Raw genomic sequence first — 144,179 nt, forward strand, 5'->3', positions numbered from 1 at the left:
GGATGCCATAGGATGGTGGCTGATGTGGAACTGGGCTTTGATCCCCAACAGTTTCCAATTGTCCTGCATCACTTTGGCTGTGAAGTGGGTGCCTCGGTCTGAGTTGACTTTCAGTGGGAGGCCAAACCTGGAGAACACATGGTTTGTGAGCAGATATGCCGTTGTCTGGGCTGTGTCATTGGGTGCCGGGAGGCATTCTACCCACTGACAGGTGACTGTGAGGAAGTATTTGTTTCCGCGAGCTGATCTCGTCAGGGGTCCTACCCAGTCAATCTGTAGATCTGACCATGGGAAATTGATACCCCGTCGCTGCAGAGGGGCCTTGTGGTTTGGGTTTGCTGGTTGAAATTGGCAGCAGACCAGACATCCTTTCACATATTCTGTTACATCCTGTCGCATGTTAGGCCAGTAGGCTACTTGACTAAGTGTCTCGTAGGTTGTTTTGGCATTGCGGTGTCCTGCACAGGGTGCATCGTGGGCGTACAGTAGCATGACCCCCCTTTGTGCCTGAGGGACCACGAGCCGTGGTGAAGTGTGGGCATCAGGGACATCAAGAGGTACGCCCTCGGCAAGATGAAGAAAGGGTAAAGCCATCATCAGGTGATGGAGGTCAGGAAGGGATGCCTGATCAGTTGTGGAGATCGAGTTAGCAGAGAGGTCGCGGAGGTGATCGCAGACCTTGTTCAGCACAGCATCAGTGGGCTGGAGAGAGATGATGTCAGAGTTGGAGACCTGAAGGGAAAGTTCTAGCAGTGAGGCCTCTGGCATCGAGGTAGGTGCTTGGCTGTGGCTGCAGGTGACAACCTGGACGACATGGGTGGGTGGGAGGGAGCAAAACTCCCACGAGTCACCGTGCAGTGGTCCTGCTTTGGTGAGTGCATCCGTGTGGTCATCGTATGTCTTGTCCAGTCCTAGGAGTCTGGAATGACCGCTGACCTTCTTCCAATAGATCTGCGTGTTGCGTGCGGTAATCAGAGCATCGCACGTGTGCAGGAGGTCTTGGTGTTTGACTGGCTTGTTCCCTGATGTCTTGAAGCCATTTTGTGTCCAGTGAGGGAGATGGCACATGAAGCTGAGACGTGCATAGCTGAAGTCTTTGCAGATCAGCAGGTCCTTTACTTCACGTTCGGAGGCCATCTCCAGGGTTATTAAGATTGCTGCCAGCTCTGTGTACTGCGATGTGTGAGGACCAAGCTTGAGCTGTTGTGGTGGGACAGGGTCGTCATTGAGCCACAGAATGCCAGCTCCAGCTTTCAGGGTACCCTGATGTTTGAATGAGCACCCATCTACATAAATGGTGATCATGTCTTGACAGACATTTTTCTCAAAGTAGTGGTGTCGCGACAGTTCCATTGGTGTGGGCGTGTCCAAAATGTTGGGTGCTGCTGGTCCCTCCTGAGAATAGCTGTGGCAGCTGGGTGACTGTACTGCGTCAGGCTGGGCAGTTATAGCATGGATTGTCAGGTGTTGGTCATCAGCAAGCTCCACGTGACATACAGTTCCTTTTGTCACTGGTGACTCTTCTACTTCCATGGTCATTACCACATCTGTGACTTCCATGCCTTGGGGCCACATGCCTTTCGTGATCTTGGGGCAGAAGGATTCCAGGGTAGGGTCCTGCCTGCACAGGAAGGAGTCATGATGCTGGTATGGGTCTCTTGTGTCAAGACACTGATCTCCTGCTGCGTTCTCTCCATGGTGTGGAGTGAGGTCTGAGGAGACAGCCAGGGTTTGACATTCCCATGTGGCTGTGTCAGGTGTCCACAGTGGCAGCGGTTCTCTAACTTGAGCCCAAATTTTCTGACGTTGGAAGTCTAACAATGGCTCGAACCGGTTCAGCAAATCTTTCCCAATGAGGAATGGAATGGACTCAAGTTGGGAAATGTAGGTCCTCAAGGTCCGGTGTTGGGCAAGGCGGTACCTTGTCCCAATGAGAGGTCCCTTGAGCGCGGTCTGAGTGCCTTGGGGGAGACAGCATTGTTGGAGAGGAAGTCGGTGCCATCACTGAATCGTAGGATGTTCCAAATTCTGACTTCACCTCATATGCTTGCTTCAGTCCCCGTCTCAGCTGGTCAATCTCTTCTGCGTCAGCCCAATGTTTCGTTCTGGCCTCGGTGAGCTGTTCTTGGGAGCTGATCAGTTGGTGATTCAGCTTGTGCAGGCGTCTCTGTGCCTCGGCCAGATGGTTTTCCAGGGCCTGGATCCAACCATCCTTTTTCTTGAGCTCCGCGTGGGCTCTGTCCAGCAGGGTGTCGGCCTGGTCCAGTCCGGCTTCGAGGTTTTCTCTGGTGGCTCTGGCTTGCTGTTTTTGCTGGTCAGCTTCAGCTCTGAGCTCTTCCAGGGTGTGTTGAAGCTTTTTGCTGGTGTGAGGCCTCTCGCCTTCTTCCGTCTCCTCCTCCTCATGGGGTGGAAAGCTTCTCTTTTGGAGTTCTTGCTTCAGGTTCCCAATGTGATGTTGGGCCTGGACTGCATCTCTCTGTGCCTCTGCCAGTAGTCGTTGGGTGTTTTCCTCCTGCTGTTGGAGTGCTTGCACCCTTTGCTGGAGACGGGACGTTCCCTCTTCATTCAGCTTCAGCCTGGCTAGGAGTTTGTGTGCGAGGGAGCCGAGTATTTTGGTTAGCTCTTTACTCCCGCATTTCTGAGTGGGTGGCATGTCCATAAGTTCGGCAATGTCGTCCTCAATTTGGTCAGCTTCTTTGGACCATGTGAGATCGACATGACCAGGCGGCAAGTTGGGAGTCACATCTTCAGGCCAGATACCAAAGTCTTTCCACTGGTCCAGTGGGCTTTCCATGTGGGTCATTGTGACTCGGTCAACAGGAGGGTGGCCGCAGAAATCTGTTACTCAGGCTGGGTGTTGCCTAGGTGGGAGGCCTAACACCTAAATCTGGGCAAACCAATTAAACCAACAAAATAAAATAAAGTAGAACTGGGGCCTGTCAATGGGTAACTGGAAGGGTGTAGTGAACCACGGGAATAGTTACCCACGACAAAATAAACAAACAAAAATTGTTCCCTGGGAGAAGTTGTTGCAGGTTAGAACAGTGTGAGTTACTCTAGGGCCTGAGAGATGCCCTAGTGAGGGGGAAAGGATAAAGCCTTATCCTGGAAAGTGCAGATCTGTGGCTATTGACAGTGTCAGAAGACCACAGGAGAAGTTGGGAACAGGAAATGAGAAATAACAGCTTCAAACCAATAGGACTGCATTCAAACGTAGCTTGCTGTTGCAGATCAGATTACCCCTGGGTTGGGCTCTGTTGTACAACTCCGCTTTGACCAGAAGGGGGACCACTAGCAGGTTCTGCTTTATTTGTCCCTATATGAGGTGTTGCGGTGTTAAGCTAGTCATGCAGTTAGAGAGGTTTGAACGCTGTCAGGTGTCCCTTCTGTGTAGGGCACGTCCCACAAGCTCAATCCCAGCCAAGCAGGCCCAAGTCCAGCTCCCACTCCCCCGATCCCCAGCAATGTCAACTCGGAAGGGGGTGTTCTGTACGCACAAATGAGACAAGCCAGGTGGGGCTCAGCTTATCGGCTGCACTGCCTGAGACCTGACTCGACCAAGGCTGGCAAAATAGCCTTCAGGTGTCACCCACCCTAGTGAGAGTCCAAGCTAGGGCCGTTCTCAGAACTCACCCTAGACGAGGTCCTGCTCAAAAAGTTGTAGTGACTGCCTGAGGTACCTGTCAGCCTTGCCCTTAATGAGTCAGCGGGTGCAGCCGGGCTGGCGCGCTTTTGGGCGTCCAATTGCTGAGAACTCCCCTTCGGTTCTGACAAACTGTACGATCGTAAGCAGTGACAGCAGAGCCACAGGCAAACTCAACCAACAGAGAGCGAATGGTAAGCACCCAGCACAGGAAAAGCTCAACCGATCACGTCCAAAACCTCAACGACTCCCTGATGTGATTGTATATGTAACTGGTTTACTGTTATTAATAATGGTTGAACTTCTATGCAAGTCTCCTTGTTGGGGGAGAGGGAGTGAATGAAAGCATAAAATGAAGTAAAACCTAAAATAAATCAAAAAGGTAAAACAGAAATCAAACCAAATTAATTGTTTCTTATTGTTTAATTGTAAACATCAATTAGTTATGCAGCAATAACCTAATTAGATGTTAATGTGTTGTGATCTAATCGATTTGGTCTGTGAAGTTGATTCCTGCATTCAGGCAAGAACCTGTGTGTCCAATTATGTGTGTTGGTATTACCGGTGTTGACCACTAGAGACCCAACTCAGATGTTGTTACACTACTATGGCTGACCACTAGAGACGCAATTTCGAAATGGAGTGGTAGTTCTATGCCTGACCACTAGAGGCGCACTTTTGAAATGGAGTGGTAGTTCTATGCCTGACCACTAGAGGCGCAATTTCGAAATGGAGTGGTAGTCCAATGCCTGACCACTAGAGGCGCAATTTCGAAATTGAGTGGTAGTTCAATGCCTGACCACTAGAGGCGCAATTTCGAAATGGAGTGGTAGTTCTATGCCTGACCACTAGAGGCTCAATTTCGAAATGGAGTGGTAGTCCAATGCCTGACCACTAGACGCGCAATTTCGAAATGGAGTGGTAGTCCAATGCCTGACCAGTAGAGGCGCAATTTCGAAATGGAGTGGTAGTTCTATGACTGACCACTAGAGGCTCAATGGGACGTTGCTCCCTTTGTGGGGGGGGGGGTCCCAGGTACGTGAGCCTAAGGGGTGGGGTCACTGGTGACCCAGGAGAAAAAAACAAATGGCGTCAGGCAGGCCTTCAGGGCTCTGACCTTTAAGTGGTTAGAGTGGCGTTCGCTGACTGCACTCGTAAACAAGACGGTTGCTAGGCGATTGCCGACGCTAGATGAGTGACATACACTTTTAACGTACGCACACGCCGCTTGCGGCTAACTTCTGTGTCTTGCGCAGTTTAAAACCCCTCAAAACAATTGCTGAAACGAGACAGCGCTCGCGTTACGGCGACGGATCTAAATAGCGAGTTCACTATATCTCGTCGCAAATGGTGCTTAACCACGGCGGGTCTCAAGCACTGGAGACTCCCAAATTCTAAATAACACACACACTTGACTCACAGCGCAAAGCGGTGTTAAACTTGCTTTGTCTAAAGCAGGCACACACATACGAGAAAGATCCTGATAGGTAGCTAAGCTATCGGTCTTATCTCAGAGAGTACAAGCGCAACAAAATTCAGGTTAGAACTCGTAACAAGAATTTCTGATCGCTAATAGAGAGAGAGATCTCTGCCAGGATATATAGAAACGGAGAAACTCGTCCGAATCTATCCTGGAAACAACGCGCTATACCTGAGAATCTCGTCAGATATAGGGTTTAAGTTTACTGCAGTTTAAAACGAATGAAACCTAAAATAAAATAACCGAAAATTAAAACAAAAGAAAATAACTACTAATAATAGAAATAAAAAATAATAAGCCCGTATAATCCCGTTTAAATGCCTTCGGACTGCCGTGAGTGCAATTAATCCTCAACTTTGCAACCTGTTCACAGTAGCGCTTATTCAACTGCATGTTCGGTCATAAAAAGTTTAAATTGTGTGCTCACAAAAAGTTTGAACCTTGTGCCCGCGTTCTTCACTATTAATGTAGGAATTATTAGCTCAAATAAATTTTAATATTCTCCACCAATATGTTTGAATTAATTAAAGTTTAATGAATTATTATTTAATGCTGATTATTAATCAATTGTTATGCCGAATGGTCGGCTCCTCCAAACTCAATTGCGGCATCCCTGTGAGTCTGTTAATGTGAGACTTAAATGGGATTCACTAATTACCAGTATCGCTTAGTAACCTGGGTTAGAAGGCTCGCCCAGCGAGCTGCATCACCAGGTAATGTACACGATTGGTAGCGAAGCTTCCCTCACGGCCAATGAGAGAGAGTCTCGCGATGTTTCAGGCGAGTTTGAGGTTCAGAGCGTGTAGCAAGATCGCACAGAGGCAGGAACTTAGTGTGAGTACTCAATGACGGAAGCTGAAGTTGTGTAAAAGACATGCATTTATTCCTAACTAACACTACAACTAACATAAGACAGACATTACACCTAACACAAACAACAAACACGAAATAACGGAATAAAACAAACGATGTAATTATGAAAATGCAATGACCGGATTTAAATGAGTAACCTTAAATGGGAAATACTGTTCTGCAAAGCAAGCATAGTTTGTGGAAACACGACCCTAAAGTCTTATAGCAGGTTAAACAGAACAGCTTAAGTTGTTAGAATGAAAGGAAGTTGATTTACTTGGTTGAAGAGTGGGGGGGGGGGGTCTTGGCAGTTGATGGTAGAGCTGCTGAGCTGATGGCACTCAGGAAGGCGCGGCGTTTGGAGCAGTGGAGTGGAGTCCCTTTAGATTCTCTCTCCTGGTGAAGCTTTGTCTTGGGTGCTGTTCTCTGTTCAGCTGGGCCTTCACCGGAGGGCTTCTTGTGGGCTTCTCTCCTCCCGGACTGATGTTCTCCTTCGGGCTGGCGGTTATTCTCTGCGCTGGCTGGCGGTTGTTCTGCTCGCCTTTGTTCTGAGGTGCCAGGATTTTATGCTGTAAAGTTCATGAATAGGGATGACCAGGAATTCGACTCCTGGCCCAATGGCTGGCCATCCATTTGGCGGGCTTTCGGAAGGGGGTCTGTATCAGTCCTTTTGAGATTTATGGCTCGACTGATTCTCCCTTTACTGATGATTTTCATTAAGCTGTTATAACTTTTGATACATCCACTTTTATGGTAATCACTGACCAGATTTGCAATCAGGGGTGATTAACAATCAGTTTGACACCAAACATGCCATACCAGCTTCACAGGTACATACCTCATACCCTCTGTATTAATTGATTAAACAATTAATTATTTTATCTATGTGACTGATTCACATCAGGATACAGGTGTTTTGGGTTGCACCTCAACAGATGTTACACTTTGTGCGGATATTACATCAAATATTCATATTACAAACAGCACATCTTATCCATAGATAGGCGTGGCCGTTAGTTTGTGGTAATATCAATATAAGTTGCACATCTGGAAACAACATATTTTGTTTGGTGTGGCTTATGCCAATTCATCTTCTCCAGAATGGATAAGATACACCTTAATTCAGTTCTTTTAACATAGCATGGTAGAAACAAAGAAACTTGGTGACTGTCCACCAAGATCAGATAAGGACCACAAAGGAATGTTGGAAGAGAAGGGGGGGGTTTTAACAAAGTTAGGACACATTGGTTACACTAATTTTCCAGATTCTTCTGGTATACCATGAGAACATATATACAATGGTAGCTATACCTATCTATTTATTTAAATTTATATGTGTTCAAGTACAAAGGGGTAAAATAGGTGATACTCCGTGAACATGGTTATAAGGGTGGCACACAAAACACTAAGATTGTCTAAGGACACATACAAACATAACGTATCTGTAGATTGAGACTAGTAGTCGTGAGTAAATCAATATACAGGGTATACAAAAGCCAAAACTTAAATGAAATTTCCTTTAGGGTGTTCGTCTGTTGGGTGAGTGAGATGTAAGGCAGAGTGTATGTGGGGGGGGGTTGTGTGCCAAGTCAAGGGCAATAAAAGTTGGAGTACTGGCCTCCCTTGTTATCTGTGTGTATGTGTTCGTGTGTGTAACCCCCCTTTGGTGCCTCTCGTACCAGGCTCGGCCTTGTCTCAGGCCACCTGGAATTTAGGCCCTGTGATACGTGCATGTGTGATCCTACACCAAGTTGTGATTAAAAAGCAATGAGGCTGCCGCCCATTATATCTGCTCTAGGGAAATGCACTTCTGCGGCCACTAGGGGAGCTCTCACCTTCTCTCAGCCCTGCTAAATAATGTTGCATAGTCTAACAAGCTTTATAATCTGTGTCAATGAGCAGTGCCTTACCGGAAATGCTTTTCCTGGGAATTATTGTAAACATGTATCACGTATTATAGGAGAAATACTTGTAAATGAATTAGATTTATTAACTGGCTCCTGAAATTAGGAATTGTAAATGAACTGACCTTAATGAGTATTAATTAAATTAATTCAGAGACATTGCAGTTCATTCCACATGAAAAGTTACAACTTAAGCTAAATCCGCTTAAATCATTTAGAGCATAGTCATAGTGATCAATGAAACACCTATACACACACACACACACACATATCCTTATGGGGACCGCTCAGTCATTTCTATGGGAAAAATGCTAATGCTAACTTAACCCCTACTCAGCTCTAACCATAAGCATAAGTAGGCAACCAAAATACAAGAGTTTTTGCATTTTTAGTTTTTTCATTGCAGTCACGGATTTTTATAAAATAGAGTTTTCCCTTATAGGGACCAGGACCAGCTACACCTGTACTATTACACAGGCTACATGTGAAGAATGCGAGACAAAAAAGAAGAGCATTTAGACAGCCAGAGAATGTTAACTGCCAGTTTAATTATATTTATTACAGAGCTTATTGAATTGTTCAGTGAAATAAATCCATCCATCCATCATCCATCCATCTAGCAAACGGGCTGCTAGCCTCTCCTCAGCAGCATATGGCACAAGGTTGGTGCTCACCCTGGACGGGAGGCCAACTCAAATGTAATAGTGAATACTGAAAATAGGACAGTGGTGCGAACAGGAGAGATGATTATTTATTAATTTGTTTGTAATTTGATTAATTAATCACTTAATTCACGTTCCACAGCCACTTGTCCCATGTAGGGTTACAGGTCTCTGGAATATATACCTGAAAATAATGGGCGCAATGCAAGGAGGAACCCAGGAGGGGGTGGCAAACCCATCGCATGGCAGGGAATAACCCAGATGGGGACACCAGCCCTTTAGGAGGGCAGGGAATAAGCAGGGGGCGGTGCCAACCCATCACAGGGCAGGGAAAAAGCCAGGAGGGGGGTGCCAACCCATCACAGGGCAGAGAATCTCCCAGGAGGGGGGTGCCAACCCATCACAGGGCAGAGAATCTCCCAGGAGGGGCGGCAGTCCATCACAAGGCATGGCAGTTCATTAGATCACAAAAACCTGCTTTGTCAGTTAGACTGCGAAAGGCATTCCTAAAACTCATTTAAAAATAATGAAAAATACTAGAGTAGCTGGTTGGATACAGAACAACAAATTAGGGTTATGAGCATCTCTCCGGGATCCACCCATCTATCTTCTAACCTCTCATCCTGGTGAGCGCTGTGGGGCCTGGAGCCTATCCCAAACAGGACAGGGCACGGGGATGGAGTACATCCTGGACAGGATGCCAGTCATACAGAGGACACATAGACACTAATACAGCCAACTGGACCACATCTACCTCTTCTAAAACATCCATATAGTTTCCTGTCTGTTTCTGACAGCTTTCACCATTTTTCTTTTGCTCCAGTTCTTTGTACTTTTTGAGGTCACAGGTTTTAGTATCAGTACATTTGCAATCTAGAGGAATGTTACCCTCCAACTATGAATTATTGTTTGTGGTCAAAATCACCCCATTTGTGTTAATTTGCACAAATTATAGTATAAATCGATATATTCCAGATCAATTTTTAAAGTGATTTCAAGAAAGGCCTGAAATATCATTATCGACCATCATGTGACCCCAAAAGCCGTTGGAAAGCCAGTAAGAGGCCCATATGATGCTTAGAGCTGAAAAAAGGACAATATGCTGTTTTTGTTAAAAAATATCACAGTGCAGTTGTTTTAAAAATAAATCAATGGCTTTGCACAAAATTTTTTATGTGTTTTGTCTAATAAAAACCTGAAGTATCTGAACTTGAACCAATACTGAGCAAAATTTCACCACTTACTTTTATGAATGTACGCATTATCTGTGATGTAGAATAAAACACTATGGCTCAAGAAAACAGTCCATTTCTGTATTTTAACAAGATAAATGTTAAAGTAAGAAAAGATGACAAAATATTTCAAACTACATTTTAGAACAGCAAAATCAAATATACTGTATACTGATAAAATTGCAAAAATATAAACATCAGTATATCAAACAAATAACACCAAAATCCCAAAGATGAATGAACACTGAACAATAACTAATCACAAACACTGCAAATTGTCTGCACAAGTGTGACAGAATGCAAGAAATGTAGATGTATGTGGTTTGCTAACATAACATATAAGTAGCACAAAGTGTGGTCGTCTTGCATCTGGTGATCCTGTGCGGGGACGTCATTCACAGAAAGCGTACAAAAATGGATGCTGATTTGTAAGTTGGGGCTTTTCTCCCCTATATGTGGGGAACCCCTGTTCAAACAGATGCAATTAACAGGAAACTTCTTCTAACTTAAGGTGTGAACTGCTTCATCTGAGAAAACTAGACTTAGGAAACAGGGAGCATCAGCGACAAGTCAATGACTGACATCTCATACAGCCATATTGCAAACTAATACACACATAATGAGGATACAACATGAAATGGTCTGGGGGAGGGGGAAACATTTCCACATGTAGGGGGATAGAGGCATTTAATTATTTACAGAAAATTCCGTGTAGCCAGTGTAGGAACCTGAGGTCAGTTTAACACAGATCACTGTCCCATACTCATTTAAAATCACAAAACACACCTGATTTAATCTCTATATTTTAATTATTTCAATAGTATTGCTTAATTACAGCAGTTAAACATTATCTGTATTACAATGGTACAGAAAAGTTGCGTTCTCTTTTATGCAATTATAGACACGTTTGTATTCAACTTCCTGGAGACCATCCATTCATTTCTGTGGTCAAAACACTTTTTTTAGATTTTTGATTGCAGTCACAGATTTTTTTAAAATTGAGTTTCCCTTTGGGGGACTGAAAAAGCTGGTCTCCACATCGTCAAAATTTCAGGTTTTATTGCATTGTGGGGACATTTGGTCCCCAAAATTTAATATATACATAATGCGCGCGCACACACACACACAAGTTGGTCTTCTTATCTAAATGGGGACTGTCCATTCATTTCTATGGGAAAAACCCTAATCCCAGTCACGACACCCTTAATCCCTACCCACCCCCAACCTTAACCATAAGTAACCAACCCAGATACAAGACTTTTGGCATTTTTACTTTTTTGATTGCATTCACAGATTTTTATAAAACTGACGTTATCCAAATGGGGACCTCAAAAGATGTCCCCAAAAGTAGGGAAATTTCAGGTTTTACTACACTTTGGGGACAGTTTGGTCCTCAAATGTGATCAATGCAAATCCACACACACACACACACACACGTTTGTATTCATTTCTTTGTGTGGACTCTCTATTCGGTTCTACGTGGAAAAACCCGAATCCCAACAATAACAACTTTTACCCCTCCAGCCTAACCTCAACCATAAGTAACTAGAAAAGATACAAGACTTTTGCCCCCCTTACAGCGCCATCCACCTGGCATTTCCCAGCTGGAGGCAAGGCACCGGAGCAGGGCAGTAGTGGGCAAAGTGTCTGATCTCTCCGCAGCTGCCATGGCTTTGCGCGTATAACGTGCATGCTCTGTCCCTCTCTGCAGACGGAGCCCCCACATGCGCAGGTGCAGGTTTGGCATGAAGTGGCTGGCGACCGGCGTGATGTTGCAGACAGGGACAGGATTGTCTCAGTCCGCTCAGCCTCTGCCAAGGCCTTGGCAAGCATGGCCGGCGTCTGCAGCTACATGTGTTGGCACAACCGTTCCGGGTACCGGTGCCCTCAGCGGGGAGGCTTCTGCTCACTCTACCTGGTGGATCCATCGGGTTGCCCCAGGAAGGCACGCTGCCCGACTCCCGGGGTGCACATCCCACGCACTGGTGCTCCTGGCTGCCACTGTAGGAAGTCGTTGGGTCGTTGTATAGGAAGTGGTTGTAGTCTTCCAGGGAGGTTAGTTAAGAATATAAGAGGGGGGAGACAAAAAGCCCTAAGTACTAATAAGTGGGCAGTGTAAAAGGCCTACCCTTTGCTGTCTGTATTTAAATGCTAGGAGCAGTAGAAACAAAATTCATGATTTGAGGCTGTAGGATCACACATGCACATATCACAGGGCCTAAATTCCAGGTGGCCTGAGACAAGGCCGAGCCTGGTACGAGAGGCACCAAAGGGGGGTTACACACACAAACACACACACACAGATAACCAGGGAGGCTAGCACTCCAACTTTTATTGCCCAAAGATTTAGGGACCTACAGACAAGCAGAGTGGACTTCCCGGACAGGGGTCCCTCAACTTGGCACCCAACCCCCTCCACATACACTCTGCCTTACATTTCACTCACCCAACAGACAAACACCCTAAAGGAAGTTTCATTTAAGTTTGGCTTTTGTATACCCTGTATATTGATTTACTCACGACTACTAGTCTCAATATACAGATACGTTATGTTTGTATGTGTCCTAACTTTTAGAGAGTCTTCTGTGTTAAAAACCCCCCCTTCTCTTCCAACATTCCTTTGTGGTCCTTATCTGATCTTGGTGGACGGTTACCAAGTTTCTTTGTTTCTACCATGCTATGTTGAAAGAACTGAATTAAGGTGTATCTTATCCATTCTGGAGAAGATGAATTGGCACAAGCCACACCAAACAAAATATGTTGTTTCCAGATGTGCAACTTATATTGATATTACCACAAACTAACGGCCACGCCTATCTATGGATAAGATGTGCTGTTTGTAATAGGAATATTCGATGTAATATCCGCACAAAGTGTAACATCTGTTGAGGTGCAACCCAAAACCCCTGTATCCTATACTGATATGAATCAGTCACATAGATACAATAATTAATTGTTTAATCAATTAATGCAGATGGTATGAGGTATGTACCTGTGAAGCTGGTATGGCATGTCTGGTATCAAACTGATTGTTAATCACCCCTGATTCCAAATCTGGTCAGTGATTACCATAAAAGTGGATGTATCAAAAGTTATAACAGCTTAATGAAAATCATCAGTAAATGTAGAATCTGGCGGGCCATAAATCCCCAAAAGGACTGATACAGACCCCCTTCCGAAAGCCCGCCAAATGGATGGCCAGCCATTGGGCCAGGAGTCGAATTCCTGGTCATCCCTATTCATGGACTTTACAGCATAAAATCCTGGCACCTCAGAACAAAGGCGCAGAGAACAACCGCCAGCCAGAGCAGAACAACCAGCAGCAGAGCAGAGAGCATCAGCCCGGGAGAAGAGAAACCCACAAGAAGCCCTCCGGTGAAGGCCCAGCTGAACAGAGAACAGCACCCAAGACAAAGCTTCACCAGGAGAGAGAATCTAAAAGGGACTCCACTCCACTGCTCCAAACGCCGCGCCTTCCTGAGTGCCATCAGCTCAGCAGCTCTGCCATCAACTGCCAAGACCTCCCCCCCCCCCACTCTTCAACCAAGTAAACCAACTTCCTTTCATTCTAACAACTTAAGCTGTTCTGTTTAACCTGCTATATGACTTTAGGGTCGTGTTTCCACAAACTATGCTTGCTTTGCAGAACAGTATTTCCCATTTAAGGTTACTCATTTAAATCCGGTCATTGCATTTTCATAATTACATCGTTTGTTTTATTCCGTTATTTCGTGTTTGTTGTTTGTGTTAGGTGTAATGTCTGTCTTATGTTAGTTGTAGTGTTAGTTAGGAATAAATGCATGTCTTTTACACAACTTTAGCCTCCGTCATTGTGTGTCTCATAATAAGTTCCTGCCATTGTGCGATCTTGCTACACGCTCTGAACCTCAAACTCGCCTGAAACATCGCGATTCTCTCTCTCATTGGCCGTGAGGGGAGCTTCGCTACCAATCGTGTACATTACCTGGTGATGCAGCTCGCTGGACGAGCCTTCTAACCCAGGTTACTAAGCGATACTGGTAATTAGTGAATCCCATTTAGGTCTCACATTAACAGACTCACAGGGATACCGCAATTGAGTTTGGAGGAGCCGACCATTCGGCATAACAATTGATTAATAATCAGCATTAAATAATAATTAATTAAACTTTAATTAATTCAAACATATTGGTGGAGAATATTAAAATTTATTTGAGCTATTAATTCCTACAAGGCCTTCATTTCATCAGACTCATGATATTATAGGACTAACAGAAATGTGGTTGAGTGACAATGATGGAGAAGAATATAATATGGATGGTTACATGTTGTTCTGTAGGGACCAGATAAGCAAGAAGGGAGGTGGTGTTGCAGAATATGTAAAAGAAAATTTGCAGGCAAGGGAGCTCACAGATAATAATAAACCTAGAGAAGCTACAGCACCCTCCACAATTATTGGCAGCCCTTGTAAATATTTTTAAAAAGGGTTAGAAAAAAATCTACCTTTTACTAAAATAGCTTCATCTAACACCGAAAAAATTAGAAAAATCCAACCTTTCATTGAAATAAATTTTTTCGAAGAAAAAAAAATCCATCAAGAAATAATTATTTTTAACAAAAATACTTGAGCCACCCCTGCTTTTAATACTTTGTACAACCTCCCTTTGCCAGGATAACAGCACTGAGTCTTTTATAAGGTTGGAGAATACCAAGCCGGGCATCTGAGTCCATTCCTTTTTAGAGAACCTCTCCAGATCAGCACTCTACTCTTCAGCTCAGTCCATAAGTTTACAGTGGGGTTCAGGTCAGGTGACTGAGATGACCATGGCAGAAGCTTGCTTCTATAGTCAGCTAACTATTTTTGTGTTGATTTGGACATGTGCTTAGGATCGTGGTCCTGCTGGAAGATCCAGTGAAGGCCCAGTTTTAGCTTCTAGTGTCAGTATTGTGTATGAATAAAATACAAAAAAATATCCCTTTGTCCACTGTTGTTGTCCAATCTTGTTGCCCTTACCCTGTTTGTCCCTTTATCCCCTTTCCTGTGAATACTGTTACACTGCAACTCTAGACTGGAGATCATGACAGCATCTTACCTATAGTTTTAAAAGAGATGAGGGATATTATTTAACTTTGCTATTTCAGAAATCTGTATCTGTTGGTGTGTTACTAATATAACACCCATATTCAAAAAAGGGGATAGAAGTAATCCAACAAACTATAGGCACTTGGAAAAGTAATGGAAGCTATAATCCAAGCCAAAATGGTGGACTACTCTTGGTGTGTATGTTGTTGCTGCCATGTCCCACTCTCGCAAATGTTGGGAAGCAATTAAAAAGGCCAGTAGGATGTTGGGTTACATCTCTAGGTGTGTGGAGTTTAGGTCAAGGTAGGTGAAGCTTAAGATTGTACAATTCCTTGGTAAGACCCCACCTAGAATATTGTGTGCAGGTTTTTTCACCTTACCTTAAAAAGGACATTGCTGCCTTTGAAAGGGTTCAACGTAGGGCTACAAGAATGATTCCCGGTCTTAGTGAAATGTCTTATGAGGAGAGGTTAGCTGAGCTGAATCTGTTCAGCCTCGAGCAAAGGAGACTAAGGGGGGACATGATCCAGGTATGTAAGATTCTGATAGGTTTATTTTTTTTCCATTACTGCAATATGTCACTCATGATTATATAACAGAATAGATGAAACCCTGCCTACATCTAGCTTTCTCCCAGGGGATTCACTATCCCAGTGTAATTCAATACAGTCAGTATCTACTGAGATGCTTGATATATTTTCTTTTTCATTGCATTTTTGATGGACATAGAGGACAGTATTTGGCTGAGACAGTATTAGCAGTTTAAATACAGCTCCCCCTCATGACAGTGAAAAAGTCTGCAGGCCATTGCAGAGGTCTTGGATGATGTTCTCATCTATGGAGGTCTTTGGTGGCTGTCGTAACCAGTGTCTCTGCCTAGGCCAGTGGTGGGTCTCATATTGAGGTACAGAGAATGGGTCCTTCCGCCTTGCGGATTCCCTCTTTCCCTGAGCAACAGCTTCCCTCCAAGATGATGGGGGGAGTGCGGTGGACAGAACTGGGGCTTCTTCCCTGTCATGCACTTTCTGGACCACTGGCTGAGGCCGGACACACAGATGAAGTTGCATCCTCAATGTTAGGCCTCTGGAGACCAATTTCTTTAGCTGGCCTGTTGCACAGAAACATTTCTCTTTATTGTAAACTGTAAGATGATTACAGCAACTATTCTGCTGTTATTCAATCAGTGAGAATAATTAACATAGTACCGACCAATTTTTTAAACTTCAATTAACATCAGACTGTCTCAAACTCATGTTAAAAAAAGTTCTGAAATACATACGTTTATATACGGGCTGATGATAATGTTCCACCGCCCCAGCATCCACGTCTCCAGTACAGGTGCCAGCCTGGTTAGAGGGAGGTGATGTGGGTGGAGATTCGTCATCTCCCCAATCAATCACCTCATCCCACTTATTCCAGGCTGCCCAGTACTCATTATCTGTCCAGCTCACGGCTTTTTCCAATCACCTAGTGCTGAGAGGAGAAACAGGTTTCAGTCAGACAGGTTGCACTACAGCTCACCAGACAACAGTAAAAACCTCTTAAAGAGCAAATACATAAGCCGGTTCTATCTAATAATTGTATTTAATAATAAAACAGTACAATCATCTAAGTTTTATCAATGTAGATGGCCAGAAAATTTTACTGTCACATATATATGTACTTGTTACTGTGACAGTACACTTGTTAACAATAATGCTAATATACTCACTGCAGCTACAGGATATATATATATATGGGGCATATGGCATACCGAGCATTCTCCGGTATGGTATTAATTCTAGTGCCACCCCCCTCCCCCAGTCAATAAAATGTATTGCTTAATGCCAACAAAGGGAAGGGTGAGTGCACTTGACCTTCTGAACATGATAACTGGTATTTGTTGCATCTTTTTATCACTTCACATAATGTCAAACGTTTAAATGCAGTTTTGGGTGTTTTTAGAAATCCATATTGCTCCCTCTCACGAGAGAGTAAAAACCAGTACAGTATCTCTGTTTGGACCAGTGGTGGGTCTCGTACTCAGGCACAGAGAATGGGTCCTTCCACCCTGTGAATTCCCTCATTCCCTGAGCGACAGGTTCCTTCCACGCTGATGGGGTGATGGTGGTTTCCAGAACTGGGGCTTCTTGTTCCCTGTCATGCACTTGGCTTTGCTGGACCAATTGCTGAGGCTAAGAATGAAGTCGTATCCTCACCGTTAAGCCTCTGGACAGCAGTTTCTTTTGCTGACCTGTTACATAGAAACACTTCTCTTTATAGTAAACTGCAAGATGATTACAGCAACCATTCTGCTGTTATTCAGTCATAGTACCATACAATTTTCAATCTACATCAGACTCATGGTTCGAATTATGGGGGGTACTGGAGGGTACTGTACCCCCCGATCAAGACCCAGACCCCCCCAAAGAGACAAAAATAGCAGTTTTGGGGGGTTTGTAACATTTTTCTTTTGCTGCAAAAAAAAAAAAAAAAGATAACCTCACCTTGTAGGAAAAGTTTATGTAAAACAATTTCAGACACCCCTAATGTGGACCGTACCATTTTAACCACCTCGGCGCTAGAAGCAGCCAGTCGGTTGCGTCATTCATTCTCATTGAGTGACCTGTTCATTGTGTTCGTCTGTCATAGTACTGTTTGTCGTGCATTGGTAAATGTGAGTAGCCAGCAGAAGTCTAACCTGTTGAAAATGTGTTATTTTACAACCTTCATTTATTCGTTTAAGTGTTTCATCTACTAATGCAAGCTGACGTCTTTATAAGTTGAATTACTTACCATTGTCCTTCTGAGGCAGATGTTCTGTCGAGTTGAGCTACTTTGTCCAGGTAATCTACTGTAGTGCTAATTGATAGCCCTAATCATAGCTTACCTCGACAAAGTAGCTCAACTCGACAGAACACTGGTACAGTCAACTTTAGTTACGTTAACTAGCAAGATGAGCTAAGTTCTCTATTTAAACCAGGCTTATTTGGTGAGGTAAAATCGATCATGGTCATTTTCCAAGGAGATGAACTCCATATGTTTTCGTTCTCATTTTATCACGAATAAATTGTGCCATTCTGAAATTAATTTGCCACTTAGCCTGTGTGGTTTGTTATTAGGCTAATATTAACACATAAGAAGGTCTAACGTCATGCTCTGAAAAAACATTACTATAAGTGAAACCTATAGGGGCAACGTAAAAAAAACTAGCTAACAAATAATAAGCCCTATTATTTGAATTTTAGTGGTATTGATTCTGCATTCCACAATTTCATATTTATAGACATTTTAGAAGCTTCATCTGATAGCCCAGATACTGTTTTGTTAAATATAGATTAGATTTTATTCACAGACACACTATGAGGAAAAGGAAAGATGGAGACATCAGACACTCTTTTGGTGGTAAAAGAAGAGTAAGTAGGAAATATTAGTGTTAAGAGCTACAGAACATTACACTAAAAGTATAGGTTACTTAATGTATATGAAGGAAAGTGGTGGTCAGCAGAAGGCAGGAGAGGCACAGGAGCAGGGAGATGGCAGGATGAGGACAGTGAGCAGGCAGCAGGGAGATGGCAGGATCAGGACAGTGTGCAGGCAGCAGGGAGATGGCAGGATGAGGACAGTGTGCAGGAGCAGGGAGATGGCAGGAGGAGGACAGTGAGCAGGCAGCAGGAAGATGGCAGGATGAGGACAGTGTGCAGGAGCAGGGAGATGGCAGGATCAGGACAGTGAGCAGGCAGCAGGGAGATGGCAGGATCAGGACAGTGTGCAGGCAGCAGGGAGATGGCAGGATGAGGACAGTGTGCAGGAGCAGGGAGATGGCAGGATCAGGACAGTGAGCAGGCAGCAGGGAGATGGCAGGATCAGGACAGTGTGCAGGCAGCAGGGAGATGGCAGGAGGAGGACAGTGTGCAGGCAGCAGGGAGATGGCAGGAGGAGGACAGTGTGCAGGCAGCAGGGAGATGGCAGGATGAGGACAGTGAGCAGGCAGCAGGGAGATGGCAGGATCAGGACAGTGAGCAGGCAGCAGGAAGATGGCAGGATCAGGACAGTGTGCAGGCAGCAGGGAGATGGCAGGATGAGGACAGTGAGCAGGCAGCAGGGAGATGGCAGGATCAGGACAGTGTGCAGGCAGCAGGGAGATGGCAGGATGAGGACAGTGAGCAGGCAGCAGGGAGATGGCAGGATCAGGACAGTGTGCAGGCAGCAGGGAGATGGCAGGATCAGGACAGTGAGCAGGCAGCAGGGAGATGGCAGGATGAGGACAGTGAGCAGGCAGCAGGGAGATGGCAGGATCAGGACAGTGAGCAGGCAGCAGGAAGATGGCAGGATCAGGACAGTGTGCAGGCAGCAGGGAGATGGCAGGATGAGGACAGTGAGCAGGCAGCAGGGAGATGGCAGGATCAGGACAGTGTGCAGGCAGCAGGGAGATGGCAGGATGAGGACAGTGAGCAGGCAGCAGGGAGATGGCAGGATGAGGACAGTGAGCAGGCAGCAGGGAGATGGCAGGATCAGGACAGTGTGCAGGCAGCAGGGAGATGGCAGGATGAGGACAGTGAGCAGGCAGCAGGGAGATGGCAGGATCAGGACAGTGTGCAGGCAGCAGGGAGATGGCAGGATCAGGACAGTGTGCAGGCAGCAGGGAGATGGCAGGATGAGGACAGTGAGCAGGCAGCAGGGAGATGGCAGGATCAGGACAGTGTGCAGGCAGCAGGGAGATGGCAGGATGAGGACAGTGAGCAGGCAGCAGGGAGATGGCAGGATCAGGACAGTGTGCAGGCAGCAGGGAGATGGCAGGATGAGGACAGTGAGCAGGCAGCAGGGAGATGGCAGGATCAGGACAGTGTGCAGGCAGCAGGGAGATGGCAGGATGAGGACAGTGAGCAGGCAGCAGGGAGATGGCAGGATCAGGACAGTGTGCAGGCAGCAGGGAGATGGCAGGATGAGGACAGTGAGCAGGCAGCAGGGAGATGGCAGGATGAGGACAGTGAGCAGGCAGCAGGGAGATGGCAGGATGAGGACAGTGAGCAGGCAGCAGGGAGATGGCAGGATGAGGACAGTGTGCAGGCAGCAGGGAGATGGCAGGATCAGGACAGTGTGCAGGCAGCAGGGAGATGGCAGGATGAGGACAGTGTGCAGGCAGCAGGGAGATGGCAGGATGAGGACAGTGAGCAGGCAGCAGGGAGATGGCAGGATGAGGACAGCGCACAGGACCAAGTGGTGAGTTAGAAATTAGGCTGTACTTTACTACCATTATCTACTGTATCATCAAGGCAGATATTAGCTTAATAGACAAATATTCATTTCTGAAGGCTGTTGGAGCTGGGGGGACTGAGAGGGCAGGAATTACACCAGACTGCTGGACCAGACCAGGCTGTTTGTAAATGTATAGGCTTATTACTTTTACTAGTATACTACTTCTAGGATAATTCCTGAGAGTTAGCAAAACCAAATTCTTTTGGATAGGGATAAGGATAATGAGATCTTCTGTATTGATTCTCATTTTGTCGCATGTCCAGACCATGACCGTGTGTTGCATACATGTTAGTAAACACCCCTAGCGCATCTTGCACTCTTAACATTGATCCTGGTGGCGACTATTCGTATTGACGCGGTAGCGGACCATAATGGTCATAGAAGTGTTATGAAGGCAGTACCCCCCAATTATGGAGGGGTAATTCGCACTCTGGATACAATTACAACACTAGCCATGTAAACGTATTAATTGGGGAATTCATTTATAAAGGCTTCGTGTGACCGAAAAAGATGCCAAACATTCATAGGCACATTTGTAAGAGGATTTTGGGATTTATAAAGAAAAACGTATGCTGAAAACAACTCGCACGTTTTGTGAACGAGGCTGAAAGGGATGCAGTTTCGACAGAATCCTGTAGAGGGCACTGTGTATGCTAAATTGAAGGCTCCAGGAATGTTGTCGGCATTTCATTTCATTTCATTTTATGGTCACACGGCCATTGGCTCTGAAATTAAACTGTTCTTTTAAATAGAATTGCCACTGCCACTGAGCATCTCCTCTACAAGCAAACACTGGGGTGCCACCAAGACCAGCAGGCTGCTGGTGGCTCTGGGATGCAACCACTACTGAGGCCAGATGAGGGAGCCACTAATGATGGCTTGAAGACATATCAGTGTCAGAATGACATGACATGGCTTGTTTGTTGAACCTTGGCCGGGAATTTGAGAGCACACAGATCCAAGGATGGGGCACATATATGAAACAGAGGTACACCTGTGCAGATTTTGCCTAGGGGCCCTGAAATGACCCAAACATGAAGCTCAGCTTTCCAGGTGCTGAGGGGAAATAGTTTCAGAAAACTTTTATTCTAGGGACAAACTTCTGTGGAGGCAGGACGAGTCACCAGCTTCTCACTTCAGTTATTTACACGCAATGTTCATCTATCAAAGGTAAGACACGTTGTTTGAGATAAATGTAGAACTACAGGATAAATTTACAGTTATACCGCCAGGTGTTTTCATAACAGCTTGCTTATAGTAACATTATCACTAGCAACCATTTCACTCGTTTGACGAGAGAGAACTGACAGACTTTTGTCTCTCATACGTTCCCTGTAATTATGCGCTAAATAATGAATTGTCATGACCGTTATTTGATAATGTGTGTGGTTTTTATGTTGTTGTATGATAAAATCTTGTCGGCACGGTATTGACAGTAATTTTGTGTCACCAATTAGCTAGCATCGCTCACTTGGTAAGAGGCTGAAGCTAGGTTTGCCGCATAGCCTATGTGTCCATGGCTTGTATAGTTTTTTGTCATAACGTTAAAAATTCTTGTCAGTCCGTTTCTGACAAACTTGTGTTGATCAGTGACCTGAGCATCGCTCACATGGTAGAATATTATCTGTCTGAACAATTATAAATTGCACTGACCAGAAAAGCTTGAGTGTTGATAGCATCACAGGCAGAACCATAAATGATTTTTGGTAACATTTTTTTTTGTTTTAGTCATTTTTAAACACATTGACAATGCATTATAATGCATTCATAAAGCATTATAAACATGGCTATATTTCTAAATGGGCATAACAAATTGCCATGTTTATTATGCACTATGACTGCCTTATGAAGCTCTCATCTATAATGCACTATAGATACCTTTGTAATACAGTACAATAGCTGTATTATTCCGAGCATCATAATGCATTATGAAGGTATCTATAGTGCATTCCAGATGAGACCTTCATAAATTATTCATAATGCATAATACACATGGGTATAATGTGTTATGCCTTTTGATAAATAATTATAGCCATGTTTCTAATACTTTATGGATTCATTATTATTAGTTATGGATGTGTTTATAAATTGCTAAAGCAATGGCCTTAAGTAGTGTTACCTGATTTTTGGTTACAAACGTAACATTTTTTGCTGAGGGGCTCTCTAACCCCAAAATGGCCTTAGATGAATTTGCAGAGACAGAATTCTTCCAGAAGGAGTGGGAGGCTGCCAAGAAATGGGTGGAGAAGAAGATGGAGAAAAAGAGGAAAAGGCCAGACTCACGACAAGCAGATTCTGCCGCATGAACCTGAAACAGGGACCAAACAGCTAGCCTGCACATCCACACCGGCTTCCCTGGAATGGCAGGGAAATGCACTTACTGCCCATCTAAAGTGAACCGGAATGAGTTTCAGGCGTCTCCTTTGTTTAAGGCAGAGTGATAAAGATGGGTAAACTTAATAATATTAATTTAGTCATTTTAATGTAATATTTGAATGCAGGCCTTAAATGATCCATATTATTTCAATAAGGCCTCCCTTTAGGGGTATAGTCCATGCTTTTACGTTTGTGTAAAACAAACCTAACAAAGGACGCGGCCGCATGACCCCGCGGCGCCGAACAAAGAAGCACTGTGGGACATACGGCGGCGTCCGAAACAGAATGAGGAAACGAGCACATCGCCCGCCACTGCCCAGAGTCCCGTTCACAAACATCCAGTCTAAACTAGGTGACCTAAGAGCGAGGTTGGGGTTCCAGCGCGATGCAAGAAACTGCAATATATCATGTTTCACGGAAACGTGGCTGACCCCCCTGGTACTGGATCTAGTGGTGACTCCGTCAGACTCTTTCTCTCTTTTTCCTGTTTCATAACTGCTTGCTGTTGGTCATTTAGTACTTGCTCTTTGTCTATGAAACTATGTCAAAAATAAAAAGGATATTTAATTGAAATATTACACGCTGATTTTTTTCCTGGTTAAATAAAATCGATACAGCAGATTCTTTTCTACACACACGACTGCTTTTTTTGTAACTTAATTATGCCATCTAACACGATAGGTTCTCTGTCATAAGAATATTCCAATATGTTGGTTGAGATTATTTAAGCGGTACATCAACAATCCTTGTGGGGGAAATTAATGATAATTAAACTTTGACAAACAAGGGCATAGCTGAAAAATCAGTACACTGCTAGTGAGTTACTGGCAATATAGCATAGAAATTTACTAGTCAGCTGTGCTAAGAATCAGCTAAACTGAAATGGAAGGCTTGTAGTATAAGGGGAAAGGTGAAGGAGAATGTTTTATGTGTTTTAAGTTGATTAAGCACGGAGGAGCACTTCTCTTTCTCACATAGTAAAGGTTCATTCTCTCTTCAAATGATTGCTTGCAAATTTAAGGATCTAGGAAATTAGCTTATATAATATAATATTATAATATAAATATTATATATATATACACTCACCTAAAGGATTATTAGGAACACCATACTAATACGGTGTTTGACCCCCTTTCGCCTTCAGAACTGCCTTAATTCTACGTGGCATTGATTCAACAAGGTGCTGAAAGCATTCTTTAGAAATGTTGGCCCATATTGATAGGATAGCATCTTGCAGTTGATGGAGATTTGTGGGATGCACATCCATGGCACGAAGCTCCCATTCCACCACATCCCAAAGATGTTCTATTGGGTTGAGATCTGGTGACTGTGGAGGCCATTTTAGTACAGTGAACTCATTGTCATGTTCAAGAAACCAATTTGAAATGATTCGAGCTTTGTGACATGGTGCATTATCCTGCTGGAAGTAGCCATCAGAGGATGGGTACATGGTGATCATAAAGGGATGGACATGGTCAGAAACAATGCTCAGGTAGGCCGTGGCATTTAAACGATGCAAAATTGGCACTAAGGGGCCTAAAGTGTGCCAAGAAAACATCCCCCACACCATTACACCACCACCACCAGCCTGCACAGTGATAACAAGGCATGATGGATCCATGTTCTCATTCTGTTTACGCCAAATTCTGACTCTACCATTTGAATGTCTCAACAGAAATCGAGACTCATCAGACCAGGCAACATTTTTCCAGTCTTCAACTGTCCAGTTTTGGTGAGCTCGTGCAAATTGTAGCCTCTTTTTCCTATTTGTAGTGGAGATGAGTGGTACCCAGTGGGGTCTTCTGCTGTTGTAGCCCATCCGCCTCAAGGTTGTGTGTGTTGTGGCTTCACAAATGCTTTGCTGTATACCTCGGTTGTGACGAGTGGTTATTTCAGTCAAAGTTGCTCTTCTATCAGCTTGAATCAGTCGGCCCATTCTCCTCTGACCTCTAGCATCAACAAGGCATTTTCGCCCACGGGACTGCCGCATACTGGATGTTTTTCCCTTTGCACACCATTCTTTGTAAACCCTAGAAATGGTTGTGCGTGAAATCCCAGTAACTGAGCAGATTGTGAAATACTCAGACCGGCCCGTCTGGCACCAACAACCATGCCACGCTCAAAATTGCTTAAATCACCTTTCTTTCCCATTCTGACATTCAGTTTGGAGTTCAGGAGATTGTCTTGACCAGGACCACACCCCTAAATGCATTGAAGCAACTGCCATGTGATTGGTTGATTAGATAATTGCATTAATGAGAAATTGAACAGGTGTTCCTAATAATCCTTTAGGTGAGTGTATATATATATATATATATATATATATATATATATATATATATATATATATATAATATACAGCTGCAGACTCTTAATGCCACTCTCAGGCCCCTTCCGTTTGGTGGACATATGTGCGGAAAACAAAGAAAGATGTACTTTATCAGTTTCACAAGTTTTCAAAGTAGAGTTGGATGGCACCTTTAACCTTAAAGGCTTGTTTTTGCGGCAGAATGGTCATGCAATTTAGGTTTAACACCAAAAACATGTCCCTGTGCTTGCATCATTTAATGAATTGCCCCTCTATGTTTTTTGCATTGCACTTGAGAACTGAAGAAACCTTTAATTCAATGGCAAGTCCACTACAATTCTCTACATGTACATGAGTTTAACCAATCATTATTTAAGCTAATCAAATTTTGTTTCAAACTTCACAATGTTTTAAATAACCACACAGACACAAACCAAATGCAAAATAATCCACATTTATTTATATCTTAGTCCTATTTAATTCTATGTTATCTTACGTTATACAATCTTATCTTAACCTCATCTTAACTTACTCTATATTAGTCTTATCTTATTCTATGTTACCTTATGTTATACAAAATCTTATCTTAACCTATATTAGTCTTATCTTATTCTAATCTTATGTCATACAAACTTAGGATAAGTTAAGGTTAAACTATCTTAATCTTATCTTATCCTAAGTACTTGTGAGATCTCTCACCTAATTATTTACAGGTTCTATGAAAAACTATTTACATCACACAGATAGCCCATCTCCACAGCCAACTCCAGGACCCCGGGGATGGCACTCAGCTGGTCCAGCGCATCATTAGGAAATATCACCTCAGCTTCATCATCCCAATTGTCAACATACGTGTAGTGAGCCTCTAGGTTTTGGTCCCTCCCCTGCTTGCAGATGGAAATTGCATTTAGAAACTCACTCCAAAACTGAATACACCAATGGTAAGTAAAGCACTTGGCCTCATAGGTCATTTTAGGGTAGTTGCTAAGATAATAGTTATGCAACTTATTGAATCTTTCCATTTTTTCAAAAACAACGGAAGGGGACATAAATGGGGGTGTCGGACCCGTAACCAGCTGAGATGAGGGGTGCGCTGGAACCTGATACGGAGGGGTGGGATGAACCATGTCCGGAGCTGAAGATGGATGTGGGGCTGGGCTTACAGGTGAGACTACGTGTGGTGACGGAGGAGGAGAGTCTGTAAAAAAAGATGGAGATGGAGAGGAGACAAAAGAGGATGGGATGGGTGACGGAACTAAGAAAGAAGTGGAGGAGAAGGTGTTGGAGCACGGCGTCTCCACCGGGTTCGTGGATGAGAAGAGATTCACAGCTGACACGGGGAGAAGTTGCAAATCACCGGTTTATTGTCTGACAGATTGCAATCCGGGAGCGGCCGTCTGACATACATTCAGCATGTACAGGAGGAGGCTCTGCCATATGTATCAGCTGTATCCCTTTTAAAGCCCTTTGGGCATCTCCCCCCCCTTTCTCAGTACCTTCCCTCTACTTGACAACCACATGTGTGACTCTAGCCAGCTCGTAGTTGTCCTTCTGGAAGGCTAAAAGATAAGTAGGGGCCGCTGATATTCTCTGTCGCCCCCCCTATCTGTTCCGATTAGGTAGCCTTGCCTTGCCGGCGCGCCAGTCAGTTGTTGTTTCAGTTAACTGCATTTTTTAGAATGAACCCCCCCCCTTTTCATCATGCCCTGCTTTAAGCTATATTCTCTTTTTCCTCTATTCATTGTATGTTATTTATAATTCTATTTAATCCCACAAAGGCCGGTGAGCAGGGCTCAGGCTCAGGCTCTGACACTGATGGAGTGCGACACAGGATGGTTGCAACCTCGTCGTCACTCTGGGTGAGATCCTCACACGGGATCTTCTCACCCACTTGGGTTGAGTCAAAGGGGTTTGCCAATTTGCTGTTACTGAAGCGTACTAGATTCTGTAAATTTTTTGTAAATGGCCCCTTTTGTTTTTTACACCAATTTCTACGTCCTGACCGGCCTCCCGCCGAATGAATTCCGGGTCGCTGCTCGTGCGGTCGACCGGCTGGTTAGAGGAGCGACATGTGTATCGTATTTTATCGTTCTTGTTGGTTTGTTTTTGTTTTTCTGCGTGCTTCGGTACAGTCTTGCACAAACTGCTTTGCACTTTTAACGGAGCTGCTTCTTTTTTTGAGTTTCTCTCTTATTTTTCCATACTTTTTTCCTCAATACTCACGGAGCGCTCTAGACGCGCTCACTTTGCGCTGTCTCTTTGTTCTAATCGCGCTCACGTTACGTGGCTGCTTGTTACTCCGGACACAATTTTTATTTATTTATTCTTTTAATTATTATTTTATTTATTATTATTATTCCCGGAACATACCCCAGCATGAATATCTGTGAGATTTGTGCATTTTTTTGGACAATTGCATGTACGCATTGGCTGCTTATCTGTGAGTGTGCGTCTTCTACTGGAAACAACCCTCCCGACGGATCGCGGCTCATCTAGCACAGAGATCGCTTAATTCAGCTTGGACTACAGACTCAACACTCCACAGACACGGTCAGCTTTCCAGAGGAAATTCTCCGCGTGAACTCCTCCAGCCAGCATAAATTCACACACAAAAAGGTAACCAGAAGAGGGAAGAAAAAGGGTGGCGTTAAAGCCAGGCTTAAAAGGGAGACCTTTAAACAGCGAGCGCTTCCGTCCATCATCCTGGCTAACGTTCGCTCTCTCCGCAAAAAAACGGATGAGCTGCAAGCTAGCGTTAACCATATGCATGAATACAGAACTGCTTCTATCCTGGCATTTACGGAAACATGGTTAAATGAGAGCGACAACGATGACATGCTACACATTGATGGCTTCACCCCCCCGGTACGTCTGGACCGCGTCAGTGTGCTCTCCGGTAAACATCATGGAGGAGGCGTGTGTCTCTATATTAATTCACGCTGGTGCTCCACAGACATCGAGCTCCTGGCCCTTTCTATCTCCCCAGAGAATTTCCACAACTTTTCCTCATTTTGGTCTACATCCACCCCAAAGCCAACGCCGCCACTGCTACGGAGCACATCATCAACACTCTAAATAAATTTGAACAGTTATCACCGGACTCCCCCAAACTCGTTTTGGGAGATTTCAATCACTGTTCGCTTGACAAGTCCCTCAAAGGATTCCATCAGTACGTCACATGTACCACCCGCATGGGGAAGATTCTGGACAAATGCTATGGTTCAGTCCAGGATGCATACAGATCTCTTCCCCTCCCCCCTCTCGGCTTGGCTGATCGTCATACAATCCTGCTCGCCCCAGCATACACGCCAATCATCAAAAGGGCAAAGAAGGTTGTTACAAACATCAAACAGTGGACAGCAGAAAGCATCCAAACCCTACAAGGATGCTTTGAATCTACAGACTGGGACAATCTTCTTTCTTCCAACAATATACATGAGCAGGTAGACACAGTCTCATCATACATCTCCTTCTGCGTTGACAATATCATCCCATCAAAAACAGTCACCATCTTTGCCAACAATAAACCTTGGATCACCAAAGAGCTCAAGGAAATACTAAACAAAAAGAAAAGGATTTTCTTTACTGGCTCTGAATCAGACAAGAAGGAAATCAACAGAGAAGTCAAACTAGCAATTAAAATGGCAAAACTGAGATACAAAGACAAAGTGGAGCAGAATTTTTCAGAGGGGAACCTCCGCTCTGCTTGGCAGGGACTGAAAACCATGGCCACTGTGAACACAGCTGTCTCCAGTCCCAGAACCATCCACGTTGAGGGCAGCAGCGACACATCACTCCCTGATGACCTCAACTCCTTTTACACCAGGTTTGAGTCAGACAACTCCACTCAGCTCCAGAGTTTAAGATCCTCACTTAAATCAGACAACTCCGCACTCATCTTCAACACTCTGGACGTAGTGAATGCCCTTAAGATGACTAGAGAGAGAAGTGCACCCGGCCCAGACCACATCTGCAGTGGAGTCCTGCGGCATTGTGCTCAGCAACTAGGTGGCGTATTCCGGACCTTGTTCCAGAACTCTATGGACAGCGGCATAGTACCCCGCCTCTGGAAACATTCCACAGTCATCCCCATTCCTAAAAAAAGTATAACCAGGGGAGTCACGTGGGTACCTCAAGCAAGATGGCAGCTCGCTAGATAAGCTCTTACCCACCCGCTAACTTTCTTTTAATTAATGGCGAAGTAGTTGACATTTCGTTGGTAAAATACTTTGATATCGTCCCCGATCCGGATTCTAGGGATTTACTTGCGTTTTTCGACGTGTAACAATGGCGACAACATCTAAATATTTCAAGGAAACAAACCGCATGGCGACTAGAAAGACCCCGCCACTCCCGGAGGCTACAGCAACTTCGAGTTCGCCCGGGAAACAGACTGACGTTGAAGTGAGCCTGGAGACAGTTTTTACCGAAGTTATTAAAATGAACAAGACCCTTCAGTTAGTGGCGGCGGACACAATCGCCATTAAAGGGACAATGACGGAGTTAAATAATACCGTGAACGGACTGCAGGCCCGAATGGGAGAGGCGGAGGGCCGTATCTCGCATTTGGAGGATGTGACGGAGGCGATGGCGGCAGGTAAAGACGCTACAGAAAAGAAGATAAAAACTTTGTGGGATCGTGTTCAAATGCTTGAGAACCATAGTAAAAGGAACAATGTAAGGCTCGTGGGTTTACAAGAGAAGTATGGGACGAACGGTACCTTGGAGAACTGTGTCAAGCGAGTTTTGAGCGAGGGCCTGGGGATCGACATGGAGGGGGAATTCGAAATGGAGAGAGCTCATCGAACGCCGGCCCCAATGCCGAGTGAGGATCAACCTCCGAGACCGGTGCTGATTAGATTTCTGAGGCAGTCAGCACGGGAGAAAGTACTGCGAGCCGCACGTGAACGCCGAGGAATCGAGTGGGAGGATCGTAGAATATCCGTGTTTCCTGATATGACGAGGGAATTGGCTGAAAAAAGGAAGATGTTTTTGCCTGCTAAGAAAGCGCTTCAACAGTTAAATGTGAGATACACGCTTGCTTTCCCTGCTACGTTGAGGTTTACCTGGAAAGGTAGAAATCGTAGCTTTACCAGTATTGAGGAAGCAGTACGCTTCATTGGCACACTGAGTAACGATGGGTCATAAGCAGGTATGCCTAAGATAGTAATGCTTACGGACGTTGAGGAAATTATAACAGTCAACTATGGGCGGATGTTAAGCGCGGGTGGGTTCTGAGCTTTAGAGGATGTGCTGCCCGAGCAGCATGCAGCTGGACAGTGCTGTGACCAGCTGCATGAGGGGTACTCCACGGACCAATAGGAGTTTCTTTTTTGTTGTTGCGTGTTCTATTTGCAACTGTTTTTTGTTTAGGGGTGGAGGTTTAAGGACCAGAGACTGGTCAGAGCTCCCGGTTTGTGTTTTGGGGGAGCATTTTATGTTAACTGATTTTGTTCTTTTCCATACGTTTCTTACAAAAAAAGGTTCGGTCATGACGCAGTTTAATAATGAGAATTCGTTACGTACTGTACTTCATAGGTTACGATGTCAATGTAGGTCTATATATATGGTATAGGGCGCTATGGTGTGGAGAAATATAACATGTATGTCGTGGAACATAAAAGGTTGTGGGAATCCTATAAAAAGAGGCAAAGTTATGACCTATTTGAAACATAACAAGGTAGATATAGCGTTTATTCAGGAAACACATTTTAAAGGGGAAGAGGCTCTAAAATTGAAGTATGGGTGGGTTGGACAGGTATTTCATAGCTCTTTTTCCAGCAAGCGGAATGGCGTCGCTATACTGATACACAAAAATTTAAATTTTGTTCTGACTGGTGAGGTCAGAGATGGTGAGGGTAGAATGGTGTGTCTACAGGCCACGATAAATGGAACTGCGGTGGTGTTATGTAACATTTATGCACCAAATATAGGGGATCCTAGTTTTTTTCACAAATTAAACAAGATTTTAGGGGAACTGGATGGCCAAATAATACTAGCTGGAGATTTTAACCAAGTGTGGGATGCTTTCTTAGATAAAAGTAGATATAGCGGCCAAACATGTCCTAAAGACAGAGCGGCAATTCATATGATGGGCGAAGATCATGGACTAGTGGACATTTGGCGTCTAGTGAATCCACGTGAAAGGGAATACACCTTTTATTCACATTGTCACAAATCCCACTCCAGACTCGATATGTTTTTGATCTCAAACACCTTGACAAAGCAGGTCACATACTGCAAAATAGGTGCTATCGCTTTATCGGATCATGCTGCCGTGATATTAGGAATTGATATTAGCTGTGACAAGGAGAGAAAAGGCAGATGGCGGTTAAACACCTCACTGCTGTCCCATGAGGCCTTTAGTTTATCATTAAAAGAGGATCTGCAGTCTTTCTTTGAAATTAATACTGGAAGTACAGATAAAAGATCGACGGAATGGGAGGCCTCTAAGGCATACATTAGAGGGAAAATAATAGGGTACGCATCTAGAAGGAAAAGGGAGGATCATGACAGATTACAGGAATTAGATAATAAAATAAAAAATTGTGAACAAGAATTATCTCAGTGCTTCTCAGATCAGTTATATCAAGATATTTGTAAACTTAAATTTGAATTACAGGAAATTTATAATAAAAAGGTGGAATACGCCTTATTTAGATTGGGGACTACTTTTTATGGGGAAGGGGAGAAAACTGGTAAGCTGCTTGCTAGACAGTTGAAACAAAGGACTACATGTAATTTAATATCAGCTATTAAGAAAGGAAACACAATAGTAACGTCAACGGAGGAGATAAACGATGTATTACGGAAATTTTACGAAGAGTTATATACCGCGGACATTAATCCTAAACAGGAAGAATTGCTTAGTTTCTTCTCCAGACTTAAAACGCCTACATTGTCCCCAGAGGAGATGTATATGTTAGAAGGCCCAATCACGGAACTTAAAGTCAGACAAGCTGTATCTGTTATGCAGAATGGAAAATCAGCAGGGATAGATGGGTTTCCTGTTGAATATTATAAACAGTATGTAGATTTACTTGCACCCATTTTAACAGAAGTATATAATGAGGCATATGCTAGTGGATCTCTGCCCCCGTCTTTTAATGATGCTCTAATATCGGTGATTCCTAAGAAAGATAGGGACCCCACCGAACCCTCAAATTATCGGCCAATAAGTCTCATCAATGTTGATTGCAAGATCCTTAGTAAAATTCTTGCTTTACGGCTAGAGAAGGTACTATCCAGCATTATAAACATGGATCAAGTGGGATTTATGATGAATAGATCATCAACGGATAACATGAGAAGGTTACTTCATTTAATTTGGCTAAACAGAGAAAAATCTGACCCGATTGTCGCTCTCTCACTTGATGCGGAGAAGGCGTTTGATAGGGTGCACTGGGAATTTCTATTTACAACGTTATCAAATTTTGGGTTTGGGCCTTGTTTTATCAAGTGGGTTCGAACATTGTATAAGGCCCCTAAGGCGTGCGTGTTTACTAATGGTAAAGTTTCTCCGTCTTTTGACCTCACCAGGGGGACGCGTCAGGGATGCCCGCTGTCACCATTATTGTTCAATATTACACTGGAACCTTTGGCCATGGCCATTAGGGCTAACGCAAATATTTCAGGCGTTCAAGGGGGCGGCACAGAACACAAGTTGTTCTTATATGCCGACGACATTTTGGCTTTGGTAAAAGATCCAGATAAATCCTTACCTTACTTAATGGAGACGGTTCAATCCTATTCTATGGTGTCTGGATATAAAATCAACTGGACAAAGTCAGAGGCGGCGCCTATATCCGGAATATGTAATGCAAATATGGTAACTAAATTTGGCTTTAGATGGATTCCGAGTGGGATAAATTATTTGGGTATCAAGGTAAGCAGGGAGTTGGAAGAGATCCCCATGCTAAATATGGCGCCACTTTTACAAAATATAAGAAATAATTTTGATAAATGGGGGAAAATTCAGTTAACTTTATGGGGGAAGGTAAATGTAATTAAGATGGTGGTCTCACCTCAGTTTAACTATTTGCTTATGATGCTGCCGCTTACAATACCACAATCGGTGTTTACTCAATACGGTATGATGGTTAAACATTTTTTATGGAGCGGAAAAAGGCCTAGGATAAAGCTTAGTAAATTATGTGCGCCTCGTGATAAGGGAGGGTTGGGATTACCAGATCCTCGGCTATATCAGATATCATTCGAAATGGCCAAATTAGCCATGCATTGGCACAATACTACTCAATTAGAATGGGTTACTATTGAAAAAACTTTGTCATGGCCATATAGCCCTATCGAACGCCTGTCTCAGAGTTCGGATATGATCACAAATCCTGTTATGAAGCACTCGAGAGAGATATGGGCAAAGATTCACAAGATGTATAAATTATCACATTGTAAGCAACCATACTCTTCCCTGTGGTACAATTCGGCTATTAGTATTGGGAAATCACCAATATACTGGAAGAAATGGCATATGAGTGGTTTGTGTACTGTGACTGATCTGTTTGACCAAGGTGTATTTATGTCTTATAATAATCTCGTACAGAAGTATGATTTAAAGGGGAAAGATAATTTTTGGAAATATCTTCAGATTAGAAATTGTGTTCTCACCAAAATTCAGCGCATAGATGGGAATCATATCTTGGATTTTCTGACACTGCCCCATTTTCGGATGAAAGCCTCTGTATTCTACAGGACTACCAACCATTTGCTCAGTAATGATTGCCTTAATATAAAGACAATATGGGAGAAGGATATTGGGACTGTTATTGGGGACGAGGAGTGGAAACGAATTTTGTCAAATACTGGCAAATATATAAGAGAAGCTAAAGGACAATTTACACAGTATAAAATTACACATAGGTTTTATTTGACGCCTCATAGGCTTCATAGAATGGGTTTGACTGATAATAATGTTTGCTGGAAATGTCAAAAGGACATAGGTACTTTTATTCATTGTATCTGGGACTGCCCACTTATTCGGCCTTTATGGCGCCAAACTTTGAATATTATGAGCAAATGGCTTGGAAAGACAATACCATTTTCACCAAGGCTGTGTCTATTGGGTGACAGGGAGCAGATGCCAAATCTTACAAAGGGAGGGTTCTCTGTGATTATGGTGGGGGTCTCTGTGGCGGCTAGAGTTATTTTGAGACGTTGGAAGACTCCCGACACCCCAGACTTAAAAGAATGGGTCATTATGATGACTAAGACAGCTGCGTACGAACGTTTGCTCTACAAACTGCATTCTAAGAATACAGCAGGGGTTCGGGAGGGTACTCCGGTTTGGGAAGACTTTTGGTCTTTTATATCTCTGTCTTCACAAGTGACACAGTAACTTCTCATATTGTTATTATTTTTATTTTTTATTTATTTTTTTTTTTGGTGAGATTATTTACTTCTCCCTCCTTAATTAATTAATTAATTAATTAATTACTGTCCCGTTTGAACCTGTTGGTTATAGCCACTGTGCACTTTCTGCCCTGATGTGTAGTACCTGTAAAATTTGTAACCTGTTTTGGATGACACTGTCATGTACCGAATGAAAACAATAAAAACTTGAATTATAAAAAAAAAAAAAAGTATAACCAAAGTTCTGAATGATCTTCGGCCCGTGGCTCTCACCTCTCTAGTGATGAAAGCCATGGAAAGGGTCGTAAAACACCACATCATCAGAACAACTAACCCCTATATGGACCCGCTTCAGTTTGCATATCGCACAGACAGAGGTGTTGACGACGCAAAATCATTCATTATAGACACCATGCATAAACATCTGGAGCAGCCTAACTCATCAGTTAGACTCTTGTTTGCCGACTTTTCCTCAGCATTCAACACTCTGCAACCCCACATCCTGGCTACTAAACTCTCCCTCAACTTTCATCTGGACAACCAGTTAATCCTGTGGATATTGGACTTTCTGACCAACAGATCACAGAGGTAAACAATACTCTCTCTGACCTCCGTTATACCTCTACCGGGTCACCACAAGGATGCGTGCTGTCTCCTCTGCTCTTCATCTTATACACGGATGACTGCAGAAACACACAGCCCAACTGCCATCTGGTGAAGTACGCTGATGACTCCATCCTCCTGACTCTGCTGTCAGGCCCCTCACACAACCATGGTCACGCTCTGCAGAAGTTTGTGGGCTGGTGTGACACCTCATGTCTGGAACTAAACGTGACTTACTCCAACAAGCAGAGAGACCTGGCTGCAGCAGTTACCACCTTCATCCATGGTAAACCAGTAGAGCTAGTCCAGGAGTATAAATATCTGGCCACCATCTTTGACCATCTGCTGAAATTCTCCTCCAACACAGAGGAGATTCTTAGGAAGTGTCATCAGCGGCAATACCTCCTTAGGAAGCTCAATTCCTTTGGAGTCAGGAAAGACATTTTACGGTCCTTTTACTACTCCTTCATAGAGAATGTCATCTCATTCTCCATCATCTGCTGGTTCCATTCCACCAGCATGCAGCACAGAAATCAGCTACAGAGCACTGTCAGCATGTGCTCTAAGATTATTGGTCTGCCCTTGAGATCCATATCACACATCTGCGACCAGCAGACACACAGGCTAGCACTCAAAATCATTAAAGACCCATCACACCCGCTGAACTCTGCCTTTGAGTGGCTCCCCTCCAAACGTCGGCTCCGATGTCCCGGTTGCAGGACACAGAGGAGGAGGGCCACCTTTGTTCCTAAAGCTGTCCTTCTTTTGAATTCCTGACACCCCCCCAAACCCACCATTATCACCTCACACTCCCACCTCCCCTCCCCCTACAATCCAGACCTCCTCTGATCTGAGTCTCTCATCTCTCTCTTTTTTTTTTCCCACTTTCATCATCATGCATCTTATTGCCTCTGTACTTTAAGCTTTATTTATTTTGTTCATAGTTCATTATGTGTGTGTGTCATCTGTTGTGTTACTACTGTTATTTGTGTGCGTTGCTCCTCTGTGCCTTTTAAATTGCCCCTCGGGGACAAATAAAGTCTTTTGAATTGAATTGAATTGAATTGTATTTCTACGGCGTCCTGAGCCCTGCTGACCCCTGCTGGTTGCCACCGGGGTGGGAGTAGACGCAGTGGCGGCAGACATGGTCATGGAGCTGGGTGCCGGCGGCCCAGTGCGGCATTTCCTCCGACGGCCTCCACTACTGGTGCTGGTTCGTCCTTTGGGGTTAAGGTCACATTCGATCTTCCTTCTTCCTCATACTTTTTCTACCTCCAGCTGAGGTCCATGCTTAGGGCCTGTAATATCTCTTTTTCCTTGCTTCTTCCTCTTCACCCGCTGTGCAGATTTGCTCTGTCCTTTCACCTGTTTCTAAGCCCGTGTCCTGTCTCTATTCTCTCCTCTGCAGATCCTCTCATAAACCTCTCCCCATGATTTCTGTCTGGCAGGGGGAGCTCTCTCCAAACCCTGTCCTATCTTGGAGTGTTATTTTTCATAATATTAAAAACTGCTCTAAAAATCCCAATCACCAGCAAACACAATTTAAGTTTCTTCACAGGTTGTACCCCACTCCCCGGAAATGCCATCTCATGGGCTTAGAGCCTGACCCCATATGTCATTTTTGTCCCCTTCAGGTCCCTGGTACCTTTCTCCATATGTTCTGGGACTGTCCTCCAGCGCCTGCTCTTTGGGATTATATGGCCAGATCTCTCTCATCAGTTCTTTCCTCTCCCATCCCTCTGTCTCCCGTGGTCCTTCTTCTCCTGGACTTCTCTTCTCTTCTCTCTCTCGCTTCCAGCGGAGGCTCCTGATATCCGCCTCCTTAGCGGCTAAGTTGTTATTAGCCTCTCGTTGGAAGTCTCCTGATCGTGCCATTCCCACTGTCTGGAAGTCTCCTGATCGTGCCATTCCCACTGTCTGGAAGTCTCCTGATCGTGCCATTCCCACTGTCTGGAAGTCTCCTGATCGTGCCATTCCCACTGTCTGGAAGTCTCCTGATCGTGCCATTCCCACTGTCTGGAAGTCTCCTGATCGTGCCATTCCCACTGTTTGGAAGTCCACCTTCCTTGATCTGCTTCTGCTGGAACTCTCTGCAGCCTGGATTAACAACTCGTCTGGTTCTACGATCCAGAGCTGGCTCCATGACGTGCAGCTGGTAAAGGACTGGCTGTGGGTCACGTCCTGAGGCCGTATTCCTTGTTTTTTGTTTTGATTTTTACTTTCCTAATTTTGACATTTCTTACTGATTTAAGTATGTTATTTCTTTTCTCCTCAGTTTTTAGCTGCACTCTTTGGGGCTGGGTGCTGCCGGTGACCACTGTTGGTCCTTTGTCTCTTTTCCTTTGAGGTGCTGTCTCAGAGTGTATTGGGGGGGGGGGGGGGGGGTCGAGTGTGTTTTGTTCTGTTCCGTCGTGTTCTTTGTTATAAAATCTCCAATTAAAATTTGATCACAAAAAAAAAAAAAGAAAAAGCAGAAATCCTAGTTTCGATAACTTGAGAGTGAAGATGCAATCCCTAATACTAATAATGCAATTTATGGAAATTGAAAGATATATAAATGATTTTACTTAATAGTCAGTTCCTGATGTCAGCATTTGGATTGAGCAAGCTGCTATATTTGGTGCACATGAACCTTTCCAGCGTTGTTTTTCGCTGTTGTTCTGCATATCAGGGAATCTGTGCACCAACTGTCATGTTTTTATAGGTCAAGTTCCCCTGTTGAAACGCAGGCGGCCCAATTCAAGACCAGCGCATAAGTCTCCCAAGCCTATATTTCCTGTATCCAATAAGATGGCAGAATTTTTCTCAATGTGCAATACTGACTGCCAAGTGTGATATCTGTGATGTAGTTTTGTTGTAGAGTGACATAAGGATTCAGTTTAATTAAATGTGCTGTCCCCTGTCTTTTTAATCCCAAAGGACGAACCAGTACCAGTAGTGGAGGCCGTCAGAGGAAATGCCGCACTGGGCCGCCGGCAGCCAGCTCCATGACCATGTCTGCCGCCACTGCGTCTACTCCCACCCCGGTGGTAACCAGCAGGGGTCAGCAAGGCTCAGGACGCCGTAGAAATACAGCGGGAGGCCGGTCAGGACGTGGAAAGAGGTGTAAAAAACAAAAGGGACCATTTACAAAAAATTTACAGAGTCTACTACGCTTCCATAACAGCAAATTGGTAAACCCCTTCAACTCAACCTAGGTGGGTGAGAAGATCCCGTGTGAGGATCTCACCCAGAGTGACAACGAGGTTGCAACCATCCTTCACTGAGCTCTCATCGGAGGCGGACGCACTTCTCTCCCTCTCCCTCCCCTTATCTTCCCTGCTTTGCTTCTCTCGTCTCGTCTAGTCTACTGTCTTACTGTCTATACTTGAGAGACTCTCTCAGCCCTGCTCTTCAAAACTAAGGAAGTTATGGATTTGATCAACTGGTCTCTCAACGCAATTGACACCATCTTCTCGACGAGAAGCCCAGGTTCAGGGGAACCTGACTGTTCTGCAGGAACATGCGCAGCTGGCTACACGATGGACGGATGGGAGAAGTGGAGGGTCGTGTGTCTGGCAGCTCTTTCCGTGGAGGACATCGAAGACATTTAGGGACCTGAAGGGGACAAAAATGACATATGGGGTCAGGCTCTAAGCCCATGAGATGGCATTTCCGGGGAGTGGGGTACAACCTGTGAAGAAACTTAAATTGTGTTTGCTGGTGATTGGGATTTTTAGAGCAGTAATTTGAAATCAATACGCTAGATGGCAGACTTCCGAGAATTTCAATCCGGGTTTTGAAGCCTTTCTATATACATAAATATTCCGTTCACCATGCACGTTTTAAACGTCAAGTAACCACGATTGTATTTCTTTCCTGTTTATATGGCATTGTGTATTATACCAGATTTACAATAAATTAAAAAAGACATACGTTAATAAACAGCTGTCATGAAATGCTCGTATCGTCTTGGTCTCGCCAGCACATGAAATGTCTAAAGAATTTGCTTCTATAACACGATTGCTATGAATCAACACATAAATAATGACTCGTATAAATAGATTTACACTGCTCATAATCCAAACTATCATATTGATCTACATACAGAAGTTCGTGATACTGGATTAAAAAAAAAATTTTCTATTATTATTGATTATTATTAAGTATTGATTGGTTACACTTAGCTGTCTATGCATCTATGTTATACTGACAGTGAAATACTCTCCAATGTACCACTCTCACTGCTAATATACAGGGGAAACCAATCTGCCCAGTGGCCAGGCAAAATGGTTCCCCCTGCTATAAGGAATAAGCAGTAATTCCCAGGCACTGTATTGAGCACACTGATCTGTCTATAGGTCCATGTGATACTGGCAGTGAAATACTCTCCAATGTACCACTCTCACTGCTAATATACAGGGGAAACCAATCTGCCCAGTGGCCAGGCAAAATGGTTCCCCCTGCTATAAGGAATAAGCAGTAATTCCCAGGCACTATATTGAGCACACTGATCTGTCTATAGGTCAATGTGATACTGGCAGTGAAATACTCTCCAATGTACCACTGTCACTGCTAATATACAGGGGAAACCAATCTGCCCAGTGGCCAGGCAAAATGGTTCCCCCTGCTATAAGGAATAAGCAGTAATTCCCAGGCACTATATTGAGCACACTGATCTGTCTATAGGTCCATGTGATACTGGCAGTGAAATACTCTCCAATATACCACTGTCACTGCTAATATACAGGGGAAACCAATCTGCCCAGTGGCCAGGCAAAATGGTTCCCCCTGCTATAAGGAATAAGCAGTAATTCCCAGGCACTATATTGAGCACACTGATCTGTCTATAGGTCAATGTGATACTGGCAGTGAAATACTCTCCAATGTACCACTGTCACTGCTAATATACAGGGGAAACCAATCTGCCCAGTGGCCAGGCAAAATGGTTCCCCCTGCTATAAGGAATAAGCAGTAATTCCCAGGCACTATATTGAGCAGACTGATCTGTCTATAGGTCCATGTGATACTGGCAGTGAAATACTCTCCAATATACCACTGTCACTGCTAATATACAGGGGAAACCAATCTGCCCAGTGGCCAGGCAAAAAGTATAATCTTAAATAACTTGTTAAGAACAAGTATATATAGCCATGGAAAAAATTTAGAGATCACTTCACTTTTCTTCGTGTTCATTGCTTTTACAATTTGTTGGAGTGTGTCTGTATAAAATGTAAATGTTACTATTGTTCTATACACTATTGACCACACCCAGTTCAAAATTGCAAATTTAAAAAAAGGTTTGGAAAAAATAATAAATAGCAAATGTATATAATGTATTATACTTAGGAAATGACAAACTAAACAACACATATATATATATATTAGGGCTGTCGAAATTAACGGGTTAACGCGGATTAATCCATCATCATGATTAATCTGATTAAAATTTTTTACGCAATTAACCCATCTGCAGTGCAGAATGACTCTAAATCCCTGAAATGTCTCTGTCAACCCATTTCGGCCAGTTTTAGTGCATTCCATTTGCCCTGGGAACTCGTATTCCGAGTTGTATTCTGGAGTTTTGAAGCCGGAAGTGACAACATATGCGCTCCCGTTTCTCGGAGATCCGAGAAATATCTCGGAGCAGCACAGAGGATCCCGAGTTCAGAATCCAAGATGGCTGCGCCTTTTATCAACAGAAGGGAAAGTTGTAGTTTTATACTGTTTAAGCACTACTTCTCATTTATGGCTCATTAAATCAGTCGCACAAATTATACCGTCCAACTTATCTGTGGACGTGTTGCTACGGAGTTTTATACGTAAAGCACCGCGCGTAATGTGTTAACTGATATTGCTAATAATGGCAATTAACTGGGCTAGAATTGGATTTCATGATTAGTCGGATTATTTGTCGGATTTACGGTAGTTCGGGCTAATTGTAAGTGAACGAAGATAAACTGAGGTACCTTAAATATGACAAGTTGTCCGGCTCAGAAAAAATCTTGCTTTTTGATATGGGTTCATGGTATTGCACTTCTGTGGCAGATGGAATGCATCCGACTCGTGTTCAAGATGTTCAATAAACATGTTAAGTGCATATATATTCCCTTTTTTCTTGAGTCCGTTTGCTCATGTAAAATGAATTGTGATTAATATAGATTAAAAATGAATGATATTTAATCGTGATTAATCTAAATTAATCCACAGCAACCCTGTGATTAATCTGATTAAAAATTTTAATCGTTTGACAGCACTAATATATATATATATATATCTAACCTTGTGTACAAATTCCCTTCCCTGATCTGTCAGAATCCTTTTCGGTGCACCAAATCTGTAGCAAAAGTTCACTATGCACATAGTGACATCTTCAGCATTTTTCGATGGCAGTGGAAATGTTTCCACCCACTTCGTGAAATAATCTATCAGCACACATATGTACTGGTTTCCCCTGTCCGTCATGGCCAATTTGCCCACAAGATCCATGCCAATTAACTCCCATGGTTCAGTTACCTGTCAGACAAAATGTCATATATCAAAAAATATATCAGTTGTTCAATTTAAAAGTCATACAACATACTAATCAAATATCAAATAATGAAGACTTACAATGATGGGTGGGTGCTCTTCTATGGATTTGACAGTCTTCTTTGATTGACATTCTGAGCATTGTTTAATCTGTAGTTAGAAAAAGAACATCTATTATGTTATTAAGAGAAAACATATTAGAAATAAAAATAGTGAATTATTCCTGAATTAATTCAGTAAAGTGCCATAGGTTGTTATACATTGCACGCAAAGTATTGAATGAAGCTCTAAGTTCAGGATTAATAACATACTTTTGTTGCTACTCTATGTAAAAGACTAAAAATAATATTAACAGTAATACAATGAATAACCCAAACTGATATTATTAATAACATCAAAACACAGATTAATTTAAGCACCTTGCAAGACATTTTTCCTTATGTCAGAAGGTCACGATGAAGTGTTTAAACTATGGTTTTGTAAGCTGTAGCATTACTGTACATGATTCATAAATGCTATTATTGATTCATTTTAGCCTGTGTGTAGTACTTAGTAATTGCTTTTTATTGGTGGGTGGTAATGAACAATATTTAGTCCAACTTTTACACTTGTCTGTGATGATTAAAAACTGTGCAGTTAATTTTTGTCAGTGGGACAAGATAAAACACAAAAACACAAGCCTAATGCTGTGCACCTTTTCGATATCTTGGGCCTATTTGCAGCATGTATTAGTGCGTCGGTGAATCACGTTCTAAGAAGCGCAGTTAAAGCGCAGTGAAAAAAACGTGCATTACAATGTTACCATTCTATCAAAAATGTAAATAAACATTTATGTCACTTGGTTAAATACATTATCAAAATTAAATTGCACATATCTGGCAATGGTGTATGCAGGGTTCCTGATTTTAGAATAATGTAAAATATATATGTAAATAGTACACTGTAACTGGCGCATTAGGATCAATGTTTATGTGTTACAGTTGTATATAAATTAGTGCCGATATAACTGTTAGTATCACATGGACCTATAGACAGATCAGTGTGCTCAATATAGTGCCTGGGAATTACTGCTTATTCCTTATAGCAGGGGGAACCATTTTGCCTGGCCACTGGGCAGATTGGTTTCCCCTGTATATTAGCAGTGAGAGTGGTACATTGGAGAGTATTTCACTGTCAGTATAACATAGATGCATAGACAGCTAAGTGTAACCAATCAATACTTAATAATAATCAATAATAATAGAAAAAAAAATTTTTAATCCAGTATCACGAACTTCTGTATGTAGATCAATATGATAGTTTGGATTATGAGCAGTGTAAATCTATTTATACGAGTCATTATTTATGTGTTGATTCATAGCAATCGTGTTATAGAAGCAAATTCTTTAGACATTTCATGTGCTGGCGAGACCAAGACGATACGAGCATTTCATGACAGCTGTTTATTAACGTATGTCTTTTTTAATTTATTGTAAATCTGGTATAATACACAATGCCATATAAACAGGAAAGAAATACAATCGTGGTTACTTGACGTTTAAAACGTGCATGGTGAACGGAATATTTATGTATATAGAAAGGCTTCAAAACCCGGATTGAAATTCTCGGAAGTCTGCCATCTAGCGTATTGATTTCAAATTTGATCGTGAACGCGCATTTCAAGGGGAAACATAGGGAAACTGAATTGAGCATTTAAGGAAGTTTCGAAAGCCAGTGTTTTTTTTTCTTCAAGATATATTCGAGGAAGTTACTCAGCTCACCATCAACACCACTGGAACAATCCTCCTTCTGAGAAGCCGCGCCTTTGCATGACCCTTTTAGTATTTGCGTTCATCATATATAAACCTCGTTTTTAATTCATTGGAAAGTGGCGGAGCAAATGCCATTAAAAATATAAATGCCAGGCTTTTCAATATTTACAATGAAACAATTTACAGGATGCTAACTTGCATATATATGACATTCAACTGAAAGTCATATAAACATCCCGCGATGTTATCGCCTACTTTGGTATATTATATAGAGAAGATAGGACGTTATAGCTGGGGGGAATGTAATTTGATTCATCTTTGTTTAGTGCATTGTTGTTTAGTTGTTTCGGCAACTCCCTTTTGAAAAAAGCATTCCATGCATAGAGCGTCAGTTTAGCTTAAAAACGATAGTGCACAGCAATAAGCACTTTCTGCCAGCTGGAGATTTCGGAGAATGACGCGTGTGCCCTTAGGAATACCCGCCGGAGAGTTACCAGCGAAATACGTGCAAACAGATTTTATACCTGTGAGGGCATGTTATGTTGCCGTTGAAGGCATTCATTAAATAAAAAGCCTTCAGGCATAAATGTGTAAACAGTGCCAGACACGAAACTAGAAGAGACAGAACTAAACTACATATTTTGCTAATTTTTAAATAACCAGTAACACTACTAAGACCAAATTAACAAAACTCTCAGCAGCACGTTTCCTCCTATTTTAGTGAGGAAGCATCCACATCCTCCACGACTTATCAGCCCCAGGTTATAAGTTGTAAAGTCTGTCAAGCTCTTGGGGAAAACAATCAGCTGAGACTTGGGATGGGAGACTCACAACACCGCCACCATCAAAGTAACTCATCAGAGAATATTTTTCCTCGGGCTGCCGCGAAAAACGGCTGGCGTGAGATTTTCCATTCGAGACAAATCCGCGCATACATAGGCCTTTACGTACGTGTAACAGTTTTATTACTTTGTACATAATCTGTAGGGTTTTCATACTACCCCAACGCTTTTGATCCATATTTGTTATCCAATTTTAGGTTTTATAATAGAAAACAGATTTGCCGTACGATTTTTAATTATTTTTTTTTTGCGTGAGCGTGAGAATAGCGCCAGATGCGCTACCTACAGAGCCACTATTATAAGCGTCCTCATCTCATTTATCACTGTATGGTACCATCACCCGATGCTGCAATAAAACACAGGCTGAAACGTACCGTGTGATCAGCTAGGAGGCTGGCAGGCTAGGAGCATGTGCCTGCGGGGGTCCAGCACGACGCGAGAGCCGGGAAGCCAGCCAAAAACGTTGAGTCGGACTCACACCATCTCGCCCACTTCCTCTTCAGTCGGCACCACACTGTTCACAGGTTCCGCTCATTCAGCTCCAGGACCACCAGACACCTTAACTATTTTCTGAAAGCCGTAAACATCCTTAATAATCTTATACACAAGTCAGTGTTATACTTATACCGTTAACTCAATTTTCCGTTTTTCATTTTATTGCTGCTGCTGTCCAGTTGTACCAAATTTTATTGTGTTGCATCACCAGGTGAAATTCTTGTGTGCTTGTACATTTGGCAAATAAACTGATTCTGAACCAGACACGCACGCGCACACACAAACACACCTACAGTAGCAGACAATTATTTATCGTACTGTATCGCTTGCTGTGAACAATGAATGGGTTGGCCCTGTAGCACCGGGGGACAACCATGCTGCCACAGTAAGTTTAACATGCGGTAGACAAACATTTAAATCTAACCTCTATTTATTCTAAGCAAACTCATTATTTTAAAATGTTTAATAAAACTAGTGAGGGCTTTGCAACTCCGCACAGAACAGAGGTGATATCTTCTTGTAGCTCAGGTCTCCACTGGGTGTGTCCTGTCACATTCCAAAGACGTGGGTAATTGGTATCTTTCAATTGCCTTGTGTAGGATTGGGCACTTGCACATGGTGCACCCTGTGGGTGACTGATAATCATCCAGGATACAACGCTGCCTCATTCCCTATAGCAGGGGTCTCCATCTCCAGTCCTGGAGAGCTACTATCCAGAAGTTTTCTATCCTACTTGCTTCTGATGAGTTGACACCTGTTCCTGGTATTTATCCAAAAACAGGTGTGGCTCATCAGAAGTCAGGTTGGATAGAAAACCTACTGGATAGTAGCCCTCCAGGACCGGAGTTGGAGACCTCTGCCCTATACTATCTGCGCTATAGAATAAGCAACTTAAGACAAATATGAGTCTGTCACTGAACCTTAAACAATCTCAGACATATAAAAAGGGTGGACTCCTTCCAGAAATAAGTACGATACCATCACCTTAAACTGACTCGCACAGTATCCGGCTACCCCCATTCTCCATGGCCCTAAGCAATCCTAAAGCAAACCGTACAAGAAAAATCACAAGCTGCAATACAAGAAAATTCAAAAACTTAATTTTATTGCTGTCAGGACACTCTTACCCTAGGAAATGAGGCACATGCATGAAATTGCCACAGCAAAGTAAACATTCTGCCAAAACTACAAAAGAAAAAAAAAAATCTAGGTAATATAAAGGCAGCTATGATCTCAAGTCTATGCAGTAATTTAAACAGCATGCAGACTTTAGGATATCTTGAAATCACAGCAATGATAAACATTACTAATAAACTGTGCTGGTAGTAGGGTCTTGAACAAAAGCACATCTACTTGATCAACACTTGTAACGTCAGTTTGAAACCAAACTTTGGCAAATGGCCAGAGATACCCAAGTGCACTGAGTCAAGGTCAATATTGTCCAGCAACTGTGCACATAAGTTACATTTCTGAAAAATATGCTGTCCTGCATATTTTAAAGACAGGAATGAAAATAAGGGCACAACTGCAAAAGCTCAGTCCCACAAAGCGAAGGGGACTCAATCCCATACTTCGTCGTCGTCATTGGCAGTGGCTGCTGGGCTCTGGGTGATGGGCTGCAGCTTCTCCTCCTTCTGAAACGAACCTCCCTAAAAGACAACAGCCAGTCAGGGCAGGGACTACAGTAGGATTAAGCAGAAAATACTTCACCAGCAGACCATTATAGCCTCTTCCCCACTTGTGTCTCAAACTCACAACATTTACCGGAATCTGAACAAGCATGGAAAGTGCTTAGCATACTTTTCCAGTTCTTATACAGTAACATTATGACACTTGCACGTAGTGTGCATAGTTAAGGATTTTTATTTGGCAGCGAGGACCTTTTCTGAAAAAGGGACCCCAGAAACGACAGGGTAGCCAAAAACAACAGATGTAAATAAAAAAATGTTTCCAAAAAGACAATTGTTTTTACAGCAAACAAACCAGTGTACGATTCCAAAAATAAACTCCAGCATAAACACTCCCCCCACAAATTACAATGACTCCCAAACTGAAGTCTAATGTTCAGAAAAGTGTCTGTGAGGGATCAGCTGCCACCATTCAAGTACAAAGAGAAAAAGGTAACATACTTTGCGTGTATCGACAGAAGCGAAGGCCTTCCCACGTGGATTAAAGCCAGTTGTCCCATGTGCGCTGAATGCTATGTCTTCCAGCCAAGACGGTACTTCCTGCTGGGCCTTAAACAGAAACATGCTCCATCCAATCGTGTTGCAGCGGAACGTAAAACTGCCTGGGCCCAAAATTTAGAATGCATCTCTGGATAGGACAAGGTCCCACTTACCCTGGAGAGGACCTTCACCAGGGAGCGAGCCAGTGGGGTGTCGCACTCGGGGTCGAAGAATGACACCGCTCTGCCCGTGTTCCCACAGCGGCCCGTCCGGCCAATGCGGTGCACGTACTCGTCGATGTTAGTCGGGAGGTCAAAGTTGACCACGTGCTGGACGTGCTCAATGTCCAGACCCCGTGTGGCGACGGAAGTGGCCACCAGGACAGGACATTTCCCGGAGCGGAAGTCACCCAGGGCTTGTTCCCGCTCTCTCCGCTCCCGGTCACTGCGACAAAGACATGACCAGCAGAGTAAGCACATACTAAGCTCTTTGGCCGCCGTCACATTAGGGGGTTTTGTGACCTGCTGATTTTTTAATCAGTCACCAACTCTGGCAATTTAGTAAACTGCTGATTGCGTAATTATGACACGACACAAAAAGTTTTCTGCCTCTGCTCTGTCTGGTTAGTGCTACTGAGGCTGAGTACTTGGCAGCAGGTGTTTCATTTTTAGGTAGTAAGCATGGTAGTAAGCATGCATGGTCAAAGCAGAATCTGGGAGGGAGCCCTGTCAGCTTCAGAGAAGGGGTCCTGTACATTCGTTATATGCATTTATGATGCAGTATGTTAATTTGTTGGGATGCGTTACCACTTTAAAACAATACGAAAAAATTATGGGTATTGCCCATCTCATGGTGAAGAAGTACTTCAGTAATAAAATGCATCAATGACATCACTACAAGTAATATTCTTGCTTTTTCATTAGTAATATCCCTGTGAAAATGCATAAAAATATATTCACCACTTGCTTCTTACACACGACTGACCTCCACCAGTCTAGTCAGGAAGTGATGTTTTGGCAGAAGAAAGATCAGCAAAATAAGTCAACACACAAAAACACAAGACAGAAAATGTGTCATGTAGGAATATCTCATCCACTAAAATGTCTGGTCAGAGCTACTAATGAAAATTCAATTCAAAGCTGAGGATTTAACTTTTTGGTTTTAGACTAATACTTTGAATCTTTCAATAAAATTTTGGGACATGATGAAAGGAACCGGAGCCGGGTTCGTCTATATTTGAGCCCTGCTTTTGTGGTACTTCAGGGCAGCATAATTTGCAGGTAACACTAAAACGGATATCTTTTGTAAAAGTATTTCCGTACTGCTTAGTCTGTTTATCATCTTCAAACACGGCTGCTTCCTCTGGATGCCCTGTTGCATTGTAAATGGCACACAGACACACCCAGGCATCAGATACGTTTTTAAAAATGCCACTAATTTAAAATATAAATTCTTCAAAGCCAAACAAAAGATAGGCAAAGAAATCTAATAGTCAAAGATGGCTTACAGACTTACTATTGAAAATCTGGTACACATTCTGAAACCAAATTGCCAGCGACTAGTCCAGTATGACCAAAAGCTTCAACTGGTAAAGTTATTAGTTGACTAGTCGATTGGGAAGCAAAATTCAAGAAATACGCCCAGTTGGAACCATGAGAAAACCCTGGTGTTTGACAAATCTGCCTACTGCCAGAACCGCACACATGCCAGTCTGACGGATGACAGCAGAATGACTCGGACCATATCAGATCACTTTCTCCAATGAAGCGTTACTAATGTCAGGGACATGTTAAAACCTGTCAACCTTGCTTGCATACAGTAGCAAGGGCGTTCCAGAGTTGTCAGTTTAAACTGAGAGTCTGCAGCTGAATTCTGTAGCTCATTCACCTTTATTCGTGGCAGGTAGAGGTGGATGGTATAAACTATTTCTATACATACAGTATCTCTCTCTCTCACACACACACACACACACACACACACACACACACCATGCTGAACAGTCATGCAGGCTCAGGCTTTGTCACCACCAGCCTGCACCAGCATAATCCAGAAAATGTCAGAGTCCATGCTGCTTAAATGAAGTATTGGCTGACAGTGCTGGGCACATTTAAGAGGACTTGGTTTAAAATAAATTTACAAAAAATGGAACTTCCATCATATGGAATTTGTGATTTAAAAACAGACAAGCAGAAAAAGATAATCTGCAAATTATGTCGGGCAACAGTGGTTGCCACTTGTTCTATAACCTCAGAACAAAACATCCTGCTGTACTTGGTCAATTATTTGCAGTTTGCAGCTTGAATTTATCGATTTCATCGTTTTTCAGAGATGGAACTTACTTGAGAACAGGTTTTGTATCATTTCTATTATTGCAGTTTGCGTTTGCACAATAAATGTTCTTAAAATACCAGTGTACTATGAAATATGTCCGGGTAATACAGTTAAGAGTACAGTAACTGCTATGCAGTTCACACACCAGTGCATTGCCCCTTCAGAAGCACATTGTTCAAATTAAGAAAAACAAATATACAGCAATATATACACCGTTACCAACAGTGCTGCAAATTATAAAGTGATATAAATTTTAGGTTAAACTGCCCAGCCCTAATGGCAGGCATCCAGTTTTGTTCTCAGAACCCCCCCTGACACCCTCCCCATGATTTCCCAGGGGAGAGCCCACTGCTCACAGATCTTTCTGCAGTTTCTACTGGATTTAAAACGCCAATTTTAAACATTCACTGTCTGATACATCTAGAGGAGTCCTGTACAGCACGGTGCTCATAAAACTTTCGTGTGGGGCGCTGTGTTAATGCCCGTAGGACAGGGGACCATGCCAGTGCCAGCCAGAAGCCTGGCACGATACACTTACCCATGAATGCTTGTAGTTGATATGTTCTCCTGACACAGAAATACTGCGATAAAATCCGCTTTTCTCTTCGTCTCTACAAACACCATTGTGCGCTCTGTGCCTAATTTAAAAAAAAAAAACACATTTCTGCCACAACAGAAACCCAAGGCAACCCCACAGCAGTAAGGAATACACCCTCTCTCTTCACAACTAGACCTAACAAAGCAAATAATGGATTTTACCATTTTAGCACCAGAGATATGGCTGCTTGAAGTTATGACTTCAGTCCACGGCTGCGAGACATTTTCAAAGTACTGACAGAATTTTCATCTTATATCCTTATTTTGGGTGTTAAAATTAGGACTGCCAAAGTCTTCTAATGAACACAGTGGAGTGAAAAGCTTGTCATGGCTGCTTTATCTGATCCATGGAACACTGATATAGGTGTAATTTTCTTTTCATTTTTAGACTGATGTATGGAAAAAATACATTTCTATACTGAATAGTAGTACATTTGCCAACAGGGAAGGAAACATAATACTTGCACTTCACTTTGACCATAATGTTTCAATAGAAGTGTTTGCGAAACCTGAAATGCTTCCAACTTCGAACTGAACATTTCACTCACTACTGCCCAACACTACCAGCTGCTGTTTTATCAGAGGAGCAAAAGAATTTCTGAGAGCTTGGTCTTTTTAATCCGCGGGGCGTTATTTTTCAGACACACGTAAGGACAGAAGCCTATGGAGAGGAATGAGTACCGGTTGTGTTCAGCAGCTCCAGAAGCTGACCCCTCTTTGAGAATTGGGAGACCTGAATTAGGTTCTGCTCCACATCACTGCAGGCACCACCGACTTGCCCAACAGCCAGGAAGAGGTAGTCAACCTTAAAGAAGTCGGCAGCAAGCCTACAGGAGAAGAAACAGTCTCGAGGGCATTCCCTTCCCCTGCCAGGAGTAACCCCCCCCCACCCCCGATGCAGGAACTCAAGCACTGCTGAACACGATATTGTACACGCAAGTCTGGGATATCATGTTAAGTTGTATGTTAATTCCCTTCCCCCTCCCCCCCAACGGCCACAATTGTACTTCTGGATGTCATCAGGAAAGGTGGCGCTGAACATGAGGGTCTGCCACTGCTCTTTGGGGGGCATGCCAGGGGAGGACACCAGCCGGCGCATGTCTGGCTCGAATCCCATGTCCAGCATGCGATCGGCCTCATCCAGCACCAAGTAGCGAATCTTGCTCAGTCCCACCTGAGAAGGTCACATCCCCAGAAGCTCAAATCACTATTACTCACAAAGGCAAAATGCATAAAGCCGATCATATTTCCAACAAGCTTGTCTTTAAAATTGGATCTCTGTTTATATGGATCCTTCCGGAGCTGACAACTGCATAAAACTGCATCAAAAACCTATGCTGTATTATTCAGGAACAAAAAGAGGGATTGGATCTACCAAGCTGCTATCCAATTATTTGGTTCATCTATCAGTTTAGTACCTTTCCTTTGCCAATAATGTCCAGCAAGCAGCCAGGAGTGCCACACAGCACATTGCAGCCACGGAACACCTTGCATATGGTGTAGCCTGTGCTGATGCCCCCATAGACGACAGGCCACACGTATGTCCTGTGATGAAATCAGCGCAAAACACAGCAACTTCTGCTTAAGAAACAGGCTTGCTTCAGACGTCCTCTCAGGACAGTCGGCACCAAAAAAATGCTTAACAGACTGAAATCAGGCTCAACTATATCTAGGACTTTAAAATGAAAAGATGATACATGTAGCTGTGGAGGGGGCAGTTGAAGAAATACCCATAGGCAAACTTTCTAGCCTCCAAATTGATTTGGTTGATGAGCTCGCTGGTTGGGGCCCCGATGATGACCTCAGGCTCCTGGATCTTGCTGAAGCGGTTGGCTGCCACCCCGTCTGTCATCAGCTGCTGGAGTATGGGCAGCAGGAAGGCAGCCTAGTGTGGAGAAGGCGTTTAGAAGGTTCCAGATGCATCGGGACCAGATCGGGACCTGGGGGTCCACTCTTCCCTGTCCAAGCCGTTACGACAGAAATCCATGCAATACTCCGCTTGATATTCCTTACAATGTTACCATTTAATGTTGCTCATTATTTGTTACAATTTAAGTGTGTATATATATCTAATCTAAATGACTGTTCAACGACTGCAAACCTGCAATCTCCTTTCAGGATTAATAAAGGATCTATGCACCCAAGCAAAGCTCTTTAAGCTTCTGTCAAAAACAGCTCTCATGTGGGCTGGGTGTGAGCAAGATACCTTAAGCTTGCACTTCCCAAGTTACTGTATATCACTTTCACAACCAATGATTAAGAGCATCTGAAACATTTCTGAATATATATTTATCATCATCAGGGTAGGGAGCATTCCCTCCCACTTTAGGGAGGCAGCCCGTCAATGTTCATCCAGAACGCCAAGTCACTGGAAAACAATGGAACAATGGAAGCCATAATGGTCCCAAGTGGGGGCAGTGACCAACCCAAGCCTGGACACACTGAATCCTTCCTCTAACTTCCTCTAACTCACCGTCTTCCCAGAACCGGTTTGCGCACATGCCATTAAGTCACGTCCCGCCTTGGCGATAGGGATGCTGTACTTCTGGACCGGCGTGGGCTTCACGTAGCCCGATTTCATGACGTTCCTGCTCGATGACTCGCAGAGCGCGGCCTCTTCAAATGACTATCACAGTGATTCAAGCACAAGTTTCAAGCGGAGCAACTGCACTCAAAACAAGCCACAAAATTTACTGGTACAGAAATGAACGTAATAAACAGAAAAAAGTCATTCCAAAGTAATTCAGTGGTCAAACTGTAAATTATGCAATTCAAGTCATATCAGTGGCCAAATGCCTGTGGTCTGGACCAGGGTGAGTAATTGGAAGACAAATGGCAATATACTATTGGAAAAAAGCCGCATTTAAAGGTAAGGTAATAACATTTTAAAATGCTGCCCAACCTCCACAAGAGCACTTACCACAATGGCCGGTGGTGGGTTGTGCCCGCTGATCTCCACCAGCATGTCATTATATGTGTCAAAGTTGATACCCGTTTCATAGTGGGCAAAAATAGAGCTCTCCTCTTCAGGAGGGAGAGGAGGTACATAAATAACCTTTGGACCTGGTAGACAAGGTGAGTCGACAAAACTGGATTAGGAGAAACAGCATATAATTTATCCCAAGAAACAGAGTTCCAGCAATCAAACCACAGTTAGTGGCCTAATGGTTAGGGAAGTGCACTTGTAATTGAAAGATTGCCGATTCGAATCCCCGAACCAGCAAGGTAACACTGCGGTACCCTGAGCAAGGTACTGCCCCCAAGCACTGCTCCCCGGGCACTGAATTAGCTGCCTCCTTCTATGTCAACAGTGACCACCGATCACCAAAATACACCGGCATACGAAATCCATCCATAATTCCAAACCACTTATGACCAGCAGGATCATGGGAAGAATGCAGCAGGCCTGGAACCTATGTCAGGCAGCACAGGGAGGGCAGGGAGTTTACAGGCCCATTCAGATGCCAGTCCTTGGCACACACACTTGCATGCACACACAAAGTTAGCTTAAACAAAGTTAGCTTAAACGCAAATATTTGCACCATGGCTCCACCCAACATGGGGAGAAAGCTTCACAGCCCAGACAGTGGGGGAGCAGGCTCCTAACACCAGAGGGATAAGCAAACAGTGCTACCCACTGAGTAACCTTATCACCGCCTATATCCCAATCCACTTCCAGAAAACACACTTTCTGAGGAATCTACATGGGGAGGGTGAGGGGATGTTAGGTAAAAAAGCAAATATTAAAAATATTTTTTTTAAAAAGACCAATGACAAACCAAACAGAACCTTTTGCATCAGAAAACACTTCCTCATCTCTTCCTCGATATCCTGGTTGGGAAGGAAAAAAAAAAAGTTGTGGTAAAGGAAGGTGGGGAGAGAGAACAGAGGGTGAGTGCGAAAGAGAGAAAGAGACTGACCTCCCCCTCCAGATCTCCCTCTACTGCCTCTTCCTCCACCCTCAAAGGAGCCCCCTGTGATGAGCAACATTTCCTGTCAGCATCCCTTCCAAGTAAAGCAGCCTGCACAAGCTCAGCGCGTGACATATGGTGAAGCACGGCCCTCACAACCGTGAGCAGAGTTCCCAGGAATTTGGATTGTGCAAATTTTGAAATGAAACCAATTTTGCAGTTCGCTTAAGTATAGGTACATTACAATGCTTTCATTTTCACGTATCCCATCTTGCCACCTTTGTTTGAATCACAAGCTTCTCTGTTTTCCTCACAGTGTTGGCCATTTATCCAGTACCTGGGGCATTTCTCGGGCAGTTAAGGGCCAAACAGAGATGTGACTGAAACTGGCGACGTTCCAATTACAGGGCCCGACTTAAAACTGCGTAAACATTTGAAACGAAGAACAGTGCTGGTCAATGGTTGATGCATATATTCATAGCTTTTGAAACTGTACTTCCTGTACAAAATTATACAATAACCCTAGGGTTTAATTTTACAATTTTATATTTAGACAATCACAAATAATATGACAGCAAACGTTAAAAAATAGTCTAAATTTGATTAAAACTGAAGGACACACAGCAGTACCCTGGTTATGAACGAGATTCGTTCTCTATGCATCTTTAAGCTGAATTTGTAGGCAAGTCGGAATATTTTCACAAGTGACAGAGAAATGTGTGATTTCGTTATTACAAACCAATGCATTTCACAGTTCTACCAAATGACAAGGTTTTGAGCACGTACAGCTCAAAGTCAGGCATGCAGCCGTATAGACAAGTAAGCTTAAGTGCCCATTTCTGCATTGCATGACATCCTATTTGAGGCTTCAGGTGGGAAGCCTCTGGCCAGTCAGATATCGGTAATTATTTAACTGCCTGGGAGAGCTGAAAACAAGGCCTGGATTTGGAACCAAGTGCCAGATTTGAAGAGCCCTGCTGTATATCACATGGACTTCACGTGCAACCTCAAAATTACCTGAGGGGGCACTGCTGAACCCTCCTCTGCTGCCACCACGTGACCCCCCACCTCCTGCAGAGCACAACAACAAAACGCACAGATGACTAAGGCTTCCATCAATTTACTACACTGCAGGCTCACTTTACAAGCTGAAAGCTATGCATTAGGACTTAATTGATGCCATTAAAAACCATCACTGCCTACGAAAGGAGGAAGACGAAAGTGAAACTGGGGCTGGAGAACTTGCCTCGACCTCTGGCTCTTCCCCCATATCCACCTGGAGCACCACCCCAGGAGCTGTCCTCATTACCTGAGGAGCGACACTGAGGTTCACATCAGAAGCCAAAAGGAGCAAAATAACATGAAAGAGGCACGCTTGTCATTTCGCCACAACAAACATCTGGCCCTGGATCCTAGTAGCATTCCTGCCACGCACCAATAAACATTTGAGAGGCTGCTTACAGGAAACCACGTGACCTGCACCAGACAGGTTACGCTGGCTGACTCATTATAAGAACATAAGAACATAAGAAATTTACAAACGAGAGGAGGCCATTCGGCCCATCAAGCTCGTTTGGGGAGAACTTAGCTAATAGCTCAGAGTTGTTAAAATCTTATCTAGCTCTGATTTAAAGGAACCCATGGTTTTAGCTTCCACTACACTAGCAGGAAGACTATTCCATACTCTAACTACACGCTGTGTAAAGAAGTGCTTCCTCAAATTTGTTTTAAAATGTTCTCCCATTAATTTCCACTTATGGCCACGAGTTCTAGTATTTAGACTAATATTGAAATAGTCATTTGGCTGAACAGCATCCAGACCCGTTAGAATCTTATAGACCTGAATCATATCCCCCCTTAGTCTCCTTTGCTCAAGGCTGAACAGATGCTTCCTATCAGTTAGCCAGTTTTTGATCCAAGCTGCCACAGTTCCTAAAATCCCTGTAGCTTTAAGCTTTAGCAAGAGCCGTTTGTGGGGGACAACATCAAAGGCCTTCTGGAAATCTAAGTAAATCACATCATAGGCCTTTTTGTGATCAATTTCACTTGTAGCTTCCTCAAAGAACTCAAGTAGATTCGTTAAGCAGGATCTACCTCTCCTAAATCCATGTTGGCTATCCTTTATAATGTTATTTGCATCTAGGTAATCTACCATTTTCACTTGAATTATAGCTTCCATTATTTTTCCAGTAATGCTAGTTAAACTGATTGGCCTATAGTTTGCTGGATTACTTCTATCCCCTTTTTTGAATATGGGTGTTATATTAGCATGCTTCCAATCTGACGGTACCACACCCGCAGATAACGATTTCTGGAATATTAAAGTTAAAGGTTGGCTAATAATATCCCTCATCTCTTTTAAGACTATAGGTAAGATGCCATCAGGCCCCTGCGATTTATTTATTTTGAGTTTAGCTAGGCTTAGTATCACATAAACCTCAGTTATACATATATTGGTCATAGACGATGCTGTATTCGTATTAATTGGTGGTAAGTTACTTGTGTTCTCTATTGTGAACACCCTTGAAAAATAATCATTAAACTCATTTACCATATCAATTTCGTTATCAATTATAAGTCCCTTACTATCCTGCAAATTAGTAATTTCAGCTTTTAGTGCTCTCTTGGAGTTAAAATATTGGAAGAAACCTTTACTGTCATGCTTAGCCTCCAATGCAATTTTTCTTTCTACATCCCTCTTTGATAGCCTAATGTCATTTTTTAACTCTGCCTGTAGACTTAGATACTCCTGCTTGATTTTGAAATCATTAGTTATTTTCCAATTGTGGAACAGAGCCCTTTTCCTCCTGACTTTATTCTTAATTTCCTTAGTAAACCACCTTGGTTGTCGTTTCCTAGATTTAGTTTTGCTGGAAACAGGTATGAAGTCCTCTTGCACTTGCAACAATGTGCTTTTAAAAAATTCCCATGCCTCTTCAACTGTTTTGCTATTTAACTCTGTCCAGTTTACGGTTTCTAATTTCCGTCTCATACCATTAAAGTTAGCCTTCCTAACATTGTATACTTTTAATTTAAGACTTTGCTCTTCGGACACTAAAATTAACCTCGAATTTAACCATGTTATGATCACTACCGTACAATGGGTCTAAAACCTCTAATTTTCCAATCCTATCCTGGTTATTACAGAAAACTAGATCAAGAAGGGCTTCTCCCCTGGTAGGAGTATTAACAAACTGAGTAAAAAAACAATTCTGTACTAATTCCACCATCTCAAGTTCATTTACTGTACAGAAGAGCCAGAGACTGTGTCCCACTGTATCCCAGGTAAATTAAAATCACCCATAACCACCACATCATTTTTATTACTCATAATCCTGATATCATCATATAATATTCTGCTTTCCTCTACAGCTACATTAGGTGCCCTATAACAAACCCCGACAATTAGGCCATTTGAATCTTTAGCATCAAGTTTTATCCATACAGCTTCTGAATTTTTATTTTTATCAGTGAGATCCCTTGCCTGCAAGTTTTCTTTTACGTATACTGCAACACCACCTCCCTTCTTGCCTATCCGGTCCATACCATTATTCCATATCTACATCACCATCTTTTTAACAGGAACCCAATTACAGGAATAGCACCATTATTAGGTTCCAGCACTTCAACTCCCTTTAAGACGGCAAAGCCAGGTCACAGTAAACTGGATGTCTGGGAAATTGGGGTGTGTGTTTAAGTGCTTTCTGCTGGTGTAAATTCCTACCTTTATGTTTTGGCACCTGGTTTGAAATCATTGCATATGCCACTAGTCAACTAACAGACTTTCAGTTTGCAAAAGTAGAAATCCCACAAATCTTTCCATAAAAATACATCTACGAACTATTATAGCTACTTAAAAAGTAACCCTTAATGTTAGCACATGACTGTAAATTTAATCATTTAAAAAACACTGGATGCAGAGTGTATAATACAACATGCGTGAATCTGCTGCAATAAGCGAATAAAACTATTACTGCACTTACCATTATTTTCACCATCTCCATCACAACTGTCCTCATTGTACACTTGAGGTCCTTTTCCTCCAAAAGATTTAGCATTATCCAAATATTCCAGAAATTTAGGTTACCCATTACATTCATAGGTTAGCTCAGAGATAGACAGGAAAGCAAGATGAACATATGATCATAAACTCTAGGCTTTGTACACTGGCAGTTTTAAATCAATAATCAGTATAGAGAGAGAACAGAAAGAGCCAGTAAAAATCCCAAAATGTATTAGTCCAATCAAGAAATAAAGCTTATTTCCACAATGGGAAAACATCATGTATACATAAGTTTAACACTTCAATTGCTTACATAACGAAGATTTTTTTTTTATTATTATTATTTGGCTATGGGTACATCAGAAACAAATCCCTTTAATCAACTGAAAATCTTCCCCAAAACTCTCAAATGTTAACTTTCACTAATGTTTCTTAGCAGTTATATTTAAAAAAATTAAGAGAGAGAACCTGAGGCACTGGAGCCCCTGTACCCTCCACCTCCTCCCCTCGAGCCCCTACCTGTAAAAAAACAAAAGGGGGGGGGGAGGCTTTCAGCAAGTGATTCTGTACTTCTGAAATCCAGGGGCAACATGCTGTAAATAAAATATAATCCCCCGTTCATCCTAAAAGACCCTCACCACTGCCCCTTCCACTCCCGCCAAAGCTGCCTCCAGAACTGTTCCAAGAACTGCTTTCACTGCCTGAACACACAACAGCAACATGTAAGAAAAAGAACAAACAACAACCTTGAGTGGAAGGTCCTACATTAAATAACTACACATTATAGAAAAACAGCAATGCCCAAGTAAGCACTTTGCCTTTGGAACGCAAGTTTGTACATGATTCTTTTCAAAAGTCAAAATCCATGTTATCCACACGGGTTGTAGAGTTTGCATTCATCCACCAATAGCTGTACATCATCTCTTTGAAAACAAAGTATTCCACCGATACTGCAGACATGGATACACAAAAAGCACAATGACCCACCGTTAAGGCTCCCATGACTTTTACTCTGGTAATCACCACTGTTCCATGAGCTTATGGGAGCTGCAAGGGAATACGAAAGGGAAAAGCATAAGGATCAGCTTTTAGGCAAACTCAGCTCACCTGCATCGCATTAAGTACTGAACTCTTGGCACTTCCAACCCAGTAACCTTAATAGGACAAGGTCTCAAATAAAGAGTCATAAGGGACATACGCTTGGATCCCAAATAAGATGAGCACCCAAGGTGGTACCATTCAATTAAAGTGCAGATCTTCATTGAAAAGTCTTCACACTCACATAGAGCAGGAGCCCTACAGATCACACAACGTCAGCTGTGTGTATTTCCTTTAAGCACCAAGCAGGTCCATGGTGCCCAACCCTTCATTTCACACCAAATGCTGCAAGGCCCCTTAACCCTCTGGAGTCAGCGATCCCGCCGGCGGGATCGGACAGAAATTTCGCCAAACCGTTTAAATAACACTGCGAGTTTTTGTCATATACACATTTAAAAAACACCCTCAGAAACCTTGGATGGTCTACTTTTCAAATATATATAGGCAGAAACTAAATATATTCGTACAGCTTCGTGATACAAATAGAAAGAACAAGAGTGACTGACTTAAGCGTCTGCGTCTCGAAGCAGCTCTGATCGGCCACTCACTTGCAAATCGCGCTATTCGCATGATAACATGATAAATCGACAGTTAGTATTGGGTAAACAAATACGTGAATACGCCCATTGTGATTGAAATAAACAAGAGCACATGTCTGGGTAGTGTTTACACTGATCGGCTACAATATAGCACACGGATACGTCGCTGCCGCTGAAGCTTTGTGCCAGTGTTGCCACTTTCAGCAGCGAATCTCACACCTGTGTTCATGGCTCAGTGGGCTAAGCTTGTATGCCTGTAATTATACGGTCACCAGTTCAAATCCAGCCTATTGAGAAAGTGAATAGCGATCTTCAGCTAAGAGCAGTACTATACACCCCCGATGCAGGTAAAACAAAGAAAGGTGACATGGTTTATTTTTTGCCGATTTAACCTAATTTTAAAAACTTTAATACTTCTGACAATGAGACTTTTGAAAAGAAGACAGATTAGGGATTTAGTCAGTGTTTTTTTCATGATTCTACATAATGATTTCAGCGAGATATAAACTGAAATACACAAGAAAGATATGCGGTTGACAATGCCCTCGTCCCCAAAGCGTTAATAATAGTGAATTATTTTATTTCTGTTAACTCTGCATAGGCACTGCATCTTATTTATATGGTCACAATTTTTCATTTTTCATTCCATCTATCAATAAACTGGGAAAAGGATCTTATTGTTGCTACTTTTCTTGCGTTTCAAACTACCTTTCCAAGGTTATGGGTGTGGGGTGCAGTGACATTCCAGACTGATGGGCCATTGACAGTATGCAAACTACTACAGGTGTGAGGACACCTATCTCATCAATATTCATTGTGCAGGCCACTGACTTTGAGGAAAAAGAGTGTCACTCTAAAGTTCTAACACTTTAGTAATCAAACTACATAAAATTTCAGAATGTCACTTTCACCTATGTGTAGCCAACCCCTGGGTCTATAAGCTTCAGAGCTCAAAAGTCTTGGCTAGAAATGTCTATAATGTGATTTTTTACAATTTCTGAAAACAGGTTTTTGGAAAGCATATGTTTAAAGTTGATTTTAACAAAAAACAGAATAAATATTCTAAGTGGTGTCAGATTATTTGTGCCGAGTTTGTGCTGAATAAAAGCAAATGTAACACTTTGGGATAAATGTTTTTTAGATAGGTGAAATATTTTAAAATGTCAAGGCATGTTCTCACTTACACTCTAGGTGCAACTTAGACACATCGTCAGTGTTGTATCCTGGGTTCATTGGGTGTTTCGGGTCTCACAACAGACACCCCCGCCCAGGTGACCCAGCCGGGGTTGATCAGGCCCCGGCTTGTGTCTAAGTGGCCTGTGTAGCCCACGGATCCCCCCGCTTGATCCACAGCCATCTTGACGCCTTTTCTGCTGCGTCAGAGATGTTTCTAATGGCTTTCTTGTTCTGCAACCCTTTCACTCCCAACAACTTGAGTGCCCTGATGAGAGACTGGCCGACGAAGCCTCTACACCCGACCTCAATGGGGTTGACTCGGATTCTCCATCCTGCGCTCCGACATTCGCCTGCCAGCTCCTCATACTTGGCCCTTTTCCTCTCAAAGGCCTCCTCCATCCGGTCTTCCCAGGGAACAGTCAGCTCCAGTAGGACCACTTGACTCGTTGTTTCAGAGACCAGGACTATGTCTGGCCTGAGTGTGGTCACTACGATGTTCTCTGGGAACTTGAGCTGTCTCCCTAGGTCGACCTTCAGCTGCCAGTCCTGAGCTGTTGCCAGCAGCCCCCCTGCCTGGCTCCGGTGCTGTTGTGGCTTCTCCCCAGCACTAACAAAAGCAATGGGCTGCCATGTTGGTTGTTGGTACTTACTGCTGGAGATCCCTGTACTGATGACCTCAGCGATGACCCGCAGCACTTGATCATGGCGCCAGCGGTAACGCCCGTCTCCAAGTGCCCGGGGGCAGCAGCTCAGAATGTGCTCCAGTGATCCGGCTTTCTGGCAGAGAGGGCATAACGGAGTCTCGGCTAAGCCCCAGCGGAAGAGGTTGGACGGGCTTGGGAGTACATCATACACTGACTGTATGAGGAACTTGATCCGGTGTGGCTCAGATCTCCATAGCTCTGTCCACGAAATCTTTCGGTCAGCTGCCTCTTCCCATCGAGTCCATGCACCCTGCTGTAACATCCCTACTGTCCTACTGCAGTGGGCTTCCTCCACCCCTGCTCGGATCTCCTCCTGAATCAGCTGTCGCCTTTCCTTTCCCTGGGACTTACTATAGAGAGGTCTTGGATTGCTCCCTAGGCCTGCCCGTCCGACTGCCACTGTTCCCACCAACTCACTATGTCGCAGCTGTGCCTCAGCCTGATGTCAGACTACCCCGAAAGTGGCTGAGAGGCCTCAGACTCCAGAGGGTTAAAGTTTCCAAACAAGCACCCATGACAACCTGACTGGTGAAATAGGTGGGCAGTGAAGCGCCTGATAGCAGCACTAGCTTCATTCAGACCTGACCTGAAGAGTCAAGGAATGGGAACGACTTAACTCTGCACCTACCATTATTTACAATGTTGCCTCCAGAAGTGTCCTGCAAGGAAAACAGGATCAAAGCATAAGAACTATGCATTTTCAATACAGTTGCGAACGTATTGTTTTTTACAATATATATCAACGAGCTCAGATGCCTTTGCACACCTGGTTGTCTTCTTCCCAATCCTCCATGGTTTCACCAACTGTGCTGTGGGAAACAAAGATGAGTGTTAAGAGAAATATGTAATCTAAGATATCTAGAGGTTTTTTACAACCTCAAACAAACCTATTTACAGTAAATTTTGCTTAGCGGACAAAAATTCACACACGGAGCGGTTAAACCCACATCCATCACTCTAAATTAAAAAATGTTATACTAACTGTTAATAAATGTGAAAGTACTCGATTTACACGATGCCCGAGGCGCTGGTTTAGATAAAACCTTTGCACACCAAAATATCTAACCAGCACAAAGCGCAGAAACGCTGTGGTTCCGCTAACCTCCTCAAGGTCTGTTTTATAACTGGCAGCTATCTTGCAAAATTAAGCTTCCACCCATGGCCTGAACTCAAATGAGTCCGGTAAATCAGCCAACGACCCACGGGACACAAGTTAGCCAAGCCGGCGCCTGGCCTGGTCCATCCACACCTCGGTAACAAACCAGGGCGAAAAGGAGGTATTTGAGCGGTAGGGCAACAAAAAGCAACTCAGACAGAAACTGCACTCAAATCCCTTTTTCTAAATAATTAATATTTGACATTTTACCAGTAATACTAGGGACATAAACAAGGGACAGCCTGAGGATGTCCTTTGGAGGGCCAGCTCAATTTCCTTTATTGGGTACATTCTTAGGATGACCATGTTACTGACGTGCTGCTGTGGCCAACAGGTTACCCCATACTGTGGTCTGTGTGGATCCCAATGTCTCAGTGCAGTGATGGGGACACTGTACTGTAAAGTGTTGCCGTCCTTCAGATAGACATAAAACCGAGGTCCTGACTGTCCCAGGTTATAAAAGATCCCTGGGCATCTTTCCAAACAGTAGGGTTGGTACCCTGATGTTCTGGCTAAAATTGCCCACTGTTGCCTTATCAAATGTTACCTAAGGTGGCTTATCAAATCTGGCCTCCTAATCATCCCCTTTATCTAACTGGTAAATTCTCTCCTGCTCCTTCACCACCTTAGCTACTGTGTGGTGAGCGTAATGGGGCAGAACGGCTGATGTCACATCATCCAGGTGGGTGCTACACAGTGGAGGTGGCTGAAGTGGCTCCCTATTGCATCTATAAAGCACTTTGGGTGTCTATAGTTCTATATAATGTAACTTTCATTCATTCTTTCATGAAAAGTAATGAAATCCTTCAAAAACAATTCATTATGACAGCTTGCTGGAATAGCATTTAAATAGATATAATTTTGTCTTAAGTATTTCTCTGTTTATTAATGTTCCATTAGGATGTCCAGAGGACAGCCACAGGATATCCTTCAGCTTTGACCTTCTTTGAAAATTTTTTTAAAAATTCGTTGAAATATATATTTTTATTGTAAGAACATTAGAAATTTTCTTTAAGTTTCTAATTTAACAAATGGCATTAAGAAAAATACAACATAAATATTAAGACAACACATTTTAAAGGTCTTCTTGTGAACATTTCATTCTGAGTCATCAGTATCGATGGCCGGATATTGCTTCCTTACTTCAGAACCTGTGCCCTGTAACAAAAGCATTTATGGAATGTTTGATCCCAATCCATTGATTACTTCATTACTGCTAATTAAAACTGTCAGCACAGGCGATAGATATCTCCTCCACTCTTCCTAGAAAATTCATAGCGATACCGTTAGCTCGTTCTGACAGGAATTTTAAATGTTGATTTAATCGGTTTAATACCAATGACACTAAAAAATAATGTAGGATTACGCCTAAATGTGTTTCAACCCATCGTATTTTATCACTTTATACACGTTAATATGATACTTAGAGGATTTTATTAAAGTTTTATGCACAAAGAAGAGTGTCGCGTCTTACCCGTGACAGTGCTTTGAACTGCGCGTGAGGGTGAGCGAGGGAGCGCGAGCCGCAAAAAGCGTCTCCATGGCATCAAGTACAAAAACGCAGCTGGCCTAAGTTTGAATCTGACTGCAATTCACTAGCATGTAGCATGCAATTCACTCGACAGCCATGCATATCCAGTCAGTTTTTATATATTTATAAATACTGTTCCTGCGGGCTGTCATAATAAATTGTTTCTGAAAGATTTCTTTATTTTTCATAGTGGCACAGAAGAACGGGCTTCACTCCACTGTAAAAACTGTGATTGGGGTTAATTATTATCTAATAGGAGAGTAATAGTAATTATTACTCAGTAAAAACGTGTATGTGTCGTTTTAATTAAATCTAAGCAAAATTCAACAATTTTGAGATGTTCAGTTATTTAAATTTACACACTTTCGTTTGGGATAAATTAAGCAATGGTTTGTTGAGTAGATTTAACAAAAAATGTATGAGTACCAAGAAAATTTAAGAAATCTAATAGATTTAACTGATGAAAGCATTTTCATTTTAATCATTGTACACTTCCGCCCATAATCCTTTGTGCCACGTGCAGGACACACACGCTTCATGAGTGGACGATCTCCATTTTGTAAGAGGTAAGATTTCTTAATTTGTTCGAATATAAGACACGGTTTAAACAATAACGTATATCGGTTTTGAGTAAAGGTTTTAAACAGTATGATACGTCAAAATTAGATTAATAATGATCACTGTAATGATAGTATCGTTTTTTTACACAAATGGCAGTTAGTGGACTGCTAGCACAAGGTCACTTTCCAAGACTTCACGACTGTGTTACTGAACAGCTTTAACTAACCACATGTTTTACCGTATTAAAAAATATCAACGATATATTCCGATGAGTTTTAACGTCTTTCATCCACTTTTAAAAGTTCATGAGAAAGTTTTGCGCTCAGTGGTGAGTGATTTAGTTTAAATCATTTGTGCCGGATTTTGTCAGCCACAGTCAGTTTTTCGAAGCTTTTGTCTCGATGCGGTGGTTTTCAGTTGTGGTTAATGAAGCTAAAGTGACTCAGTCCAGCGACATAACTGTTTTTTCGCGTCATGCTGTCGGAGCCCCGTGACTGTGGCGTTATTTTTGTGCCACTATTCTGAGCGCACGTAAAAAAGAATTTCAGGTGCAAGTGTTGCATTTTGAGGAGAAATTTATTTTGAGTGAAGAAAAGCTAAATTTAAGTGAACAAAATTAATTGCTGCGTGCAAAAAATGTATTTCACCGTTTGCTATTATCCATACACACACACACACAATAGCAGCTCCTCTCGCTCAGTTTTTGCATTTGCGCTTGCTCGCAATGTGTTGCTTATACGCTCTCAACATTTCTGCCCGTGCGCGCTCAACTCTTTCTGAACACTGTTATATTTGTGCCACAAAACCAGCCAATCAGCCCTACCCTCAAACGAGGCAGTGGCGAAGGAACGCAGAGTGGCGGAGTTTGAAATATTACTCTTTCTGGGTCACAAAATAAACTTTTAAGATATTTCCATGCGAGAATGTAGCTGTGTAAACTTCAAATATTTGCTTGATTTGTCAAGACATCGCATATTTGCATAAGTGTTCTAACGTTTTGTGTTTGTTTAGAGGCGTTAAGTCAGTGTCAGTGAGTTTATATTTACTGTTAAGAGTAAATATCTCACATGAAAATTTGTAGAATCATTATTAGAAAATAACAGTAAACATCCTTATATGTTTTGAAATGTGTTAATCTATTGGAATGACTGCATATCAAGTGCTCACATTTGCAATTTTGAAAAAAGGGGGAAGAATTATCCCCTTTTTAATCTAATAAAGAGTTTCCTTGTGTTATATAGGAACCTCACCTTTAAAAATTTTTGCATTAATTTAGACATGTCTTTAACAATCTGCGTGTGTTTGTGTAAGTTTTTTATTTTGGAGACTGCTATTAATGATAATGTTGCTTTCCTTTCAGGTAATGGAAGATCCCTCAACTTAAATTCACCTGATCGGTATGTAGACTGTGCATTATAAAGTAAGTTGTGATACCATGTTGTATTAAATTAAACTAATGGTTTTGAAATTGAAGCAGCAGAAAATTATCAAGTTGACCCCACTTAATCTAACGTATTTGTTTTTGTAAAAATAATAAATAGAAAATAATTGCTTATTATTTGTAGGATTTTTTTTCTTCTTCTCTATAATCTCAACATCAAATGTGTATAGATACCCATGCTCTTACATTTGTCATGAAAAACTATTTAGATTCTTACATATATATTTTTCCATCACTTTAGGACCTGGCAAATGGGATGGCAGTGTAAGATATGCAAATCTTTTTCTACTACAAAGGGGAATCTACTACGTCATTACAGATTACAACACGCAACATTTGGTCGTGGACAGCACCAGCCATGTCTGTATGGCAGTTGTCCTTGCACATTTAAAACACAAGGAGCCCTTCGCACACATTTGTCCAGATACCATGCTGCTGAAGAGAGTCCAAGGCCTGGAGTGATCACTGCATTTAAGTGTTTGGCTTGCACTGCTTTTTGCTCTACTCAGAAGGACTATTTTCAACATATAGGAAATCACTTGAAGAGACACGAAACTGTATTTTGCGTTTTTAATGGATGTGACTTTCGCACAAATATATACAATACATTTCTAAAGCACAAAGGCAGGAGACATACATGTTGCTCCTTAACTGATTTTAAGAAAGAAGTCTTGGAAAGTCATCCTAGTCAGAACACTGACCATTCTGATGTCCCTGAACTCAACAGTGATGAATGCTCTAGTGATGTTGATCCAGAAAGTGCATCTTGTACTGTTCTTCAAGGACTGGGCTTACTTCTACTCAAGTTAGAAAGCACTTATAATGTTTCAGTGAGGTGCATTGATGCTTTGGTTGAAGATCTGTTCTATATTTCTTCTTCAGCATCTGTAGAGGCAGTTAAAAATATAATTGATTCAGCACTGAAATCTAACAAATGCACAGTTGACCACACTATCATAAAGGACTTGGCTGAACAGTTGTGCCGCTCTCATCCCATTAGCAGAGCTCTTGGAGCAGGCGGGCCACTTGGTTCAGCTTTTAAGACAAATAAGTATTTTAAGGAGCATTTCCAGTTTGTGGATCCTATTGAATATATTCTTGATGCTGAACAAAAAAAGAGCTTTCAATATGTACCAGTTCTAAAGACTTTGCAAGAAGTACTGAAGAACAAAGATATTGCAGTGGAAGCCTTTTCGAGGTGCTCAAGTAGCACTGGGCATTTTAAGTCCATTTTTGATGGTAGGTGTTTTAAGGACAATGACTTCTATGCTGTAGAAGAAACAAGACTCTCAATAATAATTTAGGTTGATGATTTTGAGGTGTGTAACCCATTAGGAACCTCTCGAAAAAAACATAAAATAACTGCAGTTTATTGGGTTTTGGCCAATTTGCCATTGAGATTACAGTCTGCCTTAACATCAATACAACTAGCTTTACTTTGCAAATCTGTTGATGTGAAACAGTTTGAATACAAAGTAGTATTGGATCCACTTTTGAAAGATCTTGTCACTCTTGAACAGGAGGGGGTTTTTATTTCATGTTTAGGGAGAAATATTAAAGGCGCCCTACACTGTGTTGTAGCCGATAACCTTGGTGCTCATGCAATTAGTGGACTTGTTGAAAGTTTTAACGGGCCATATGTTTGTAGATTCTGCCTTGGACATTCTTCAGAGTACCAGACATATGAAGTACGGTCTGGGGTCTTCCCACTTCGAAAAAAGGATGACTATGTTTTACACGTGCAAGCTGTCAAAGAAAATCCAAATTTAGTGCCTCATTTTGGCTTAAAGCGGTCATGTCCATTAACTGATCAACTTAATAATTTTCACTTTGTGTCTGGATACCCACCAGATGTCCTTCATGACCTTTTTGAGGGAATAGTGCCAAGAGAGTTAGCATTGTGTTTTCAAGTGTTTTTGAAGAAGCACTACTTCAGTTTGACTGAACTGAATAATATAATCACACGTTTTCCATATAAGGGCTCAGACAAATTGAACAGTCCACAAGCAATCCCTTCAAATTTTGCTGGTCGCAAAACTATAGGAGGAAATGCTCATGAAAACTGGGCCCTAATACGTTTGTTACCTCTCCTTGTTGGTTTACGTGTACCTGAAGATGATCCTGTTTGGCAACTTCTTCTGACTTTGAAGGACATTGTTGAGTTAGTGGTTGCCCCTGTTCACACAACACAAAGTATTGCCTACCTTGAATTTAAAATATCTGAACATCGTATCAGATATTTGGAAGTTTTTCCTGATCAAAGGCTCACACCAAAACACCATTTTTTGGAGCACTACCCTGCTTTAATAGAAAAATATGGGCCATTGGTTGGAGTATGGACAATGCGCTTTGAGGCAAAACACAGATTTTTCAAGCAAGTTGTGAGACACACTAACAATTTCAAAAATGTGTTGCTGACCCTTTCTACAAGGCATCAAATGATGATGACATACCACATGCAATCAAAAGAGGTGAAACCTGCCCTGCTTGTCACAAAAATATCCAGAATGCCTGTAGATGTGCTGCATCCAGACATACAGGCAGATTTAAGAGCAAGATCACCATCTCTGACTTGTGTGCAGCTTGCCACCACTGTCACCTACAGTGGAACAAGATACACTGCTGGGATGATCCTGTCTAATGGTTCAACATGTGGACTACCAGACTTTGCTGAGATAATACAGATAGTCGTTTTGGACAATTGTGTATATTTCATTGTGAAGTTACTTGCTGCATGGTATGTAGAGCATCTGAGATCTTTTCAACTGGAGGACACTGGCAAGATCAGTCTTTTGGAGCAGCAGAAACTTGGTGACATGTGGCCCTTGGCTTCTTACAATGTGGGAAGAAAACGCTTGGTAACCCTGAAACGTTACATCTGCTGTGAATAATAGGTAAAAAAAAAACCAAAACGACAACAACAAAAACTTGATAACATGTACATCTCCCAAGTATTTGTTTTTTGCAACATTTGGTGTGTTGAAGTGTGCTTTTTGTTTTATAGTTTTATATCTCTACTATTGTATAAATGAAAAGTAATAACTAATTTTATTTAATTGAAGGGAAATTTAACTCTGCCCATTTACATTTTATTCTAGGTTGAACGAGATGGAGGCAAAGCTTCGTGTAATTATTGATGACCAAATCGAGAAGTTGGTTCTTCCATCAGGGATCCCACCAACATTGGAGGAGCTGCAGAGTGTTGTGAAGGATACTTTTGGGATTTCAAATGACTTCAGTCTTCAGTATTTTGACCCAGAATTTCAGGACTACTTCACTCTTCACAGAGCTGACCAGATAAAAGACAAAGACACTGTGAAGGTTGTTGGCATCACCCCGGTCATCCTAAGCTTGACTCCGGTTGATGACAGTTTTGGCAGCCCCTCTGGCCAACTGTCTGACTATGAGTCCTCATATGCTGAGTCAATTGTATCCAATGCAGACTCTGCTGCAACCACTTCTTCTCAGGACACCATTATTCTCAAAAGGCAGAAGACCACAGAACGTTGTGAGCCCTGGCCAAAACAGTTTCCCATTCCACAGTTTGCATATGAAACTGAGATGTACCTGGAAAGAGCCAATGAGGAGTATAAAAAGAATGGAAATCTTCTGCCCACCTCCAAAGTAAAGACTGATATTTTTGAGAAGTTGGCTGAAACTGTATTTACATTTACAGCCTATCCTTCAAGTGCACAGGTTAGTTATGTTGCTGAGGCACTTGTGACAAAATACCCTTGTCTCAAGGAACCTGGCTCTTTCTCAGGTTATTATGGTTGGCAACAAAGCATCAAATACAAGATGGCCAATTATCGTACAAAACTTAGAGGGTTTGGTGTTCCTGAGTTGACATGCAATGCCATGAAACACAAGAGTCCAGGTGACCAGAAGTCTGCAAATAAAGTGAAAAAGCCTCGGAAAGCAGAGGTAAATTACCTTCCGCCATATCCAGCAGGTGAAGATGAGGACAGTCAAGAAGAAGAGAGAATTCAGTTGCTTACTGAAGTCAAGAAAAGAGACAACAACAAAGTGATAAAAGAAAAAATGGCTAAAACATTTGCACATAGACGACATGAAATTGTCAACCTGTCCCCCAGCATTGAAGACATCAAAGCCAGATGGCCAGCTTTGTTTGAGGCATCTCATGTGAGTTCCAAATTCATTTTGGGTAGGCTTTTGGGTTTTTTTAATGTAATCTTTCAAGCTTCAAATAATTTGAGGCTTTATCGTGTTTTATTTGTCATTCAGCTGCAGGATGAGTTCTACAGGATCACCCTGGTACACCTTGAACCCAAATTCATGTCCATGCTGGATGAGTACACTCCCAAACTGTTGGCCCTTTTCCATTCCAAGGGGGGAGCCATGGGATTGAAGTTGCAGGCTATCATAGCCAAGGTATTTTCCACAGACATTTCAGCTTGTAATTTTATTTAAAGAATTATTTTGTCAAATTTCAAGAGTCATTTGCATGGTGCATAGCTCCACTAACTTGTTTGCATGTTTTTGTCAGTGCAAGAGGACGTCACTGATATAATTAACAACACAATTATGGGTTTCATGTTTTAATTGTATTTTAAATACATGTCTGTTCTTAGTAAAAAAAAAACCCAAAAAACCCCACAAGTACAGGTATTGCTGGGGTTTTGTTTTTTCCCAAGAAGGAAAAACCCTTTCTGACAATCATAAACTAAATTAAATAAAAAACTAAATGACTAAATTAAATTAATTTACTAAAACGACACATTTAAAGATTGAAGCATACAACTTGTTGAAGCATACAACTTGGAATTGTCTTTACCTATATAATGTTGACAATACCGTTTTGTTGACTGTCAGCACCCAGGCATGTGCATTAACATCAGCTACTTATCCCACATAATGTTCCATGTGATGATAATTTGATATTTAACAGTTTTTTTTAATACTGCCAATTCTCACAGTTTTGTCTTAATAAATGGTCACTTATCTGATGGTAATTTTTGGAATTCTTGCTCATTTTCAGTCACCAAGCAATCCTAGCAATAACATAACCAGAAATCTGGTTATTCAGTGCTTGATGGTGTACCTTGGGGAGTCCATTGATCAACTGATCAAAGAGTACAGTGTAAGTGTTGAAGTAGAAACATTATTCTGTTTTTGTTATTCATATGTGTTTGTGTATGTGTTTGTCAATTTTCAAATAATTTGAGATATTATCATGTTTTATTTGTCATTCAGCTACAGGATGTGTCCAGGAAATACAATTGTGTATATAATGTAGTTGCAGTTTGTCAGGACTAAAGACTGGCTAATATGACATGGTGAACAAGTCCTGTGGTTAAAGAATGCCTGCCTGTTGCTTAAAACATTGTGTTGTATGCCGAATGTTTCTTGCCCATAGACTACATGTTGCTATACTGTTCCTTTATAATATTCAAGTGTGCAATTACAGTCAGAAAAACCCATGTGTTTGTTGTTTCAGGATGCTGATGAGGACAGTGTGTCACAAGATCTTTCTGAACAGAGGATGAAAATCTACAAAATCAAGGCTGTTGGATCTGAGGAGGATGACATTGGCATTGTGCTGGAGGGTGTGAGAGTTATGCCTGAGAGAGATGGAGAATACCGCTTTTGTCAAAGTGACAGGTTGGGTCAAAGGTCACAAAGGTCAAATAAATCAAAAAGTGACAGGTCCGGGCTGCAAGCCAGGTGACGTCATGAGCTAGTGCGAGGTGGCAATTTTTTTTGGCTGTGAGCGAGTTGAGCGTTGGGATAGGGGTTTATTTGTATATAGTTTATTTATTTATTATAATTATTATAATTTAATTATTTATTATTTAATTATTTATTATTTAATTATTATTTATTTTTATTTGAGTAGAGTGAATTGTGTGCTTATGAGTGTGGTTTTTTGTGGGAATAGCCCCGTGCTACGAGGGTGCCGAGCAGGGGGACTGAGCAGGGGGGTTGGTGCGTTAAGGTCTCAAACACTGGGTCTGAGTGGGGTGGGTTACCTGATGGAGTGTGAGCGTACGCTGTACCGTGGTAAGGTCCCGGGCTTTGGAGAATCCGTGGAAAAGGGCTCGGAGAGAGCGATGCTGTGTCTGCTGCGGTACCGTGGTAAGGTCCCGTGGCTTTGGATAATCCGCAAAGGACTCGGAGAGAGCGATGCCGGAGAGCTGAGAGTTGTGCTGCGCGAGACTGAAAGAAACCCTGTGAGAATGAACAAGTTGGAGCTAAGAATGAGAGGAGGAGTTGGGTCTGACGCTATCCTCCTCCAATGAACGCTTAGCGGCAGTTTGAGTGTGTGTGTGTGTGTGTGTGTGTGTGCGTGAAAGCCGACACTCCCCTGCAGCAGTAGCAGTTTGGCCTTGTGTGGTAGAAAAACTTGTGTTTTTCCTCATGCAACCTATGTACATCCCGATAGGTCAAATCCCGGTCAAACTGTAATTTGGGTCACACATCAAGTTGGACATTTTGTATTCCAGTAAATCTTGTTTGAAATTGTGTCTTTTGCCCCCCCGAGGGCCACACATCAAGTTTGACATTTTGTATTTCAGTAAATCTTGTTTGAAGTTTTGTCTTTTCCCCCGACTCCCCCCATACCGTCTGTGTAGTTAAAACGTACATCGAAATAGACATCAGATAAAACTTGACAGGACGTATATTTCTCCTTAAAGAATCCTAATAAGTAACCAACCGCAGATATTTTTAGTATGCCGAGCAGGGATTCCCTCCTTTGGTAGACACAAGTACCCAGTATCATCAAGGCCTTGCCCTACTGGAAAGAGAAAACTACACGGGACCTGCATAGAGTAAGTATATTATTTCTTTTACGCGTGTTTTATGATAAACACCATACAATAAAATAACTTAAAATAATTATTTTATTTTTAGAGATTCAGCTATTTTGGGTTTGTTTTTTTTTTTCTCTACGGGAGACGCTGCGGATAGAAAACTCCATATAGTGAGTATATTATTTCTTTTATACGTATAATAAAAACGCTATTCATTAAAAATAACTTATTCTAAAACAAAATAACTTAAAATAATTATTTTATTTTTTAGAGATTCAGCTATTTTTTGTTTGTTTTTTTTCTCTACGGGAGACGGTGCGGATAGAAAACTCCATATAGTGAGTATATTATTTCTTTTATACGTATAATAAAAACGCTATTCATTAAAAATAACTTATTCTAATAATAGGTATTCTCTGTTTTTTCTATGTACAAGAGAGACGGGGCGGACCGGTCAAGAGAAAATCTACGCAAGACCTGAATCAGCAGTTATGGACGGAGCAACACCCCTTCCTATACCCGAAGCGTTATTAAATGAAACAGACAACAACAAAAACGCTAATAATGAAAATGATGCGGTTTACTTTGCTCAACACGACTCGCCACCCGCGGCGTCTGGTGACGCGACGGCCCAAGAGCCCTGTTTGCTACCATCCTTAGAGACATTATTAATAACCTTCCTGTGCTGATAGGGTCGGCACCGACCCATTTTTAAGTTTAACATGCATAAAAGCACCACATATATTTGTGCATACTCTTAAAACAAAAGGCTCCATATTGAACCTTTTAGCTTGGTACATATATGACACTCCTTGGACATTCTCAATTAAAAGACATGGCACCTTTTTGAAGGCAATGGTTATATTTCCTCTGGTTAGAACCCCTATAGTTCTATATAGCACACCCAAGAACCTTTTTTTCGAAATATATACTGCATCAAAGCTTTTTGACTTTGTCAGGAATCTCTATTTAAACTAAATAAATTAAAACAAAATCAAGGTAAGGCATCCCCACACATGTAAGGTAAGATAAGACCAGTTCAGTTTATTTATATAATTCTCTAGAGGTTTATTTTATCATTATTTTTTATTGAAAACGAGAGGAATGCTGTCAAAAAAAAAGGTCCAGAAAGCCACACCAAAAATATTAAAACCAATCTTTTCATGGATAAGGAAGCATAACAAGGTAACCAAGAAGTAAGAAACAAATTGGATGATAAATAATTGTTTTGAGGGTATCTTATGGCTGATGTAAGACACGTGCTGCTTGACACCGACCCGTCTAACATAAGAGACAGGAACAGAAAGCTAACATAGGCCGAAGGTTAAGCGTGTTAAATGAAAGGCAGCGGGATAATTCCCCATAATGCCGCACTATAACAAAATCAAACGCGACGTGAAAACGTTTAATAGACCTCAATAAAAATGTCAGGGACGTCTACGACAAACGCAGATTGTTGCCTAGTGGGGAAACTGCCTTTTGGATACCGAAATGTAAAACTAGCAGCATCGCAAAAGGGTGTTGTAAGTCTTTAAAAATATTTCATCGAATGAATTTGTTAATGTAACATGAAAGTTTTTTCAAAGTAAGATGTACAGATGTCTTAAAATGTAACATATAAAAGTTTTTTCAAAGTAAGATGTACAGATATTTTAAAATGTAATATGAAAGCTTTTCAAAGTAAGACGTACAGATGTTTTAAAATGTTCGGGTGTTTTATTTTCTAGACGCGTTGTACAAAAACGTTTTGTTACGTGTATGCAGCGCAAGCGTGTTTGTACAAAGTTATATGCATTCATTTTGCGAATCGGTTTTGAAATCTAATATATGAACGTGGCTTTTATTTTACAAAAACAAAGTTGCAAAAAATTTGTAGGCTCTTTATCAAAGCAGATTTTGTTAACATAACATGAAGTTTTTTTTATTTTCAAAGTTGCACAATGGTTTTAAAATGTAACATGTATACGTGTGTTTTATTTTTCAAACTTGTACAAAAATGTTTGAGTACATTTATCAAATGAGTTTTAAAATGTAACATGTACAGGTGTTTTATTATTCAAAATAAAAGTTGTACATACATTTTGTTATATGTATGCAGCACGGTCATGTTTTTAAAATGTGCTAATATTTGCGGGATGGTGGGAATAAAGTGTATTTAAAGGGGTACCTCTCGTGGAATCTACCAATCTTTAGCAGCTTTTGAAACCTGAGCCAGACGGGGACTGGGGTGTTTAACCGTGAGACTCGACACCGAGCTACGCATTAGATCCTTACTTCAGCAATGGTCCCCATGTACCCAGTGTAGGGTCAGGTCCATCGCAAGAGAATGTCTCCGCCGTGAAAGAACGATCCGCCAGCATTTTGTGTATCAACGAATCTGTAACCATTCTTTCCATTCATTATATGCTGAGTTTTCCAAAATTGTTTTTTAGCTGAAGCATCAAAAGCTGTAACTTCGAGTGCACCTGGTTTAATAGCATTTTATTTATAACAGTAGGAGCTTGTAAACTGCATTTAGCAGTCGCATTAAAACACATTAAAAACTTTAAAGAATAAAGCCTTAGTTATTTTTAATAAAGACGGCTTTCTAGTAAATGGTTTTCCTACAAGGTGACCCCGCGGCCTATACTTAAGACATCCGGGCGCCTGATTTGAGATGTTTACTGAGGACGGTATGTTAAGTTAACAGTGGTGACCGAGCTGCACCGTGTTTGACTCTTAATGAAACTTAGACCTAATTCAACAGAACCAGTCGTCATCCACTTTGCAGTGAGATTTCTGAGCGAAATGTGAACAGAGATTCATTTTCTTACTTTACTACTTACCGGATAACAAGGGAAATGGCAGCGGCAATAACCTACACAGTTATTTGTTCCTTCCATATGTATATATGTAGCACCGCAGAACGTTTTGCACTTTTTTTGCACTATTTGTTTATTGTTTGTTGTGTGTTCTACGTGCATGTTTGCACTGGAGGATCTGCTTTTTATTCTCATTGTACATGTGTATAGTGACAATAAAAAGGCATTTCATTCATTCATAATATGTCGGACACAATGGCTCTGAGCACGATGGAGTCCGCGGTGAGGCGCACGAGCTGCTAGCTGATGTAATTCTGCGAACGGTCCGGGCTCTGACATTCTTAAGGTGCGGCTATCTATCCCCGAGACACTTTAGCCAGGATCGTGTATATTTGCGCTTATTAATGCTGCAATGTCAGGGTTTTGCTGACTCTTATAGGAAGCTGGCTAGCAATAACATTTTTAGCTGGTCTTTTTCATTTAGTACATACACGGTTTAGAAGAAAATCTAATCACCATTAAAAAAATAAATAAATAAACGTACAAAACTATTGAAATCCCCCAGAAGCATGTGCATATTTTTCTGGTTTGCATGTTGTGTGTGTGTGTGTGTGTGTGTGTGTGTGTAGTTACCTAAGCACAGTCGGCCTAGTGTTTGATAGGTGATGGAGAAGCGTATGGTCGTGGGGACAATAAACTACATGCGCCTATGCCAACATGTGTTTAAGTATAGCGACGAACATGGACGCTTTCTTTAACGTAAAACAGTTAAAGGCTCATTCGGTTTTGTTTACATTTTTATTTTTTTTTTCATTTCAAGTAGCCTCTAATCACCTTACATTAGTTCTGATTTACTGTAGTCACCAATCAGAGTATTTTAAAACAATGGCACTGAAATGTCACCACATGTTAAAGCTAACAAAGTAACATGATTATATCAGCGGAACAAACCAGTCGCCGGTACGTATAGACAGATCATGTGTTGCTCAACAATCGACAGCATTTTGAAATCTATTTGTATTTAGACAAATATATTGGGAATAAAGCGTTGTGTTTTAAAAGGCAGACATTGAGGTAGAATTTAAATTGGTCACAATTGTATTTTTTTCCGCAGCTAGAAGTGTCGGCTGAGGCTGATTTTAATTGGCATGTCAGTTTAGGATTCTTGCAGTAGAAGTTATGTAGTGAATTGCGGTACTCTGAAATGAAGTGATATGTGTATTAGAATCGTGAAGCGTCATCTTCCTTTGTTTTAGGTTCACCCCGGGCATTTTATGAATTGTAATGTAATGTCAGACAGTGTGTGATGAATTTCTGAAGGCCTGTTATAGGCCTATATGACAATTTCGTGGAAACGTCTCATGGAAAAATGTAGTTGCAGTTTGTCAGGACTAAAGACTGGCTAATATGACATGGTGAACAAGTCCTGTGGTTAAAGAATGCCTGCCTGTTGCTTAAAACATTGTGTTGTATGCCGAATGTTTCTTGCCCATAGACTACATGTTGCTATACTGTTCCTTTATAATATTCAAGTATTATTTTTTAAATCATTTAATGAAATAGGTAAATACCTCATCATTGATGACTATGGTCAACCTGAGTGACAAGTAACCCGTCCTGGACAGAGGTTTCTTCAAGGCCTGTGGTGGGAACCCCATGGTGTAGGATTAAGAGAAAGAATACAGGGAGTGGTACAAATGAGCAGTTGTCCTGCCCCCTTTTACTCATTTTGGATGCTTAAATTACTAAATTGTGATTTTAATGCTAATCTGTATGATTCTATGGTCTGAGCGAGTCTCCAGTACTACATGAATGGTAAACTTAAAAACTCTACTTCTCTTAGCTTAATGATATTTTCTTTTACTGTGTACGATTGGTAGAAATGAAAATCGTGATTTGTCTCTCAGCTTGTGTGTGTGTGTGTGTGTGCATGCGGTGTGTCAACAATGGCAATTAATCACTAAATTCTAAACAAACCCACATATAAAACCCCCTCCCCACCCTCCCCAGACACCTATAAAACACAGGATTCTTGCTCTCACCCCCCACTCATTTTGTGAAAAAGCATGTCTGTTGCCAAGACTACAGCTCGTGTCTTGAGTCGTACATACTATGACCCCAGCCACCCGGGGTCATACGGAGGGGCCTCCAGACTGCAGAGAGCCGTGCAGGAAGATACGGGGAAAAAAGTGGCTACTGATGACACCAGAGAGTGGCTGTCTATGCAAGACAGTTATACTTTACATAAGCCGGCTAAAAAGAATTTCCCCAGGAGCAGAGTGTTTAATACCGAGAGCCATGTATCAGCGGCAGGCCGGTTTATGCGACATGCAAGGGCTGGCGATGTACAACGACGGGTTAAAGTATCTCCTTACGGTGATTGATGTTTTTTCCTAAAAGGCATACTTGCGTGTGTTAAGAAACAAGACAAGGGTGGTTGTAACGGAGGCCTTTGATTTTATTTTATCCGAGGGGGCGTGTCCCTCAAGTTACACACGGATGCGGGTAATGAGTTTTCAGAATGAACTTTTCAGAAACTTCTAAAAAGTCATAAAATCACCCAATTCACCATTTAACCGAACGTTAAAAGAGAGGATGTCCAAGTCAAATTGTATTTTCTTACAGCTTGAAAACTACATCTTTTCATTGTGCCACACATACAATGTGTAGTGTACATTTGAATGTGTAGTGTACACAGGGGAAAAAGTAAATGAAAATGAAAATGTTAAATTATAGCATGTTAAATTAATGTGTGCAGTCCTGCTACTCTTGTAGTTAAGGGAGAGCGGTCGCTGATATTACTGTTTAATAGAATTATTTGGGGGCAAAATGTTTTTACTTTATTAAAAAGCGTTACATTTGAATGTGTACACTACACATTCAAATGTACACTACACATTGTATGTGTGGCACAATGAAAAGATGTAGTTTTCAAGCTGTAAGAAAATACAATTTGACTTGGACATCCTCTCTTTTAACGTTCGGTTAAATGGTGAATTGGGTGATTTTATGACTTTTTAGAAGTTTCTGAAAAGTTCATTCTGAAAACTCATTACCCGCATCCGTGTGTAACTTGAGGGACACGCCCCCTCGGATAAAATAAAATCAAAGGCCTCCGTTACAACCACCCTTGTCTTGTTTCTTAACACACGCAAGTATGCCTTTTAGGAAAAAACATCAATCACCGTAAGGAGATACTTTAACCCGTCGTTGTACATCGCCAGCCCTTGCATGTCGCATAAACCGGCCTGCCGCTGATACATGGCTCTCGGTATTAAACACTCTGCTCCTGGGGAAATTCTTTTTAGCCGGCTTATGTAAAGTATAACTGTCTTGCATAGACAGCCACTCTCTGGTGTCATCAGTAGCCACTTTTTTCCCCGTATCTTCCTGCACGGCTCTCTGCAGTCTGGAGGCCCCTCCGTATGACCCCGGGTGGCTGGGGTCATAGTATGTACGACTCAAGACACGAGCTGTAGTCTTGGCAACAGACATGCTTTTTCACAAAATGAGTGGGGGGTGAGAGCAAGAATCCTGTGTTTTATAGGTGTCTGGGGAGGGTGGGGAGGGGGTTTTATATGTGGGTTTGTTTAGAATTTAGTGATTAATTGCCATTGTTGACACACCGCATGCACACACACACACACACACAAGCTGAGAGACAAATCACGATTTTCATTTCTACCAATCGTACACAGTAAAAGAAAATATCATTAAGCTAAGAGAAGTAGAGTTTTTAAGTTTACCATTCATGTAGTACTGGAGACTCGCTCAGACCATAGAATCATACAGATTAGCATTAAAATCACAATTTAGTAATTTAAGCATCCAAAATGAGTAAAAGGGGGCAGGACAACTGCTCATTTGTACCACTCCCTGTATTCTTTCTCTTAATCCTACACCATGGGGTTCCCACCACAGGCCTTGAAGAAACCTCTGTCCAGGACGGGTTACTTGTCACTCAGGTTGACCATAGTCATCAATGATGAGGTATTTACCTATTTCATTAAATGATTTAAAAAATAATACTTGAATATTATAAAGGAACAGTATAGCAACATGTAGTCTATGGGCAAGAAACATTCGGCATACAACACAATGTTTTAAGCAACAGGCAGGCATTCTTTAACCACAGGACTTGTTCACCATGTCATATTAGCCAGTCTTTAGTCCTGACAAACTGCAACTACATTTTTCCATGAGACGTTTCCACGAAATTGTCATATAGGCCTATAACAGGCCTTCAGAAATTCATCACACACTGTCTGACATTACATTACAATTCATAAAATGCCCGGGGTGAACCTAAAACAAAGGAAGATGACGCTTCACGATTCTAATACACATATCACTTCATTTCAGAGTACCGCAATTCACTACATAACCTCTACTGCAAGAATCCTAAACTGACATGCCAATTAAAATCAGCCTCAGCCGACACTTCTAGCTGCGGAAAAAAATACAATTGTGACCAATTTAAATTCTACCTCAATGTCTGCCTTTTAAAACACAACGCTTTATTCCCAATATATTTGTCTAAATACAAATAGATTTCAAAATGCTGTCGATTGTTGAGCAACACATGATCTGTCTATACGTACCGGCGACTGGTTTGTTCCGCTGATATAATCATGTTACTTTGTTAGCTTTAACATGTGGTGACATTTCAGTGCCATTGTTTTAAAATACTCTGATTGGTGACTACAGTAAATCAGAACTAATGTAAGGTGATTAGAGGCTACTTGAAATGAAAAAAAAAATAAAAATGTAAACAAAACCGAATGAGCCTTTAACTGTTTTACGTTAAAGAAAGCGTCCATGTTCGTCGCTATACTTAAACACATGTTGGCATAGGCGCATGTAGTTTATTGTCCCCACGACCATACGCTTCTCCATCACCTATCAAACACTAGGCCGACTGTGCTTAGGTAACTACACACACACACACACACACACATACACACACAACATGCAAACCAGAAAAATATGCACATGCTTCTGGGGGATTTCAATAGTTTTGTACGTTTATTTATTTATTTTTTTAATGGTGATTAGATTTTCTTCTAAACCGTGTATGTACTAAATGAAAAAGACCAGCTAAAAATGTTATTGCTAGCCAGCTTCCTATAAGAGTCAGCAAAACCCTGACATTGCAGCATTAATAAGCGCAAATATACACGATCCTGGCTAAAGTGTCTCGGGGATAGATAGCCGCACCTTAAGAATGTCAGAGCCCGGACCGTTCGCAGAATTACATCAGCTAGCAGCTCGTGCGCCTCACCGCGGACTCCATCGTGCTCAGAGCCATTGTGTCCGACATATTATGAATGAATGAAATGCCTTTTTATTGTCACTATACACATGTACAATGAGAATAAAAAGCAGATCCTCCAGTGCAAACATGCACGTAGAACACACAACAAACAATAAACAAATAGTGCAAAAAAAGTGCAAAACGTTCTGCGGTGCTACATATATACATATGGAAGGAACAAATAACTGTGTAGGTTATTGCCGCTGCCATTTCCCTTGTTATCCGGTAAGTAGTAAAGTAAGAAAATGAATCTCTGTTCACATTTCGCTCAGAAATCTCACTGCAAAGTGGATGACGACTGGTTCTGTTGAATTAGGTCTAAGTTTCATTAAGAGTCAAACACGGTGCAGCTCGGTCACCACTGTTAACTTAACATACCGTCCTCAGTAAACATCTCAAATCAGGCGCCCGGATGTCTTAAGTATAGGCCGCGGGGTCACCTTGTAGGAAAACCATTTACTAGAAAGCCGTCTTTATTAAAAATAACTAAGGCTTTATTCTTTAAAGTTTTTAATGTGTTTTAATGCGACTGCTAAATGCAGTTTACAAGCTCCTACTGTTATAAATAAAATGCTATTAAACCAGGTGCACTCGAAGTTACAGCTTTTGATGCTTCAGCTAAAAAACAATTTTGGAAAACTCAGCATATAATGAATGGAAAGAATGGTTACAGATTCGTTGATACACAAAATGCTGGCGGATCGTTCTTTCACGGCGGAGACATTCTCTTGCGATGGACCTGACCCTACACTGGGTACATGGGGACCATTGCTGAAGTAAGGATCTAATGCGTAGCTCGGTGTCGAGTCTCACGGTTAAACACCCCAGTCCCCGTCTGGCTCAGGTTTCAAAAGCTGCTAAAGATTGGTAGATTCCACGAGAGGTACCCCTTTAAATACACTTTATTCCCACCATCCCGCAAATATTAGCACATTTTAAAAACATGACCGTGCTGCATACATATAACAAAATGTATGTACAACTTTTATTTTGAATAATAAAACACCTGTACATGTTACATTTTAAAACTCATTTGATAAATGTACTCAAACATTTTTGTACAAGTTTGAAAAATAAAACACACGTATACATGTTACATTTTAAAACCATTGTGCAACTTTGAAAATAAAAAAAACTTCATGTTATGTTAACAAAATCTGCTTTGATAAAGAGCCTACAAATTTTTTGCAACTTTGTTTTTGTAAAATAAAAGCCACGTTCATATATTAGATTTCAAAACCGATTCGCAAAATGAATGCATATAACTTTGTACAAACACGCTTGCGCTGCATACACGTAACAAAACGTTTTTGTACAACGCGTCTAGAAAATAAAACACCCGAACATTTTAAAACATCTGTACGTCTTACTTTGAAAAGCTTTCATATTACATTTTAAAATATCTGTACATCTTACTTTGAAAAAACTTTTATATGTTACATTTTAAGACATCTGTACATCTTACTTTGAAAAAACTTTCATGTTACATTAACAAATTCATTCGATGAAATATTTTTAAAGACTTACAACACCCTTTTGCGATGCTGCTAGTTTTACATTTCGGTATCCAAAAGGCAGTTTCCCCACTAGGCAACAATCTGCGTTTGTCGTAGACGTCCCTGACATTTTTATTGAGGTCTATTAAACGTTTTCACGTCGCGTTTGATTTTGTTATAGTGCGGCATTATGGGGAATTATCCCGCTGCCTTTCATTTAACACGCTTAACCTTCGGCCTATGTTAGCTTTCTGTTCCTGTCTCTTATGTTAGACGGGTCGGTGTCAAGCAGCACGTGTCTTACATCAGCCATAAGATACCCTCAAAACAATTATTTATCATCCAATTTGTTTCTTACTTCTTGGTTACCTTGTTATGCTTCCTTATCCATGAAAAGATTGGTTTTAATATTTTTGGTGTGGCTTTCTGGACCTTTTTTTTTGACAGCATTCCTCTCGTTTTCAATAAAAAATAATGATAAAATAAACCTCTAGAGAATTATATAAATAAACTGAACTGGTCTTATCTTACCTTACATGTGTGGGGATGCCTTACCTTGATTTTGTTTTAATTTATTTAGTTTAAATAGAGATTCCTGACAAAGTCAAAAAGCTTTGATGCAGTATATATTTCGAAAAAAAGGTTCTTGGGTGTGCTATATAGAACTATAGGGGTTCTAACCAGAGGAAATATAACCATTGCCTTCAAAAAGGTGCCATGTCTTTTAATTGAGAATGTCCAAGGAGTGTCATATATGTACCAAGCTAAAAGGTTCAATATGGAGCCTTTTGTTTTAAGAGTATGCACAAATATATGTGGTGCTTTTATGCATGTTAAACTTAAAAATGGGTCGGTGCCGACCCTATCAGCACAGGAAGGTTATTAATAATGTCTCTAAGGATGGTAGCAAACAGGGCTCTTGGGCCGTCGCGTCACCAGACGCCGCGGGTGGCGAGTCGTGTTGAGCAAAGTAAACCGCATCATTTTCATTATTAGCGTTTTTGTTGTTGTCTGTTTCATTTAATAACGCTTCGGGTATAGGAAGGGGTGTTGCTCCGTCCATAACTGCTGATTCAGGTCTTGCGTAGATTTTCTCTTGACCGGTCCGCCCCGTCTCTCTTGTACATAGAAAAAACAGAGAATACCTATTATTAGAATAAGTTATTTTTAATGAATAGCGTTTTTATTATACGTATAAAAGAAATAATATACTCACTATATGGAGTTTTCTATCCGCACCGTCTCCCGTAGAGAAAAAAAACAAACAAAAAATAGCTGAATCTCTAAAAAATAAAATAATTATTTTAAGTTATTTTGTTTTAGAATAAGTTATTTTTAATGAATAGCGTTTTTATTATACGTATAAAAGAAATAATATACTCACTATATGGAGTTTTCTATCCGCAGCGTCTCCCGTAGAGAAAAAAAAAAACAAACCCAAAATAGCTGAATCTCTAAAAATAAAATAATTATTTTAAGTTATTTTATTGTATGGTGTTTATCATAAAACACGCGTAAAAGAAATAATATACTTACTCTATGCAGGTCCCGTGTAGTTTTCTCTTTCCAGTAGGGCAAGGCCTTGATGATACTGGGTACTTGTGTCTACCAAAGGAGGGAATCCCTGCTCGGCATACTAAAAATATCTGCGGTTGGTTACTTATTAGGATTCTTTAAGGAGAAATATACGTCCTGTCAAGTTTTATCTGATGTCTATTTCGATGTACGTTTTAACTACACAGACGGTATGGGGGGAGTCGGGGGAAAAGACAAAACTTCAAACAAGATTTACTGAAATACAAAATGTCAAACTTGATGTGTGGCCCTCGGGGGGGCAAAAGACACAATTTCAAACAAGATTTACTGGAATACAAAATGTCCAACTTGATGTGTGACCCAAATTACAGTTTGACCGGGATTTGACCTATCGGGATGTACATAGGTTGCATGAGGAAAAACACAAGTTTTTCTACCACACAAGGCCAAACTGCTACTGCTGCAGGGGAGTGTCGGCTTTCACGCACACACACACACACACACACACACACTCAAACTGCCGCTAAGCGTTCATTGGAGGAGGATAGCGTCAGACCCAACTCCTCCTCTCATTCTTAGCTCCAACTTGTTCATTCTCACAGGGTTTCTTTCAGTCTCGCGCAGCACAACTCTCAGCTCTCCGGCATCGCTCTCTCCGAGTCCTTTGCGGATTATCCAAAGCCACGGGACCTTACCACGGTACCGCAGCAGACACAGCATCGCTCTCTCCGAGCCCTTTTCCACGGATTCTCCAAAGCCCGGGACCTTACCACGGTACAGCGTACGCTCACACTCCATCAGGTAACCCACCCCACTCAGACCCAGTGTTTGAGACCTTAACGCACCAACCCCCCTGCTCAGTCCCCCTGCTCGGCACCCTCGTAGCACGGGGCTATTCCCACAAAAAACCACACTCATAAGCACACAATTCACTCTACTCAAATAAAAATAAATAATAATTAAATAATAAATAATTAAATAATAAATAATTAAATTATAATAATTATAATAAATAAATAAACTATATACAAATAAACCCCTATCCCAACGCTCAACTCGCTCACAGCCAAAAAAAATTGCCACCTCGCACTAGCTCATGACGTCACCTGGCTTGCAGCCCGGACCTGTCACTTTTTGATTTATTTGACCTTTGTGACCTTTGACCCAACCTGTCACTTTGACAAAAGCGGTATTCTCCATCTCTCTCAGGCATAACTCTCACACCCTCCAGCACAATGCCAATGTCATCCTCCTCAGATCCAACAGCCTTGATTTTGTAGATTTTCATCCTCTGTTCAGAAAGATCTTGTGACACACTGTCCTCATCAGCATCCTGAAACAACAAACACATGGGTTTTTCTGACTGTAATTGCACACTTGAATATTATAAAGGAACAGTATAGCAACATGTAGTCTATGGGCAAGAAACATTCGGCATACAACACAATGTTTTAAGCAACAGGCAGGCATTCTTTAACCACAGGACTTGTTCACCATGTCATATTAGCCAGTCTTTAGTCCTGACAAACTGCAACTACATTATATACACAATTGTATTTCCTGGACACATCCTGTAGCTGAATGACAAATAAAACATGATAATATCTCAAATTATTTGAAAATTGACAAACACATACACAAACACATATGAATAACAAAAACAGAATAATGTTTCTACTTCAACACTTACACTGTACTCTTTGATCAGTTGATCAATGGACTCCCCAAGGTACACCATCAAGCACTGAATAACCAGATTTCTGGTTATGTTATTGCTAGGATTGCTTGGTGACTGAAAATGAGCAAGAATTCCAAAAATTACCATCAGATAAGTGACCATTTATTAAGACAAAACTGTGAGAATTGGCAGTATTAAAAAAAACTGTTAAATATCAAATTATCATCACATGGAACATTATGTGGGATAAGTAGCTGATGTTAATGCACATGCCTGGGTGCTGACAGTCAACAAAACGGTATTGTCAACATTATATAGGTAAAGACAATTCCAAGTTGTATGCTTCAACAAGTTGTATGCTTCAATCTTTAAATGTGTCGTTTTAGTAAATTAATTTAATTTAGTCATTTAGTTTTTTATTTAATTTAGTTTATGATTGTCAGAAAGGGTTTTTCCTTCTTGGGAAAAAACAAAACCCCAGCAATACCTGTACTTGTGGGGTTTTTTGGGTTTTTTTTTTACTAAGAACAGACATGTATTTAAAATACAATTAAAACATGAAACCCATAATTGTGTTGTTAATTATATCAGTGACGTCCTCTTGCACTGACAAAAACATGCAAACAAGTTAGTGGAGCTATGCACCATGCAAATGACTCTTGAAATTTGACAAAATAATTCTTTAAATAAAATTACAAGCTGAAATGTCTGTGGAAAATACCTTGGCTATGATAGCCTGCAACTTCAATCCCATGGCTCCCCCCTTGGAATGGAAAAGGGCCAACAGTTTGGGAGTGTACTCATCCAGCATGGACATGAATTTGGGTTCAAGGTGTACCAGGGTGATCCTGTAGAACTCATCCTGCAGCTGAATGACAAATAAAACACGATAAAGCCTCAAATTATTTGAAGCTTGAAAGATTACATTAAAAAAACCCAAAAGCCTACCCAAAATGAATTTGGAACTCACATGAGATGCCTCAAACAAAGCTGGCCATCTGGCTTTGATGTCTTCAATGCTGGGGGACAGGTTGACAATTTCATGTCGTCTATGTGCAAATGTTTTAGCCATTTTTTCTTTTATCACTTTGTTGTTGTCTCTTTTCTTGACTTCAGTAAGCAACTGAATTCTCTCTTCTTCTTGACTGTCCTCATCTTCACCTGCTGGATATGGCGGAAGGTAATTTACCTCTGCTTTCCGAGGCTTTTTCACTTTATTTGCAGACTTCTGGTCACCTGGACTCTTGTGTTTCATGGCATTGCATGTCAACTCAGGAACACCAAACCCTCTAAGTTTTGTACGATAATTGGCCATCTTGTATTTGATGCTTTGTTGCCAACCATAATAACCTGAGAAAGAGCCAGGTTCCTTGAGACAAGGGTATTTTGTCACAAGTGCCTCAGCAACATAACTAACCTGTGCACTTGAAGGATAGGCTGTAAATGTAAATACAGTTTCAGCCAACTTCTCAAAAATATCAGTCTTTACTTTGGAGGTGGGCAGAAGATTTCCATTCTTTTTATACTCCTCATTGGCTCTTTCCAGGTACATCTCAGTTTCATATGCAAACTGTGGAATGGGAAACTGTTTTGGCCAGGGCTCACAACGTTCTGTGGTCTTCTGCCTTTTGAGAATAATGGTGTCCTGAGAAGAAGTGGTTGCAGCAGAGTCTGCATTGGATACAATTGACTCAGCATATGAGGACTCATAGTCAGACAGTTGGCCAGAGGGGCTGCCAAAACTGTCATCAACCGGAGTCAAGCTTAGGATGACCGGGGTGATGCCAACAACCTTCACAGTGTCTTTGTCTTTTATCTGGTCAGCTCTGTGAAGAGTGAAGTAGTCCTGAAATTCTGGGTCAAAATACTGAAGACTGAAGTCATTTGAAATCCCAAAAGTATCCTTCACAACACTCTGCAGCTCCTCCAATGTTGGTGGGATCCCTGATGGAAGAACCAACTTCTCGATTTGGTCATCAATAATTACACGAAGCTTTGCCTCCATCTCGTTCAACCTAGAATAAAATGTAAATGGGCAGAGTTAAATTTCCCTTCAATTAAATAAAATTAGTTATTACTTTTCATTTATACAATAGTAGAGATATAAAACTATAAAACAAAAAGCACACTTCAACACACCAAATGTTGCAAAAAACAAATACTTGGGAGATGTACATGTTATCAAGTTTTTGTTGTTGTCGTTTTGGTTTTTTTTTTACCTATTATTCACAGCAGATGTAACGTTTCAGGGTTACCAAGCGTTTTCTTCCCACATTGTAAGAAGCCAAGGGCCACATGTCACCAAGTTTCTGCTGCTCCAAAAGACTGATCTTGCCAGTGTCCTCCAGTTGAAAAGATCTCAGATGCTCTACATACCATGCAGCAAGTAACTTCACAATGAAATATACACAATTGTCCAAAACGACTATCTGTATTATCTCAGCAAAGTCTGGTAGTCCACATGTTGAACCATTAGACAGGATCATCCCAGCAGTGTATCTTGTTCCACTGTAGGTGACAGTGGTGGCAAGCTGCACACAAGTCAGAGATGGTGATCTTGCTCTTAAATCTGCCTGTATGTCTGGATGCAGCACATCTACAGGCATTCTGGATATTTTTGTGACAAGCAGGGCAGGTTTCACCTCTTTTGATTGCATGTGGTATGTCATCATCATTTGATGCCTTGTAGAAAGGGTCAGCAACACATTTTTGAAATTGTTAGTGTGTCTCACAACTTGCTTGAAAAATCTGTGTTTTGCCTCAAAGCGCATTGTCCATACTCCAACCAATGGCCCATATTTTTCTATTAAAGCAGGGTAGTGCTCCAAAAAATGGTGTTTTGGTGTGAGCCTTTGATCAGGAAAAACTTCCAAATATCTGATACGATGTTCAGATATTTTAAATTCAAGGTAGGCAATACTTTGTGTTGTGTGAACAGGGGCAACCACTAACTCAACAATGTCCTTCAAAGTCAGAAGAAGTTGCCAAACAGGATCATCTTCAGGTACACGTAAACCAACAAGGAGAGGTAACAAACGTATTAGGGCCCAGTTTTCATGAGCATTTCCTCCTATAGTTTTGCGACCAGCAAAATTTGAAGGGATTGCTTGTGGACTGTTCAATTTGTCTGAGCCCTTATATGGAAAACGTGTGATTATATTATTCAGTTCAGTCAAACTGAAGTAGTGCTTCTTCAAAAACACTTGAAAACACAATGCTAACTCTCTTGGCACTATTCCCTCAAAAAGGTCATGAAGGACATCTGGTGGGTATCCAGACACAAAGTGAAAATTATTAAGTTGATCAGTTAATGGACATGACCGCTTTAAGCCAAAATGAGGCACTAAATTTGGATTTTCTTTGACAGCTTGCACGTGTAAAACATAGTCATCCTTTTTTCGAAGTGGGAAGACCCCAGACCGTACTTCATATGTCTGGTACTCTGAAGAATGTCCAAGGCAGAATCTACAAACATATGGCCCGTTAAAACTTTCAACAAGTCCACTAATTGCATGAGCACCAAGGTTATCGGCTACAACACAGTGTAGGGCGCCTTTAATATTTCTCCCTAAACATGAAATAAAAACCCCCTCCTGTTCAAGAGTGACAAGATCTTTCAAAAGTGGATCCAATACTACTTTGTATTCAAACTGTTTCACATCAACAGATTTGCAAAGTAAAGCTAGTTGTATTGATGTTAAGGCAGACTGTAATCTCAATGGCAAATTGGCCAAAACCCAATAAACTGCAGTTATTTTATGTTTTTTTCGAGAGGTTCCTAATGGGTTACACACCTCAAAATCATCAACCTAAATTATTATTGAGAGTCTTGTTTCTTCTACAGCATAGAAGTCATTGTCCTTAAAACACCTACCATCAAAAATGGACTTAAAATGCCCAGTGCTACTTGAGCACCTCGAAAAGGCTTCCACTGCAATATCTTTGTTCTTCAGTACTTCTTGCAAAGTCTTTAGAACTGGTACATATTGAAAGCTCTTTTTTTGTTCAGCATCAAGAATATATTCAATAGGATCCACAAACTGGAAATGCTCCTTAAAATACTTATTTCTCTTAAAAGCTGAACCAAGTGGCCCGCCTGCTCCAAGAGCTCTGCTAATGGGATGAGAGCGGCACAACTGTTCAGCCAAGTCCTTTATGATAGTGTGGTCAACTGTGCATTTGTTAGATTTCAGTGCTGAATCAATTATATTTTTAACTGCCTCTACAGATGCTGAAGAAGAAATATAGAACAGATCTTCAACCAAAGCATCAATGCACCTCACTGAAACATTATAAGTGCTTTCTAACTTGAGTAGAAGTAAGCCCAGTCCTTGAAGAACAGTACAAGATGCACTTTCTGGATCAACATCACTAGAGCATTCATCACTGTTGAGTTCAGGGACATCAGAATGGTCAGTGTTCTGACTAGGATGACTTTCCAAGACTTCTTTCTTAAAATCAGTTAAGGAGCAACATGTATGTCTCCTGCCTTTGTGCTTTAGAAATGTATTGTATATATTTGTGCGAAAGTCACATCCATTAAAAACGCAAAATACAGTTTCGTGTCTCTTCAAGTGATTTCCTATATGTTGAAAATAGTCCTTCTGAGTAGAGCAAAAAGCAGTGCAAGCCAAACACTTAAATGCAGTGATCACTCCAGGCCTTGGACTCTCTTCAGCAGCATGGTATCTGGACAAATGTGTGCGAAGGGCTCCTTGTGTTTTAAATGTGCAAGGACAACTGCCATACAGACATGGCTGGTGCTGTCCACGACCAAATGTTGCGTGTTGTAATCTGTAATGACGTAGTAGATTCCCCTTTGTAGTAGAAAAAGATTTGCATATCTTACACTGCCATCCCATTTGCCAGGTCCTAAAGTGATGGAAAAATATATATGTAAGAATCTAAATAGTTTTTCATGACAAATGTAAGAGCATGGGTATCTATACACATTTGATGTTGAGATTATAGAGAAGAAGAAAAAAAATCCTACAAATAATAAGCAATTATTTTCTATTTATTATTTTTACAAAAACAAATACGTTAGATTAAGTGGGGTCAACTTGATAATTTTCTGCTGCTTCAATTTCAAAACCATTAGTTTAATTTAATACAACATGGTATCACAACTTACTTTATAATGCACAGTCTACATACCGATCAGGTGAATTTAAGTTGAGGGATCTTCCATTACCTGAAAGGAAAGCAACATTATCATTAATAGCAGTCTCCAAAATAAAAAACTTACACAAACACACGCAGATTGTTAAAGACATGTCTAAATTAATGCAAAAATTTTTAAAGGTGAGGTTCCTATATAACACAAGGAAACTCTTTATTAGATTAAAAAGGGGATAATTCTTCCCCCTTTTTTCAAAATTGCAAATGTGAGCACTTGATATGCAGTCATTCCAATAGATTAACACATTTCAAAACATATAAGGATGTTTACTGTTATTTTCTAATAATGATTCTACAAATTTTCATGTGAGATATTTACTCTTAACAGTAAATATAAACTCACTGACACTGACTTAACGCCTCTAAACAAACACAAAACGTTAGAACACTTATGCAAATATGCGATGTCTTGACAAATCAAGCAAATATTTGAAGTTTACACAGCTACATTCTCGCATGGAAATATCTTAAAAGTTTATTTTGTGACCCAGAAAGAGTAATATTTCAAACTCCGCCACTCTGCGTTCCTTCGCCACTGCCTCGTTTGAGGGTAGGGCTGATTGGCTGGTTTTGTGGCACAAATATAACAGTGTTCAGAAAGAGTTGAGCGCGCACGGGCAGAAATGTTGAGAGCGTATAAGCAACACATTGCGAGCAAGCGCAAATGCAAAAACTGAGCGAGAGGAGCTGCTATTGTGTGTGTGTGTGTATGGATAATAGCAAACGGTGAAATACATTTTTTGCACGCAGCAATGAATTTTGTTCACTCAAATTTAGCTTTTCTTCACTCAAAATAAATTTCTCCTCAAAATGCAACACTTGCACCTGAAATTCTTTTTTACGTGCGCTCAGAATAGTGGCACAAAAATAACGCCACAGCCACGGGGCTCCGACAGCATGACGCGAAAAAACAGTTATGTCGCTGGACTGAGTCACTTTAGCTTCATTAACCACAACTGAAAACCACCGCATCGAGACAAAAGCTTCGAAAAACTGACTGTGGCTGACAAAATCCGGCACAAATGATTTAAACTAAATCACTCACCACTGAGCGCAAAACTTTCTCATGAACTTTTAAAAGTGGATGAAAGACGTTAAAACTCATCGGAATATATCGTTGATATTTTTTAATACGGTAAAACATGTGGTTAGTTAAAGCTGTTCAGTAACACAGTCGTGAAGTCTTGGAAAGTGACCTTGTGCTAGCAGTCCACTAACTGCCATTTGTGTAAAAAAACGATACTATCATTACAGTGATCATTATTAATCTAATTTTGACGTATCATACTGTTTAAAACCTTTACTCAAAACCGATATACGTTATTGTTTAAACCGTGTCTTATATTCGAACAAATTAAGAAATCTTACCTCTTACAAAATGGAGATCGTCCACTCATGAAGCGTGTGTGTCCTGCACGTGGCACAAAGGATTATGGGCGGAAGTGTACAATGATTAAAATGAAAATGCTTTCATCAGTTAAATCTATTAGATTTCTTAAATTTTCTTGGTACTCATACATTTTTTGTTAAATCTACTCAACAAACCATTGCTTAATTTATCCCAAACGAAAGTGTGTAAATTTAAATAACTGAACATCTCAAAATTGTTGAATTTTGCTTAGATTTAATTAAAACGACACATACACGTTTTTACTGAGTAATAATTACTATTACTCTCCTATTAGATAATAATTAACCCCAATCACAGTTTTTACAGTGGAGTGAAGCCCGTTCTTCTGTGCCACTATGAAAAATAAAGAAATCTTTCAGAAACAATTTATTATGACAGCCCGCAGGAACAGTATTTATAAATATATAAAAACTGACTGGATATGCATGGCTGTCGAGTGAATTGCATGCTACATGCTAGTGAATTGCAGTCAGATTCAAACTTAGGCCAGCTGCGTTTTTGTACTTGATGCCATGGAGACGCTTTTTGCGGCTCGCGCTCCCTCGCTCACCCTCACGCGCAGTTCAAAGCACTGTCACGGGTAAGACGCGACACTCTTCTTTGTGCATAAAACTTTAATAAAATCCTCTAAGTATCATATTAACGTGTATAAAGTGATAAAATACGATGGGTTGAAACACATTTAGGCGTAATCCTACATTATTTTTTAGTGTCATTGGTATTAAACCGATTAAATCAACATTTAAAATTCCTGTCAGAACGAGCTAACGGTATCGCTATGAATTTTCTAGGAAGAGTGGAGGAGATATCTATCGCCTGTGCTGACAGTTTTAATTAGCAGTAATGAAGTAATCAATGGATTGGGATCAAACATTCCATAAATGCTTTTGTTACAGGGCACAGGTTCTGAAGTAAGGAAGCAATATCCGGCCATCGATACTGATGACTCAGAATGAAATGTTCACAAGAAGACCTTTAAAATGTGTTGTCTTAATATTTATGTTGTATTTTTCTTAATGCCATTTGTTAAATTAGAAACTTAAAGAAAATTTCTAATGTTCTTACAATAAAAATATATATTTCAACGAATTTTTAAAAAAATTTTCAAAGAAGGTCAAAGCTGAAGGATATCCTGTGGCTGTCCTCTGGACATCCTAATGGAACATTAATAAACAGAGAAATACTTAAGACAAAATTATATCTATTTAAATGCTATTCCAGCAAGCTGTCATAATGAATTGTTTTTGAAGGATTTCATTACTTTTCATGAAAGAATGAATGAAAGTTACATTATATAGAACTATAGACACCCAAAGTGCTTTATAGATGCAATAGGGAGCCACTTCAGCCACCTCCACTGTGTAGCACCCACCTGGATGATGTGACATCAGCCGTTCTGCCCCATTACGCTCACCACACAGTAGCTAAGGTGGTGAAGGAGCAGGAGAGAATTTACCAGTTAGATAAAGGGGATGATTAGGAGGCCAGATTTGATAAGCCACCTTAGGTAACATTTGATAAGGCAACAGTGGGCAATTTTAGCCAGAACATCAGGGTACCAACCCTACTGTTTGGAAAGATGCCCAGGGATCTTTTATAACCTGGGACAGTCAGGACCTCGGTTTTATGTCTATCTGAAGGACGGCAACACTTTACAGTACAGTGTCCCCATCACTGCACTGAGACATTGGGATCCACACAGACCACAGTATGGGGTAACCTGTTGGCCACAGCAGCACGTCAGTAACATGGTCATCCTAAGAATGTACCCAATAAAGGAAATTGAGCTGGCCCTCCAAAGGACATCCTCAGGCTGTCCCTTGTTTATGTCCCTAGTATTACTGGTAAAATGTCAAATATTAATTATTTAGAAAAAGGGATTTGAGTGCAGTTTCTGTCTGAGTTGCTTTTTGTTGCCCTACCGCTCAAATACCTCCTTTTCGCCCTGGTTTGTTACCGAGGTGTGGATGGACCAGGCCAGGCGCCGGCTTGGCTAACTTGTGTCCCGTGGGTCGTTGGCTGATTTACCGGACTCATTTGAGTTCAGGCCATGGGTGGAAGCTTAATTTTGCAAGATAGCTGCCAGTTATAAAACAGACCTTGAGGAGGTTAGCGGAACCACAGCGTTTCTGCGCTTTGTGCTGGTTAGATATTTTGGTGTGCAAAGGTTTTATCTAAACCAGCGCCTCGGGCATCGTGTAAATCGAGTACTTTCACATTTATTAACAGTTAGTATAACATTTTTTAATTTAGAGTGATGGATGTGGGTTTAACCGCTCCGTGTGTGAATTTTTGTCCGCTAAGCAAAATTTACTGTAAATAGGTTTGTTTGAGGTTGTAAAAAACCTCTAGATATCTTAGATTACATATTTCTCTTAACACTCATCTTTGTTTCCCACAGCACAGTTGGTGAAACCATGGAGGATTGGGAAGAAGACAACCAGGTGTGCAAAGGCATCTGAGCTCGTTGATATATATTGTAAAAAACAATACGTTCGCAACTGTATTGAAAATGCATAGTTCTTATGCTTTGATCCTGTTTTCCTTGCAGGACACTTCTGGAGGCAACATTGTAAATAATGGTAGGTGCAGAGTTAAGTCGTTCCCATTCCTTGACTCTTCAGGTCAGGTCTGAATGAAGCTAGTGCTGCTATCAGGCGCTTCACTGCCCACCTATTTCACCAGTCAGGTTGTCATGGGTGCTTGTTTGGAAACTTTAACCCTCTGGAGTCTGAGGCCTCTCAGCCACTTTCGGGGTAGTCTGACATCAGGCTGAGGCACAGCTGCGACATAGTGAGTTGGTGGGAACAGTGGCAGTCGGACGGGCAGGCCTAGGGAGCAATCCAAGACCTCTCTATAGTAAGTCCCAGGGAAAGGAAAGGCGACAGCTGATTCAGGAGGAGATCCGAGCAGGGGTGGAGGAAGCCCACTGCAGTAGGACAGTAGGGATGTTACAGCAGGGTGCATGGACTCGATGGGAAGAGGCAGCTGACCGAAAGATTTCGTGGACAGAGCTATGGAGATCTGAGCCACACCGGATCAAGTTCCTCATACAGTCAGTGTATGATGTACTCCCAAGCCCGTCCAACCTCTTCCGCTGGGGCTTAGCCGAGACTCCGTTATGCCCTCTCTGCCAGAAAGCCGGATCACTGGAGCACATTCTGAGCTGCTGCCCCCGGGCACTTGGAGACGGGCGTTACCGCTGGCGCCATGATCAAGTGCTGCGGGTCATCGCTGAGGTCATCAGTACAGGGATCTCCAGCAGTAAGTACCAACAACCAACATGGCAGCCCATTGCTTTTGTTAGTGCTGGGGAGAAGCCACAACAGCACCGGAGCCAGGCAGGGGGGCTGCTGGCAACAGCTCAGGACTGGCAGCTGAAGGTCGACCTAGGGAGACAGCTCAAGTTCCCAGAGAACATCGTAGTGACCACACTCAGGCCAGACATAGTCCTGGTCTCTGAAACAACGAGTCAAGTGGTCCTACTGGAGCTGACTGTTCCCTGGGAAGACCGGATGGAGGAGGCCTTTGAGAGGAAAAGGGCCAAGTATGAGGAGCTGGCAGGCGAATGTCGGAGCGCAGGATGGAGAATCCGAGTCAACCCCATTGAGGTCGGGTGTAGAGGCTTCGTCGGCCAGTCTCTCATCAGGGCACTCAAGTTGTTGGGAGTGAAAGGGTTGCAGAACAAGAAAGCCATTAGAAACATCTCTGACGCAGCAGAAAAGGCGTCAAGATGGCTGTGGATCAAGCGGGGGGATCCGTGGGCTACACAGGCCACTTAGACACAAGCCGGGGCCTGATCAACCCCGGCTGGGTCACCTGGGCGGGGGTGTCTGTTGTGAGACCCGAAACACCCAATGAACCCAGGATACAACACTGACGATGTGTCTAAGTTGCACCTAGAGTGTAAGTGAGAACATGCCTTGACATTTTAAAATATTTCACCTATCTAAAAAACATTTATCCCAAAGTGTTACATTTGCTTTTATTCAGCACAAACTCGGCACAAATAATCTGACACCACTTAGAATATTTATTCTGTTTTTTGTTAAAATCAACTTTAAACATATGCTTTCCAAAAACCTGTTTTCAGAAATTGTAAAAAATCACATTATAGACATTTCTAGCCAAGACTTTTGAGCTCTGAAGCTTATAGACCCAGGGGTTGGCTACACATAGGTGAAAGTGACATTCTGAAATTTTATGTAGTTTGATTACTAAAGTGTTAGAACTTTAGAGTGACACTCTTTTTCCTCAAAGTCAGTGGCCTGCACAATGAATATTGATGAGATAGGTGTCCTCACACCTGTAGTAGTTTGCATACTGTCAATGGCCCATCAGTCTGGAATGTCACTGCACCCCACACCCATAACCTTGGAAAGGTAGTTTGAAACGCAAGAAAAGTAGCAACAATAAGATCCTTTTCCCAGTTTATTGATAGATGGAATGAAAAATGAAAAATTGTGACCATATAAATAAGATGCAGTGCCTATGCAGAGTTAACAGAAATAAAATAATTCACTATTATTAACGCTTTGGGGACGAGGGCATTGTCAACCGCATATCTTTCTTGTGTATTTCAGTTTATATCTCGCTGAAATCATTATGTAGAATCATGAAAAAAACACTGACTAAATCCCTAATCTGTCTTCTTTTCAAAAGTCTCATTGTCAGAAGTATTAAAGTTTTTAAAATTAGGTTAAATCGGCAAAAAATAAACCATGTCACCTTTCTTTGTTTTACCTGCATCGGGGGTGTATAGTACTGCTCTTAGCTGAAGATCGCTATTCACTTTCTCAATAGGCTGGATTTGAACTGGTGACCGTATAATTACAGGCATACAAGCTTAGCCCACTGAGCCATGAACACAGGTGTGAGATTCGCTGCTGAAAGTGGCAACACTGGCACAAAGCTTCAGCGGCAGCGACGTATCCGTGTGCTATATTGTAGCCGATCAGTGTAAACACTACCCAGACATGTGCTCTTGTTTATTTCAATCACAATGGGCGTATTCACGTATTTGTTTACCCAATACTAACTGTCGATTTATCATGTTATCATGCGAATAGCGCGATTTGCAAGTGAGTGGCCGATCAGAGCTGCTTCGAGACGCAGACGCTTAAGTCAGTCACTCTTGTTCTTTCTATTTGTATCACGAAGCTGTACGAATATATTTAGTTTCTGCCTATATATATTTGAAAAGTAGACCATCCAAGGTTTCTGAGGGTGTTTTTTAAATGTGTATATGACAAAAACTCGCAGTGTTATTTAAACGGTTTGGCGAAATTTCTGTCCGATCCCGCCGGCGGGATCGCTGACTCCAGAGGGTTAAGGGGCCTTGCAGCATTTGGTGTGAAATGAAGGGTTGGGCACCATGGACCTGCTTGGTGCTTAAAGGAAATACACACAGCTGACGTTGTGTGATCTGTAGGGCTCCTGCTCTATGTGAGTGTGAAGACTTTTCAATGAAGATCTGCACTTTAATTGAATGGTACCACCTTGGGTGCTCATCTTATTTGGGATCCAAGCGTATGTCCCTTATGACTCTTTATTTGAGACCTTGTCCTATTAAGGTTACTGGGTTGGAAGTGCCAAGAGTTCAGTACTTAATGCGATGCAGGTGAGCTGAGTTTGCCTAAAAGCTGATCCTTATGCTTTTCCCTTTCGTATTCCCTTGCAGCTCCCATAAGCTCATGGAACAGTGGTGATTACCAGAGTAAAAGTCATGGGAGCCTTAACGGTGGGTCATTGTGCTTTTTGTGTATCCATGTCTGCAGTATCGGTGGAATACTTTGTTTTCAAAGAGATGATGTACAGCTATTGGTGGATGAATGCAAACTCTACAACCCGTGTGGATAACATGGATTTTGACTTTTGAAAAGAATCATGTACAAACTTGCGTTCCAAAGGCAAAGTGCTTACTTGGGCATTGCTGTTTTTCTATAATGTGTAGTTATTTAATGTAGGACCTTCCACTCAAGGTTGTTGTTTGTTCTTTTTCTTACATGTTGCTGTTGTGTGTTCAGGCAGTGAAAGCAGTTCTTGGAACAGTTCTGGAGGCAGCTTTGGCGGGAGTGGAAGGGGCAGTGGTGAGGGTCTTTTAGGATGAACGGGGGATTATATTTTATTTACAGCATGTTGCCCCTGGATTTCAGAAGTACAGAATCACTTGCTGAAAGCCTCCCCCCCCCCTTTTGTTTTTTTACAGGTAGGGGCTCGAGGGGAGGAGGTGGAGGGTACAGGGGCTCCAGTGCCTCAGGTTCTCTCTCTTAATTTTTTTAAATATAACTGCTAAGAAACATTAGTGAAAGTTAACATTTGAGAGTTTTGGGGAAGATTTTCAGTTGATTAAAGGGATTTGTTTCTGATGTACCCATAGCCAAATAATAATAATAAAAAAAAAATCTTCGTTATGTAAGCAATTGAAGTGTTAAACTTATGTATACATGATGTTTTCCCATTGTGGAAATAAGCTTTATTTCTTGATTGGACTAATACATTTTGGGATTTTTACTGGCTCTTTCTGTTCTCTCTCTATACTGATTATTGATTTAAAACTGCCAGTGTACAAAGCCTAGAGTTTATGATCATATGTTCATCTTGCTTTCCTGTCTATCTCTGAGCTAACCTATGAATGTAATGGGTAACCTAAATTTCTGGAATATTTGGATAATGCTAAATCTTTTGGAGGAAAAGGACCTCAAGTGTACAATGAGGACAGTTGTGATGGAGATGGTGAAAATAATGGTAAGTGCAGTAATAGTTTTATTCGCTTATTGCAGCAGATTCACGCATGTTGTATTATACACTCTGCATCCAGTGTTTTTTAAATGATTAAATTTACAGTCATGTGCTAACATTAAGGGTTACTTTTTAAGTAGCTATAATAGTTCGTAGATGTATTTTTATGGAAAGATTTGTGGGATTTCTACTTTTGCAAACTGAAAGTCTGTTAGTTGACTAGTGGCATATGAAATGATTTCAAACCAGGTGCCAAAACATAAAGGTAGGAATTTACACCAGCAGAAAGCACTTAAACACACACCCCAATTTCCCAGACATCCAGTTTACTGTGACCTGGCTTTGCCGTCTTAAAGGGAGTTGAAGTGCTGGAACCTAATAATGGTGCTATTCCTGTAATTGGGTTCCTGTTAAAAAGATGGTGATGTAGATATGGAATAATGGTATGGACCGGATAGGCAAGAAGGGAGGTGGTGTTGCAGTATACGTAAAAGAAAACTTGCAGGCAAGGGATCTCACTGATAAAAATAAAAATTCAGAAGCTGTATGGATAAAACTTGATGCTAAAGATTCAAATGGCCTAATTGTCGGGGTTTGTTATAGGGCACCTAATGTAGCTGTAGAGGAAAGCAGAATATTATATGATGATATCAGGATTATGAGTAATAAAAATGATGTGGTGGTTATGGGTGATTTTAATTTACCTGGGATACAGTGGGACACAGTCTCTGGCTCTTCTGTACAGTAAATGAACTTGAGATGGTGGAATTAGTACAGAATTGTTTTTTTACTCAGTTTGTTAATACTCCTACCAGGGGAGAAGCCCTTCTTGATCTAGTTTTCTGTAATAACCAGGATAGGATTGGAAAATTAGAGGTTTTAGACCCATTGTACGGTAGTGATCATAACATGGTTAAATTCGAGGTTAATTTTAGTGTCCGAAGAGCAAAGTCTTAAATTAAAAGTATACAATGTTAGGAAGGCTAACTTTAATGGTATGAGACGGAAATTAGAAACCGTAAACTGGACAGAGTTAAATAGCAAAACAGTTGAAGAGGCATGGGAATTTTTTAAAAGCACATTGTTGCAAGTGCAAGAGGACTTCATACCTGTTTCCAGCAAAACTAAATCTAGGAAACGACAACCAAGGTGGTTTACTAAGGAAATTAAGAATAAAGTCAGGAGGAAAAGGGCTCTGTTCCACAATTGGAAAATAACTAATGATTTCAAAATCAAGCAGGAGTATCTAAGTCTACAGGCAGAGTTAAAAAATGACATTAGGCTATCAAAGAGGGATGTAGAAAGAAAAATTGCATTGGAGGCTAAGCATGACAGTAAAGGTTTCTTCCAATATTTTAACTCCAAGAGAGCACTAAAAGCTGAAATTACTAATTTGCAGGATAGTAAGGGACTTATAATTGATAACGAAATTGATATGGTAAATGAGTTTAATGATTATTTTTCAAGGGTGTTCACAATAGAGAACACAAGTAACTTACCACCAATTAATACGAATACAGCATCGTCTATGACCAATATATGTATAACTGAGGTTTATGTGATACTAAGCCTAGCTAAACTCAAAATAAATAAATCGCAGGGGCCTGATGGCATCTTACCTATAGTCTTAAAAGAGATGAGGGATATTATTAGCCAACCTTTAACTTTAATATTCCAGAAATCGTTATCTGCGGGTGTGGTACCGTCAGATTGGAAGCATGCTAATATAACACCCATATTCAAAAAAGGGGATAGAAGTAATCCAGCAAACTATAGGCCAATCAGTTTAACTAGCATTACTGGAAAAATAATGGAAGCTATAATTCAAGTGAAAATGGTAGATTACCTAGATGCAAATAACATTATAAAGGATAGCCAACATGGATTTAGGAGAGGTAGATCCTGCTTAACGAATCTACTTGAGTTCTTTGAGGAAGCTACAAGTGAAATTGATCACAAAAAGGCCTATGATGTGATTTACTTAGATTTCCAGAAGGCCTTTGATGTTGTCCCCCACAAACGGCTCTTGCTAAAGCTTAAAGCTACAGGGATTTTAGGAACTGTGGCAGCTTGGATCAAAAACTGGCTAACTGATAGGAAGCATCTGTTCAGCCTTGAGCAAAGGAGACTAAGGGGGGATATGATTCAGGTCTATAAGATTCTAACGGGTCTGGATGCTGTTCAGCCAAATGACTATTTCAATATTAGTCTAAATACTAGAACTCGTGGCCATAAGTGGAAATTAATGGGAGAACATTTTAAAACAAATTTGAGGAAGCACTTCTTTACACAGCGTGTAGTTAGAGTATGGAATAGTCTTCCTGCTAGTGTAGTGGAAGCTAAAACCATGGGTTCCTTTAAATCAGAGCTAGATAAGATTTTAACAACTCTGAGCTATTAGCTAAGTTCTCCCCAAACGAGCTTGATGGGCCGAATGGCCTCCTCTCGTTTGTAAATTTCTTATGTTCTTATGTTCTTATAATGAGTCAGCCAGCGTAACCTGTCTGGTGCAGGTCACGTGGTTTCCTGTAAGCAGCCTCTCAAATGTTTATTGGTGCGTGGCAGGAATGCTACTAGGATCCAGGGCCAGATGTTTGTTGTGGCGAAATGACAAGCGTGCCTCTTTCATGTTATTTTGCTCCTTTTGGCTTCTGATGTGAACCTCAGTGTCGCTTCTCAGGTAATGAGGACAGCTCCTGGGGTGGTGCTCCAGGTGGATATGGGGGAAGAGCCAGAGGTCGAGGCAAGTTCTCCAGCCCCAGTTTCACTTTCGTCTTCCTCCTTTCGTAGGCAGTGATGGTTTTTAATGGCATCAATTAAGTCCTAATGCATAGCTTTCAGCTTGTAAAGTGAGCCTGCAGTGTAGTAAATTGATGGAAGCCTTAGTCATCTGTGCGTTTTGTTGTTGTGCTCTGCAGGAGGTGGGGGGTCACGTGGTGGCAGCAGAGGAGGGTTCAGCAGTGCCCCCTCAGGTAATTTTGAGGTTGCACGTGAAGTCCATGTGATATACAGCAGGGCTCTTCAAATCTGGCACTTGGTTCCAAATCCAGGCCTTGTTTTCAGCTCTCCCAGGCAGTTAAATAATTACCGATATCTGACTGGCCAGAGGCTTCCCACCTGAAGCCTCAAATAGGATGTCATGCAATGCAGAAATGGGCACTTAAGCTTACTTGTCTATACGGCTGCATGCCTGACTTTGAGCTGTACGTGCTCAAAACCTTGTCATTTGGTAGAACTGTGAAATGCATTGGTTTGTAATAACGAAATCACACATTTCTCTGTCACTTGTGAAAATATTCCGACTTGCCTACAAATTCAGCTTAAAGATGCATAGAGAACGAATCTCGTTCATAACCAGGGTACTGCTGTGTGTCCTTCAGTTTTAATCAAATTTAGACTATTTTTTAACGTTTGCTGTCATATTATTTGTGATTGTCTAAATATAAAATTGTAAAATTAAACCCTAGGGTTATTGTATAATTTTGTACAGGAAGTACAGTTTCAAAAGCTATGAATATATGCATCAACCATTGACCAGCACTGTTCTTCGTTTCAAATGTTTACGCAGTTTTAAGTCGGGCCCTGTAATTGGAACGTCGCCAGTTTCAGTCACATCTCTGTTTGGCCCTTAACTGCCCGAGAAATGCCCCAGGTACTGGATAAATGGCCAACACTGTGAGGAAAACAGAGAAGCTTGTGATTCAAACAAAGGTGGCAAGATGGGATACGTGAAAATGAAAGCATTGTAATGTACCTATACTTAAGCGAACTGCAAAATTGGTTTCATTTCAAAATTTGCACAATCCAAATTCCTGGGAACTCTGCTCACGGTTGTGAGGGCCGTGCTTCACCATATGTCACGCGCTGAGCTTGTGCAGGCTGCTTTACTTGGAAGGGATGCTGACAGGAAATGTTGCTCATCACAGGGGGCTCCTTTGAGGGTGGAGGAAGAGGCAGTAGAGGGAGATCTGGAGGGGGAGGTCAGTCTCTTTCTCTCTTTCGCACTCACCCTCTGTTCTCTCTCCCCACCTTCCTTTACCACAACTTTTTTTTTTTCCTTCCCAACCAGGATATCGAGGAAGAGATGAGGAAGTGTTTTCTGATGCAAAAGGTTCTGTTTGGTTTGTCATTGGTCTTTTTAAAAAAAATATTTTTAATATTTGCTTTTTTACCTAACATCCCCTCACCCTCCCCATGTAGATTCCTCAGAAAGTGTGTTTTCTGGAAGTGGATTGGGATATAGGCGGTGATAAGGTTACTCAGTGGGTAGCACTGTTTGCTTATCCCTCTGGTGTTAGGAGCCTGCTCCCCCACTGTCTGGGCTGTGAAGCTTTCTCCCCATGTTGGGTGGAGCCATGGTGCAAATATTTGCGTTTAAGCTAACTTTGTTTAAGCTAACTTTGTGTGTGCATGCAAGTGTGTGTGCCAAGGACTGGCATCTGAATGGGCCTGTAAACTCCCTGCCCTCCCTGTGCTGCCTGGCATAGGTTCCAGGCCTGCTGCATTCTTCCCATGATCCTGCTGGTCATAAGTGGTTTGGAATTATGGATGGATTTCGTATGCCGGTGTATTTTGGTGATCGGTGGTCATTGTTGACATAGAAGGAGGCAGCTAATTCAGTGCCCGGGGAGCAGTGCTTGGGGGCAGTACCTTGCTCAGGGTACCGCAGTGTTACCTTGCTGGTTCGGGGATTCGAATCGGCAATCTTTCAATTACAAGTGCACTTCCCTAACCATTAGGCCACTAACTGTGGTTTGATTGCTGGAACTCTGTTTCTTGGGATAAATTATATGCTGTTTCTCCTAATCCAGTTTTGTCGACTCACCTTGTCTACCAGGTCCAAAGGTTATTTATGTACCTCCTCTCCCTCCTGAAGAGGAGAGCTCTATTTTTGCCCACTATGAAACGGGTATCAACTTTGACACATATAATGACATGCTGGTGGAGATCAGCGGGCACAACCCACCACCGGCCATTGTGGTAAGTGCTCTTGTGGAGGTTGGGCAGCATTTTAAAATGTTATTACCTTACCTTTAAATGCGGCTTTTTTCCAATAGTATATTGCCATTTGTCTTCCAATTACTCACCCTGGTCCAGACCACAGGCATTTGGCCACTGATATGACTTGAATTGCATAATTTACAGTTTGACCACTGAATTACTTTGGAATGACTTTTTTCTGTTTATTACGTTCATTTCTGTACCAGTAAATTTTGTGGCTTGTTTTGAGTGCAGTTGCTCCGCTTGAAACTTGTGCTTGAATCACTGTGATAGTCATTTGAAGAGGCCGCGCTCTGCGAGTCATCGAGCAGGAACGTCATGAAATCGGGCTACGTGAAGCCCACGCCGGTCCAGAAGTACAGCATCCCTATCGCCAAGGCGGGACGTGACTTAATGGCATGTGCGCAAACCGGTTCTGGGAAGACGGTGAGTTAGAGGAAGTTAGAGGAAGGATTCAGTGTGTCCAGGCTTGGGTTGGTCACTGCCCCCACTTGGGACCATTATGGCTTCCATTGTTCCATTGTTTTCCAGTGACTTGGCGTTCTGGATGAACATTGACGGGCTGCCTCCCTAAAGTGGGAGGGAATGCTCCCTACCCTGATGATGATAAATATATATTCAGAAATGTTTCAGATGCTCTTAATCATTGGTTGTGAAAGTGATATACAGTAACTTGGGAAGTGCAAGCTTAAGGTATCTTGCTCACACCCAGCCCACATGAGAGCTGTTTTTGACAGAAGCTTAAAGAGCTTTGCTTGGGTGCATAGATCCTTTATTAATCCTGAAAGGAGATTGCAGGTTTGCAGTCGTTGAACAGTCATTTAGATTAGATATATATACACACTTAAATTGTAACAAATAATGAGCAACATTAAATGGTAACATTGTAAGGAATATCAAGCGGAGTATTGCATGGATTTCTGTCGTAACGGCTTGGACAGGGAAGAGTGGACCCCCAGGTCCCGATCTGGTCCCGATGCATCTGGAACCTTCTAAACGCCTTCTCCACACTAGGCTGCCTTCCTGCTGCCCATACTCCAGCAGCTGATGACAGACGGGGTGGCAGCCAACCGCTTCAGCAAGATCCAGGAGCCTGAGGTCATCATCGGGGCCCCAACCAGCGAGCTCATCAACCAAATCAATTTGGAGGCTAGAAAGTTTGCCTATGGGTATTTCTTCAACTGCCCCCTCCACAGCTACATGTATCATCTTTTCATTTTAAAGTCCTAGATATAGTTGAGCCTGATTTCAGTCTGTTATGCATTTTTTTGGTGCCGACTGTCCTGAGAGGACGTCTGAAGCAAGCCTGTTTCTTAAGCAGAAGTTGCTGTGTTTTGCGCTGATTTCATCACAGGACATACGTGTGGCCTGTCGTCTATGGGGGCATCAGCACAGGCTACACCATATGCAAGGTGTTCCGTGGCTGCAATGTGCTGTGTGGCACTCCTGGCTGCTTGCTGGACATTATTGGCAAAGGAAAGGTACTAAACTGATAGATGAACCAAATAATTGGATAGCAGCTTGGTAGATCCAATCCCTCTTTTTGTTCCTGAATAATACAGCATAGGTTTTTGATGCAGTTTTATGCAGTTGTCAGCTCCGGAAGGATCCATATAAACAGAGATCCAGTTTTAAAGACAAGCTTGTTGGAAATATGATCGGCTTTATGCATTTTGCCTTTGTGAGTAATAGTGATTTGAGCTTCTGGGGATGTGACCTTCTCAGGTGGGACTGAGCAAGATTCGCTACTTGGTGCTGGATGAGGCCGATCGCATGCTGGACATGGGATTCGAGCCAGACATGCGCCGGCTGGTGTCCTCCCCTGGCATGCCCCCCAAAGAGCAGTGGCAGACCCTCATGTTCAGCGCCACCTTTCCTGATGACATCCAGAAGTACAATTGTGGCCGTTGGGGGGGAGGGGGAAGGGAATTAACATACAACTTAACATGATATCCCAGACTTGCGTGTACAATATCGTGTTCAGCAGTGCTTGAGTTCCTGCATCGGGGGTGGGGGGGGGGTTACTCCTGGCAGGGGAAGGGAATGCCCTCGAGACTGTTTCTTCTCCTGTAGGCTTGCTGCCGACTTCTTTAAGGTTGACTACCTCTTCCTGGCTGTTGGGCAAGTCGGTGGTGCCTGCAGTGATGTGGAGCAGAACCTAATTCAGGTCTCCCAATTCTCAAAGAGGGGTCAGCTTCTGGAGCTGCTGAACACAACCGGTACTCATTCCTCTCCATAGGCTTCTGTCCTTACGTGTGTCTGAAAAATAACGCCCCGCGGATTAAAAAGACCAAGCTCTCAGAAATTCTTTTGCTCCTCTGATAAAACAGCAGCTGGTAGTGTTGGGCAGTAGTGAGTGAAATGTTCAGTTCGAAGTTGGAAGCATTTCAGGTTTCGCAAACACTTCTATTGAAACATTATGGTCAAAGTGAAGTGCAAGTATTATGTTTCCTTCCCTGTTGGCAAATGTACTACTATTCAGTATAGAAATGTATTTTTTCCATACATCAGTCTAAAAATGAAAAGAAAATTACACCTATATCAGTGTTCCATGGATCAGATAAAGCAGCCATGACAAGCTTTTCACTCCACTGTGTTCATTAGAAGACTTTGGCAGTCCTAATTTTAACACCCAAAATAAGGATATAAGATGAAAATTCTGTCAGTACTTTGAAAATGTCTCGCAGCCGTGGACTGAAGTCATAACTTCAAGCAGCCATATCTCTGGTGCTAAAATGGTAAAATCCATTATTTGCTTTGTTAGGTCTAGTTGTGAAGAGAGAGGGTGTATTCCTTACTGCTGTGGGGTTGCCTTGGGTTTCTGTTGTGGCAGAAATGTGTTTTTTTTTTTTAAATTAGGCACAGAGCGCACAATGGTGTTTGTAGAGACGAAGAGAAAAGCGGATTTTATCGCAGTATTTCTGTGTCAGGAGAACATATCAGCTACAAGCATTCATGGGTAAGTGTATCGTGCCAGGCTTCTGGCTGGCACTGGCATGGTCCCCTGTCCTACGGGCATTAACACAGCGCCCCACACGAAAGTTTTATGAGCACCGTGCTGTACAGGACTCCTCTAGATGTATCAGACAGTGAATGTTTAAAATTGGCGTTTTAAATCCAGTAGAAACTGCAGAAAGATCTGTGAGCAGTGGGCTCTCCCCTGGGAAATCATGGGGAGGGTGTCAGGGGGGGTTCTGAGAACAAAACTGGATGCCTGCCATTAGGGCTGGGCAGTTTAACCTAAAATTTATATCACTTTATAATTTGCAGCACTGTTGGTAACAGTGTATATATTGCTGTATATTTGTTTTTCTTAATTTGAACAATGTGCTTCTGAAGGGGCAATGCACTGGTGTGTGAACTGCATAGCAGTTACTGTACTCTTAACTGTATTACCCGGACATATTTCATAGTACACTGGTATTTTAAGAACATTTATTGTGCAAACGCAAACTGCAATAATAGAAATGATACAAAACCTGTTCTCAAGTAAGTTCCATCTCTGAAAAACGATGAAATCGATAAATTCAAGCTGCAAACTGCAAATAATTGACCAAGTACAGCAGGATGTTTTGTTCTGAGGTTATAGAACAAGTGGCAACCACTGTTGCCCGACATAATTTGCAGATTATCTTTTTCTGCTTGTCTGTTTTTAAATCACAAATTCCATATGATGGAAGTTCCATTTTTTGTAAATTTATTTTAAACCAAGTCCTCTTAAATGTGCCCAGCACTGTCAGCCAATACTTTATTTAAGCAGCATGGACTCTGACATTTTCTGGATTATGCTGGTGCAGGCTGGTGGTGACAAAGCCTGAGCCTGCATGACTGTTCAGCATGGTGTGTGTGTGTGTGTGTGTGAGAGAGAGATACTGTATGTATAGAAATAGTTTATACCATCCACCTCTACCTGCCACGAATAAAGGTGAATGAGCTACAGAATTCAGCTGCAGACTCTCAGTTTAAACTGACAACTCTGGAACGCCCTTGCTACTGTATGCAAGCAAGGTTGACAGGTTTTAACATGTCCCTGACATTAGTAACGCTTCATTGGAGAAAGTGATCTGATATGGTCCGAGTCATTCTGCTGTCATCCGTCAGACTGGCATGTGTGCGGTTCTGGCAGTAGGCAGATTTGTCAAACACCAGGGTTTTCTCATGGTTCCAACTGGGCGTATTTCTTGAATTTTGCTTCCCAATCGACTAGTCAACTAATAACTTTACCAGTTGAAGCTTTTGGTCATACTGGACTAGTCGCTGGCAATTTGGTTTCAGAATGTGTACCAGATTTTCAATAGTAAGTCTGTAAGCCATCTTTGACTATTAGATTTCTTTGCCTATCTTTTGTTTGGCTTTGAAGAATTTATATTTTAAATTAGTGGCATTTTTAAAAACGTATCTGATGCCTGGGTGTGTCTGTGTGCCATTTACAATGCAACAGGGCATCCAGAGGAAGCAGCCGTGTTTGAAGATGATAAACAGACTAAGCAGTACGGAAATACTTTTACAAAAGATATCCGTTTTAGTGTTACCTGCAAATTATGCTGCCCTGAAGTACCACAAAAGCAGGGCTCAAATATAGACGAACCCGGCTCCGGTTCCTTTCATCATGTCCCAAAATTTTATTGAAAGATTCAAAGTATTAGTCTAAAACCAAAAAGTTAAATCCTCAGCTTTGAATTGAATTTTCATTAGTAGCTCTGACCAGACATTTTAGTGGATGAGATATTCCTACATGACACATTTTCTGTCTTGTGTTTTTGTGTGTTGACTTATTTTGCTGATCTTTCTTCTGCCAAAACATCACTTCCTGACTAGACTGGTGGAGGTCAGTCGTGTGTAAGAAGCAAGTGGTGAATATATTTTTATGCATTTTCACAGGGATATTACTAATGAAAAAGCAAGAATATTACTTGTAGTGATGTCATTGATGCATTTTATTACTGAAGTACTTCTTCACCATGAGATGGGCAATACCCATAATTTTTTCGTATTGTTTTAAAGTGGTAACGCATCCCAACAAATTAACATACTGCATCATAAATGCATATAACGAATGTACAGGACCCCTTCTCTGAAGCTGACAGGGCTCCCTCCCAGATTCTGCTTTGACCATGCATGCTTACTACCATGCTTACTACCTAAAAATGAAACACCTGCTGCCAAGTACTCAGCCTCAGTAGCACTAACCAGACAGAGCAGAGGCAGAAAACTTTTTGTGTCGTGTCATAATTACGCAATCAGCAGTTTACTAAATTGCCAGAGTTGGTGACTGATTAAAAAATCAGCAGGTCACAAAACCCCCTAATGTGACGGCGGCCAAAGAGCTTAGTATGTGCTTACTCTGCTGGTCATGTCTTTGTCGCAGTGACCGGGAGCGGAGAGAGCGGGAACAAGCCCTGGGTGACTTCCGCTCCGGGAAATGTCCTGTCCTGGTGGCCACTTCCGTCGCCACACGGGGTCTGGACATTGAGCACGTCCAGCACGTGGTCAACTTTGACCTCCCGACTAACATCGACGAGTACGTGCACCGCATTGGCCGGACGGGCCGCTGTGGGAACACGGGCAGAGCGGTGTCATTCTTCGACCCCGAGTGCGACACCCCACTGGCTCGCTCCCTGGTGAAGGTCCTCTCCAGGGTAAGTGGGACCTTGTCCTATCCAGAGATGCATTCTAAATTTTGGGCCCAGGCAGTTTTACGTTCCGCTGCAACACGATTGGATGGAGCATGTTTCTGTTTAAGGCCCAGCAGGAAGTACCGTCTTGGCTGGAAGACATAGCATTCAGCGCACATGGGACAACTGGCTTTAATCCACGTGGGAAGGCCTTCGCTTCTGTCGATACACGCAAAGTATGTTACCTTTTTCTCTTTGTACTTGAATGGTGGCAGCTGATCCCTCACAGACACTTTTCTGAACATTAGACTTCAGTTTGGGAGTCATTGTAATTTGTGGGGGGAGTGTTTATGCTGGAGTTTATTTTTGGAATCGTACACTGGTTTGTTTGCTGTAAAAACAATTGTCTTTTTGGAAACATTTTTTTATTTACATCTGTTGTTTTTGGCTACCCTGTCGTTTCTGGGGTCCCTTTTTCAGAAAAGGTCCTCGCTGCCAAATAAAAATCCTTAACTATGCACACTACGTGCAAGTGTCATAATGTTACTGTATAAGAACTGGAAAAGTATGCTAAGCACTTTCCATGCTTGTTCAGATTCCGGTAAATGTTGTGAGTTTGAGACACAAGTGGGGAAGAGGCTATAATGGTCTGCTGGTGAAGTATTTTCTGCTTAATCCTACTGTAGTCCCTGCCCTGACTGGCTGTTGTCTTTTAGGGAGGTTCGTTTCAGAAGGAGGAGAAGCTGCAGCCCATCACCCAGAGCCCAGCAGCCACTGCCAATGACGACGACGAAGTATGGGATTGAGTCCCCTTCGCTTTGTGGGACTGAGCTTTTGCAGTTGTGCCCTTATTTTCATTCCTGTCTTTAAAATATGCAGGACAGCATATTTTTCAGAAATGTAACTTATGTGCACAGTTGCTGGACAATATTGACCTTGACTCAGTGCACTTGGGTATCTCTGGCCATTTGCCAAAGTTTGGTTTCAAACTGACGTTACAAGTGTTGATCAAGTAGATGTGCTTTTGTTCAAGACCCTACTACCAGCACAGTTTATTAGTAATGTTTATCATTGCTGTGATTTCAAGATATCCTAAAGTCTGCATGCTGTTTAAATTACTGCATAGACTTGAGATCATAGCTGCCTTTATATTACCTAGATTTTTTTTTTTCTTTTGTAGTTTTGGCAGAATGTTTACTTTGCTGTGGCAATTTCATGCATGTGCCTCATTTCCTAGGGTAAGAGTGTCCTGACAGCAATAAAATTAAGTTTTTGAATTTTCTTGTATTGCAGCTTGTGATTTTTCTTGTACGGTTTGCTTTAGGATTGCTTAGGGCCATGGAGAATGGGGGTAGCCGGATACTGTGCGAGTCAGTTTAAGGTGATGGTATCGTACTTATTTCTGGAAGGAGTCCACCCTTTTTATATGTCTGAGATTGTTTAAGGTTCAGTGACAGACTCATATTTGTCTTAAGTTGCTTATTCTATAGCGCAGATAGTATAGGGCAGAGGTCTCCAACTCCGGTCCTGGAGGGCTACTATCCAGTAGGTTTTCTATCCAACCTGACTTCTGATGAGCCACACCTGTTTTTGGATAAATACCAGGAACAGGTGTCAACTCATCAGAAGCAAGTAGGATAGAAAACTTCTGGATAGTAGCTCTCCAGGACTGGAGATGGAGACCCCTGCTATAGGGAATGAGGCAGCGTTGTATCCTGGATGATTATCAGTCACCCACAGGGTGCACCATGTGCAAGTGCCCAATCCTACACAAGGCAATTGAAAGATACCAATTACCCACGTCTTTGGAATGTGACAGGACACACCCAGTGGAGACCTGAGCTACAAGAAGATATCACCTCTGTTCTGTGCGGAGTTGCAAAGCCCTCACTAGTTTTATTAAACATTTTAAAATAATGAGTTTGCTTAGAATAAATAGAGGTTAGATTTAAATGTTTGTCTACCGCATGTTAAACTTACTGTGGCAGCATGGTTGTCCCCCGGTGCTACAGGGCCAACCCATTCATTGTTCACAGCAAGCGATACAGTACGATAAATAATTGTCTGCTACTGTAGGTGTGTTTGTGTGTGCGCGTGCGTGTCTGGTTCAGAATCAGTTTATTTGCCAAATGTACAAGCACACAAGAATTTCACCTGGTGATGCAACACAATAAAATTTGGTACAACTGGACAGCAGCAGCAATAAAATGAAAAACGGAAAATTGAGTTAACGGTATAAGTATAACACTGACTTGTGTATAAGATTATTAAGGATGTTTACGGCTTTCAGAAAATAGTTAAGGTGTCTGGTGGTCCTGGAGCTGAATGAGCGGAACCTGTGAACAGTGTGGTGCCGACTGAAGAGGAAGTGGGCGAGATGGTGTGAGTCCGACTCAACGTTTTTGGCTGGCTTCCCGGCTCTCGCGTCGTGCTGGACCCCCGCAGGCACATGCTCCTAGCCTGCCAGCCTCCTAGCTGATCACACGGTACGTTTCAGCCTGTGTTTTATTGCAGCATCGGGTGATGGTACCATACAGTGATAAATGAGATGAGGACGCTTATAATAGTGGCTCTGTAGGTAGCGCATCTGGCGCTATTCTCACGCTCACGCAAAAAAAAAATAATTAAAAATCGTACGGCAAATCTGTTTTCTATTATAAAACCTAAAATTGGATAACAAATATGGATCAAAAGCGTTGGGGTAGTATGAAAACCCTACAGATTATGTACAAAGTAATAAAACTGTTACACGTACGTAAAGGCCTATGTATGCGCGGATTTGTCTCGAATGGAAAATCTCACGCCAGCCGTTTTTCGCGGCAGCCCGAGGAAAAATATTCTCTGATGAGTTACTTTGATGGTGGCGGTGTTGTGAGTCTCCCATCCCAAGTCTCAGCTGATTGTTTTCCCCAAGAGCTTGACAGACTTTACAACTTATAACCTGGGGCTGATAAGTCGTGGAGGATGTGGATGCTTCCTCACTAAAATAGGAGGAAACGTGCTGCTGAGAGTTTTGTTAATTTGGTCTTAGTAGTGTTACTGGTTATTTAAAAATTAGCAAAATATGTAGTTTAGTTCTGTCTCTTCTAGTTTCGTGTCTGGCACTGTTTACACATTTATGCCTGAAGGCTTTTTATTTAATGAATGCCTTCAACGGCAACATAACATGCCCTCACAGGTATAAAATCTGTTTGCACGTATTTCGCTGGTAACTCTCCGGCGGGTATTCCTAAGGGCACACGCGTCATTCTCCGAAATCTCCAGCTGGCAGAAAGTGCTTATTGCTGTGCACTATCGTTTTTAAGCTAAACTGACGCTCTATGCATGGAATGCTTTTTTCAAAAGGGAGTTGCCGAAACAACTAAACAACAATGCACTAAACAAAGATGAATCAAATTACATTCCCCCCAGCTATAACGTCCTATCTTCTCTATATAATATACCAAAGTAGGCGATAACATCGCGGGATGTTTATATGACTTTCAGTTGAATGTCATATATATGCAAGTTAGCATCCTGTAAATTGTTTCATTGTAAATATTGAAAAGCCTGGCATTTATATTTTTAATGGCATTTGCTCCGCCACTTTCCAATGAATTAAAAACGAGGTTTATATATGATGAACGCAAATACTAAAAGGGTCATGCAAAGGCGCGGCTTCTCAGAAGGAGGATTGTTCCAGTGGTGTTGATGGTGAGCTGAGTAACTTCCTCGAATATATCTTGAAGAAAAAAAAACACTGGCTTTCGAAACTTCCTTAAATGCTCAATTCAGTTTCCCTATGTTTCCCCTTGAAATGCGCGTTCACGATCAAATTTGAAATCAATACGCTAGATGGCAGACTTCCGAGAATTTCAATCCGGGTTTTGAAGCCTTTCTATATACATAAATATTCCGTTCACCATGCACGTTTTAAACGTCAAGTAACCACGATTGTATTTCTTTCCTGTTTATATGGCATTGTGTATTATACCAGATTTACAATAAATTAAAAAAGACATACGTTAATAAACAGCTGTCATGAAATGCTCGTATCGTCTTGGTCTCGCCAGCACATGAAATGTCTAAAGAATTTGCTTCTATAACACGATTGCTATGAATCAACACATAAATAATGACTCGTATAAATAGATTTACACTGCTCATAATCCAAACTATCATATTGATCTACATACAGAAGTTCGTGATACTGGATTAAAAATTTTTTTTTCTATTATTATTGATTATTATTAAGTATTGATTGGTTACACTTAGCTGTCTATGCATCTATGTTATACTGACAGTGAAATACTCTCCAATGTACCACTCTCACTGCTAATATACAGGGGAAACCAATCTGCCCAGTGGCCAGGCAAAATGGTTCCCCCTGCTATAAGGAATAAGCAGTAATTCCCAGGCACTGTATTGAACACACTGATCTGTCTATAGGTCCATGTGATACTGGCAGTGAAATACTCTCCAATGTACCACTCTCACTGCTAATATACAGGGGAAACCAATCTGCCCAGTGGCCAGGCAAAATGGTTCCCCCTGCTATAAGGAATAAGCAGTAATTCCCAGGCACTATATTGAGCACACTGATCTGTCTATAGGTCCATGTGATACTGGCAGTGAAATACTCTCCAATGTACCACTCTCACTGCTAATATACAGGGGAAACCAATCTGCCCAGTGGCCAGGCAAAATGGTTCCCCCTGCTATAAGGAATAAGCAGTAATTCCCAGGCACTATATTGAGCAGACTGATCTGTCTATAGGTCCATGTGATACTGGCAGTGAAATACTCTCCAATATACCACTGTCACTGCTAATATACAGGGGAAACCAATCTGCCCAGTGGCCAGGCAAAATGGTTCCCCCTGCTATAAGGAATAAGCAGTAATTCCCAGGCACTATATTGAGCACACTGATCTGTCTATAGGTCCATGTGATACTGGCAGTGAAATACTCTCCAATATACCACTGTCACTGCTAATATACAGGGGAAACCAATCTGCCCAGTGGCCAGGCAAAATGGTTCCCCCTGCTATAAGGAATAAGCAGTAATTCCCAGGCACTATATTGAGCACACTGATCTGTCTATAGGTCCATGTGATACTAACAGTTATATCGGCACTAATTTATATACAACTGTAACACATAAACATTGATCCTAATGCGCCAGTTACAGTGTACTATTTACATATATATTTTACATTATTCTAAAATCAGGAACCCTGCATACACCATTGCCAGATATGTGCAATTTAATTTTGATAATGTATTTAACCAAGTGACATAAATGTTTATTTACATTTTTGATAGAATGGTAACATTGTAATGCACGTTTTTTTCACTGCGCTTTAACTGCGCTTCTTAGAACGTGATTCACCGACGCACTAATACATGCTGCAAATAGGCCCAAGATATCGAAAAGGTGCACAGCATTAGGCTTGTGTTTTTGTGTTTTATCTTGTCCCACTGACAAAAATTAACTGCACAGTTTTTAATCATCACAGACAAGTGTAAAAGTTGGACTAAATATTGTTCATTACCACCCACCAATAAAAAGCAATTACTAAGTACTACACACAGGCTAAAATGAATCAATAATAGCATTTATGAATCATGTACAGTAATGCTACAGCTTACAAAACCATAGTTTAAACACTTCATCGTGACCTTCTGACATAAGGAAAAATGTCTTGCAAGGTGCTTAAATTAATCTGTGTTTTGATGTTATTAATAATATCAGTTTGGGTTATTCATTGTATTACTGTTAATATTATTTTTAGTCTTTTACATAGAGTAGCAACAAAAGTATGTTATTAATCCTGAACTTAGAGCTTCATTCAATACTTTGCGTGCAATGTATAACAACCTATGGCACTTTACTGAATTAATTCAGGAATAATTCACTATTTTTATTTCTAATATGTTTTCTCTTAATAACATAATAGATGTTCTTTTTCTAACTACAGATTAAACAATGCTCAGAATGTCAATCAAAGAAGACTGTCAAATCCATAGAAGAGCACCCACCCATCATTGTAAGTCTTCATTATTTGATATTTGATTAGTATGTTGTATGACTTTTAAATTGAACAACTGATATATTTTTTGATATATGACATTTTGTCTGACAGGTAACTGAACCATGGGAGTTAATTGGCATGGATCTTGTGGGCAAATTGGCCATGACGGACAGGGGAAACCAGTACATATGTGTGCTGATAGATTATTTCACGAAGTGGGTGGAAACATTTCCACTGCCATCGAAAAATGCTGAAGATGTCACTATGTGCATAGTGAACTTTTGCTACAGATTTGGTGCACCGAAAAGGATTCTGACAGATCAGGGAAGGGAATTTGTACACAAGGTTAGATATATATATATATATATTAGTGCTGTCAAACGATTAAAATTTTTAATCAGATTAATCACAGGGTTGCTGTGGATTAATTTAGATTAATCACGATTAAATATCATTCATTTTTAATCTATATTAATCACAATTCATTTTACATGAGCAAACGGACTCAAGAAAAAAGGGAATATATATGCACTTAACATGTTTATTGAACATCTTGAACACGAGTCGGATGCATTCCATCTGCCACAGAAGTGCAATACCATGAACCCATATCAAAAAGCAAGATTTTTTCTGAGCCGGACAACTTGTCATATTTAAGGTACCTCAGTTTATCTTCGTTCACTTACAATTAGCCCGAACTACCGTAAATCCGACAAATAATCCGACTAATCATGAAATCCAATTCTAGCCCAGTTAATTGCCATTATTAGCAATATCAGTTAACACATTACGCGCGGTGCTTTACGTATAAAACTCCGTAGCAACACGTCCACAGATAAGTTGGACGGTATAATTTGTGCGACTGATTTAATGAGCCATAAATGAGAAGTAGTGCTTAAACAGTATAAAACTACAACTTTCCCTTCTGTTGATAAAAGGCGCAGCCATCTTGGATTCTGAACTCGGGATCCTCTGTGCTGCTCCGAGATATTTCTCGGATCTCCGAGAAACGGGAGCGCATATGTTGTCACTTCCGGCTTCAAAACTCCAGAATACAACTCGGAATACGAGTTCCCAGGGCAAATGGAATGCACTAAAACTGGCCGAAATGGGTTGACAGAGACATTTCAGGGATTTAGAGTCATTCTGCACTGCAGATGGGTTAATTGCGTAAAAAATTTTAATCAGATTAATCATGATGATGGATTAATCCGCGTTAACCCGTTAATTTCGACAGCCCTAATATATATATATATGTGTTGTTTAGTTTGTCATTTCCTAAGTATAATACATTATATACATTTGCTATTTATTATTTTTTCCAAACCTTTTTTTAAATTTGCAATTTTGAACTGGGTGTGGTCAATAGTGTATAGAACAATAGTAACATTTACATTTTATACAGACACACTCCAACAAATTGTAAAAGCAATGAACACGAAGAAAAGTGAAGTGATCTCTAAATTTTTTCCATGGCTATATATACTTGTTCTTAACAAGTTATTTAAGATTATACTTTTTGCCTGGCCACTGGGCAGATTGGTTTCCCCTGTATATTAGCAGTGACAGTGGTATATTGGAGAGTATTTCACTGCCAGTATCACATGGACCTATAGACAGATCAGTCTGCTCAATATAGTGCCTGGGAATTACTGCTTATTCCTTATAGCAGGGGGAACCATTTTGCCTGGCCACTGGGCAGATTGGTTTCCCCTGTATATTAGCAGTGAGAGTGGTACATTGGAGAGTATTTCACTGCCAGTATCACATTGACCTATAGACAGATCAGTGTGCTCAATATAGTGCCTGGGAATTACTGCTTATTCCTTATAGCAGGGGGAACCATTTTGCCTGGCCACTGGGCAGATTGGTTTCCCCTGTATATTAGCAGTGACAGTGGTATATTGGAGAGTATTTCACTGCCAGTATCACATGGACCTATAGACAGATCAGTGTGCTCAATATAGTGCCTGGGAATTACTGCTTATTCCTTATAGCAGGGGGAACCATTTTGCCTGGCCACTGGGCAGATTGGTTTCCCCTGTATATTAGCAGTGAGAGTGGTACATTGGAGAGTATTTCACTGCCAGTATCACATGGACCTATAGACAGATCAGTGTGTTCAATACAGTGCCTGGGAATTACTGCTTATTCCTTATAGCAGGGGGAACCATTTTGCCTGGCCACTGGGCAGATTGGTTTCCCCTGTATATTAGCAGTGAGAGTGGTACATTGGAGAGTATTTCACTGTCAGTATAACATAGATGCATAGACAGCTAAGTGTAACCAATCAATACTTAATAATAATCAATAATAATAGAAAAAAATTTTTTTAATCCAGTATCACGAACTTCTGTATGTAGATCAATATGATAGTTTGGATTATGAGCAGTGTAAATCTATTTATACGAGTCATTATTTATGTGTTGATTCATAGCAATCGTGTTATAGAAGCAAATTCTTTAGACATTTCATGTGCTGGCGAGACCAAGACGATACGAGCATTTCATGACAGCTGTTTATTAACGTATGTCTTTTTTAATTTATTGTAAATCTGGTATAATACACAATGCCATATAAACAGGAAAGAAATACAATCGTGGTTACTTGACGTTTAAAACGTGCATGGTGAACGGAATATTTATGTATATAGAAAGGCTTCAAAACCCGGATTGAAATTCTCGGAAGTCTGCCATCTAGCGTATTGATTTCAAATTACTGCTCTAAAAATCCCAATCACCAGCAAACACAATTTAAGTTTCTTCACAGGTTGTACCCCACTCCCCGGAAATGCCATCTCATGGGCTTAGAGCCTGACCCCATATGTCATTTTTGTCCCCTTCAGGTCCCTAAATGTCTTCGATGTCCTCCACGGAAAGAGCTGCCAGACACACGACCCTCCACTTCTCCCATCCGTCCATCGTGTAGCCAGCTGCGCATGTTCCTGCAGAACAGTCAGGTTCCCCTGAACCTGGGCTTCTCGTCGAGAAGATGGTGTCAATTGCGTTGAGAGACCAGTTGATCAAATCCATAACTTCCTTAGTTTTGAAGAGCAGGGCTGAGAGAGTCTCTCAAGTATAGACAGTAAGACAGTAGACTAGACGAGACGAGAGAAGCAAAGCAGGGAAGATAAGGGGAGGGAGAGGGAGAGAAGTGCGTCCGCCTCCGATGAGAGCTCAGTGAAGGATGGTTGCAACCTCGTTGTCACTCTGGGTGAGATCCTCACACGGGATCTTCTCACCCACCTAGGTTGAGTTGAAGGGGTTTACCAATTTGCTGTTATGGAAGCGTAGTAGACTCTGTAAATTTTTTGTAAATGGTCCCTTTTGTTTTTTACACCTCTTTCCACGTCCTGACCGGCCTCCCGCTGTATTTCTACGGCGTCCTGAGCCTTGCTGACCCCTGCTGGTTGCCACCGGGGTGGGAGTAGACGCAGTGGCGGCAGACATGGTCATGGAGCTGGCTGCCGGCGGCCCAGTGCGGCATTTCCTCTGACGGCCTCCACTACTGGTACTGGTTCGTCCTTTGGGATTAAAAAGACAGGGGACAGCACATTTAATTAAACTGAATCCTTATGTCACTCTACAACAAAACTACATCACAGATATCACACTTGGCAGTCAGTATTGCACATTGAGAAAAATTCTGCCATCTTATTGGATACAGGAAATATAGGCTTGGGAGACTTATGCGCTGGTCTTGAATTGGGCCGCCTGCGTTTCAACAGGGGAACTTGACCTATAAAAACATGACAGTTGGTGCACAGATTCCCTGATATGCAGAACAACAGCGAAAAACAACGCTGGAAAGGTTCATGTGCACCAAATATAGCAGCCTGCTCAATCCAAATGCTGACATCAGGAACTGACTATTAAGTAAAATCATTTATATATCTTTCAATTTCCATAAATTGCATTATTAGTATTAGGGATTGCATCTTCACTCTCAAGTTATCGAAACTAGGATTTCTGCTTTTTCTTTTTTTTTTTTTGTGATCAAATTTTAATTGGAGATTTTATAACAAAGAACAAGACGGAACAGAACAAAACACACTCGACCCCCCCCCCCCCCCCAATACACTCTGAGACAGCACCTCAAAGGAAAAGAGACAAAGGACCAACAGTGGTCACCGGCAGCACCCAGCCCCAAAGAGTGCAGCTAAAAACTGAGGAGAAAAGAAATAACATACTTAAATCAGTAAGAAATGTCAAAATTAGGAAAGTAAAAATCAAAACAAAAAACAAGGGATACGGCCTCAGGACGTGACCCACAGCCAGTCCTTTACCAGTTGCACGTCATGGAGCCAGCTCTGGATCGTAGAACCAGACGAGTTGTTAATCCAGGCTGCAGAGAGTTCCAGCAGAAGCAGATCAAGGAAGGTGGACTTCCAAACAGTGGGAATGGCACGATCAGGAGACTTCCAGACAGTGGGAATGGCACGATCAGGAGACTTCCAGACAGTGGGAATGGCACGATCAGGAGACTTCCAGACAGTGGGAATGGCACGATCAGGAGACTTCCAGACAGTGGGAATGGCACGATCAGGAGACTTCCAAACAGTGGGAATGGCACGATCAGGAGACTTCCAGACAGTGGGAATGGCACGATCAGGAGACTTCCAGACAGTGGGAATGGCACGATCAGGAGACTTCCAGACAGTGGGAATGGCACGATCAGGAGACTTCCAGACAGTGGGAATGGCACGATCAGGAGACTTCCAACGAGAGGCTAATAACAACTTAGCCGCTAAGGAGGCGGATATCAGGAGCCTCCGCTGGAAGCGAGAGAGAGAAGAGAAGAGAAGTCCAGGAGAAGAAGGACCACGGGAGACAGAGGGATGGGAGAGGAAAGAACTGATGAGAGAGATCTGGCCACATAATCCCAAAGAGCAGGCGCTGGAGGACAGTCCCAGAACATATGGAGAAAGGTACCAGGGACCTGAAGGGGACAAAAATGACATATGGGGTCAGGCTCTAAGCCCATGAGATGGCATTTCCGGGGAGTGGGGTACAACCTGTGAAGAAACTTAAATTGTGTTTGCTGGTGATTGGGATTTTTAGAGCAGTTTTTAATATTATGAAAAATAACACTCCAAGATAGGACAGGGTTTGGAGAGAGCTCCCCCTGCCAGACAGAAATCATGGGGAGAGGTTTATGAGAGGATCTGCAGAGGAGAGAATAGAGACAGGACACGGGCTTAGAAACAGGTGAAAGGACAGAGCAAATCTGCACAGCGGGTGAAGAGGAAGAAGCAAGGAAAAAGAGATATTACAGGCCCTAAGCATGGACCTCAGCTGGAGGTAGAAAAAGTATGAGGAAGAAGGAAGATCGAATGTGACCTTAACCCCAAAGGACGAACCAGCACCAGTAGTGGAGGCCGTCGGAGGAAATGCCGCACTGGGCCGCCGGCACCCAGCTCCATGACCATGTCTGCCGCCACTGCGTCTACTCCCACCCCGGTGGCAACCAGCAGGGGTCAGCAGGGCTCAGGACGCCGTAGAAATACAATTCAATTCAATTCAATTCAAAAAACTTTATTTGTCCCCGAGGGGCAATTTAAAAGGCACAGAGGAGCAACGCACACAAATAACAGTAGTAACACAACAGATGACACACACACATAATGAACTATGAACAAAATAAATAAAGCTTAAAGTACAGAGGCAATAAGATGCATGATGATGAAAGTGGGAAAAAAAAAAGAGAGAGATGAGAGACTCAGATCAGAGGAGGTCTGGATTGTAGGGGGAGGGGAGGTGGGAGTGTGAGGTGATAATGGTGGGTTTGGGGGGGTGTCAGGAATTCAAAAGAAGGACAGCTTTAGGAACAAAGGTGGCCCTCCTCCTCTGTGTCCTGCAACCGGGACATCGGAGCCGACGTTTGGAGGGGAGCCACTCAAAGGCAGAGTTCAGCGGGTGTGATGGGTCTTTAATGATTTTGAGTGCTAGCCTGTGTGTCTGCTGGTCGCAGATGTGTGATATGGATCTCAAGGGCAGACCAATAATCTTAGAGCACATGCTGACAGTGCTCTGTAGCCGATTTCTGTGCTGCATGCTGGTGGAATGGAACCAGCAGATGATGGAGAATGAGATGACATTCTCTATGAAGGAGTAGTAAAAGGACCGTAAAATGTCTTTCCTGACTCCAAAGGAATTGAGCTTCCTAAGGAGGTATTGCCGCTGATGACACTTCCTAAGAATCTCAATTCAGCAGATGGTCAAAGATGGTGGCCAGATATTTATACTCCTGGACTAGCTCTACTGGTTTATGTTGGAGTCAAAACTCCGCCGGGTCCGTTGATGAGAAGAGACTCACTGCACACCAGAGGAGTTGTTGCCAGTTACCAGTTTATTATCTTATTCTGATTGCAATCAGGGAGCACACATCTCACACACGTACAGAATGTACAGCAAGAGGAGTGAGCTCGATCCACAGGTATCGAGTCTGCCCCTTTATAGGCCTTCTGGGGTGACAACCCCCCTTCTTCTCTTCGGTACTTTCCCCTGCTCATGACAACAGCACATTCCAACCTTTATTCAACCCGTCTGGTACATCTCTGAAAATAATTGTTCTGACATTATAGTCTGATTGGCCAGCAAGCTTTTGATAGGTAATATGTCTTAATATAATGTTCTGACGTTATGGTATGATCTGCCCGCAAGCCCTTTAGCCAGTAGGTTCATGTCCCCGTCTCTTGTCTGGCACCTGATTAATATAAACATTAGTCAAATGCTAAGTTCCTGTTTTTATGCACATTCTGTTCCTACTGGTCTGCACCTGCATCGGTAAGCTCTTTCCATAGTGCAGGGCCAGTATCAATTCCCCTTTTCTGTTATGATTAATGATAGATAAGCTTCGGTTAGATATTAGTGGCTGCGTGTCTGCACATATGTCTTTTATTAGATATTAGTAGTTATACAAGCGCACTCAATCATTAACCCCTCATTTACCATAGATGAAGGTGGTAACTGCTGCAGCCATGTCTCTCTGCTTGTTGGAGTAAGTCACGTTTAGTTCCAGACATGAGGTGTCACACCAGCCCACAAACTTCTGCAGAGCGTGACCATGGTTGTGTGAGGGGCCTGACAGCAGAGTCAGGAGGATGGAGTCATCAGCGTACTTCACCAGATGGCAGTTGGGCTGTGTGTTTCTGCAGTCATCCGTGTATAAGATGAAGAGCAGAGGAGACAGCACGCATCCTTGTGGTGACCCGGTAGAGGTATAACGGAGGTCAGAGAGAGTATTGTTTACCTCTGTGATCTGTTGGTCAGAAAGTCCAATATCCACAGGATTAACTGGTTGTCCAGATGAAAGTTGAGGGAGAGTTTAGTAGCCAGGATGTGGGGTTGCAGAGTGTTGAATGCTGAGGAAAAGTCGGCAAACAAGAGTCTAACTGATGAGTTAGGCTGCTCCAGATGTTTATGCATGGTGTCTATAATGAATGATTTTGCCTCGTCAACACCTCTGTCTGTGCGATATGCAAACTGAAGCGGGTCCATATAGGGGTTAGTTGTTCTGATGATGTGGTGTTTTACGACCCTTTCCATGGCTTTCATCACTAGAGAGGTGAGAGCCACGGGCCGAAGATCATTCAGAACTTTGGTTATACTTTTTTTTTTTTTTATAATTCAAGTTTTTATTGTTTTCATTCGGTACATGACAGTGTCATCCAAAACAGGTTACAAATTTTACAGGTACTACACATCAGGGCAGAAAGTGCACAGTGGCTATAACCAACAGGTTCAAACGGGACAGTAATTAATTAATTAATTAATTAATTAATTAAGGAGGGAGAAGTAAATAATCTCACCAAAAAAAAAAAATAAATAAAAAATAAAAATAATAACAATATGAGAAGTTACTGTGTCACTTGTGAAGACAGAGATATAAAAGACCAAAAGTCTTCCCAAACCGGAGTACCCTCCCGAACCCCTGCTGTATTCTTAGAATGCAGTTTGTAGAGCAAACGTTCGTACGCAGCTGTCTTAGTCATCATAATGACCCATTCTTTTAAGTCTGGGGTGTCGGGAGTCTTCCAACGTCTCAAAATAACTCTAGCCGCCACAGAGACCCCCACCATAATCACAGAGAACCCTCCCTTTGTAAGATTTGGCATCTGCTCCCTGTCACCCAATAGACACAGCCTTGGTGAAAATGGTATTGTCTTTCCAAGCCATTTGCTCATAATATTCAAAGTTTGGCGCCATAAAGGCCGAATAAGTGGGCAGTCCCAGATACAATGAATAAAAGTACCTATGTCCTTTTGACATTTCCAGCAAACATTATTATCAGTCAAACCCATTCTATGAAGCCTATGAGGCGTCAAATAAAACCTATGTGTAATTTTATACTGTGTAAATTGTCCTTTAGCTTCTCTTATATATTTGCCAGTATTTGACAAAATTCGTTTCCACTCCTCGTCCCCAATAACAGTCCCAATATCCTTCTCCCATATTGTCTTTATATTAAGGCAATCATTACTGAGCAAATGGTTGGTAGTCCTGTAGAATACAGAGGCTTTCATCCGAAAATGGGGCAGTGTCAGAAAATCCAAGATATGATTCCCATCTATGCGCTGAATTTTGGTGAGAACACAATTTCTAATCTGAAGATATTTCCAAAAATTATCTTTCCCCTTTAAATCATACTTCTGTACGAGATTATTATAAGACATAAATACACCTTGGTCAAACAGATCAGTCACAGTACACAAACCACTCATATGCCATTTCTTCCAGTATATTGGTGATTTCCCAATACTAATAGCCGAATTGTACCACAGGGAAGAGTATGGTTGCTTACAATGTGATAATTTATACATCTTGTGAATCTTTGCCCATATCTCTCTCGAGTGCTTCATAACAGGATTTGTGATCATATCCGAACTCTGAGACAGGCGTTCGATAGGGCTATATGGCCATGACAAAGTTTTTTCAATAGTAACCCATTCTAATTGAGTAGTATTGTGCCAATGCATGGCTAATTTGGCCATTTCGAATGATATCTGATATAGCCGAGGATCTGGTAATCCCAACCCTCCCTTATCACGAGGCGCACATAATTTACTAAGCTTTATCCTAGGCCTTTTTCCGCTCCATAAAAAATGTTTAACCATCATACCGTATTGAGTAAACACCGATTGTGGTATTGTAAGCGGCAGCATCATAAGCAAATAGTTAAACTGAGGTGAGACCACCATCTTAATTACATTTACCTTCCCCCATAAAGTTAACTGAATTTTCCCCCATTTATCAAAATTATTTCTTATATTTTGTAAAAGTGGCGCCATATTTAGCATGGGGATCTCTTCCAACTCCCTGCTTACCTTGATACCCAAATAATTTATCCCACTCGGAATCCATCTAAAGCCAAATTTAGTTACCATATTTGCATTACATATTCCGGATATAGGCGCCGCCTCTGACTTTGTCCAGTTGATTTTATATCCAGACACCATAGAATAGGATTGAACCGTCTCCATTAAGTAAGGTAAGGATTTATCTGGATCTTTTACCAAAGCCAAAATGTCGTCGGCATATAAGAACAACTTGTGTTCTGTGCCGCCCCCTTGAACGCCTGAAATATTTGCGTTAGCCCTAATGGCCATGGCCAAAGGTTCCAGTGTAATATTGAACAATAATGGTGACAGCGGGCATCCCTGACGCGTCCCCCTGGTGAGGTCAAAAGACGGAGAAACTTTACCATTAGTAAACACGCACGCCTTAGGGGCCTTATACAATGTTCGAACCCACTTGATAAAACAAGGCCCAAACCCAAAATTTGATAACGTTGTAAATAGAAATTCCCAGTGCACCCTATCAAACGCCTTCTCCGCATCAAGTGAGAGAGCGACAATCGGGTCAGATTTTTCTCTGTTTAGCCAAATTAAATGAAGTAACCTTCTCATGTTATCCGTTGATGATCTATTCATCATAAATCCCACTTGATCCATGTTTATAATGCTGGATAGTACCTTCTCTAGCCGTAAAGCAAGAATTTTACTAAGGATCTTGCAATCAACATTGATGAGACTTATTGGCCGATAATTTGAGGGTTCGGTGGGGTCCCTATCTTTCTTAGGAATCACCGATATTAGAGCATCATTAAAAGACGGGGGCAGAGATCCACTAGCATATGCCTCATTATATACTTCTGTTAAAATGGGTGCAAGTAAATCTACATACTGTTTATAATATTCAACAGGAAACCCATCTATCCCTGCTGATTTTCCATTCTGCATAACAGATACAGCTTGTCTGACTTCAAGTTCCGTGATTGGGCCTTCTAACATATACATCTCCTCTGGGGACAATGTAGGCGTTTTAAGTCTGGAGAAGAAACTAAGCAATTCTTCCTGTTTAGGATTAATGTCCGCGGTATATAACTCTTCGTAAAATTTCCGTAATACATCGTTTATCTCCTCCGTTGACGTTACTATTGTGTTTCCTTTCTTAATAGCTGATATTAAATTACATGTAGTCCTTTGTTTCAACTGTCTAGCAAGCAGCTTACCAGTTTTCTCCCCTTCCCCATAAAAAGTAGTCCCCAATCTAAATAAGGCGTATTCCACCTTTTTATTATAAATTTCCTGTAATTCAAATTTAAGTTTACAAATATCTTGATATAACTGATCTGAGAAGCACTGAGATAATTCTTGTTCACAATTTTTTATTTTATTATCTAATTCCTGTAATCTGTCATGATCCTCCCTTTTCCTTCTAGATGCGTACCCTATTATTTTCCCTCTAATGTATGCCTTAGAGGCCTCCCATTCCGTCGATCTTTTATCTGTACTTCCAGTATTAATTTCAAAGAAAGACTGCAGATCCTCTTTTAATGATAAACTAAAGGCCTCATGGGACAGCAGTGAGGTGTTTAACCGCCATCTGCCTTTTCTCTCCTTGTCACAGCTAATATCAATTCCTAATATCACGGCAGCATGATCCGATAAAGCGATAGCACCTATTTTGCAGTATGTGACCTGCTTTGTCAAGGTGTTTGAGATCAAAAACATATCGAGTCTGGAGTGGGATTTGTGACAATGTGAATAAAAGGTGTATTCCCTTTCACGTGGATTCACTAGACGCCAAATGTCCACTAGTCCATGATCTTCGCCCATCATATGAATTGCCGCTCTGTCTTTAGGACATGTTTGGCCGCTATATCTACTTTTATCTAAGAAAGCATCCCACACTTGGTTAAAATCTCCAGCTAGTATTATTTGGCCATCCAGTTCCCCTAAAATCTTGTTTAATTTGTGAAAAAAACTAGGATCCCCTATATTTGGTGCATAAATGTTACATAACACCACCGCAGTTCCATTTATCGTGGCCTGTAGACACACCATTCTACCCTCACCATCTCTGACCTCACCAGTCAGAACAAAATTTAAATTTTTGTGTATCAGTATAGCGACGCCATTCCGCTTGCTGGAAAAAGAGCTATGAAATACCTGTCCAACCCACCCATACTTCAATTTTAGAGCCTCTTCCCCTTTAAAATGTGTTTCCTGAATAAACGCTATATCTACCTTGTTATGTTTCAAATAGGTCATAACTTTGCCTCTTTTTATAGGATTCCCACAACCTTTTATGTTCCACGACATACATGTTATATTTCTCCACACCATAGCGCCCTATACCATATATATAGACCTACATTGACATCGTAACCTATGAAGTACAGTACGTAACGAATTCTCATTATTAAACTGCGTCATGACCGAACCTTTTTTTGTAAGAAACGTATGGAAAAGAACAAAATCAGTTAACATAAAATGCTCCCCCAAAACACAAACCGGGAGCTCTGACCAGTCTCTGGTCCTTAAACCTCCACCCCTAAACAAAAAACAGTTGCAAATAGAACACGCAACAACAAAAAAGAAACTCCTATTGGTCCGTGGAGTACCCCTCATGCAGCTGGTCACAGCACTGTCCAGCTGCATGCTGCTCGGGCAGCACATCCTCTAAAGCTCAGAACCCACCCGCGCTTAACATCCGCCCATAGTTGACTGTTATAATTTCCTCAACGTCCGTAAGCATTACTATCTTAGGCATACCTGCTTATGACCCATCGTTACTCAGTGTGCCAATGAAGCGTACTGCTTCCTCAATACTGGTAAAGCTACGATTTCTACCTTTCCAGGTAAACCTCAACGTAGCAGGGAAAGCAAGCGTGTATCTCACATTTAACTGTTGAAGCGCTTTCTTAGCAGGCAAAAACATCTTCCTTTTTTCAGCCAATTCCCTCGTCATATCAGGAAACACGGATATTCTACGATCCTCCCACTCGATTCCTCGGCGTTCACGTGCGGCTCGCAGTACTTTCTCCCGTGCTGACTGCCTCAGAAATCTAATCAGCACCGGTCTCGGAGGTTGATCCTCACTCGGCATTGGGGCCGGCGTTCGATGAGCTCTCTCCATTTCGAATTCCCCCTCCATGTCGATCCCCAGGCCCTCGCTCAAAACTCGCTTGACACAGTTCTCCAAGGTACCGTTCGTCCCATACTTCTCTTGTAAACCCACGAGCCTTACATTGTTCCTTTTACTATGGTTCTCAAGCATTTGAACACGATCCCACAAAGTTTTTATCTTCTTTTCTGTAGCGTCTTTACCTGCCGCCATCGCCTCCGTCACATCCTCCAAATGCGAGATACGGCCCTCCGCCTCTCCCATTCGGGCCTGCAGTCCGTTCACGGTATTATTTAACTCCGTCATTGTCCCTTTAATGGCGATTGTGTCCGCCGCCACTAACTGAAGGGTCTTGTTCATTTTAATAACTTCGGTAAAAACTGTCTCCAGGCTCACTTCAACGTCAGTCTGTTTCCCGGGCGAACTCGAAGTTGCTGTAGCCTCCGGGAGTGGCGGGGTCTTTCTAGTCGCCATGCGGTTTGTTTCCTTGAAATATTTAGATGTTGTCGCCATTGTTACACGTCGAAAAACGCAAGTAAATCCCTAGAATCCGGATCGGGGACGATATCAAAGTATTTTACCAACGAAATGTCAACTACTTCGCCATTAATTAAAAGAAAGTTAGCGGGTGGGTAAGAGCTTATCTAGCGAGCTGCCATCTTGCTTGAGGTACCCACGTGACTCCCCTGGTTATACTTTTTTTAGGAATGGGGATGACTGTGGAATGTTTCCAGAGGCGGGGTACTATGCCGCTGTCCATAGAGTTCTGGAACAAGGTCCGGAATACGCCACCTAGTTGCTGAGCACAATGCCGCAGGACTCCACTGCAGATGTGGTCTGGGCCGGGTGCACTTCTCTCTCTAGTCATCTTAAGGGCATTCACTACGTCCAGAGTGTTGAAGATGAGTGCGGAGTTGTCTGATTTAAGTGAGGATCTTAAACTCTGGAGCTGAGTGGAGTTGTCTGACTCAAACCTGGTGTAAAAGGAGTTGAGGTCATCAGGGAGTGATGTGTCGCTGCTGCCCTCAACGTGGATGGTTCTGGGACTGGAGACAGCTGTGTTCACAGTGGCCATGGTTTTCAGTCCCTGCCAAGCAGAGCGGAGGTTCCCCTCTGAAAAATTCTGCTCCACTTTGTCTTTGTATCTCAGTTTTGCCATTTTAATTGCTAGTTTGACTTCTCTGTTGATTTCCTTCTTGTCTGATTCAGAGCCAGTAAAGAAAATCCTTTTCTTTTTGTTTAGTATTTCCTTGAGCTCTTTGGTGATCCAAGGTTTATTGTTGGCAAAGATGGTGACTGTTTTTGATGGGATGATATTGTCAACGCAGAAGGAGATGTATGATGAGACTGTGTCTACCTGCTCATGTATATTGTTGGAAGAAAGAAGATTGTCCCAGTCTGTAGATTCAAAGCATCCTTGTAGGGTTTGGATGCTTTCTGCTGTCCACTGTTTGATGTTTGTAACAACCTTCTTTGCCCTTTTGATGATTGGCGTGTATGCTGGGGCGAGCAGGATTGTATGACGATCAGCCAAGCCGAGAGGGGGGAGGGGAAGAGATCTGTATGCATCCTGGACTGAACCATAGCATTTGTCCAGAATCTTCCCCATGCGGGTGGTACATGTGACGTACTGATGGAATCCTTTGAGGGACTTGTCAAGCGAACAGTGATTGAAATCTCCCAAAACGAGTTTGGGGGAGTCCGGTGATAACTGTTCAAATTTATTTAGAGTGTTGATGATGTGCTCCGTAGCAGTGGCGGCGTTGGCTTTGGGGTGGATGTAGACCAAAATGAGGAAAAGTTGTGGAAATTCTCTGGGGAGATAGAAAGGGCCAGGAGCTCGATGTCTGTGGAGCACCAGCGTGAATTAATATAGAGACACACGCCTCCTCCATGATGTTTACCGGAGAGCACACTGACGCGGTCCAGACGTACCGGGGGGGTGAAGCCATCAATGTGTAGCATGTCATCGTTGTCGCTCTCATTTAACCATGTTTCCGTAAATGCCAGGATAGAAGCAGTTCTGTATTCATGCATATGGTTAACGCTAGCTTGCAGCTCATCCGTTTTTTTGCGGAGAGAGCGAACGTTAGCCAGGATGATGGACGGAAGCGCTCGCTGTTTAAAGGTCTCCCTTTTAAGCCTGGCTTTAACGCCACCCTTTTTCTTCCCTCTTCTGGTTACCTTTTTGTGTGTGAATTTATGCTGGCTGGAGGAGTTCACGCGGAGAATTTCCTCTGGAAAGCTGACCGTGTCTGTGGAGTGTTGAGTCTGTAGTCCAAGCTGAATTAAGCGATCTCTGTGCTAGATGAGCCGCGATCCGTCGGGAGGGTTGTTTCCAGTAGAAGACGCACACTCACAGATAAGCAGCCAATGCGTACATGCAATTGTCCAAAAAAATGCACAAATCTCACAGATATTCATGCTGGGGTATGTTCCGGGAATAATAATAATAAATAAAATAATAATTAAAAGAATAAATAAATAAAAATTGTGTCCGGAGTAACAAGCAGCCACGTAACGTGAGCGCGATTAGAACAAAGAGACAGCGCAAAGTGAGCGCGTCTAGAGCGCTCCGTGAGTATTGAGGAAAAAAGTATGGAAAAATAAGAGAGAAACTCAAAAAAAGAAGCAGCTCCGTTAAAAGTGCAAAGCAGTTTGTGCAAGACTGTACCGAAGCACGCAGAAAAACAAAAACAAACCAACAAGAACGATAAAATACGATACACATGTCGCTCCTCTAACCAGCCGGTCGACCGCACGAGCAGCGACCCGGAATTCATTCGGCGGGAGGCCGGTCAGGACGTAGAAATTGGTGTAAAAAACAAAAGGGGCCATTTACAAAAAATTTACAGAATCTAGTACGCTTCAGTAACAGCAAATTGGCAAACCCCTTTGACTCAACCCAAGTGGGTGAGAAGATCCCGTGTGAGGATCTCACCCAGAGTGACGACGAGGTTGCAACCATCCTGTGTCGCACTCCATCAGTGTCAGAGCCTGAGCCTGAGCCCTGCTCACCGGCCTTTGTGGGATTAAATAGAATTATAAATAACATACAATGAATAGAGGAAAAAGAGAATATAGCTTAAAGCAGGGCATGATGAAAAGGGGGGGGGTTCATTCTAAAAAATGCAGTTAACTGAAACAACAACTGACTGGCGCGCCGGCAAGGCAAGGCTACCTAATCGGAACAGATAGGGGGGGCGACAGAGAATATCAGCGGCCCCTACTTATCTTTTAGCCTTCCAGAAGGACAACTACGAGCTGGCTAGAGTCACACATGTGGTTGTCAAGTAGAGGGAAGGTACTGAGAAAGGGGGGGGAGATGCCCAAAGGGCTTTAAAAGGGATACAGCTGATACATATGGCAGAGCCTCCTCCTGTACATGCTGAATGTATGTCAGACGGCCGCTCCCGGATTGCAATCTGTCAGACAATAAACCGGTGATTTGCAACTTCTCCCCGTGTCAGCTGTGAATCTCTTCTCATCCACGAACCCGGTGGAGACGCCGTGCTCCAACACCTTCTCCTCCACTTCTTTCTTAGTTCCGTCACCCATCCCATCCTCTTTTGTCTCCTCTCCATCTCCATCTTTTTTTACAGACTCTCCTCCTCCGTCACCACACGTAGTCTCACCTGTAAGCCCAGCCCCACATCCATCTTCAGCTCCGGACATGGTTCATCCCACCCCTCCGTATCAGGTTCCAGCGCACCCCTCATCTCAGCTGGTTACGGGTCCGACACCCCCATTTATGTCCCCTTCCGTTGTTTTTGAAAAAATGGAAAGATTCAATAAGTTGCATAACTATTATCTTAGCAACTACCCTAAAATGACCTATGAGGCCAAGTGCTTTACTTACCATTGGTGTATTCAGTTTTGGAGTGAGTTTCTAAATGCAATTTCCATCTGCAAGCAGGGGAGGGACCAAAACCTAGAGGCTCACTACACGTATGTTGACAATTGGGATGATGAAGCTGAGGTGATATTTCCTAATGATGCGCTGGACCAGCTGAGTGCCATCCCCGGGGTCCTGGAGTTGGCTGTGGAGATGGGCTATCTGTGTGATGTAAATAGTTTTTCATAGAACCTGTAAATAATTAGGTGAGAGATCTCACAAGTACTTAGGATAAGATAAGATTAAGATAGTTTAACCTTAACTTATCCTAAGTTTGTATGACATAAGATTAGAATAAGATAAGACTAATATAGGTTAAGATAAGATTTTGTATAACATAAGGTAACATAGAATAAGATAAGACTAATATAGAGTAAGTTAAGATGAGGTTAAGATAAGATTGTATAACGTAAGATAACATAGAATTAAATAGGACTAAGATATAAATAAATGTGGATTATTTTGCATTTGGTTTGTGTCTGTGTGGTTATTTAAAACATTGTGAAGTTTGAAACAAAATTTGATTAGCTTAAATAATGATTGGTTAAACTCATGTACATGTAGAGAATTGTAGTGGACTTACCATTGAATTAAAGGTTTCTTCAGTTCTCAAGTGCAATGCAAAAAACATAGAGGGGCAATTCATTAAATGATGCAAGCACAGGGACATGTTTTTGGTGTTAAACCTAAATTGCATGACCATTCTGCCGCAAAAACAAGCCTTTAAGGTTAAAGGTGCCATCCAACTCTACTTTGAAAACTTGTGAAACTGATAAAGTACATCTTTCTTTGTTTTCCGCACATATGTCCACCAAACGGAAGGGGCCTGAGAGTGGCATTAAGAGTCTGCAGCTGTATATTATATATATATATATATATATATATATATATATATATATATATATATATATATATATATACACTCACCTAAAGGATTATTAGGAACACCTGTTCAATTTCTCATTAATGCAATTATCTAATCAACCAATCACATGGCAGTTGCTTCAATGCATTTAGGGGTGTGGTCCTGGTCAAGACAATCTCCTGAACTCCAAACTGAATGTCAGAATGGGAAAGAAAGGTGATTTAAGCAATTTTGAGCGTGGCATGGTTGTTGGTGCCAGACGGGCCGGTCTGAGTATTTCACAATCTGCTCAGTTACTGGGATTTCACGCACAACCATTTCTAGGGTTTACAAAGAATGGTGTGCAAAGGGAAAAACATCCAGTATGCGGCAGTCCCGTGGGCGAAAATGCCTTGTTGATGCTAGAGGTCAGAGGAGAATGGGCCGACTGATTCAAGCTGATAGAAGAGCAACTTTGACTGAAATAACCACTCGTCACAACCGAGGTATACAGCAAAGCATTTGTGAAGCCACAACACGCACAACCTTGAGGCGGATGGGCTACAACAGCAGAAGACCCCACTGGGTACCACTCATCTCCACTACAAATAGGAAAAAGAGGCTACAATTTGCACGAGCTCACCAAAACTGGACAGTTGAAGACTGGAAAAATGTTGCCTGGTCTGATGAGTCTCGATTTCTGTTGAGACATTCAAATGGTAGAGTCAGAATTTGGCGTAAACAGAATGAGAACATGGATCCATCATGCCTTGTTATCACTGTGCAGGCTGGTGGTGGTGGTGTAATGGTGTGGGGGATGTTTTCTTGGCACACTTTAGGCCCCTTAGTGCCAATTTTGCATCGTTTAAATGCCACGGCCTACCTGAGCATTGTTTCTGACCATGTCCATCCCTTTATGATCACCATGTACCCATCCTCTGATGGCTACTTCCAGCAGGATAATGCACCATGTCACAAAGCTCGAATCATTTCAAATTGGTTTCTTGAACATGACAATGAGTTCACTGTACTAAAATGGCCTCCACAGTCACCAGATCTCAACCCAATAGAACATCTTTGGGATGTGGTGGAACGGGAGCTTCGTGCCATGGATGTGCATCCCACAAATCTCCATCAACTGCAAGATGCTATCCTATCAATATGGGCCAACATTTCTAAAGAATGCTTTCAGCACCTTGTTGAATCAATGCCACGTAGAATTAAGGCAGTTCTGAAGGCGAAAGGGGGTCAAACACCGTATTAGTATGGTGTTCCTAATAATCCTTTAGGTGAGTGTATATATATATAATATTTATATTATAATATTATATTATATAAGCTAATTTCCTAGATCCTTAAATTTGCAAGCAATCATTTGAAGAGAGAATGAACCTTTACTATGTGAGAAAGAGAAGTGCTCCTCCGTGCTTAATCAACTTAAAACACATAAAACATTCTCCTTCACCTTTCCCCTTATACTACAAGCCTTCCATTTCAGTTTAGCTGATTCTTAGCACAGCTGACTAGTAAATTTCTATGCTATATTGCCAGTAACTCACTAGCAGTGTACTGATTTTTCAGCTATGCCCTTGTTTGTCAAAGTTTAATTATCATTAATTTCCCCCACAAGGATTGTTGATGTACCGCTTAAATAATCTCAACCAACATATTGGAATATTCTTATGACAGAGAACCTATCGTGTTAGATGGCATAATTAAGTTACAAAAAAAGCAGTCGTGTGTGTAGAAAAGAATCTGCTGTATCGATTTTATTTAACCAGGAAAAAAATCAGCGTGTAATATTTCAATTAAATATCCTTTTTATTTTTGACATAGTTTCATAGACAAAGAGCAAGTACTAAATGACCAACAGCAAGCAGTTATGAAACAGGAAAAAGAGAGAAAGAGTCTGACGGAGTCACCACTAGATCCAGTACCAGGGGGGTCAGCCACGTTTCCGTGAAACATGATATATTGCAGTTTCTTGCATCGCGCTGGAACCCCAACCTCGCTCTTAGGTCACCTAGTTTAGACTGGATGTTTGTGAACGGGACTCTGGGCAGTGGCGGGCGATGTGCTCGTTTCCTCATTCTGTTTCGGACGCCGCCGTATGTCCCACAGTGCTTCTTTGTTCGGCGCCGCGGGGTCATGCGGCCGCGTCCTTTGTTAGGTTTGTTTTACACAAACGTAAAAGCATGGACTATACCCCTAAAGGGAGGCCTTATTGAAATAATATGGATCATTTAAGGCCTGCATTCAAATATTACATTAAAATGACTAAATTAATATTATTAAGTTTACCCATCTTTATCACTCTGCCTTAAACAAAGGAGACGCCTGAAACTCATTCCGGTTCACTTTAGATGGGCAGTAAGTGCATTTCCCTGCCATTCCAGGGAAGCCGGTGTGGATGTGCAGGCTAGCTGTTTGGTCCCTGTTTCAGGTTCATGCGGCAGAATCTGCTTGTCGTGAGTCTGGCCTTTTCCTCTTTTTCTCCATCTTCTTCTCCACCCATTTCTTGGCAGCCTCCCACTCCTTCTAGAAGAATTCTGTCTCTGCAAATTCATCTAAGGCCATTTTGGGGTTAGAGAGCCCCTCAGCAAAAAATGTTACGTTTGTAACCAAAAATCAGGTAACACTACTTAAGGCCATTGCTTTAGCAATTTATAAACACATCCATAACTAATAATAATGAATCCATAAAGTATTAGAAACATGGCTATAATTATTTATCAAAAGGCATAACACATTATACCCATGTGTATTATGCATTATGAATAATTTATGAAGGTCTCATCTGGAATGCACTATAGATACCTTCATAATGCATTATGATGCTCAGAATAATACAGCTATTGTACTGTATTACAAAGGTATCTATAGTGCATTATAGATGAGAGCTTCATAAGGCAGTCATAGTGCATAATAAACATGGCAATTTGTTATGCCCATTTAGAAATATAGCCATGTTTATAATGCTTTATGAATGCATTATAATGCATTGTCAATGTGTTTAAAAATGACTAAAACAAAAAAAAATGTTACCAAAAATCATTTATGGTTCTGCCTGTGATGCTATCAACACTCAAGCTTTTCTGGTCAGTGCAATTTATAATTGTTCAGACAGATAATATTCTACCATGTGAGCGATGCTCAGGTCACTGATCAACACAAGTTTGTCAGAAACGGACTGACAAGAATTTTTAACGTTATGACAAAAAACTATACAAGCCATGGACACATAGGCTATGCGGCAAACCTAGCTTCAGCCTCTTACCAAGTGAGCGATGCTAGCTAATTGGTGACACAAAATTACTGTCAATACCGTGCCGACAAGATTTTATCATACAACAACATAAAAACCACACACATTATCAAATAACGGTCATGACAATTCATTATTTAGCGCATAATTACAGGGAACGTATGAGAGACAAAAGTCTGTCAGTTCTCTCTCGTCAAACGAGTGAAATGGTTGCTAGTGATAATGTTACTATAAGCAAGCTGTTATGAAAACACCTGGCGGTATAACTGTAAATTTATCCTGTAGTTCTACATTTATCTCAAACAACGTGTCTTACCTTTGATAGATGAACATTGCGTGTAAATAACTGAAGTGAGAAGCTGGTGACTCGTCCTGCCTCCACAGAAGTTTGTCCCTAGAATAAAAGTTTTCTGAAACTATTTCCCCTCAGCACCTGGAAAGCTGAGCTTCATGTTTGGGTCATTTCAGGGCCCCTAGGCAAAATCTGCACAGGTGTACCTCTGTTTCATATATGTGCCCCATCCTTGGATCTGTGTGCTCTCAAATTCCCGGCCAAGGTTCAACAAACAAGCCATGTCATGTCATTCTGACACTGATATGTCTTCAAGCCATCATTAGTGGCTCCCTCATCTGGCCTCAGTAGTGGTTGCATCCCAGAGCCACCAGCAGCCTGCTGGTCTTGGTGGCACCCCAGTGTTTGCTTGTAGAGGAGATGCTCAGTGGCAGTGGCAATTCTATTTAAAAGAACAGTTTAATTTCAGAGCCAATGGCCGTGTGACCATAAAATGAAATGAAATGAAATGCCGACAACATTCCTGGAGCCTTCAATTTAGCATACACAGTGCCCTCTACAGGATTCTGTCGAAACTGCATCCCTTTCAGCCTCGTTCACAAAACGTGCGAGTTGTTTTCAGCATACGTTTTTCTTTATAAATCCCAAAATCCTCTTACAAATGTGCCTATGAATGTTTGGCATCTTTTTCGGTCACACGAAGCCTTTATAAATGAATTCCCCAATTAATACGTTTACATGGCTAGTGTTGTAATTGTATCCAGAGTGCGAATTACCCCTCCATAATTGGGGGGTACTGCCTTCATAACACTTCTATGACCATTATGGTCCGCTACCGCGTCAATACGAATAGTCGCCACCAGGATCAATGTTAAGAGTGCAAGATGCGCTAGGGGTGTTTACTAACATGTATGCAACACACGGTCATGGTCTGGACATGCGACAAAATGAGAATCAATACAGAAGATCTCATTATCCTTATCCCTATCCAAAAGAATTTGGTTTTGCTAACTCTCAGGAATTATCCTAGAAGTAGTATACTAGTAAAAGTAATAAGCCTATACATTTACAAACAGCCTGGTCTGGTCCAGCAGTCTGGTGTAATTCCTGCCCTCTCAGTCCCCCCAGCTCCAACAGCCTTCAGAAATGAATATTTGTCTATTAAGCTAATATCTGCCTTGATGATACAGTAGATAATGGTAGTAAAGTACAGCCTAATTTCTAACTCACCACTTGGTCCTGTGCGCTGTCCTCATCCTGCCATCTCCCTGCTGCCTGCTCACTGTCCTCATCCTGCCATCTCCCTGCTGCCTGCACACTGTCCTCATCCTGCCATCTCCCTGCTGCCTGCACACTGTCCTCATCCTGCCATCTCCCTGCTGCCTGCTCACTGTCCTCATCCTGCCATCTCCCTGCTGCCTGCTCACTGTCCTCATCCTGCCATCTCCCTGCTGCCTGCTCACTGTCCTCATCCTGCCATCTCCCTGCTGCCTGCACACTGTCCTGATCCTGCCATCTCCCTGCTGCCTGCTCACTGTCCTCATCCTGCCATCTCCCTGCTGCCTGCACACTGTCCTGATCCTGCCATCTCCCTGCTGCCTGCTCACTGTCCTCATCCTGCCATCTCCCTGCTGCCTGCACACTGTCCTGATCCTGCCATCTCCCTGCTGCCTGCTCACTGTCCTCATCCTGCCATCTCCCTGCTGCCTGCACACTGTCCTGATCCTGCCATCTCCCTGCTGCCTGCTCACTGTCCTCATCCTGCCATCTCCCTGCTGCCTGCACACTGTCCTGATCCTGCCATCTTCCTGCTGCCTGCTCACTGTCCTGATCCTGCCATCTCCCTGCTGCCTGCTCACTGTCCTCATCCTGCCATCTCCCTGCTGCCTGCTCACTGTCCTGATCCTGCCATCTCCCTGCTGCCTGCACACTGTCCTGATCCTGCCATCTCCCTGCTGCCTGCTCACTGTCCTCATCCTGCCATCTCCCTGCTGCCTGCACACTGTCCTGATCCTGCCATCTCCCTGCTGCCTGCTCACTGTCCTCATCCTGCCATCTCCCTGCTGCCTGCTCACTGTCCTCATCCTGCCATCTCCCTGCTGCCTGCACACTGTCCTGATCCTGCCATCTCCCTGCTGCCTGCTCACTGTCCTCATCCTGCCATCTCCCTGCTGCCTGCACACTGTCCTGATCCTGCCATCTTCCTGCTGCCTGCTCACTGTCCTGATCCTGCCATCTCCCTGCTGCCTGCTCACTGTCCTCATCCTGCCATCTCCCTGCTGCCTGCTCACTGTCCTCATCCTGCCATCTCCCTGCTGCCTGCACACTGTCCTGATCCTGCCATCTCCCTGCTGCCTGCTCACTGTCCTCATCCTGCCATCTCCCTGCTGCCTGCACACTGTCCTGATCCTGCCATCTTCCTGCTGCCTGCTCACTGTCCTGATCCTGCCATCTCCCTGCTGCCTGCTCACTGTCCTCATCCTGCCATCTCCCTGCTGCCTGCACACTGTCCTCCTCCTGCCATCTCCCTGCTGCCTGCACACTGTCCTCCTCCTGCCATCTCCCTGCTGCCTGCACACTGTCCTGATCCTGCCATCTCCCTGCTGCCTGCTCACTGTCCTGATCCTGCCATCTCCCTGCTCCTGCACACTGTCCTCATCCTGCCATCTCCCTGCTGCCTGCACACTGTCCTGATCCTGCCATCTCCCTGCTGCCTGCTCACTGTCCTGATCCTGCCATCTCCCTGCTCCTGCACACTGTCCTCATCCTGCCATCTTCCTGCTGCCTGCTCACTGTCCTCCTCCTGCCATCTCCCTGCTGCCTGCTCACTGTCCTCATCCTGCCATCTCCCTGCTGCCTGCACACTGTCCTGATCCTGCCATCTCCCTGCTGCCTGCTCACTGTCCTCATCCTGCCATCTCCCTGCTGCCTGCACACTGTCCTGATCCTGCCATCTTCCTGCTGCCTGCTCACTGTCCTGATCCTGCCATCTCCCTGCTGCCTGCTCACTGTCCTCATCCTGCCATCTCCCTGCTGCCTGCACACTGTCCTCCTCCTGCCATCTCCCTGCTGCCTGCACACTGTCCTCCTCCTGCCATCTCCCTGCTGCCTGCACACTGTCCTGATCCTGCCATCTCCCTGCTGCCTGCTCACTGTCCTGATCCTGCCATCTCCCTGCTCCTGCACACTGTCCTCATCCTGCCATCTCCCTGCTGCCTGCACACTGTCCTGATCCTGCCATCTCCCTGCTGCCTGCTCACTGTCCTGATCCTGCCATCTCCCTGCTCCTGCACACTGTCCTCATCCTGCCATCTTCCTGCTGCCTGCTCACTGTCCTCCTCCTGCCATCTCCCTGCTCCTGCACACTGTCCTCATCCTGCCATCTCCCTGCTGCCTGCACACTGTCCTGATCCTGCCATCTCCCTGCTGCCTGCTCACTGTCCTCATCCTGCCATCTCCCTGCTCCTGTGCCTCTCCTGCCTTCTGCTGACCACCACTTTCCTTCATACACATTAAGTAACCTATACTTTTAGTGTAATGTTCTGTAGCTCTTAACACTAATATTTCCTACTTACTCTTCTTTTACCACCAAAAGAGTGTCTGATGTCTCCATCTTTCCTTTTCCTCATAGTGTGTCTGTGAATAAAATCTAATCTATATTTAACAAAACAGTATCTGGGCTATCAGATGAAGCTTCTAAAATGTCTATAAATATGAAATTGTGGAATGCAGAATCAATACCACTAAAATTCAAATAATAGGGCTTATTATTTGTTAGCTAGTTTTTTTTACGTTGCCCCTATAGGTTTCACTTATAGTAATGTTTTTTCAGAGCATGACGTTAGACCTTCTTATGTGTTAATATTAGCCTAATAACAAACCACACAGGCTAAGTGGCAAATTAATTTCAGAATGGCACAATTTATTCGTGATAAAATGAGAACGAAAACATATGGAGTTCATCTCCTTGGAAAATGACCATGATCGATTTTACCTCACCAAATAAGCCTGGTTTAAATAGAGAACTTAGCTCATCTTGCTAGTTAACGTAACTAAAGTTGACTGTACCAGTGTTCTGTCGAGTTGAGCTACTTTGTCGAGGTAAGCTATGATTAGGGCTATCAATTAGCACTACAGTAGATTACCTGGACAAAGTAGCTCAACTCGACAGAACATCTGCCTCAGAAGGACAATGGTAAGTAATTCAACTTATAAAGACGTCAGCTTGCATTAGTAGATGAAACACTTAAACGAATAAATGAAGGTTGTAAAATAACACATTTTCAACAGGTTAGACTTCTGCTGGCTACTCACATTTACCAATGCACGACAAACAGTACTATGACAGACGAACACAATGAACAGGTCACTCAATGAGAATGAATGACGCAACCGACTGGCTGCTTCTAGCGCCGAGGTGGTTAAAATGGTACGGTCCACATTAGGGGTGTCTGAAATTGTTTTACATAAACTTTTCCTACAAGGTGAGGTTATCTTTTTTTTTTTTTTTTGCAGCAAAAGAAAAATGTTACAAACCCCCCAAAACTGCTATTTTTGTCTCTTTGGGGGGGTCTGGGTCTTGATCGGGGGGTACAGTACCCTCCAGTACCCCCCATAATTCGAACCATGAGTCTGATGTAGATTGAAAATTGTATGGTACTATGACTGAATAACAGCAGAATGGTTGCTGTAATCATCTTGCAGTTTACTATAAAGAGAAGTGTTTCTATGTAACAGGTCAGCAAAAGAAACTGCTGTCCAGAGGCTTAACGGTGAGGATACGACTTCATTCTTAGCCTCAGCAATTGGTCCAGCAAAGCCAAGTGCATGACAGGGAACAAGAAGCCCCAGTTCTGGAAACCACCATCACCCCATCAGCGTGGAAGGAACCTGTCGCTCAGGGAATGAGGGAATTCACAGGGTGGAAGGACCCATTCTCTGTGCCTGAGTACGAGACCCACCACTGGTCCAAACAGAGATACTGTACTGGTTTTTACTCTCTCGTGAGAGGGAGCAATATGGATTTCTAAAAACACCCAAAACTGCATTTAAACGTTTGACATTATGTGAAGTGATAAAAAGATGCAACAAATACCAGTTATCATGTTCAGAAGGTCAAGTGCACTCACCCTTCCCTTTGTTGGCATTAAGCAATACATTTTATTGACTGGGGGAGGGGGGTGGCACTAGAATTAATACCATACCGGAGAATGCTCGGTATGCCATATGCCCCATATATATATATATCCTGTAGCTGCAGTGAGTATATTAGCATTATTGTTAACAAGTGTACTGTCACAGTAACAAGTACATATATATGTGACAGTAAAATTTTCTGGCCATCTACATTGATAAAACTTAGATGATTGTACTGTTTTATTATTAAATACAATTATTAGATAGAACCGGCTTATGTATTTGCTCTTTAAGAGGTTTTTACTGTTGTCTGGTGAGCTGTAGTGCAACCTGTCTGACTGAAACCTGTTTCTCCTCTCAGCACTAGGTGATTGGAAAAAGCCGTGAGCTGGACAGATAATGAGTACTGGGCAGCCTGGAATAAGTGGGATGAGGTGATTGATTGGGGAGATGACGAATCTCCACCCACATCACCTCCCTCTAACCAGGCTGGCACCTGTACTGGAGACGTGGATGCTGGGGCGGTGGAACATTATCATCAGCCCGTATATAAACGTATGTATTTCAGAACTTTTTTTAACATGAGTTTGAGACAGTCTGATGTTAATTGAAGTTTAAAAAATTGGTCGGTACTATGTTAATTATTCTCACTGATTGAATAACAGCAGAATAGTTGCTGTAATCATCTTACAGTTTACAATAAAGAGAAATGTTTCTGTGCAACAGGCCAGCTAAAGAAATTGGTCTCCAGAGGCCTAACATTGAGGATGCAACTTCATCTGTGTGTCCGGCCTCAGCCAGTGGTCCAGAAAGTGCATGACAGGGAAGAAGCCCCAGTTCTGTCCACCGCACTCCCCCCATCATCTTGGAGGGAAGCTGTTGCTCAGGGAAAGAGGGAATCCGCAAGGCGGAAGGACCCATTCTCTGTACCTCAATATGAGACCCACCACTGGCCTAGGCAGAGACACTGGTTACGACAGCCACCAAAGACCTCCATAGATGAGAACATCATCCAAGACCTCTGCAATGGCCTGCAGACTTTTTCACTGTCATGAGGGGGAGCTGTATTTAAACTGCTAATACTGTCTCAGCCAAATACTGTCCTCTATGTCCATCAAAAATGCAATGAAAAAGAAAATATATCAAGCATCTCAGTAGATACTGACTGTATTGAATTACACTGGGATAGTGAATCCCCTGGGAGAAAGCTAGATGTAGGCAGGGTTTCATCTATTCTGTTATATAATCATGAGTGACATATTGCAGTAATGGAAAAAAAATAAACCTATCAGAATCTTACATACCTGGATCATGTCCCCCCTTAGTCTCCTTTGCTCGAGGCTGAACAGATTCAGCTCAGCTAACCTCTCCTCATAAGACATTTCACTAAGACCGGGAATCATTCTTGTAGCCCTACGTTGAACCCTTTCAAAGGCAGCAATGTCCTTTTTAAGGTAAGGTGAAAAAACCTGCACACAATATTCTAGGTGGGGTCTTACCAAGGAATTGTACAATCTTAAGCTTCACCTACCTTGACCTAAACTCCACACACCTAGAGATGTAACCCAACATCCTACTGGCCTTTTTAATTGCTTCCCAACATTTGCGAGAGTGGGACATGGCAGCAACAACATACACACCAAGAGTAGTCCACCATTTTGGCTTGGATTATAGCTTCCATTACTTTTCCAAGTGCCTATAGTTTGTTGGATTACTTCTATCCCCTTTTTTGAATATGGGTGTTATATTAGTAACACACCAACAGATACAGATTTCTGAAATAGCAAAGTTAAATAATATCCCTCATCTCTTTTAAAACTATAGGTAAGATGCTGTCATGATCTCCAGTCTAGAGTTGCAGTGTAACAGTATTCACAGGAAAGGGGATAAAGGGACAAACAGGGTAAGGGCAACAAGATTGGACAACAACAGTGGACAAAGGGATATTTTTTTGTATTTTATTCATACACAATACTGACACTAGAAGCTAAAACTGGGCCTTCACTGGATCTTCCAGCAGGACCACGATCCTAAGCACATGTCCAAATCAACACAAAAATAGTTAGCTGACTATAGAAGCAAGCTTCTGCCATGGTCATCTCAGTCACCTGACCTGAACCCCACTGTAAACTTATGAACTGAGCTGAAGAGTAGAGTGCTGATCTGGAGAGGTTCTCTAAAAAGGAATGGACTCAGATGCCCGGCTTGGTATTCTCCAACCTTATAAAAGACTCAGTGCTGTTATCCTGGCAAAGGGAGGTTGTACAAAGTATTAAAAGCAGGGGTGCCAATAATCATGGCTCAAGTATTTTTGTTAAAAATAATTATTTCTTGATGGATTTTTTTTTCTTCGAAAAAATTTATTTCAATGAAAGGTTGGATTTTTCTAATTTTTTCGGTGTTAGATGAAGCTATTTTAGTAAAAGGTAGATTTTTTTCTAACCCTTTTTAAAAATATTTACAAGGGCTGCCAATAATTGTGGAGGGTGCTGTAGCTTCTCTAGGTTTATTATTATCTGTGAGCTCCCTTGCCTGCAAATTTTCTTTTACATATTCTGCAACACCACCTCCCTTCTTGCTTATCTGGTCCCTACAGAACAACATGTAACCATCCATATTATATTCTTCTCCATCATTGTCACTCAACCACATTTCTGTTAGTCCTATAATATCATGAGTCTGATGAAATGAAGGCCTCAAATCATGAATTTTGTTTCTACTGCTCCTAGCATTTAAATACAGACAGCAAAGGGTAGGCCTTTTACACTGCCCACTTATTAGTACTTAGGGCTTTTTGTCTCCCCCCTCTTATATTCTTAACTAACCTCCCTGGAAGACTGCAACCACTTCCTATACAACGACCCAACGACTTCCTACAGTGGCAGCCAGGAGCACCAGTGCGTGGGATGTGCACCCCGGGAGTCGGGCAGCGTGCCTTCCTGGGGCAACCCGATGGATCCACCAGGTAGAGTGAGCAGAAGCCTCCCCGCTGAGGGCACCGGTACCCGGAACGGTTGTGCCAACACATGTAGCTGCAGACGCCGGCCATGCTTGCCAAGGCCTTGGCAGAGGCTGAGCGGACTGAGACAATCCTGTCCCTGTCTGCAACATCACGCCGGTCGCCAGCCACTTCATGCCAAACCTGCACCTGCGCATGTGGGGGCTCCGTCTGCAGAGAGGGACAGAGCATGCACGTTATACGCGCAAAGCCATGGCAGCTGCGGAGAGATCAGACAC

General features: G+C 42.1%; 4 protein-coding genes and 2 long non-coding RNA genes across 52 annotated transcripts; 3 read left to right on the forward strand and 3 right to left on the reverse strand.

Moving 5' to 3' along the window:
- Positions 1–37,850: 37,850 nt before the first annotated feature.
- On the reverse strand, positions 37,851–44,553 carry LOC140586374 (uncharacterized). The gene is made up of 3 exons (XR_011988197.1): positions 44,204–44,553; positions 41,318–41,386; positions 37,851–38,323 (listed from the first exon to the last, which is right to left on the reverse strand). It is a non-coding gene; the product is annotated as an uncharacterized lncRNA (long non-coding RNA).
- Positions 44,554–45,408: 855 nt separating this feature from the next.
- LOC140586369 (probable ATP-dependent RNA helicase DDX4) lies at positions 45,409–63,564 on the reverse strand. Of its 12 annotated transcripts, none has more exons than XM_072708214.1 (22): positions 63,482–63,564; positions 63,151–63,165; positions 61,618–61,660; positions 61,480–61,510; positions 58,322–58,381; positions 57,973–58,035; positions 57,803–57,853; positions 57,315–57,365; positions 54,578–54,640; positions 54,349–54,402; positions 53,341–53,394; positions 53,210–53,251; positions 52,341–52,483; positions 51,894–52,046; positions 51,151–51,305; positions 50,839–50,965; positions 50,428–50,594; positions 50,102–50,247; positions 49,362–49,461; positions 46,666–46,936; positions 46,454–46,561; positions 45,409–45,973 (listed from the first exon to the last, which is right to left on the reverse strand). In XM_072708214.1, the coding sequence occupies exons 1-22, from the start codon at positions 63,547–63,549 to the stop codon at positions 45,884–45,886; spliced, it is 2,055 nt and encodes a 684-aa protein (XP_072564315.1). In that variant the 5' UTR covers positions 63,550–63,564; the 3' UTR covers positions 45,409–45,883. The 12 variants fall into 12 exon arrangements, with proteins under 12 accessions (XP_072564315.1, XP_072564314.1, XP_072564316.1 ...); XM_072708213.1 differs by having other exon boundaries at positions 57,315–57,371; XM_072708215.1 differs by lacking the exon at positions 63,151–63,165 and having other exon boundaries at positions 57,315–57,371.
- A 491-nt stretch (positions 63,565–64,055) lies between these two features.
- On the forward strand, positions 64,056–74,402 carry LOC140586370 (uncharacterized). 13 transcript variants are annotated; one of them, XM_072708233.1, is made up of 10 exons: positions 64,056–64,104; positions 65,460–65,519; positions 65,782–68,434; positions 68,639–69,683; positions 69,786–69,932; positions 70,540–70,641; positions 70,999–72,331; positions 72,414–72,483; positions 72,585–72,651; positions 72,750–74,402. In XM_072708233.1, the coding sequence occupies exons 4-7, from the start codon at positions 68,649–68,651 to the stop codon at positions 71,227–71,229; spliced, it is 1,515 nt and encodes a 504-aa protein (XP_072564334.1). In that variant the 5' UTR covers positions 64,056–64,104; positions 65,460–65,519; positions 65,782–68,434; positions 68,639–68,648; the 3' UTR covers positions 71,230–72,331; positions 72,414–72,483; positions 72,585–72,651; positions 72,750–74,402. The 13 variants fall into 13 exon arrangements, with proteins under 13 accessions (XP_072564334.1, XP_072564336.1, XP_072564335.1 ...); XM_072708235.1 differs by having other exon boundaries at positions 65,782–66,779; XM_072708234.1 differs by having other exon boundaries at positions 65,460–65,496.
- A 6,987-nt stretch (positions 74,403–81,389) lies between these two features.
- Positions 81,390–91,736, reverse strand: LOC140586368 (uncharacterized). Of its 13 annotated transcripts, none has more exons than XM_072708203.1 (10): positions 91,688–91,736; positions 90,296–90,332; positions 89,988–90,010; positions 86,109–87,153; positions 85,860–86,006; positions 85,151–85,252; positions 83,461–84,793; positions 83,309–83,334; positions 83,141–83,166; positions 81,390–83,042 (listed from the first exon to the last, which is right to left on the reverse strand). In XM_072708203.1, exons 3-7 carry the CDS (start codon positions 89,993–89,995, stop codon positions 84,563–84,565), a joined length of 1,533 nt encoding a protein of 510 aa, XP_072564304.1. In that variant the 5' UTR covers positions 89,996–90,010; positions 90,296–90,332; positions 91,688–91,736; the 3' UTR covers positions 81,390–83,042; positions 83,141–83,166; positions 83,309–83,334; positions 83,461–84,562. The 13 variants fall into 13 exon arrangements, with proteins under 13 accessions (XP_072564304.1, XP_072564302.1, XP_072564303.1 ...); XM_072708201.1 differs by having other exon boundaries at positions 83,141–83,207; XM_072708202.1 differs by having other exon boundaries at positions 83,309–83,378.
- Positions 91,737–92,227: 491 nt separating this feature from the next.
- Positions 92,228–110,368, forward strand: LOC140586367 (probable ATP-dependent RNA helicase DDX4). Of its 12 annotated transcripts, none has more exons than XM_072708188.1 (22): positions 92,228–92,310; positions 92,627–92,641; positions 94,132–94,174; positions 94,282–94,312; positions 97,411–97,470; positions 97,757–97,819; positions 97,939–97,989; positions 98,421–98,477; positions 101,152–101,214; positions 101,390–101,443; positions 102,398–102,451; positions 102,541–102,582; positions 103,309–103,451; positions 103,746–103,898; positions 104,487–104,641; positions 104,827–104,953; positions 105,198–105,364; positions 105,546–105,691; positions 106,332–106,431; positions 108,841–109,111; positions 109,216–109,323; positions 109,804–110,368. In XM_072708188.1, exons 1-22 carry the CDS (start codon positions 92,243–92,245, stop codon positions 109,891–109,893), a joined length of 2,061 nt encoding a protein of 686 aa, XP_072564289.1. In that variant the 5' UTR covers positions 92,228–92,242; the 3' UTR covers positions 109,894–110,368. The 12 variants fall into 12 exon arrangements, with proteins under 12 accessions (XP_072564289.1, XP_072564290.1, XP_072564295.1 ...); XM_072708189.1 differs by having other exon boundaries at positions 98,427–98,477; XM_072708194.1 differs by lacking the exon at positions 101,152–101,214.
- Positions 110,369–111,223: 855 nt separating this feature from the next.
- LOC140586373 (uncharacterized) lies at positions 111,224–119,036 on the forward strand. The gene is made up of 3 exons (XR_011988196.1): positions 111,224–111,573; positions 115,047–115,115; positions 117,946–119,036. It is a non-coding gene; the product is annotated as an uncharacterized lncRNA (long non-coding RNA).
- The last annotated feature ends 25,143 nt before the right edge of the window (positions 119,037–144,179 follow it).

Source organism: Paramormyrops kingsleyae, unplaced genomic scaffold (assembly GCF_048594095.1).
Source record: "Paramormyrops kingsleyae isolate MSU_618 unplaced genomic scaffold, PKINGS_0.4 ups45, whole genome shotgun sequence".
Taxonomy (NCBI): domain Eukaryota; kingdom Metazoa; phylum Chordata; class Actinopteri; order Osteoglossiformes; family Mormyridae; genus Paramormyrops; species Paramormyrops kingsleyae.

Bases quoted from the DNA above. Each gene is read 5' to 3' on its own strand.
- LOC140586369 (XM_072708213.1), bottom strand. From the start codon at position 63,549: ATGGAGACGCTTTTTGCGGCTCGCGCTCCCTCGCTCACCCTCACGCGC. The intron at 58,036-58,321 runs GTGGGTCATTGT...TTGTGTGTTCAG, and splicing joins AAGTCATGGGAGCCTTAACG to GCAGTGAAAGCAGTTCTTGG. The intron at 57,854-57,972 runs GTGAGGGTCTTT...GTTTTTTTACAG, and splicing joins CGGGAGTGGAAGGGGCAGTG to GTAGGGGCTCGAGGGGAGGA.
- LOC140586370 (XM_072708229.1), top strand. The intron at 69,684-69,785 runs GTGAGTTCCAAA...TTTGTCATTCAG, and splicing joins CTTTGTTTGAGGCATCTCAT to CTGCAGGATGAGTTCTACAG. The intron at 70,642-70,998 runs GTAAGTGTTGAA...TTGTTGTTTCAG, and splicing joins AACTGATCAAAGAGTACAGT to GATGCTGATGAGGACAGTGT.
- LOC140586368 (XM_072708205.1), bottom strand. The intron at 86,007-86,108 runs GTGAGTTCCAAA...TTTGTCATTCAG, and splicing joins CTTTGTTTGAGGCATCTCAT to CTGCAGGATGAGTTCTACAG. The intron at 85,253-85,859 runs GTATTTTCCACA...GCTCATTTTCAG, and splicing joins TGCAGGCTATCATAGCCAAG to TCACCAAGCAATCCTAGCAA.
- LOC140586367 (XM_072708188.1), top strand. From the start codon at position 92,243: ATGGAGACGCTTTTTGCGGCTCGCGCTCCCTCGCTCACCCTCACGCGC. The intron at 97,471-97,756 runs GTGGGTCATTGT...TTGTGTGTTCAG, and splicing joins AAGTCATGGGAGCCTTAACG to GCAGTGAAAGCAGTTCTTGG. The intron at 106,432-108,840 runs GTAAGTGTATCG...TCTTTGTCGCAG, and splicing joins TCAGCTACAAGCATTCATGG to TGACCGGGAGCGGAGAGAGC.